This window comes from Bos javanicus, chromosome 6, assembly GCF_032452875.1.
Source record: "Bos javanicus breed banteng chromosome 6, ARS-OSU_banteng_1.0, whole genome shotgun sequence".
NCBI lineage: Eukaryota > Metazoa > Chordata > Mammalia > Artiodactyla > Bovidae > Bos > Bos javanicus.
In genome coordinates, this window is record NC_083873.1 from 25624815 (window position 1) to 25768993 (window position 144179).

The 144179-nt window shown below is 39.5% G+C and overlaps 2 protein-coding genes across 3 annotated transcripts; both read left to right on the top strand.

Moving 5' to 3' along the window:
- The first annotated feature begins 4879 nt into the window (after nucleotides 1-4879).
- Nucleotides 4880-21220, top strand: LOC133250041 (alcohol dehydrogenase 1-like). The gene is made up of 9 exons (XM_061421210.1): nucleotides 4880-4897; nucleotides 9285-9386; nucleotides 10410-10548; nucleotides 16093-16180; nucleotides 16380-16557; nucleotides 16750-17010; nucleotides 18924-19059; nucleotides 19865-20003; nucleotides 21196-21220. Exons 1-9 carry the CDS (start codon nucleotides 4880-4882, stop codon nucleotides 21218-21220), a joined length of 1086 nt encoding a protein of 361 aa, XP_061277194.1.
- A 24347-nt stretch (nucleotides 21221-45567) lies between these two features.
- LOC133249336 (alcohol dehydrogenase 6-like) lies at nucleotides 45568-109468 on the top strand. Of its 2 annotated transcripts, none has more exons than XM_061419585.1 (10): nucleotides 45568-45734; nucleotides 93748-93957; nucleotides 95966-96067; nucleotides 99216-99360; nucleotides 102025-102112; nucleotides 102221-102437; nucleotides 103864-104124; nucleotides 105872-106004; nucleotides 108376-108514; nucleotides 109178-109468. In XM_061419585.1, the coding sequence occupies exons 2-10, from the start codon at nucleotides 93940-93942 to the stop codon at nucleotides 109200-109202; spliced, it is 1128 nt and encodes a 375-aa protein (XP_061275569.1). In that variant the 5' UTR covers nucleotides 45568-45734; nucleotides 93748-93939; the 3' UTR covers nucleotides 109203-109468. The 2 variants fall into 2 exon arrangements, with proteins under 2 accessions (XP_061275569.1, XP_061275570.1); XM_061419586.1 differs by having other exon boundaries at nucleotides 93900-93957.
- Nucleotides 109469-144179: the final 34711 nt, after the last annotated feature.

Below are 144179 nucleotides of genomic sequence, written 5' to 3' on the forward strand. Positions count from 1 at the left end.
GTAGTAGTGACTTCCTTGGATATCGCATGGTTAGCACAAGCTTGCTCTAAGGTAACTAAGCACAAGAACCCAATAATTATTTATTAAACACCTATTGCATACATGCTACTAAATGTCATTGAGAACATAAATGAAATTTAAGAAGGCCCCAGACCAGAAATTTCCAGTAGAGTAAGTAATTGATCTCTATGTCAAATACAGAAAACAACAGGAAAAAAAAAGGTCCCCTGTATAGCACAAGAGCTCTGCTCTTATGTGGCATCCTGGATAGGAGAAGGGTTTGGGGGAGAATGGATACATGCATATGCATGGCTGAGTCCCTTAGATGTTCACCTAAAATTATCACAACATTGTTAATTGGCTATGCATGCTAAGTCACTTCAATCTCTTTGACCGACTCTTTGTGACCTGTGGATTGTAGCCTGCCCGGCTCCACTGTCCATGGGATTCTCCAGGCAAGAATATAGGCATGAGCTGCTATTTCCTTCTCTAGGGGATCTTCCTGAACCAAGGATCAAACCTGTGTTAATTGGCTATACCCCAACACAAAATTAAAAGTTCAAAGCAAAAAATGTGTCCCATATGACACAAAAGTATTGCTGGTGCTGACAAGATGACTATGAAACAGAGCTAACAAATATTCATAGAAGGCCCTTTTGACCTCAGTCTCAAGATCTGGGTAGGATTTGAATAGTTTCCATGGTGGCTCAGTTGGTAAAGAATCCGCCTGCAATGCAGGAGACCTGGATTCGATTCCTGAATTGGGAGATCCTCTAGAGGAGGGCATGGCAACCCATTCCAGTATCCCTGCCTGGAGAATCCCCATGGACAGAGAAGCCTGGGGGGCTATAGTCCATGTGGTTACAAAGAATTGGACACGACTAAGTGACTTTCACTTTGAATAGACTAAGAGGACAGAAAAGAGAATAAGGAAAATGATGGGTAAGGGTTAAATGAGGGATGGGTTTCTGTTTGGGGTACAAAAATAAAAGCTTTATAAAGAACATAGGTGCTGTATTGGAGAGTAGGAAGGGGTCAGGTGGATGAGAAGGTTAGCATCAGATTGTGAAGGACCTTGTACACCGAACACAAGATCTGGACTTTCTTCTTTCCTTCAGACCCTTCCAAATTGGAAGCAACTTGAAATTGTATGACCACCCTTGCCTCTCTAGTGGATGAATGTTCCTCAGTCCTTTCTCAGCAACTACATAATTAAAGCTTATTTACATGGCAAAGAACTAGTCATGAAATAATTCCCTCAGTGATTCTAGGGAAATGTGTTCTTTTCATTGATTTATCCACATTGACAGAATGTGCTGTGCTGTGCTTAGTCGCTCAGTCATGTCCGAATCTTTGCGACCCCATGGACTGTAGCCCACCAGGCTCCTCTGTCCATGTGGATTCTCCAGGCAAGAATACTGGAGTGGGTTACCATGCCCTCCTCTAGAGTCTTCCCAACCCAGGGATTGAACCCAGGTCTCCTGTATTGCAGGCGATTCTTTACTGTCTGAGCCACCATGGAAGTTTCCTCAATAATTCTAGGGAAATATGTCTTTTTTGTTGATTTATCCACATTGACAGACAACCTCGATTAAATAGCTGACTGTATGATGGATTGTATGAGGCCTCCAAACGTGGACAGAAGAAAAATCAAAGTCCTATTCTCTGGAAACCATACACATACTGCTTACACCGAACAAAGGGCAATAGAAATGACCCAGTGAGTATTCTCTGTTCTCCAAGATTATTTAAAGTCTACCTCAAACATTGGCTCCTCTACCAAGCTTCCTGAGCCCTCCACTCAGAATGCCATCTGCTTCTCTGCTTCCAAAGCACTAGTTTATACCCATGATACAGCACTTCCCAGACAGGCTGATACATACAAGACTTGTTGGTCTGCCTGTCTTCCTTCCCATAGATTATAAGCTTCTTTTTATGGATAATCACTGGAGTGAATGTTTATTGAGGGTTGTCCTATCTGACAGCCTCCCTGATAAGTGCTTTAAAAGGATTACCTCATTTGTTCACCCCTCTTTGTGTAGATTAAAAACAGACAAAGATAGTTAATACTTCCAAGTTCACATTGATAGTAAGGATAGGATCTTCCCAAATCTATATCCGTGTTATAACCACTGGCCCATACTGCCTCCTGGCATAGGTAGAGGCCAACTCTTACCCATCTTTGTCACTCTGCTGAACCCACCCCAGTGCCTGGAATGAGGAGGTGTTCAGTCAGTGCTGATTGGTACTGAGTGGAGGAGAAATGCCAGGGATGGTGGGACCTCCCTGGTGGTTCAGTGGTTAAGAATACAACTTGCAATGCAGGGGACATGGGTTCAGTCCCTGGTCTAAGATCCCACATGCTCCAGAGCAACTATGAAGCCCAGGTACCACAAATAGAGAGAGCACGCTGCAACGAAAGATCTCGCATGACACAGTGAAGACCCCCGGTGCCACATCTGAGACCCGATGCAGCCTCATTAATTAATTAATATTTTTAAAAGTGAAAGAAATACTGGGGGAGGTGAGCATCTTTGCTGACTGATTGGTGTCTGACTGCTGTGCTGTGAAGAGGAGGAGAGTGCTGGAACAAACGCCAGTCTCTCTACAGATATGTTTTGACAGATAGCAGCTCTACAAGGTGAAATAGAGATTGATATAAAAGAAAGATTGATAATGACTGAATTGAATAGAAATCAACTTAATACTGATGTTCAAGATTAAAAACATCTAAGCAAATTTAATCCCTAAAAATAACCATCATTAAACTGTCCTGGATAAAGATTCAAACCCAGTTCTCCTAAAAGAAGAGGAAGAGGAGGAAGAAAAAGAGAAGAAGAAGAAAAGTTTTACTCTACAGTTTTGACTTCTGAATTTCTTGACTCAAATCTAATCCAGAGAGTAGTCTCCACCCATAAAACAGACCACAAAAAAGAGAGTATGTGTTAAGTTCCAAATGAATTATACAAACAAAAACCCTTGTTAGTGAAAGGTTGTTGCTGAACCACAGAAGACTCCAGGATTCTCCTGAGCTTGAAAGCCAGCCTTCTCTGCCCAGCCCAGTTTCTCACCCAAGTCTTGAGATTCGAGCTTCAATAATTACTAGGGAGAGCAAGAGAGAAGCAGTATTAGGGCAAGGCCCTGAGAAAATTAGATAGCAGTTATGAAACCCTTACGAAAGAAAACAAAGAGTTATGAACACGTGATTAGGGGGTTAAGAGAGTTCTTTTGCTAGAAACGCTCCAAGCCTAGAGACATGTAATTATTGAATCTACTTTCAAACTATTCTCTCACACCTACTGACAGCTAAATTACTCACACCTCATGGCGTCTGCGAACTATAAAGGTTTTCATCAAAGAAGCTGTTTCACTGACTTCCTCGAGGGAAGCTTTGAATGACAGTGAATAAATCATGTCTAAGTGATGTGAATCAAGGGCTGCCAGAGTGACCAGCAAAGAACTCACATTTCTTACTCTGCAAGTTAATAAACAGTGCCCTTGATGTTTTCTGATCTAATATTTGCCTTAGTATCTATCTCTGCTGCTGCTGCTGCTAAGTTGCTTCAGTCATGTCCGACTCTGTGCGACCCCAGAGATGGCAGCCCACCAGGCTCCCCCGTCCCTGGGATTCTCCAGGCAAGAACACTGGAGTGGGTTGCCATTTCCTTCTCCAATGCATGAAAGTGAAGAGTGAAAGTGAAGTCACGCAGTTGTGTCCGACTCTTCGGGACCCCATGGACTGTAGCCTACCAGGCTCCTCCATCCATGGGATTTTCCAGGCAAGAGTACTGGAGTGGGGTGCCATTGCCTTCTCTGATCTATCTCTTGCAGAAGCCAACTATCAAGCCAAATATCATCCTTATTAACAGGAGCAGCGGCTTCGCCATCATCAGCAGCATTACTCCAAGCCCACATTACACAGTTTCACTTTACCTTGATTGAGCTTAACCCCCTATTTGGAATATGTTACCTACTCTTTTATTTTACATAAATTCCTTCTTCAAAATGCAGCTAAAGTGAAAAAGTATTAGTGGCTCAGTCGAGTCCAACTCTGTGCAACCCCAGCAGGTTCCTCTGTCCATGGAATTCTCTAGACAAGAATACTGGAGTGGGGTACCATGCCCTTCTCCAGGGGATCTTCCCAACCCAGGTATCGAACCCAGGTCTCCTGCATTGCATGTGGACTGTTCACCATCTGAGCCACCAGGGAAGCCCCAAAGAGCCTGTTGCCTCCCCTCCAGGGAACCTCAGTCTCCCAGGTGACAGGCAGGATACTCACCACGATAGTAACAAGGACGGCAAGTCTCATCTGAATCTCATCTCTCATCATTCATAATGACCTCACATTGTCTTTGTCATCGTTTTTGTCATCTATTTGTCTTTGTCATGTCTTTGTCATCACTTATTTCTCAGCTTTTTAACAGTATTTTGTATTATTACTTGTGCTTTTCCATCTTTTCGACTCTTGGAGACCCAGTGTTATATTGGTATCACCTGCATCTGGCAATTCCTGGCATTACTTGATATTCCAGAAATTCTTGTTAACTAATTATGAGCTGATCTTTCTCTTAGTTCATTCACCTTTTTTTATAATCACTTCATTGCCTTTTCACCTATTGCTTCTCTTCAAACTGCTTCTCCCCAGTAGAGCATCCTTGTTGACACACTCCTGAATCATTCTCTCACATTCCTTGCTATCCTTCACTTTCACATATTTGCCAACCGTTCACCTCTCTGGTTTCCTGATGTTGTCGTGTCACTATGTAATTATTTTTAATTACTCTCAGCACATAAATAGTCCAGTTTCCCCAGGAGCAGATTCAAAGAAGTGATATTCTTTGGGACATTATAAGACACAGAGAAAAACAAGAGACTCCTCATGGACACCTTGGGAAAGGTAAGTGCTACTTTACAAATAGGTCTATATCATCTTTATTAGTTATCCAAAAAGTGCACTTTGAAACAAAACTAAGATACTTTCTCCAGACAGCTTATCAAAGATTTCTGTGGATAATACTCAATGTTTTCCTCCCTATGGAAATTCATGCACCACTGTTAGGAAAGTAAACTGATAGAAACTTACTGGGTGATAGTTTGACAGTGTTGTACTAAATGCCTTAAAAATGTGCCTATCATTTAACAAAGAAATTCATTCCAAGGAAATGATTGTGCTGTTTTTATTTATTTACTTATTCAGTTTCCTAGTACTAGACGTTATGTTCCTTCCAGAGTCATACTCTTAAAAACAATGCTTCATTTTGTCCACATCCTCAACAGCATTTATTGTTTGTAGATTTCTTAATGATGGCCATTCTGACCGGTGTGAGACGGGGTGGGAAATGTGAGGGAGGTTCAAGAGGGAAGGGACATATGTATACTTGTGGCTAATTCATGCTGATGTTTGACAGAAACCAGCACAATATTGTAAACCAATTAGGCTCCAATAAAAATTTTTAAAAAATGTTTTAATTAATCTGTTTATAAAATCTTAAAAATGCTGATTGCTGGGTACTAGACTTGAAGTTTTCCCTCCTTTTCCCTTATCTGAGTTTTCCAAGTTTCTACCTTGAGTGTGTATCATTTCTGAAATAGAAGACGTTTTCCATAAAGTATATAATTTTATTTTTTTATTTGAACTTCTTTTGTGGCATTTTTCCCTTTTCTTTGTGTTATAAGAAATTATATCTCCTTGATTGATTTCTAAGTTTTTTGAAGACATAGTTTACTCATCTCATAATGTCTTACAGTTACTAATGCAGTAAACTTGCAAATGAAACACCAGTAAAGTTATGAAGGGCTCTAGTACCACCAGGTATTAAAAAATATCAAAAAGTTATTTACTGAGGTGTCAGTGCAAGAATAGACAGTAAGACAAATTTATATTTCCAAAAAGAAACTTGTAAATTGAAGAACTTCTATAGTAAAGGTGCTAATTTAAGAATAAATGAAAGAAAAATTCATCAAGAGTTCATGCTGAGACAATTCATTTAGATTCTATAAATTTATATTACACAAAATAATTTGAGGTAGATTTAAGAGTTAAATATTTTAAAATCAAACTATAAAAATCTAGAAAGAGGGTTCAGTTCAGTTACTCAGTCATGTCCACCTCTTCACGACCCCATGAATCGCAGCACGCCAGGCCTCCCTGTCCATCACCAACTCCCGGAGTTCACTCAGACTCACGTCCATCGAGTCAGTGATGCCATCCAGCCATCTCATCCTCTGTCGTCCCCTTGTCCTCCTACCCCCAATCCCTCCCAGCATCAGAGTCTTTTCCAATACGTCAACTCTTCGCATGAGGTGGCCAAAGTACTGGAGTTTCAGCTTTAGCATCATTCCTTCCAAAGAAATCCCAGGGCTGATCTCCTTCAGAACGGACTGGTTGGATCTCCTTGCAGTCCAAGGGACTCTCAAGAGTCTTCTCCAACACTACAGTTCAAAAGCATCAATTCTTCGGCACTCAGCCTTCTTCACAGTCCAACTCTCACATCCATACATGACCACAGGAGAAACCATAGCCTTGACTAGATGAACCTTTGTTGGCAAAGTAATGTCTCTGCTTTTGAATATGCTATCTAGGTTGGACATAACTTTCCTTCCAAGGAGTAAGTGTCTTTTAGTTTCATGGCTGCAGTCACCATCTGCAGTGATTTTGGAGCCCACAAAAAAAAAGTCTGACACTGTTTCCCCATCGATTTCCCATGAAGTGATGGGACTAGATGCCATGATCTTCCTTTTCTGAATATTCAGCTTTAAGCCAACTTTTTCACTCTCCACTTTCACTTTCATCAAGAGGCTTTTGAGTTCCTCTTCACTTTCTGCCATAAGGGTGGTGTAATCTGCACATCTGAGGTTATTGATATTTCTCCTGGCAATCTTGATTGCAGCTTGTGTTTCTTCCAGTCCAACGTTTCTCATGATATACTCTGCATATGTTACATAAGCAGGGTGATAATATACAGCCTTGACGAACTCTTTTTCCTATTTGGAACCAGTCTGTTGTTCCATGTCCAGTTCTAACTGTTGCTTCCTGCCTGCATATAATTTTCTCAAGAGGCAGGTCAGGTGGTCTGGTATTCTCATCTCTTTCAGAATTTTCCACAGTTTATTGTGATCCATACAGTCAAAGTTTTTGGCATAGTCAATAAAGCAGAAATAGATGTTTTTCTGGAACTCTCTTGCTTTTTCCATGATCCAGAGGATGTTGCCAATTTGATCTCTGGTTCCTCTGCCTTTTCTAAATCCAGCTTGAACATCTGGAAGTTCACGGTTCACATATTGCTGAAGCCTGGCTTGGAGAATTTTGACCATTACTTTACTAGCTTGTGAGATGACTGCAATTGTGTGGTAGTTTGAGCGTTCTTTGGCATTGCCTTTCTTTGGGATTGGAATGAAAACTGACCTTTTCCAGTCCTGTGGCCACTGCTGAGTTTTCCAAATTTGCTGGCATATTGAGTGCAGCACTTTCATAGCATCATCTTTCAGGATTTGGAATAGCTCAACTGGAATTCCATCACCTCCACTAGCTTTGTTCGTAGTGATGCTTTCTAAGGCCCACTTGACTTCACATTCCAGGATGTCTGGCTCTAGGTCAGTGATCACACCATCGTGATTATCTGGGTCGTGAAGATCTTTTTTGTACAGTTCTTCTGTGTATTCTTGCCATCTCTTCTTAATATCTTCTGCTTCTGTTAGGTCCATACCATTTCTGTCCTTTATCGAGCTCATCTTTGCATGAAATGTTCCTTTGGTATCTCTGATTTTCTTGAAGAGATCCCTAGTCTTTCCCATTCTGTTGTTTTCCTCTATTTCTTTGCATTGATCGCTGAAGAAGGCTTTCTTATCTCTTCTTGCTATTCTTTGGAACTCTGCATTCAGATGCTTATATCATTCCTTTTCTCCTTTGCTTTTCACGTCTCTTCTTTTCACAGCTATTTGTAAGGCCTCCCCAGACAGCCATTTTGCTTTTTTGCATTTCTTTTCCATGGGGATGGTCTTGATGCCTGTCTCCTGTACAATGTCACGAACCTCATTCCATAGTTCATCAGGCACTCTATCTATCAGATCTCGGCCCTTAAATCTATTTCTCACTTCCACTGTATAATCATAAGGGATTTGATTTAGGTCAGAAAGAGGGTAACAAATATTTATTTGGTCTTTATATGGAGAGAAAGTGAAGGACAGGGAAGCCTGGTGCACTGACGTTCACATGGTCGCAAAGAGCCAGACACGACTGAGTGACTGAACAACATCAACAATGGAGAGAATTCTCAAACCATGGAAATGGACTAAATAATAAAGGAAAACATACTTTTATGAATCAAAATGTTAATGTGTGTTCAGTTCAGTTCAGTTGCTCAGTCGTGTATATGCACATATAGCTTCATAAAAAATTAAAGGTCGAAAATCAAGAAGGAAAAATCATGTATGACAAGATAGTGGACAACCAGTCACTCATTTAATGCACAAATAGGTCAAATGATAGTAAAAAAATACCAAGATGCCAGTGGATACTTACATAAAATATAGGACCAAACATTCCACAAAAAGAAGAAAATATGTATAACTCACATAAACATAAAAAGTTTCAACATTCTTAAAATTAAAAAATACTAATAAAAAGAAATAGCTTTTTCTGACAGTCACTTTGTTTTTAATGAGTACAGTCAATGCTAATGAGAGTGGGAAAAATGATGACAGATACTGTTTTACAGTTCTAGGAGTTGTGCAAAATCATTCAAATTTTCTGTAGAATTACTTAGAAATCAGTTTCACTCTAACCATGTCTCTATCCTTCCCCTAGTAATTTTTGCTTAAGGGAACCAGGCAAGTCAAAATTATAAACAATATATATTATAATAGTCAAAACAATGGAAATGATTTTGTTGCTGATTAAGAATATTTGGATATATTCAAATGATGAAATATAAAACAGCTATTTAAAATTATAAAGCATTTTGAAATCACGAGAAAACATTTTAGAACAAGCAAACAGTAAATGTTCAATATATGGTGGCTTTCACTGGCTAAAACAAAACAAACAAAAAACCCTAAAATGCAAAACTGCTTATATGACATGATCTCTACTGTATAAAAATATTTTAAGAGACTCAAAAGAAATATGCTAAAATTTTACCAGCTTATGTCTGAAATTGCAATGATCTCTTTTCTTTTTGTGTGTGATTTTCTTATTGTTACAAATTATAGCAAGTGTCATTTGTATGATCAGAAGTTAAATGTTATCGCTAAATGATGTCATCTTATTGTCCTTGTATCAACAGACAATCACATGCCTGGCAGCCATTGCCTGGAAAACAAACTCTTCTCTTTCACTTGAGGAAGTGCAGGTTGAGCCACCAAAGGCTGGGGAAGTTCGTATTAAGGTAAATTTAAATCTTTGAACTTGTGAAGGCAAGTGTAAGTAAATCTTATTTCATGTATCAAAGCTGTTCCCAGTGTTCCCGCACTCCCACTACTGATACTGAAACAACTAGTCAGTATCCCTGCCTGTATGCTTTCTGGATGAATTCCTGGCAGAGGAGTAATACAGAGGCTATGGTACAGGAAATGTTTCACTTCTATGATCAATATAAGTGGATTGAGTCTATCCACAGACAAGAAAACTTAGGCTATTAACTGAGAAGGTTTAAAACTTCTCAATGCCAATTAAATTTTGCAACAGTTAAACACATTTTATATTATTAACTTAATGTTTTCAATATGCTAGTTTAAAATCTATTTTCCCAGAGGACTGGGAAAACATTCCACAATACTGGGTTTAAAATTTTGGGTTTCTCAATGGTGGTGCTGTGGATACGTGGTCAAAAATCCTTCACTGGATAGAACAGACTCTCGTATTGCAAAACTAGTTGATGACATAAGGTGTACAGAGTAGATTTCAAAAAGCCTAGTTTATTTCCAGATCTGAACATGCACCATGAGAGTGGGTGAGTCATTTTAAGTCTTTGAGTCTTCCTCTCCACATCTTTAAATTAGGGGTAATTAGAAGGCAATGGCAACCCACTCCAGTACTCTTGCCTGGCAAATCCAATGGACAGAGGAGCCTGGTGGGCTGCAGTCCATGGGGTCGCTAGGAGTCAGACACGACTGGGCAACTTCACTTCCACTTTTCACTTTCATGCATTGGAGAAGGAAACGGCAACCCACTCCAGTGTTCTTGCCTGGAGAATCCCACGGACGGGGGAACCTGGTGGGCTGCCGTCTCTGGGGTCGCACAGAGTCGGACACGACTGAAGCGACTTAGCAGCAGACCTGCCCTGTGTTTCTCTGAATATTATTATAGGGATCAAATGAGGTCATTCATGTAAAAAAAATTATTCATAATAAGTCTCAGACAGAAGAAAAATTCCAAACTAATTTATCCTTGCCCCTTAATTCTTACCCAGATGATATCTACAGGGATCTGTGGTTCTGACGATCATGCTATAAAAGGAATAATCCCACTGAAGTATCCCTTCATCCCAGGCCATGAAGGAGCTGGAATTGTGGAGAGTATTGGCGAAGGAGTGAGCTCAGTGAAACCAGGTAGGAAATGGGCCACAAAAACCTCTGCACAAACAACCCACCACCAAAATGTATTGACATATTTACAGGAGAAATAAGTTGATTTGCCTCTAAATTGTTTTACCTAATCACATATTGTGGTAATAAATATATCCAGTGATTCCAAGAGTCACACAGTTTTTCTGCTGCCAGTGCTAGCAATCCAGAGTAGCAGTGGCTGAGCTAAGCCACAGCAATAGGACCAGTGTACTTTTAAGTAGATTAAAATCTACTTAGGAGCAGGGGCTGCTTCTTTATTTTTCAAATAGACAATAAAACTATATTATAAACATTAAATTTTCTAAGTGACTAGATTTTAATTGTTACTGAAACTAAAAGAAATTATAATTACATGACACAATAGAAGTGTTAGCTAATATGAAAATGGCAATCATATTGCAATATAAATGTATCAAATCAATATAAACTTACAATTTTGTTTATCAAATATATGTCAGTGAAAACTTTTTTCTAATGAATTATTTGTCAGCAGAAAGGGAAATTTTATAATCTGGCAAGTTAATTTATTCTGACATAACTGCAGAAGAATTCACCGTTTCCTTTTTTATTGAAATACAGTTGACACAAACACACAATACTATGCTAAAGGAATTCCTTAGCAGTCCAGTGGTTAGGACTCCATGCTGTCCTGCCAACAGCCTGGGTTCAATGCCTGATTGGGGAATTAAGATCCTATCAGTTCAGTTCAGTCGCTCAGTTGTGTCTAATATTTTGGGACTCCATGGCCCACATACAGCACTCCAGACTTCCCTGTCCATCTCCAACTCCCAGAGCTTGCTCAAATTCATGTCCATCGAATTCATGCCATCCAACCATTTCATCCTCTGCCATCCAACCATGTCATCTTCTGATGTCCCCTTCTCCTCTTGCCTTCAATCTTTCCCATCATCAGGGGCTTATCCAATGAGTCAGTTCTTTGCATTAGGTGGCCAAAGTATTGGCCACAGCTTCAGCATCAGTTTTCCAATGAATATTCAGGACTGATTTCCTTTAGGATTGATTGGTTTGATCTCCTTGCAGTCCAAGGAACTCTCAAGAGTCTTCTCCAACACCACAGTTCAAAAGCATCAATTCTTTGGCACTCAACTTTCCTTATAGCCCAACTATCACATCCATATGTGACTACTGGAAAAACCATAGCCTTGACTAGATGGACCTTTGTTGACAAAGTAATGTCTCTGCTTTTTTTTTTTTTTTTTTTTTATGTCTCTGCTTTTTAATACGCTGTCGAGATGGGTCAGAGCATTTCTTCCAAGGAGCAAGCATCTTTTAATTTCATGGCTGCAGTCACCATCTGCAGTGATTTTGGAGCCCAAGAAAATAAAGTCTGTCACTATTTCCATTGTTTCTCCACCTATTTGTCAAGAAATGATGGGACCAGATGCCATGATCTGAGTTTTGGAATGCTGAGCTTTAAGTCCGCTTTTTTCATTTTTCTCTTTCTCTGTCATCAAGAGGCTCTTTAGTTCCTCTTCACTTTCTGCCATAAGAGTGGTGTCATCTGTGTATCTGAGGTTATTGATATTTCTCCCGGCATCTTGATTCCAGCTTGTGCTTCATCCAACCTGGCATTTCACATGATGTACTCTGCATTTAAATTAAATAAGCAGGGTGACAATATACAGCCTTGACGTACTTCTCTCCCGATTTGGAACCAGTCTGTTGTTCCATGTCCAGTTCTAACTGTTGCTTCCTGACCTGCATACAGATTTCTCAGGAGGCAGGTAAGGTAGTTTGGTATTCCCATCTCTTTAAGAATTTCACACAGTTTCTTGTGATCTATACAGTCAAAGGTTTTGGCATAGTCAATAAAGCAGAAGTAGATGTTTTTCTGGAATTCTCTTGCTTCTTCTATAATCCAACAAATGTTGCATTTTGATCTCTGGTTCCTCAGCCTTTTCTAAATCCAGCTTGAACATCTGGAAGTTCGTGGTTCATGCACTATTGAAGCCTGGCTTGGAGAATTTTGAACATTACTTTGCTAGTGTGTGAAATGAGTACAATTGTACGGTAGTTTGAACATTGTGTGTGTGTGTGTGTGTGTGTGTGTGTGTGTATATGCATATAATGCTAGTTTCAGGTGTGTTGCAGAGTGGTTAGATATTTGCAGACATTATGAAATGATTGCCATGATAAGTCTAGCAATCATCTATCCCCAAAAAAGTTATTTCAGTATTATTGATCATATTGCTTATGCTGGTATATTACAGCCCCACAGCTTATTTATTTCATAACTTGAGATTTGTACTTCTTAATCCCCATCACCTCTTTTGCCCTCTCATTCCCTCCCCTCTGCATCTATGAATCTGTTTTCATCTTGTTTTGTTTTGTGTTTTAGATTGCACATACATGTGAGATGACATGGTATTTGCTTTTCTCTGTCAGACTTCTTTCACTTAGCCTGCCTGTGTGTGCTCATTCGCTCAGTAGTATCTGACTCTTTGTGACCCTGTGGACTGTAGCCTGCCAGACTCCTCTGTCCATGGAGTTTTCCAGGCAAGAATACTGGAGCAGGTTGCCATTTCCTCCTCCAGAGAATCTTCCCGACCCAGGGATCAAACCTGTGTCTCTTGTACCTCTTAAATCAGTAGGCACATTCTTTACCGCTGCATCACCTGGGACAACAGCATTTAGCATAACACCCTCTAAATTTATCCATGTTATTACACAAGACAAGATTTCATTTTTTATAGCTGAATAATATTCCCCTGGGTGTATGTATATATATGTGTGTATATATATATATATATACACGCACACATATGCATAGTATATATACACTCCACATCTTTATCTATTTGTCAATCGGTGGGCACTTAAGTTGCTTTGATACCTTGGCTATTACAAATAATGCTACAATAAGTCTTGGTGTTCATGTATCTTTTTGAATTAATTGTTTTCTTTGAGTAAATACCCAAGAGTGAAATTGCTGGATCACATGGAAATTCTATTTTTAATTTTTTGAGGAACCTCCACATTGTTTTCCATAGTTTCTGCACCAATTTACATTCCTACTAACAGTGCATGAGGGCTCCCTTTTCTCCACATCCTCACCAACACTTATTTGTTGTCTTTTTGATAGTAGTCATTCTGACAGGTGTGAGGTGGTATCTCACTGTGGTTTTAATTTGCTTTTCCCTGATGAGTGGTAACATTCAGCACTTTTTCGTGTGTCTGTTGGCCATCTGTATATGCCTTCTCTGGGAAAATGTCTCTTCAGGTTCTCTGTCCATTTTTTAAATCAGGTCACTTGTTTTCCTGATGTTAAGTTCATTGTTGTATAAGCTTATTGAATATATTGCGTGTGTGTGTTATTACGTTGTCATGTCCAACTCTTTTCAACCCCTTGGACAATAGCCCTCCAGGCTCCTCTGTCCATGGAATTCTCCAGGCAAGAATACTGGAGTGGATAACCATTCTCTTCTTCAGGGGATCTTCCCAACCCAGGGATGGAACTTAGGTCTCCTGCATTGCAGGCAGATTCTTTACCATCTGAGCCATCAGGGAAGCCCAAATATTGTATATAAGCCCCTTATCAGAGAGTGAAGTCACTCAGTCGTGTCTGACTCTTTGTGACCCTGTGGACTGTAGCCCACCAGGCTCCTCTGTCCATGGGATTTTCCAGGCAAGAGTACTGGAGTGGGTTGCCACTTCCTTCTCCAAGGGATCGGATATTCCTGACCCAGGGATCGAACCCAGGTCTCCCGTACTGTAGGCAGATGCTTTATCATCTTGGCCACCAGGGAAGTCCCTTATCAGATATATTGCTTGCAAATATCTTCTCCCATTCAGTAGGCATGCCTTTTCATTTTGTTTATATAGTTTCCTTAGCCGTGCCTGAGTCTTTTAGTCCAATGTAGTTCCACTGGCTTGTTTTTTGAGGGACAGCTCTCTCTCTCTCTCTCTCTCTCTCTCTCTCTATATATATATATATATATATATAGTGTCCCCCACATACTTAGCATAGTGCCTGTTCAGGTTTGGAATGCATTGAATGTTTAACGAATGAATGTTCTGATCAAGTAGAATGTATTAATAGAACTTTGTTGACAGGATGATAATGATATTTCAAAGAATCAAATAAGTAAACACTCTTCCCCAGGCATATCGCAAGGGACCTTGACACAGCCATTCTTGGCACATCTGAAATGGTCAGAGTATGAAGAGTCCACAGAACCTCACAGCTTGGAACCAGGCACACAATGAGATTTAAGAAAGGGCATGTGGTCAGGACATTGACAAAGCTATCGTCAGGGTATTCATTTTGCAAACAATGATGGAGTACCTGCCGTGCATTGACACTAGGCCTAGGAGGAGGGACAGAAGTAAAAAGACATAGTCTTCTCCACATCGCCAAGAAGATAATGCCAATAGTTAGTGAGCTAACTCCTCTTTAACTAAACAAATCCCAGTGAAAGTTTTGTGGAAAATGATGAATATTTGAGGGACAGGATAAGGCAGCAGAATTTGAGCTTCTCCTGATTTTGAGATTCAGTATCTTTGGAATTTTTTAGGGCCAGTGAAGTTAAGATGTTCCTTATCTAAACTTACAAGAGACTTTTTAAAATAATTATTTATCTGGCTGCACCGGGTCTTAGCTGTGGCATGGAGGATTTTTAATTGTGGCGTGGGGGATCTAGTTCCCTGACCAGGGATCAAATCTGACCACGACTGTCTGCATTGAAAGTGTGGAGTCTTAGCCACTGGACCACCAGGGAAGTCTCATAAACTCAAAGAAATTTTTAAAAGATTACAAATACATGTAAGAACCATACACATGTTTAGGGACAAGGTTGTAGACCTTTGACAAGGCTTTGTACAGTTTTATAAGTCTGTGATGACTGTGTTCATTAATTCTCTTCACCTTCCCAGCCTGTAACCCTAGGTCCCAGGAGGGTTAAATTTTGGACCCACACATAATCAGTATGCACTCTAAAACTGTGCAACCTAAAAACAACCCTCTGTAGTAAGCGTTCCAGAAGCAGCCTCTCTCTGCAGAAAGAAACCTATTCGTTTTACTCTTAGAACTGAGAATATCCTGAACCACAGTCCCCTGAAGAAAACATGTCACAGACCTGCTGTGGGTCCCTGTGCCATTGTGGGGCAAGCAGGCTCCATAGAAAGGTTTCTGCTGCTATCCAGCTTCAGGCAGGTAACAACCGCTGCAGACTTAAATCTCTCAAAGGAAAACCAAAAGGTTAGAGTAGATGACATCTCTAAGGGTCATTCCCAGTTTTATTTATTTCCAGAGTAAAAGCAGACCTACAATTATCTATCCAGCAAGGAATATCCCCATATTTCCATCATTTGCCCAAAATAATAATGGAATTTCTGAAACCAGGTTATAGGATTTTTCCTCCAAAATAGCTATGGGGTATGTTATACTTGTCATAATCTGTCCACAGCAAGTTATCAAATCATTCAATAAAATTTTTATCACTGCACTATTGTGTTTCAATAATATTTTAAACTAATGTTTTTGGGTTTTTTTTTTCCTATATATAGGAGATAAAGTCCTCACACTCATTGTTCCACAGTGTAGAGAATGCAGTGCCTGCTTGAATCCCAAGGGAAACTTCTGTGAGAAGCAAGAGTTAGTAGATTTGTCCATCTTTTGTTTATCTTTTCACTTTTTATTAAATCGCTTATATTGTGCAAGCACTGACCTGGAGCTAAAGGTGTTCATTTCTCTCTTTACAACTCTGTGTGTCTGGGTCGCTGCTGTGCCTGTCTGTGTCACTGCTGAACAGCATTCTACCCTCTTCTGGATTAATGCTGGATGGCACAAGTAGGTTCACCTGCAAAGGAGAAAAGATCTATCATTCTTTCCGCACAAGTACATTCTCCGAATATACTGTTGTGCCTGAGATTTCGGTGGTAAAAATTGATGCTGCTGCTCCCATGGATAAGATTTGTGTCATAAGCTGTGAGGTGCCTACAGGATATGGGGCTGCTGTTCACTCGGCCAAGGTGAGGAAAATAGCTGTATTAGTATGTTATAGTGATCTGCCGAGAAAACATAAAAACAAGACCAAAACAGTCCAAATGTTTCAACTGGGGTCAATAGTTCCAAAAGCCTCAATGGTGGTTTTTGTTTGTTTTCTTAATTATACAAGTGTCCAGATTTGATTCCTAACACACACATGACTTGTGAATTTGTAGGTCACTCCTGGTTCTACCTGTGTGGTCTTTGGACTTGGAGGAATCGGCTCAGCTATTGTCATGGGCTGTAAAGCTTCTGGTGCTTCTAGAATCATTGGAGTTGATATCAACGAGGAAAAATTTCCTCGGGCACGAGCATTAGGGGTCACAGATTGTCTCAACCCTTCAAATCTCAAGAAGCCAGTCCAGGAGGCAGTCAAGGAAATGACAGGCATCGGTGTTGACTTTGCCTTTGAGGCCATCGGACTCGCAGAAACCATGGTGTGTGGGTCTGGGTCACAGTGAGTAGAAGCAGACCAGCACAATTAAGTGAATATTGTAATAAAGTTAGTCAAGTAATTTTTTGGTTTTCCACCACATATACTATGCTGTAGTCTATTAGTATGCAATAGCATTTTGTCTAAGAAAAAACAATGTACACACCTTAATTTTAAAATACTTAATTGCTAAAATACACTAATCATCTGAGCCTTCAGTGAGAGTCATTGTCTTTTTGTTTTTTTATCTCAGTTTTATTTATTTATTTATTGTTTTACTTTACAATATATCTTTTTGTAATAGTAAGAGAGATCACTGATTACATATCACAATAAGAAATATAATAATAGTGAAAATGTTTGAGATACTGTGAGAATTACCAAATGTGACACAGACAAAAAGGAAGCAAATGCTGTTGGAAAAAATGTGCTGATAGACTTACTCAACACAGGGTTGCCACAAACCTTCAATTTGTAAAAAACACAGTATCTGAAAAATGCAAAGCACAGTAAAACGAATTGTGTCTATAGATGCTTGCTTAGCGGGTGGGGACACACTAAGTATAAAACTCCCCTGAACATATGTTTTGGACCTGTGGACCCCAAACCTAAAAATGGAATGTATAGTCACTCTAAAATATCCATCTTAAAAATAAAAGCAATATATACTTTAAAGATATGACACTATAATATATGAAGTTTAAACAAGCACTATTTCCTTTCCTGTAGTCCTAGCTCTTTGTCCACGAACATGTTTTTATATTTAAGTATCAACATTATGTAATTCACATATGATATTCATGTGTGTTCTGTATCAGAACCATTCATTATTTGAAAAATGAGCCTATGCACCAGTATGTTAAGTTCAGGGAGAATAAGGTAGACCCTAGACTCAGAACTGACAGGGTAGAGGAAAGAAGTAGGCATTCGATTCACTTCAGCGTGTATCTAATGTACATGGTTAAAGGGTGAAGGAAGTAGATGCAGTGATGTAACAGGAAAGAGACATAGGCAAAATGCAGGAAGGGGCGAGATAGAAGGTTAAGAACCAGAAAAGGAAGCAAAATAGATTGACGTGAAGTATACTCCACACCCTTAAAAAACTGGGTTTTTTTAAATGAAGCTTCACACACACATATGTATATATATTTGTTTTTATTAAATATAAATGAACTGAACAGAGTTATACAAGTGAGAAGGTCAGGCAAAGAATAATAGTATGTGTGGTCTTTGAGGTGGCGGGTAATTTTATTAAATAAACACACAGTACTTTGTGCCAGATAACGTTCTAAATGTTTTAATCTTAAGCCTTGTAACTTAAAACTTAAGCATTGTAACAAATCTATGACATAGTTGGTATTCTTCTTCTTTTTACAAATAAACAGACATAGGGAGGTTAAGTAACTTGCCTAAAGTCACACTGCGGCAGGGTCTGTGCTCTTTACCACTAAACTCTGCTGCTGCTGCTGCTAAGTCGCTTCAGTCGTGTCCGACTCTGTGCGACCCCATAGACGGCAGCCCACCAGGGTCCCCCGTCCCTGGGATTCTCCAGGCAAGAACACTGGAGTGGGTTGCCATTTCCTTCTCCAATACATGAAAGTGAAAAGTGAAAGTGAACTCGCTCAGTCGTGTCTGACTCTGTGCGACCCCATGGACTGCAGCCCACCTGGCTCCTCCGTCCACAGGATTTTCCAGGCAAGAGTACTGGAGTGGGGTGCCATTGCCTTCTCCACCACTAAACTCTACTGGTTCTCTAATGAGATTCCCTCACTGGCAGCGTTGAAGCTGAGCTCAAAGTAAGTAGCATCTGCCTAGGAAGAGGTCTGAAATCTAGGAACTCCACAATTCCTTCCAACACTGCAGATAGTTGTTCCTTATGTGTGGGCATCTACTTATTGTCATTATTTTCATTATCAGGTTGCTGCTTGGGACTCCTGCCACGTGAGCCATGGTGTCTGCATAATCACTGGAGTGTCTCCACCAAATTCAAAGTTTTCCCTTTCTGCTCAAACAGTTTCCACTGGTCGGACACTGAAGGGTGTGTGTTTAGGAGGTAAGTCAGTTGTTTTTGCTTTCACAAAATCTCTTTCAACTTTGTAGAAACGTAATTCAAAAATTTTCTCCTTTGGGAAACAGACCTATAATGGTATAAGTTTTCAAAGACTTCTCCAATGAATTGGTGTATTTTGCAGATTAGTTAATTTAATTAAATAGGTTTGTTTTTTTTTTTTTTTTACATTTAAATAAAAAATTTTAAATAGTTTCTGGGTTTTCCTACAAAATAGTTTCTGGGTTTCCCCAGTGTTTGGAATAATCCAGCTAAGTTCAGTTCTGCACTGGTGGACTCAAAGTTTGTTGTGCTATTTTAACAGCGAGGCTTTCTGGATAATTACAGGCACCAACTTGGTATTTGGCACTGATATTTGTCTTTCCATAGGAGCCCTTATTTCTGAGCAGTACTGACCAATAGCTTTACTTAATTAATATTCCCATCTCCATCCATTGCTCTGATCAAAAGTTCCCATGCCATCTCAATGTGTGTGAATAGAGAGATGAGGAAATCATTGTATAATGCTAAACCCTGGAGGTGGGCTGGAGACTCTACTTTATTTTTAATTAGTTTTTAACCCAATAACATGTGAATATCAACTCTATTTTTTTTCCAAAGGTGTTCTAGGTAACAGAACTGTCTGGAGCAGCCACACTTAGCAACAAAAGCCAACAACTTCTGATGTACAAATGAATTCATCAATGGCAAATTTTCAGAATACTTTACCCATCTCCACAACTTACTTATTTTTCTTTTGGTTAGTTTGATATTTCTCAAATCTTATTACAATAGCCTTTTTATTTTGCAGATTATAAAACCAAAGACTGTTTTCCCCAACTAGTGACTGCTTACCTACAAAATAAAATTAATATAGATCCATTAATAACCCATCAGTTGCCTTTTGACCAGCTCCACAAAGCTTTCGAGTTGTATCATGCTGGAAAAACGTGAGTGTTTTCTTTGATGAACTTCTTTACCCTGAACTCACAGAAAAAATGACTTTTCAAACATTCCTAAGTGGTTTTGTGAAAAAAAGATGGCTACTTGAAGACCTTCTTTCATATACTGTATCCTATTTCCTGTTGTCACAAGGATAAGAAAAGGTTTTATCTGCAAGTTCCTCTTTGGGAAAGACCTGTATTAACCTATCTCAAAGAAATGTTTGAGGAGTCGGTATAACACTAAGCACCAGTCTACTCCACAGTGGTCAATTATGCAATAGTTTTCTGGTTAGAGAAATGATCTAGAATAAATGAGTTGACATTACTGGCATGATAAAATCTTACAAGGATCTTCGAGGCAAAGGTTCAGACTCTACCCAGGGCACAAAGCCTTTCTACATCATTTCTTGACAAATGTCAATCTGCTCCAGCTAGCATACCTTTAGGGATGAAGTGTTTATTCAGTGTGTTCATTTATATACTCAATGCATATTGAGTGATGGTACACTCTTTGCCAGGACTGTCCTGAGTGCTGGAGACAGTGGAGAGCAAGTAACAAGGAGTAAATGAGGAATCACTTCTGTGATGAATTCTTTGACTTTCTAATTCTGGTTCTTAAGAACATCTCTCTTTCCTAGTCTCTCCCCACTTCTCTACCTATATCGTTTGCTTGTTTTATGATTTATTTTTATTTTAAGATAGGCATTTAAATTTTAGCCTGCTATATACCTTGTTGGTTTAGACCTAGCATGTCAGTCCATTTACATCAAGAATGAAGAGTCAAGAAAACTCATCTAAAATTGTAGAAACAAATAATAGAAGAGGGGAATGGATCTAGCAGGTAGTAGACACACTACAAACAGAAAGGAACTAAGGAACCCATTTATTCTTCCCTAATTAGACATGGGATTAGATTCTAGGATTGATGGAAGCTGATCAGAAGCTGTAGCAGAGGGTTTGGATGTCTTTGTGATTATGTAGCCAGAAGAAATGGTGCTCAAAGCTGGGGTCTTCCTGTTATAGCTGATTTCGAGTCCTGTTTTCACCCCATCCTATATTTCTTATAGGTAAACTAGATGAAGGTGGAGTGGGGTGGGGATAGGCAACTCAGTTTTTCAATACAGTATGTAATTGCTTTGCTGACATCACTGTTTCTCAAGGAATTTAATGGCTTTATTATTACACTTCTATGTTTCAGGATCCGCTGTGTTCTGCTGTTCTGAGATCCCAAATAATGAAAAGTGCAAGGATATCCTTGGGGAGTTTATTCCTTTCCTGTTTCATCTCCCTGATTGTTCCAGTGCAGTGAAAAGAGCCGCAAAAATATGGAAATGCAGTGTGATTGTAAAAATGAAACAAGTGCACCTTGAATTTAATTCTAATAAAATAGCCTCTTAGAGAATAGATGTTATATAATTCATTTTGTGACATTAAAAAAAGGGATGGTGGGATTTGATTGATAACATTTGTGATATGTCCATCAACCCAACTAATCTCTGTCATCGGTACATGAAAGTTGTCCCTGAGTTATCCCTTATTCCTGTTCTCAATATACAGATTTCTCTGTATCTTTCACACCAATCCAGGGTTTACATGATGATTTTGCTGTTTCTACAACACATGGGGTCTCATACATTCTTGAAAGGCTCTCTCAGGACACAGTGAGCCATTTTCCATCCTGGGGTCTTCATACCATCCTATGCCTACAATGCCCATGACACGCTGAGGTACAGTTCCCATCTGTGTTTTCAAACATAAAAGCATAGCTGGGAAATCTTGCCACCTGCACCCCGAGGAAGCATGTATAGGACTCTTTAAGAGAAACTCACCTACGACCTCATAACTTCCTTTTCAAGTCTTTTTCTCTTCACAAAACAAATATAATTATTTCCTCACTAAGGCTGGGAGATTGGGAGAAGGATAAAAACAGCTCCTTTTATCTAGTTTTATCCTTATGCTTTTCATCTGTTCTTGAGTCATTTACATTCGCCTTAAACTTTTGCTGTTGAAACAAAGAAATCACAAGGAAATTTTCTTTTATAATCTTGTTTCATTTGTAATATCACTTCCTGAGATTTGAGCTCAAAATGTCCAGCTGACTTCATGAGGGAAGGTCCAAGAATTTTAAAAAAACACATGAAAATTTTTCTTAAGTGAATACTTTAAATATAATCCTGCCAGTCTATCTCTGCCACCTTAACAAGCCCTTCCCTCTCTGAGTATCAACTGCCACACTGTCAAGTGGGAAAATAAGAGTAATGTTATAAGATGATTTTTAAGACTGGACATCACTTGTATAAATGAAATAAAATGAAAACGTATAAAAATTTAAATAATAGGAAAATTGAGATCTAAGGAAAGGGAAAAGATAAGGCAAAGAAATTAAGAAATTTTAAACTTAAGAATAAAAATTATAGAATTCAAACATTCTAAAGAATAGAAAGACAAGGCTAGGAGAAACTGAGTTTCAAAAGAATAAAATAACTATTTTGTTACATAGATAAAAGCTATCAATGTGACCTAAAATCATGAAAAAAATTAGTAACAGAATGTATTCTTAACAAAACACAACTGGAAAAATAAAAGAGCTGATACCAGAGTTGTATCAGAAGCTTGGGGTTGGAAATACCCAGCTACCAAGAACTGTCCCCCAAGCTGGAACACTTCTACACTTGAACAGAAGCTTGGAAAGAAAGACAAAACACAAAAAACCCATGAAACACACAGCAGGGCCAGGAGAAAGATGCACTTAGATGGAAAGCTTTTTCCTGAACCTCACTGTCCCCAGACACAATTCGGTTCAGTTCAATTCAGTCGCTCAGTCGTGTCCAACTGTTTGTGACCCCATGAATCGCAGCACACCAAGCCTCCCTGTCCATCACCAACTCCCAGAGTTCACTCAGACTCACATCCATCAAGTCCGTGATGCCATCCAGCCATCTCATCCTCTGTCGTCCCCTTCTCCTCCTGCCCCCAATCCCTCCCAGCATCAGAGTCTTTTCCAATGAGTCAACTCTTCACATGAGGTGGCCAAAGTACTGGAGTTTCAGCTTTAGCATCATTAGGGCATATCATATCTTTATCCCCTGTATCTGGTACAAAGTAAGTGTTCAATGAATTTTTTTGAGAGAATAAATCACAAAAACTCGGTGAAAAGTTAAGAAATTTTGCTCAATGCTTAGGCTAAAACAATGATTATTTTCAGAAATAAGGAAGCAGGAAAAAGGAAAATAATTCTCTGAGAACCTCCAATTCAGAAAGCATAAGAATAATAAAGATATAGGAAGAAGAGATGATAGAACAAAGCTAAAATGGATGAGAATTTGTGTCCACTGTTATGTTTAAAGGTAAAGATTAACAGCTGCCTGTCTGATGATTTCAATTTTTATCCACTATATATAATGGATGCTGGAAGTTCAAAGAGTTATATAAACTTCCTAAATAAGCCACCAGAGTATAATGGAGTACTTACTAAATACCAGCCACTGTGCTAAATACTTCATAATCATCATATAATCCTCATCTTAGCCCTATGTGTTCAGGAATATTATCTCCACCTCACAGATGAAATAACTAAGATATAGAGAGACTGATTAATTCACTCACTATGAAATAGCTATGTGACAAAACAAAGACTGAAATCTAAGCAATATAAAGGCTGTGCTCTAAATCATTTTTCTTTATTACCATTTAGCAAGGAGTTCATAAACAATGCGGAGAAGGCAATGGCACCCCACTACAGTACTCTTGCCTGGAAAATCCCATGGATGGAGGAGCCTGGAAGGCTGCAGTCCATGGGGTCGCTGAGGGTCGGACACGACTGAGCGACTTCAATTTCACTTTTCACTTTCATGCATTGGAGGAGGAAATGGCAACCCACTCCAGTGTTCTTGCCTGGAGAATCCCATAAACAATAAGCATACTTAATATTTATTATTGTGAAAGTAAAAGTGTTTGTCACTCAGTCGTGTCCAACTCTTTGTGACAGTACATGGACTGTAGCCCACCAGGTCCTCTGTCCATGGGATTTTTCAGGCAAGAATACTGGAGTGGGTTGCCATTCCCTTCTCCAGGAGATCTTCCTGACCCAAGGACTGAACCCGGGTGTTCTGCATTACAAACAGATTCTTTACCATCTGAGCCTCCAGGGAAGCTCAATCATTTATTATTATTATTATTATTCCTGTATTTGTGGTATAATAAATTGCTATGAGAAAAGCACAATGGATATGATCTTGTGACACAAAAGCTCCAAAAACTGGGTAGAGTGAAAAGACAGACTGAATCCATTTCAGATTGCGAAGGAAATGGGACAGTAGGGAATGGAAGGAACAGGCAGTCAGGGATTCTTTTCATGCCACGAGTTTAAGAAAAGGAAAGAACTGAGGCTTCATGTTTCAGCAGCTCTGCTTTTAAAATGCAACCTAAGTACATATGGATATGGACATAGGTACAGATATGTATGTAGATATGGGACTCCTGACTGCCCAGGTGTTCTTCCCAAGCTCACAGGACAGAAAACCATAAGCTAGACCCAGCTAGCTAACTTTCATTGCTTACTTCTCACAATTGATATCATAGAGATTGAATAGAGGGGGAAAGAAAACAGCACATATGACTTTAATCAGATTTGCCTCCTCTCTCCTTGTCAATATATTCCATGACTGTAATAAACCTGTGAAGTACTATTAATTCTTGGTGTTTTCAGCTGCACCATAAACTGGCTGTCTAATATCTCTATGTGTGTGCTCAGTCATGTCCAACTCTTTGCAACTCCGTGGACTGTAGCCCACCAGGTTCCTCTGTGCATGGGATTTCCCAGGTAAGAATACTGGAGTGGGCTGCCATTTTCTTCTCCAGGGATCTTTCCAAAACGAGGATCAAACCCATGTCTTCTGAGTTTCCTGCACTGGCAGGCAGACTTTAAAACACTAGCACCTCTTGGGAAGCCCCCAGCTAGCTAATATCTAACAAAACTATTTTTCATTCCTCTAATCTTGGTTATAAGGAGATGAAGATCTTTTACCTTTCACTTTACTTCTTATGTACTAATATGAAATTTTAGTATAAACATGCATAACTGAAATATACAGAAGTGATGTAAAAACAAACGCTGAGTACATGGATTTTCAAAATATATATGGCCTTGAATTCTAAATCCTAAAAGATGATGCTGTGAAAGTGCTGTACTGAATATGCCAGCAAATTTGGAAAACTCAACAGTGGCCACAGGACTGGAAAAGTCAGTTTTCATTCCAATCCCAAAGAAAGGCAATGCTAAAGAATGGTCACACTACCTCACAATTGCACTCATCTCACATACTAGCAAAGTAAAGCTCAAAATTCTCCAAGCCAGGCTTCAACACTACATCAACCGTGAACTTACAGATGTTCAAGCTGGATTTAGAAAAGGCTGAGGAACAAACAATCAAATTGCCAACATCCATTGCATCATAGAAAAAGCAAGAGAGTTCCAGAAAAACATCTATTTCTGTTTTATTGACTATGCCAAAGTCTTTGACTGTGTGGATCACAACAAACTGTGGGAAAGTCTTCAAGAGATGGGAATACCAGACCACCTGACCCCTCCTGAGAAATCTGTATGCAGGTCAGGAAGCAACAGTTAGAACTGGACATGGAACAACAGACTGGTTCCAAATTGGGAAAGGAGTATGTCAAGGCTGTATATTGTCACCCTGTTTATTTAACTTCTATGCAGAGTACATCATTCAAAATGCCGGGTTGAATGAAACACAAGCTGGAATTGAGATTGCTGGGAGAAATATCAATAACCTCAGATATGCAGATGACACCACCCTGATGGCAGAAAGTGAAGAGGAACTAAAGAGCCTCTTGATGACAGAAAAAGAGAAAAGTGAAAAAAGCTGACTTAAAGCTCAGCATTCCAAAACCCAGATCATGGCATCTGGTCCCATCATTTCATGACAAATAGGTGGAGAAACAATGGAAATAGTGACAGACTTTATTTTCTTGGGCTCCAAAATCACTGCAGATGGTGACTGCAGCCATGAAATTAAAAGATGCTTGCTCCTTGGAAGAAAGCTATGACCAACCTAGACAGCATTTTAAAAAGCAGAGACATTACTTTGCCAACAAAGGTCTGTCTAGTCAAGGCTATGGTTTTTCCAGTAGTCATGTATGGATGTGAGATTTGGACTATAAAGAAAGCTGAGCACTGAAAGAATTGATGCTTTTGAACTGTGGTGTTGGCAAAGACTCTTGAGAGTCCCTTGGACTGCAAGGTGATCCAGCCAGTCCATTCTAAAGGAAATCAGTCCTGAATATTCATTGGAAGAACTGATGCTGAAGCTGAAACCTCAATACTTTGGCCACCTGGTGTGAAAGACTGACTCATTGGAAAAGACCCTGGTGCTGGGGAAGATTGAAGGCTGAAGGAGAAGGAGACAGCAGAGGATGAGATGGATGGATGGCATCAGTGACTCTATGGACATAAGTTTGAGTAAACTCCAGGAGTTGGTGATAGACCAGGAAGTCTGGAATGCTGCAGTTCATGGGGTGGCAAAGAGTCATACACGACCAAGCACCTGAACTGAACTGGCCTTAAATCACAACTAAATAATATCTTTAGGGAATGAGACTCTGCTAAATATAACGTTGACTTTTGAAAGTTTCAGACAGGAAGCGGTCCTAAGATGGTGGAGGAATAGGACGGGGAGACCACTTTCTCCCCCACAAATTCATCAAAAGAACATTTAAATGCTGAGTAAAATCCACAAAACAACTTCTGAATGACGGCAGAGGACATCAGGCCCCGAGAAAAGCAGCCCATTATCTTCAAAAGGAGGTAGGAAAAATACAAAAGACAAAAAAAGAGACAAAAGTGGTAGGGACGGAGCTTCATCTCTGGAACGGAGTCTTAAAAAGAGAGAAGTTTCCAAACACCAGGAAACACTCTCACTGCTGAGTCTGTGCCGAGCCTTGGAAGCACAGAGGGAAACATAATAGGGAGGAAAAATAAGTAAATAATTAAAACCCACAGATTACGAGCCCAATGGTAACTCCCCCAGCGGAGAAGAAGTGCAGACTCCTGTGCCCACCACTAGCAAGTGGGGGCTGGGCAGGGAGGCACAGGCTGCATTGATTAGAGTAAGGATCGGGCCTGAATGCCCCCGAAGGTAATCAGAGCGAACTAATTTGGGCTAGCAAACCAGACTGTGGGATAGCTACCACGCGAAAAGCCCTAAGACACCGCCAGGCCCGCACACAGAACAAAGGGCGGAACAGAACTAGCCAGCTGCAGACCATCCCCCTCTGGTGACAGGCAGCCAGAGCCCTAAGTGGGCAATCACAGCCCCAGAGAGACATTATCTACCAAACAGCAAGCAGGCTTCTTTGCTAACTAAGACTTCTTGGGGTTCTGGACAGTCATCTGCCTGAGAAGGTGGGCTGGTTGTACACCCAGAAAACCGAGCGGCAGGGACAGGAGAGGCGATAAGTCACAGTGACCGCACTCGCCAAACACCTCATCACCTGAGCTGCTCGGAGCTGGGAAGGGTACAAAACGCAGGCCCAACAGAGTCTGCGCCTCTGAGTACTACCCGAGTGCCTGAACCTGAGTGGCTTAGACCTGGGAGGTGCATGCAGCCCAGGGCCGGCCTTGGATGCTTCCCGGTGGAGCAACCTAGAGCCTGAGCTGTGCGGGCAGGGAGGGTGCACGCACCATGAGCGGGGGCAGGCCCAGTGTGGCTGAGACACTACCAGCACACGCCAGTGTTATTTGTTTGCAGTGTCCCTCCCTCCTCACAGTGCAACTGAACAAGTGAGCCTAAAAAAAAAAAAGTGTCCACCACCGCCCCCTTGTGTCAGGGCGGAAATCAGACACTGAAGATACCAGCAAACAGAAGAAGCTAAAACAGAGGGAACCACCTTGGGAGTGACAGGTGCAATAGATTAAAACCCTGTAGTTAGTACCAACTACATAGGAAGGGGCCTATAGATCTTGAGAAATATAAGCCGGACCAAGAAACTATCTGAAAATGAACTGACCCCACACTACCCACAACACCACCAGAGAAAGTCCTAGATATATTTTCACTATTTTTATGATCATTCTTTTTTTTTCTTTTTCTTTTCTTTTTTTATGTAACTTTTAAAAAATTTTTAAGTCCTCTATTACTCCTTTAACTTTCATTTTTATAACCTACTATTACTTTTTTTAAAAAAACCTATTTTTAAAGCGAACTTCATATATATATGTATTTAAATAACTTTTGTGACTTTTTTTTTTTTTCTTTTTCTTCTTTTCTTTAATATTGTATTTTTGAAAATCCAACCTCTACTCTAGAATTTTAATCTTTGCTTTTTGGCATTTGTTATCAATTTTGTACCCTTAAGAACCCAGTCTTCAGTACCTATTTTTACTTGGCAGCGAGATTACTAGCTTGACTGCTCTCTCCCCCTTTGGACTCTCCTTTCTCTCCACTAGGTCGCCTCTGTCTCCTCCCTCCCCTTCTCTTCTCTACCCAATTCTCTGAATCTCTGTGTATTCCAGACAGTGGAGGACACTTAGGGAACTGATTACTGGCTGGATCTGTCTCTCTCCTTTTCATTCCCCCCTTTTATCCTCCTGGCCAGGTCTGTCTCCTTCCTCCCTCTTCTCTTCTCTGTATAACTCCATGAACATCTCTGAGTGGTCCAGACTGTGGAGTGCACATAAGGAAGTGATTACTGGCTAGCTTGCTCTCTCCTCTTTTGATTCCACTTCATCTCATTCAGGTCACCTCTAACTCCCTCCTCCCTCTTCTCTTCTCCATGTAACTCTGTGAACCTCTCTGGGTGTCCCTCACTGTGGAGAAACATTTCATCTTTAACCTAGATGTTTTATCAATGGTGCTTTATAGAAGGAGAAGTCTTGAGACTACTGTAGAAATAAGACTGAAAACCACAAGCAGGAGGCTTAAGTCCAAATCCTGAGAACATCATAGAACACCTGACTCCAGGGAACATTAAGCAACAGGAGCTCATCAAATGCCTCCATACCTACACTGAAACCAAGCACCACCCAAGGGCCAACAAGTTCCAGAGCAAGACATACCACGCAAATTCTCCAGCAACACAGGAACACAGCTCTGAGCTTCAATATATAGGCTGCCTAAAGTTACTCCAAAACCATTGACATCTCATAACTCGTGACTAGACACTTCATTGCACTCCAGAGAGAAGAAATCCAGCTACACGCACCAGAACACTGACACAAGCTTCCCTAACCAAGAAACCTTGACAAGCCACCGATACAACCCTACCCACAGCGATGAAACTCCATAATAAAGAGAACTCCACAAACTGCCAGAATACAGAAAGGCCACCCCAAACTCAGCAATTTAAACAAGATGAAGAGACAGAGGAATACCCAACAGGTAGAGGAACAGGATAAATGCCCACCAAACCAAACAAAAGAGGAAGAGATAGGGAATCTACCTGATAAAGAATTCCAAATAATGATAGTGAAAATGATCCAAAATCTTGAAATAAAACTGGAATCACAGATAAATAGCCTGGAGGCAAGGATTAAGAAAATGCAAGAAAGGTTTAACAAGGACCTAAAAGAAATAAAAAAGAGTCAATATATAGTGAATAATGCAATAAATGAGATCAAAAACATTCTGGAGGCAACAAATAGTGGAATAATGGAGGCAGAAGATAGGGTTAATGAAATAGAAGATAGACTGGTAGAAATAAATCAACCAGAGAGGAAAAAAGAAAAACGAATTAAAAGAAATGAGGACAATCTCAGAGACCTCCAGGACAATATTAAATGCCACAACATTCGAATCATAGGAATCCCAGAAGAAGAAGACAAAAAGAAAGACCATGAGAAAATACTTGAGGAGATAATAGTTGAAAACTTCCCTAAAATGGGGAAGGAAATAATCACCCAAGTCCAAGAAACCCAGAGAGTCCCAAACAGGATAAACCCAAAGTGAAACACCCCAAGACACATATTAATCAAATTAACAAAGAACAAATATTAAAAGCAGCAAGGAAAAAACAACAAGTAACACATAAGGGGATTCCCATAAGGACAACAGCTGATCTTTCAATAGAAACTCTTCAGGCCAGGAGGGAATGGCAAGACATATTTAAAGTGATGAAAGAAAATAACCTACAGCCCAGATTACTGTACCCAGCAAAGATCTCATTCAAATATGAAGGAGAAATCAAAAGCTTTACAGACAAGCAAAAGCTGAGAGAATTCAGCACCACCAACCAGCTCTCCAACAAATGCTAAAGGATATTCTCTAGACAAGAGACACAAAAACGGTGTATAAACTCGAACCCAAAACAATAAAGCAAATGGCAGTGGGATCATACTTATCAATAATTACCTTAAACGTAAATGGGTTGAATGCCTCAACCAAAAGACAAAGACTGGCTGAATGGATACAAAAACAAGACCGCTACATATGCTGTCTACAAGAGACCCACCTCAAAACAGGGGACACATACAGACTGAAAGTGAAGGCCTGGAAAAAGATTTTCCATGCAAATAGAGATCAAAAGAAAGCAGGAGTAGCAATACTCTTATCAGATAAAATAGACTTTAAAACAAAGGCTGTAAAAGAGACAAAGAAGGATACTACATAATGATCAAAGGATAAATCCAAGAAGATGATATAACAATTATAAATATATATGCACCCAACATAGGAGCACCACAATATGTAAGACAAATGTTAACAAGTATGAAAGGGGAAATTAACAATAACACAATAATAGTGGGAGACTTTAATACCCCATTCACACCTACGGATAGATCAACTAAACAGAAAATTTACAAAGAAACACAAACTTTAAATGATACAATAGACCAGTTAGACCTAATTGATATCTAGAGGACATTTCATCCCAAAACAATGAATTTCACCTTTTTCTCAAGCGCACATGGAACCTTCTTCAGGATAGATCACATCCTGGGCCATAAATCGAGCCTTGGTAAATTCAAAAAAATTGAAATCATTCCAAGCATCTTTTCTGACCACAATGCAGTAAGATTAGATCTCAATTACAGGAGAAAAAACTATTAAAAATTCCAACATGTGGAGGCTGAACAACACGCTGCTGAATAACCAACAAATCACAGAAGAAATCAAAAAAGAAATCAAAATTTGCATAAAAATGAATGAAAATGAAAACACAACAACCCAAAACCTATGGGACACTGTAAAAGCAGTGCTAAGGGGAAAGTTCACAGCAATACAGGCACACCTCAAGAAACAAGAAAAAAGTCAAATAAATAACCTAACCCTACACCTAAAGCAACTAGAAAAGGAAGAAATGAAGAACCCCAGGGTTAGTAGAAGGAAAGAAATCTTAAAAATTAGGGCAGAAATAAATGCAAAAGAAACAAAAGAGACTATAGCAAAAATCAACAAAGCCAAAAGCTGGTTCTTTGAAAGGATAAATAAAATTGACAAACCATTAGCCAGACTCATCAAGAAACAAAGGCAGAAAAATCAAATCAACAAAATTAGAAATGAAAATGGAGAGATCACAACAGACAACACAGAAATACAAAGGATCATAAGAGACTACTATCCATAATTATATGCCAATAAAATGGACAACGTGGAAGAAATGGACAAATTCTTAGAAAAGTACAACTTTCCAAAACTGGACCAGGAAGAAATAGATAATCTTAATAGACCCATCACAAGCCCGGAAATTGAAACTGTAATCAGAAATCTTCCAGCAAACAAAAGCCCAGGTCCAGACGGCTTCACAGCTGAATTCTACCAAAAGTTTAGAGAAGAGCTAACACTTATCCTACTCAAACTCTTCCAGAAAATTGCAGAGAAAGGTAAACTTCCAAACTCATTCTATGAGGCCACCATTACCCTAATACCAACACCTGACAAAGATGCCACCAAAAAAGAAAACTACAGGCCAATATCACTGATGAACATAGGTGCAAAAATCCTTAACAAAATTCTAGCAATCAGAATCCAACAACATATTAAAAAGATCATACACCATGACCAAGTGGACTTTATCCCAGGGATGCAAGGATTCTTCAATATCCGCAAATCAATCAATGTAATACACCACACTAACAAATTGAAAAATAAAAGCCATATGATTATCTCAATAGATGCAGAGAAAGCCTTTGAGAAAATTCAACATCCATTTATGATAAGAACTCTCCAGAAAGCAGGAATAGAAGGAACATACCTCAACATAATAAAAGCTATATATGACAAACCCACAGCAAACATTATCCTCAATGGTGAAAAATAGAAAGCATTTCCCCTAAAGTCAGGAACAAGACAAGGGTGCCCACTCTCACCACTACTATTCAACATAGTTTTGGAAGTTTTGGCCACAGCAATCAGAGCAGAAAAAGAAATAAAAGGAATCCAAATTGGAAAAGAAGTAAAACTCACTGTTTGCAGCTGACATGATCCTCTACATAGAAAACCTAAAGACTCCACCAGAAAATTACTAGAGGAAATCAATGAATATAGTAAAGTTGCAGGATACAAAATCAACACACAGAAATCCCTTGCATTCCTATACACTAATAATGAGAAAATAGAAAGAGAAATTAAGGATAGAATTCCATTCACCATTGCAACGAAAAGAATAAAATGCTTAGGAATATATCTACCTAAAGAAACTAAAGACCTATGTATAGAAAACTATAAAACACTGATGAAAAAAATCAAAGAGGACACTAATAGATGGAGAAATATACCATGTTCATGGATTGGAAGAATCAATATAGTGAAAATGAGTATACTACCCAAAGCAATCTATAGATTCAATGCAATCCCTATCAAGCTACCAACAGTATTTTTCACAGAGCTAGAACAAATAATTTCACAATTTGCATGGAAATACAAAAAACCTCTAATAGCCAAAGCAATCTTGAGAAAGAAGAATGGAACTAGAGGAATCAACCTGCCTGACTTCAGGCTCTACTACAAAGCCACAGTCATCAAGACAGTATGGTACTGGCACAGACAGAAATATAGATCAACGGAACAAAATAGAAAGCCCAGAGGTAAACCCACGCACCTATGGACACCTTATCTTTGACAAACGAGGCAAGGATATACAATGGAGAAAAGACAATCTCTTTAACAAGTGGTTCTGGGAAAACTGGTCAACCACTTGTAAAAGAATGAAACTAGAACACTTTCTAACACCATACACAAAAATAAACTCAAAATGGATTAAAGATCTAAACATAAGACCAGAAACTATACAACTCCTAGAGGAGAACATAGGCAAAACACTCTCCGACATACATCACAGCAGGATCCTCTATGACCCACCTCCCAGAATATTGGGAATAAAAGAAAAATAAACAAATGGGACCTAATTAAAATTAAAAGCTTCTGCACAACAAAGGAAACTATAAGCAAGGTGAAAAGACAGCCTTCAGAATGGGAGAAAATAACAGCAAATGAAGCAACTGACAAACAACTAATCTCAAAAATATACACGCAACTCCTGCAGCTCAATTCCAGAAAAATAAATGACCCAATCAAAAAATGGGCCAAAGAACTAAACAGGCATTTCTCGAAAGGAGACATACAGATGGCTAACACATGAAAAGATGCTCAACATCACTCATTATCAGAGAAATGCAAATCAAAACCACAATGAGGTACCATTTCACGCCAGTCAGAATGGCTGCAATCCAAAAGTCTACAAGCAATAAATGCTGGAGAGGGTGTGGAGAAAAGGGAACCCTCTTACACTGTTAGTGGGAATGCAAACTAGTCCAGCCACTATGGAGAACAGTGTGGAGATTCCTTAAAAAACTGGAAATAGAACTGCCATATGACCCAGCAATCCCACTGCTGGGCATATACACACTGAGGAAACCAGAATTGAAAGAGACACATGTACCCCAATGTTCATCGCAGCACTGTTTATAATAGCCAGGACATGGAAGCAACCTAGATGTCCATCAGCAGATGAATGGATAAGAAAGCAGTGGTACATATACACAATGGAGTATTACTCAGCCATCAAAAAGAATACATTTGAACCAGTTCTAATGAGGTGGATGAAACTGGAGCCTATTATACAGAGTGTAGTAAGCCAGAAAGAAAAATACCAATACAGTATACTAACACATATATATATGGAATTTAGAAAGATGGTAATGACAACCCTGTATGCGAGACAGCAAAAGAGACACAGATGTATAGAACAGTCTTTTGGACTCTGTGCGAGGGAGGGAGGATGATTTGGGAGCATGGCATTACAACATGTATAATATCATATAAGAAACAAATCGCCAGTCCAGGTTCAATGTAGGATACAGGAAGCTTGGGGTTGGTGCACTGGGATGACCCAGAGGGATGGTATGGGGAGGGAGGTGGGAGGGGGGTTCAGGATAGGGAACACGTGTACACCCGTGGCAGATGCATGTTGATGTATGGCAAAACCAATACAATATTGTAAAGTAAAAAAAAAATAATAATAAAAAAAGAGAAAAAAAATAAAACTAATTTTTTAAAAAAATAAAACTAATTTTTATTTAAAAATAAAAATAATGTAAGGCTTTAAGAAGAAAACCTTTCAAAAAAAAAGAGAAGACAAAAATACCCGCAGAAATTATAACAGGAAAAAAAGCTAGGAGGAGAAAAACATAATATCAGACATACAAGTACTTGAAATTTAAACAGAGAAGAAGCAAAAAGGAAATGATGAAAGAAATAGAAAATTTTCAAGATCTGAAAATATAGAATACTTCTCTTTGCACACTAAAAAAATCCCCTCATCAAGTACCAAAAACAATTAATGAAAAAATACTCACAAATGAATTATTATGACATTTCAGAACATCAAAGCAGAAAGATTTTCTTAAAAAATCTTTCAGAAAAAAGCACATCATGACAATAAATTAATAAGTAAATAAATAAAAATTTTAAATCAGAATGACTTCATACCTCTTATCAGCTTCATTAGTGATATGAAAATATTAACAATGACTTCAAATTATAATGGAAACTATTCTGAACCTATTTTCTAAATCCAGCTATATCAAGATTAGAGAGGGCATAGAAGTCTGGGAGAGGTCTAGAACTCCAGGAAGTGGATTCTGTGCTAAAGAACCTATTACTGAAGGTTCAGGCACTACAGATGTCCACAGCATGTACCTAATGTTTAACTTCTGGTTTTTTCTTTTGAAGTTAAATTTAGAAATTATCAGGGAAACCTGGCATGCTACAGTCTATGGAGTCACAAAGAGTCAGACATGAGTTACCAACTGAACATCAACACCACAGCAATTATCAAATTTTACTTCACTACTTGTCATATTAGCAGATATTAATTGGAGTACAAGTGTTGCAGATGTTTGAAGTTTGAGCCAACCTGGGATCTACTTGCCATTCAAATTGGCAAAAGCACCAGTTGGTCTTTATTTTTTAAATAATCTTTATTGGAGTAGTTTTTACAATGTTGTGCTAGCTTCTACTATACAGAAAAGTTAATCAGGTATACATACACATATATCCACTCTTTTAGATTGAATCAGATATACATATATGTATACCCACTGTTTTAGATTCTTTTCCCATATAAGTCATCACTGAGTATTGAGTAGTTCCCTCTGCTACACAGTAGGTTCTTGTAATCTATTTTATATATAGTGAAAGTGAAGTTGCTCAGTTGTGTCCAACTCTTTGCAACCCCATGGACTGTAGCCTACCAGGGTCCTCAGTCCATGGAATTTTCCAGGCAAGAGTACTGGAGTGGGTTGCCATTTCCTTCTCCAGGGGATCTTCCTGACCCAGGGATTGAACCTGAGTCTCCCGCATTGCAGGCAGATGCTTTACCATCTGAGCCATCGGGGAAGCCCCTATTTATAGTAGTGTGTCAATTTATGCCCTTATCCCTTTTCCTCCTTGGTAACCGTAAGTTTGTTTTCTACATGTTTCTACAAGTTTCTTTTTCTGTTTTATAAATAAACTCATTTGTACCATTTTTTTAGATTCTCCATATAAAGGATATCATACAATATTTGTCTTTGTCTGACTCACTTCACTCTGTATGATAATCTCTAAGTCCATCCATGTCACTGCAAATCCCATTATTTCATTCTTTTTTATGGCTGGGTAACAATCCATTGTCGGTATGAGCCACATCTTCTTTATCCATTCATCTGTCAGTGGACATCTGAACTAACATATTCCTCTCCATATGGTATGAATCAGATATACATATATGTATACCCACTGTTTTAGATTCTTTTCCACTCTTTTAGATCCTTTTTCATGCCAGTCTGATTTCTGGCATGAGCCAGGCTCCTGAGACTCTGTTGAAGGAGTTCCACTGGAGCTCTGAGACAGAGCTCCGCTATTTCTGCCAGGGTTGCTAAGTTGGTAGAACACTTCTGAGCAGCTCCAGGAAGGAAAAACAACTGAGCTAAGAATGAAATGAATGCACAGGAAAGGCAATACAAGAGATGCAGAGAGGTTGCATCCTCATCACATTGCTTTTACTTACCAGTCTACATACTGGGCCTAGCACATGCCTGGTACAGCAAGCTACAAGAAAGGTCTGACTGAATTACTGACAAATCTATTTACACTTACTATAATTACTGAGACACCTGATTTTATTTCTTCCTCATTTTTATGCTTTCTTTCTATGTTGTGTTCTCTATGCTATTCCCTTTCTTCTTTTTGAGTACTTCACACCATTTCCTTTTGTCTAATAGTTTAGAAGTTATACTAAACATTTTAATATAAGTACTTATCAACTATCTTTACTATTCTCTGAACAAGAGAGGGAACTTATAACAGTAACTCGAATCATCCTTCTTCCCCATCTCCAATCCGTATGATTAGGAAGTCTTTTCTCTATGGAAAAATATAATAAATTTCTAAGTCCCTAGAAGCATGTACTATCTACAGAAGAGCTTCATTCAATATTTATAGTAGCTTCCCTGTATTGGATGCTTTGAGGTTTCAGACAGTATGCTAAGTGCTTTATAGGCCCCTCCAGTTATCCTGACAAAAGACTTACGATGTAAGTTTTCTTTATTCTACATGTGAACAAACAGAAGCTCTGGAAAATTAAATACTGTTCAAGGTCAGCAATTAGTTAACAGCAGAAATGGGTTGCAAACGCAGGTCTTTCCATTTCCCAAGTCTGTGCTTCTAGCACTAAACTAGATTACCAATAGAAAACATCACTACAGCATACATTCATTTATTCAGCATATGAATTTAGCACCTTTTATGTGCTAAATACCCTCTCCAGTATTCTTGTCTGGAAAATCCCGTGGACAGAGAAGCCTGGTGTGTGAGAGTCCATAGGGTCACAAAGAGATGGACATGACTGAGAAACTGAGCGTGCATGCACATGTGCTCACATAGCTGTTTTTTATATGTGTGTGTGTGTATGTGTGTGTGGTGTGTGTACACACACTCAAATAGATATAGAGGATACAGCAAACAAAACATAATTGGTGCCTATCCGACGCCTTGGATATTGGTGTCACTCTTGGGTATAGTTTTCCATGATCTTCAAGAAGAAAATTTACATAAAGATCAAGTTTTTAATAATTACAAATTTTATTTCTACTGAAATCTATTTGCCAAGGTTAACTTTAAAATAGCAGAGATGGCTGTGTGATCATGGGCCACTATAATCTTAAAAGCTAATGGATAGATTCACTATATGGAATTGTGGTATTTAAATAATTTTATTAATCTTATGAATCAATTCAAACTTATAATCACCTTTCATTTCCTCTTCTTGCTCAGCTAACAATATTCTCATGTTTCCTCTTTGATGGTACAGAGAGTATACCTTCTTTTTAGGTATGTTACTGTATGCTTACATGTTATTGCAGAAAAATAAATTCCCTTTTGGTAAATGGATTGGATGGAAGTAGTTGATTTATTTTCAGAGGAAGATTCTTAACATTTTTGTGGCACAAGAATGTTCACAGTATGTATTACTTGACAGGAAAGTACAGGTATAAAAATGGTGAATTATCCACACACTGCAGAGCTATTGTTGGGCATGCCTGAGTGTTTCAGAGACATTCTCTATACAATGAACTAACAATGCCAGATCAGTCAAAGTGGTGGTGGTTTTGCTGATGATACAGGTTCATCCAGCAAAACAATTTGAACAATGTAACTTCTGAGTGCTTGGGTCACATGTTCCACATGTACACCAGTGAACATGGGGGAATGTGCCCAGCCAACATCTTCAAGTTCAGAGCATTTGCTTCCACTGGGCTCATCAGCACCTGAAATGAAGGAGGAGAAAGTTTCCCAGGAGAAGGATTGGCCCGAGTCTCTGAACTTCAAAATGCTCACCCATCGGAGGTTGGTGGAAATGATTGGTTTGGGCACTGGTTTTGCATTTCAGGCAACCAAACTATTCAATGCTACTGATTATTGGTTTTAGAAACAGAGAAATGGTATCAATATCAAGTGTGACTATACATTGAATTAATCTTATGTAGCTGTATATTTTTAAATTATGAATGCTCTTTTGAGCACTACTTACAAGAACTTTATCAAGTGCTTCTTATAATGTCTCCTATGTAACCATCTAAACAGCAAAAATTGAGTTTTATGCATTAAAAAATAGTATTTTTAAATCACTAACACATTTTCCATAACATCTCAGATATTACCTGTGTAAAAGTATCTTACTAGACACCAAGGCAAAATCTGAAGACCATTCTACCTAATTACATATTACCTGCAACATAAAACTGAAAATAAACCCTGGGATTACTGATGAAAAACTAATCCCAGAGAGTAAAAGCAGCAAGATGGCTGAATAGGAAGTCCTAGTCCTCCTTTCCCTGCAGAAACACCACTTTAGTAATGATATAACCCAGTAGCTGAGATGGTAACAAATCTGCCTGCAATGCAGGAGACCTGGGTTCAGTTCCTGGGTTGGGAAGATCCCTTGGAGAAGGGAATGGCAACTCACTCCAGTATTATTGCCTGGAGAATTCAATGGATAGAAGAGCCTGGTGGGCTGCAGTCCATGGGGTCAGACTCGACTAACACTTGCACTTTCACATAAACCCAAACATCTTTATGTGAATTCAAGATTCCACTGAAGAAGTTGCCATACCACAAGCAAACACAAAACCAAGAACAGCTACACTGAAAAGGGTAAGAAAAGCAGCATCACTTTGCCTGTATCAGCTCCACCCCCAAGCTAACATAGCTCAGTGTCAAGGGAGAAAGGCCCCAACCTGCAACCTTTTGGTAGAAAAGAGAGAGTGAACCCTTCTTTTCAGAGTCAACACCACATTTTCAGAGCCCTGATTTTTGTCTTACCCCACTTTTCACTGTTGGCAGAACCACCGTAGGCTGGAGGCTCAGAGGCAGCTGAGCACAATAGAAAACTGGAAGGCCTAGTTGGCACAGTTTTGCCTATCTGGGATAAACAGCTCACCCTGAGACTTCTCTGGGAGGGAGGGAAAGAAATGAGAGGAACATGCCACCTACATTTTTTATTTTCTGAGAGCTGCCTGAAGGACTAATTTCTGTCTCTCCTCACCCCTCAATAAGGGGGTGATGAATCAGCACAATGTGTCGATCTGGGGGTCTGCAGAGACACTGGAAAAGTGGCAGGCAGCTGAAAGTGCCAACACAACTTTGCTCAGGCTTCCCTGGTGGCTTAGATGGTAAAGAATCTGCCTTCAATGCAGGAGACCCAGGTTCAGGCCCTGGGTTGGGAAGATCCCCTGGAGAAGGGAATGGCAACCCACTCCAGTATTCTTGCCTGGAGAATTCAATGGACAGAAGAGGCTGGCAGGCTACAGTCCATGGGGTCACAAAGAGTCAGACACAATTGAGTGACAAACACTTTGACTTCACAACTTTGCTCAATGGGGAGAAGGTGCACAACCAGAAAAGTCTCCCTCAGGAGGAAGGGAAAGGAGTGGAGTGTGCACCATCATACCAACTTTCTGAGAGTAGCCTGCCAGATGGACCAATTTTTGTCTCATCTCACTCAGAGTGAGAGAGAAGGTGAGGAACAGAGTGTGCATCCAGGAGTAGGCATTTCAGAGGAGGGTCCAAGACTGCAATCCCTCTGGCCTGATTCAGGGCCCTGATAGGGGAGCTGCCTAGTGGACCAGGGAGAACAGAGTGGCTTGCTACTGCAGAATCAGAGAACCTGCACAGCTACATAGACTACAGAGGAAACAAGATACAACAAGCTCCTGAAAAAAGAAACTGGCAAATCCCTCTAATTAGCACTTTACATACACAAGTTCGAAGAAAAGACATCCACAGAAAAGGCTGGAAGGAAAATAAAAACTTTCTCAGATAAACAAAAAACTGATGGAATTTATTGCCAGGACACCTGCCTTGCAAGACATGCTAAAAGAAGTTCTTTTGAAATAAGGAAAATTATATAGGTCTAGCAATGGCACCCCACTCCAGTACTCTTGCCTGGAAAATCCCATGGATGGAGGAGCCTGGTGGGCTGCAGTCCATGGGATTGCTAAGAGTCAGACATGACTGAGCGACTTCACTTTCACTTTCACTTTCCTGCTTTGGAGAAGGAAATGGCAACCCACTCCAGTATTCATGCCTGGAGAATCCCAGGGATGGGGGAGCCTGGTGGGCTGCCATGTATGGGGTCGCACAGAGTCGGACACGACTGAAGCGACTTAGCAGCAGCAGCAGCAGCAGCAGCAGCTCAGATCTGTGTAAAGAAAACAGCATCAGAGAATGAAGAAGTAAAGGAAAAGTAAAATCTTTCATTTTACTTTTTCTAAAATGAAATAGGAGACAATAGTTTGTTCAAAACAATAGTAGCAAAAATGTATTCAATTATGTGTGTTTGTATATATACATTATATGCTTGTGTATAAAAGAAATAAATGACAGCACTGATACAAGGGAAACAAGGGAAGAATTAGGATCATTTGGTTATTACAAGGTACTCACTACCCATGAATCAGTATACTGTTATTTTAACATGGACTTGTATTAGCTGTAAATGTATATTGCAAACCCTAGGACAACTACTAAAAAAATAAGTAGGACTGTTAAGCTCAGAAAAGAGATTTGTCTGGGAGTGACATCAATTAGATGGCAGAATGTTAATGCTAATGCTAAGTCGCTTCAGTCGTGTCCGACTCTATGCGACCCCATAGTCGGCAGCCCACCAGGCTTCCTGTCCCTGGGATTCTCCAGGCAAGAATACTGGAGTGGGTTGCCATTTCCTTCTCCAATGCATGAAAGAGAAAAGTGAAAGTGAAGTCGCTTAGTCGTGTCCGACTCTTAACTACCCCATGGACTGCAGCCTACCAGGCTCCTCTGTCCATGGATTTTCCAGGCAAGAGTACTAGAGTGGGTTGCCATTGCCTAGAACATTTTAACCATCATCCTCCCACAGAACACTGATTTTGGTAGCCACGCAGGGTTGAGACTACCTTTGTGGGAGTCTGAGTCCAGCAAAGAAATTCCAGCACATTTTTAGATCAAAAAATCCTAAGAACAGACACACTGAAGAGGGGAAATAGAACATTTCCCTTTGTCTGCATTACTCTTCCCTTGAGGCAGCACGGTTTGGTGCTAGGAAAGACCCTGTGTCAGACAATTTCTCCCAAAGGGAAAAGTGAGAGCTTGGGAGTGAGTGTCCAGTTTCCCCAACATGTGAGACAGTTCCCAAGAGGCCCAGTTCTTTCTCACCTAACCCAGATTACTGATGTAGTCTGCAGATGAAAGGACTGGGAGAGGCTGGAATATAGCAGCCAGGGCTGAGGTCATCAAAGAAACTCTACTAAACACTTCACTGTTCTTTCTACTAACCGTTTCATGGACTCCGTCAGGAATTCTACTGATGAGCCACTGGGGTGCCTCATCTATGAACCCCAGCTGACCGACTGTCATCCCCAACACTCCAAATTCCTCCCTGATGCCCTTTACCCTCTCTGTCCATCCGTGGCCAGAAAGAGCAAGCCTCTGCAGACAGCTAATGAGCAAGTGCAGAAAGCTGCCCTAACTCTGCAAGATGGACTGAAGGCTCACAAACATGAGCAGTTTGGGGCGCTGTCCTTGGGAAACAAATGAGGGGCCCTCCACACCTGGTCTGCTTTTGCAGGACTGAGAGAAGGGATACAATCTTAAGAATGCCCCTCTCCCAAGAGGGAACAAAAACTGCGTAGCAGGTGCATCAATAGAGACGTCTGAGAAAGCCTCAGAATCCCTAGCTGGACTAACAGGTGAATCCAAAGCCTGCTGGTAAAGAGTGGGGGAGGTTACTGCTTTTTCGAAGGGGAAAACAACAATACAAGACTTTGAAGAACATGAAAAACCAAGAAAACATGACATTACCAAAGGAACACAATAATTTTTCAGTAGAGAACCTCAAAGAAAGGGAGATATGCAAATATCCTGACAAAAAAATTATTTGAAGGAAGCTCAGCAAGCTATAAGGGAATGCAGATAGAGATAATTCAATCCAACTCAAAGGAGTGAAGAAAGCTTATGTGAATTATGGGACAACATCAGGAAAAATAGTATTTCATTATGATATTATCATAAAGAGAACAGAGAAAAAGAGGAAGAAAGTATAATTAAAGAAATAATGGTTAAAAAATTCCCAAATCTGAAGAGAGATATAGACATCCATATAGCTGAAGGTCCCCAAACAAATTCAATCAAAAGAGAATTTCATTTGGACTTTGCTGGAGGTCCAGTGGTTAAGACTCTGTGCTTCCAATGCAGGGAGCATGGTCAGGGAAAGATCCCACATGTTTTTCAGTGTGGCCAAAATATATCAACAAAAATTTTGTTTCTCCTTTATTACATTTTCCCCTCTACTATACAAGATCTGAAATTTTATTTAAGTGCAGAATTTTTCTTTTTATCATCAGTAATCAGTCATATGGGGCTTCCCTTGTGGCTCAGTGGTAAAGAATCTGCCTGCCAATACTGGAGATGCAGGTTTGATCTCTGGGTCAGGAAGATCTCCTGCATAAGGAAATGACAACCCACTCCAGTATTCTTGCCCATAGACAGAGGATCCAGGTAGGCTACAGTCCATGGGTTTGCAGAACAGCCAGATATGACTTAGCAGCTAAACAACAACAACAATCAGTCATATAAAATGTAAGGGAAAAAAAACATTAATCCCCTCCCCATTGTTACACTGGAATGTTTGATATAAAGAAACCTGGTATATGCATTCAATGGTATACTAAGAAACCTTATAAAGGAAGGAAATCTTGCCATATGTGATAACTTGGATAAACCTGAAGGACATTATTCTAAGTTGAAATAAGTCAGTCACAGACAACTGCATGATTCCCCTTTTATGAGGTATCTAAGGTCACTAAGAGTTGGATAGGACTGAGTGACTTCACTTTCACTTTTCACTTTCATGCATTGGAGAAGGAAATGGCAACCCACTCCAGTGTTCTTGCCTGGAGAATCCCAGGGAAGGGGGAGCCTGGTGGGCTGCCCTCTATGGGGCCGCACAGAGTCGGACACGACTGAAGCGACTTAGCAGCAGCAGCAGCAAGGTAGTCAAACTCATAGAAGAAGAAAATGGAATAGCAGTTGCCAGAGACTATGGGAAGGGGAAACAGGGAGTTGGTGTTCAATGTGTATAAAGTTTCAGTTACAAAAGATGAAAAGGGTCTAGAAGTCTGTGCAATATTGTGCCTACAGTTAACAACAATGTGTGGTACACTTCAACAATTACTAAGAGGACAGATCTTAAGTCATTTTTTCCCCTATATTAAAAAATAATCATTTGGAAAAAGTATGAATTAATCCCAGACTTTCACTCCAGTCAAGAATGAGTAACTGAGATGAGATTTACCCTCCCATCTGAAAAAAAAAAACTGAAAAAAAAAAGTATGTATAATATTTGTATATAAAATATAAATTGTATAATATATACATATACATGTATTATATATATATAACATATATATCTTTCACATCTGTATATGACAATGGTTTTAAGACAGAACATTAGGCAATGAAAGAGTATTTGGAGTGAAAGGAAGAGGAATTGAGCCCTACAATTAATTGCCCTAGTTTATTATCTATGATTCATACATTTGTGATAAATTGATTTTTGACAAGGGTGCCAGGACCATTCAGTTGGCAAAGAATTTGTTTTCAACAAATAATGCTGACATGATGATACTCACATGCAAAAAAATAAAGTTAGATCCCTATCTCCTCCCATATGATCCATTTTGAATCAAAATGGGTCAAGGAACTAAATGTAAGAGCTGTAACTATAAAAACTCTTTGCAGAAAATAATAATTCATTTCAATAATATTGGTATAGGGGCCTCAATGGGGATTCTCTAATGGCTCAGATGGTAAGGAACCTGCCTGCAGGGCAGAGGTCTGATCCCTGGGTCAGTATTCCAGTATCCCCATTCCAGTATTCTTGCCTGGAGAATTCCATGGAAAGAGGAGCCTGGCAGGCTACAGTCTACGGGGTCCCAAAGAGTTGGACAAGACTGAGTGACTAATACTTTCACTTTCAGGGTCCTTACCAGTATGCCCACAACATTAAAGCTGTGGTGGTCCATCATAAGGAGCCAATCATTCCTCTCAGATTTGAGAACAGGCCAAATTGGGCTGTTAAATGGAGAGAGAGTGGAGATAACCATCCCTTCTTTAATTAGGTCTTGAATAATGGGTTTCAATCCTTAAAATCCCTATTTTATGTTATGCTGTATCAACTATTTTAACTGGGGTGAGGGGTTATTTTTGAAAGCCAATTTTAAGTGCCAGCGATTTGTTTTATTACTTGTTGGGCCAGAATGTGCATAACCACTAGGAGATATTTTAGGACAAGGATGCTATATGACCATGGGAAATTTAAATAAGGCAATAGTTCTGATCATTAAGATAAGGAATACCTAATTTTCCTCTGTTTTATATTTGGTCACTCCCCTAAGAGTATAGAGAGCCTTTTACTTAAATTTAGTCAAATCTCTTGGTTTAAATGTAGAAGGATCCCCAATTATAACTATACCCTAATATTAAGTTCATGAAAATTTGTCAATTGTTGTATCTCAGCAGATATTAATTTAGAACCTATATTATAGAAACACAAAAACTTCTGTTGTTTGTTTTTCTATTTTATAAAGTTTTCAGTAGTTTTGTATTTACAGCTGGGTCAAATAGTTGTATTTTTAGGGTAGTTACCAGCCACACTTGGAGGAAATCCTCTCTATTTATATTTAGTTTCTTCCTCCAGAGAGTCTCATATCAGCATTGCCAGGGTTTAGGGCCTCCTCTACAGCAATGCTGGCTCTATAGTGCTAACCCCTGGCTTAATGTGCCATAGGTATTTTTCCCTAAACCTGAGAAACAGGATCTTTGTTGGTGACAGAGCCATAGGCAGCATCAGGAGCAAAGAATTTTGTAAAGTCCTAAAAGTCCTAGTGAGCAATCTGTTTTTAGGAATGTGGATCTCTCACTTAAAATCTGTTCAAATGTGCACTGATGATGTCACATATGTCACTGATCACGTCACATGTCACCGATGAGGCCAATAGGGTATGAAAAGGTTTATTACTAACATCAGGAGGCTTTCTGGAAGGAGGAGCTAAGATGGCGGAGGAGTAAGACGGGGAGAACACTTTCTCCCCCACAAATTCATCAAAAGAACATTTAAACGCTGAGTACATTCCACAAAACAACTTCTGAATGCCGGCAGAGGACATCAGGCACCCAGAAAAGCAACCCAAGTCTTCAAAAGGAGGTAGGAAAAAATATAAAAGACAAAAAAAGAAACAAAAGAGGGAGGGACGGAAGGGAGTCTTAAAAAGAGAGAAGTTTCCAAACACCAGGAAACCTTCTCACTGCCGAATCTGTGCTGAGCCTTGGAAGCCCAGAGGGCAACATAACAGGGAGGAAAAATAAATAAACAATTAAAACCTGCAGATTGCGAGCCCTACGTTAACTCCCCCAGCGGAGAAGCAGCGCAGATGCCTGCACACGCCACTAGCAAGCGGGGGCTGGGCAGGGAGGCACGGCGCAGGCTGCATAGCTTAGAGTAAGGATCTGGCCTGAATAACCTGAGTGCTATCTGAGCAAAATAATTTGGGCTAGCAAACCAGACTGTGGGATATCTACCACGCAAAAAGCCAGCCCTAGCCTAAGACACTGCCAGGCCCGCACACGGAACAAAGGACTGAACAGAGATAGCCAGCTGCAGACCTTCCCCCTCCGGTGACAGGCAGCCAGAACCGGAAGGGAGCAATCACAGCCCCAGAGAGACATTATCTAAAAAACTGTAAGCAGGCTTTTTTTGCTAACTAAAACTTCTTGGGGGTCTGGACGGTCAACATCCGCCTGAGAAGGTGCGCCGGTTGTACACCTAGATAACTGAGTGGCGGGGAGGCGATAAGTCGCAGCAATCGCGCTCACCAAACACCTCATCACCTGAGCTGCTTGGACCTGGGAAGGGCACAAAACGCAGGCCCAACCGAGTCTGCGCCTCTGAGGACTACCCGAGTGCCTGAACCTGAGCAGCTTGGACCCGGGAGGTGCAAGCAGCCCAGGGCCGGCCACGGATGGTTCCCAGCGGAGCAACCTAGAGCCTGAGCAGTGTGGGCAGGGAGGCTACATGCGCCGTGAGCAGGGGCAGACCCAGTGTGGCTGAGGCACTGCGAGCACAAGCCAGTGTTATTTGTTTGCAGCGTCCCCCCCTCCCCACAGCGTGACTGAACAAGTGAGCCTAAAAAAAAAAAAGTGTCCACCACCGTCCCCTTTGTGTCAGGGTGGAAACCAGACACTGAAGAGACCAGCAAACAGAAGAAGCTATAACAGAGGGAACCGCCTTGGAAGCTACAGGCAATAGATTAAAACCCTGTGGTTAGTATCAACTACATAGGAAGGGGCCTATAGATCTTGAGAAATGTAAGTCAGACCAAAGAACTAGCTGAAAATGAACTGACCCCACAATACTCACAACAAAAGCAGAGAAAGTCCTAGATATATTTTTACTATTTTTACAATCATTCTTTCTTTCTTTTTTTCTTTTTAATTTTTAAAAAAATTTTAAATCCTCTATTATTCCTTTAATTTTCACTTTTATAACCTACTATTACTTTGCAAAAAAAAAAAAAGGACCCTATTTTTTAAAGCAAACTTCATATATATATTTTTTATAATTTTTGTGACCTTGTTTTTTGTTTTTTGTTTTTTTCTTCTTTTCTTTAACATTGTAGTTTTGAAATTCCTATCTCTACTCTAGATTTTTAATTTTAGCTTTTTGGTATTTGTTATCAATTTTGTACCTTTTTTTTTTTTATAATTTTTGTGACTTTTATTTTTCTCTCTTTCTTTCTCTTCTTCTTTTATATAACATTGTATATCTGAAATTCCAAACTCTACTCTGGATTTTTAATTTATGCTTTTTGGTATTTGTTATCAATTTTGTACCTATATTTTCTTTATAATTTTTGGAACTTTGTTTGTTTTTGTTTGTTTTTTTCTCTCTTTCTTTTTCTTCTTCTTTTCTTTAACATTGTATTTTTGAAATTCCAAACTCTATTCTAGATGTTTAACTTTTGCTTTTTGGTATTTGTTATCAATTTTGTACCTATATTTTCTTTATAATTTTTACAACTTTGTTTGTTTTTGTTTTTGTTTGCTCTCTTTCCTTTCCTTCTTCTTTTCTTTAACATTGTATTTTTAAAATTCCAAACTCTACTCTAGATTTTTAATTTTTGCTTTTATGTATTTGTTACCAATTTTGTACCTAAGACCCCAATCTTGAATACCCATTTTTCACTAGGGAGCGAGATTACTGGCTTGACTGCTCTCTCTCCCTTTGGACTCTCCTTTTTCTGCACCGGGTCGCCTGTGTCTCCTCCCTAACCCCTCTCTACTCTACCCAAATCTGAATTTCTGTGTGTTCCAGATGGTGGAGAACACTTAGGGAACTGATTACTGGCTGGATCTGTCTCCCTCCTTTCATTTCCCCCTTTTATCCTCCTGGCCACCTCTGTCTCCTTCCTCCTTCTTCTCTTCTCTGTATAACTCCGTGAACATCTCTGAGCGGTCCAGTTGTGGAGTGCACATAAGGAAGTGATTACTGGCTAACCCACTCTCTCCTCTATTGATTCCACCTCATCTCATTCAGGTCACCTCTAACTCCCCCCTCCCTCTTCTCTTCTCCATGTAATGCTATGAACCTCTCTGAGTGACTCACACGGTGGAGAAACTTTTCATCTTCAACGTAGATGTTTTATTAATGGTGCTATATAGAAGGAGAAGTTTTGAAACTACTGTAAAAATAAGACTGATAACTGGAAGCAGGAGGCTTAAGTCCAAACCCTGACTCCAGGGAACTCCTGACTCCAGGGATCATTAATTGACAGGAGCTCATCAAATGCCTCCATACATACACTGAAACCAAGCACCACACAAGAGTCAACAAGTTCCAGGGCAAGACATACCAAGCAAATTCTCCAGCAACACAGGAACACAGCCCTGAGCTCCAAGATACAGGCTGCCCAAAGTCACCCCAAAACCATAGACATCTCATAACTCATTACTGGACACTTCATTGCACTCCAGAGAGAAGAAATCCAGCTACACCCACCAGAGCACTGACACAAGCTTCCCTAACCAAGAAACCTTGACAAGCCACCTGTACAAACTCACACAGTGAGGAAACGCCACAATAAAGAGAACTCCACACACTGCCAGAATACAGAAAGGACACCCCAAACTCAGCAATTTAAACAAGATGAAGAGACAGAGGAATACCCAGCAGATAAAGGAATAGGATAAATGCCCACCAAACTAAGCAAAAGAGGAAGAGATAGGTAATCTACCTGATAAAGAATTCCAAATAATGATAGTGAAATTGATCCAAAATCTTGAAATCAAAATGGAATCACAGATAAATAGCCTGGAGACAAGGATTGAGAAGATGCAAGAAAGGTTTAACAAGGGCCTAGAAGAAATAAAAAAGAGTCAATATATAATGAATAATGCAATAAATGAGATCAAAAACACTCTGGAGGCAAAAAATAGTAGAATAACAGAGGCAGAAGATAGGATTCATGAATTAGAAGATAGAATGGTAGAAATAAATGAATCAGAGAGGATAAAAGAAAAATGAATTAAAAGAAATGAGGACAATCTCAGAGACCTCCAGGACAATATTAAACGCTACAACATTTGAATTATAGGAGTCCCAGAAGAAGAAGACAAAAAGAAAGACCATGAGAAAATACTTGAGGAGATAATAGCTGAAAACTTCCCTAAAATGGGGAAGGAAATAATCACTCAAGTCCAAGAAATGCAGAGAGTCCCAAACAGGATAAACCCAAAGTGAAACACCCCAAGACACATATTAATCAAATTAACAAAGATCAAACACAAAGAACAAATATTAAAAGCAGCAAGGGAAAAACAACAAATAACACACAAGGGAATTCCCATAAGGATAACAGCTGATCTTTCAACAGAAACTCTTCAAGCCAGGAGGGAATGGCAAGACATACTTAAAGTGATGAAAGAAAATAAACTACAACCCAGATTATTGTACCCAGCAAGGATCTCATTCAAATATGAAGGAGAAATCAAAAGCTTCTCAGACAAGCAAAAGCTGAGAGAATTCAGCACCACCAAACCAGCTCTCCAACAAATACTAAAGGATATTCTCTAGACAGGAAACACAAAAACGGTGTATAAATTCAAACCCAAAACAATAAAGCAAATGGCAACGGGATCATACTTATCAATAGTTACCTTAAACGTAAATGGGTTGAATGCCCCAACCAAAAGACAAAGACTGGCTGAATGGATACAAAAACAAGACCCCTACATATGCTGTCTACAAGAGACCCACCTCAAAACAGGGGACACATACAGACTGAAAGTGAAGGGCTGGAAAAAGATTTTCCATGCAAATAGGGACCAAAAGAAAGCAGGAGTAGCAATACTCTTATCAGATAAAATAGACTTTAAAACAAAGGCTGTAAAAGAGACAAAGACAGTCACTACATAATGATCAAAGGATCAATCCAAGAAGAAGATATAACAATTATAAATATATATGCCCCAACACGGGAGCACCACAATATGTAAGGCAAATGCTAACAAGTATGAAAGGAGAAATTAACAATAACACAATAGTAGTGGGAGACTTTAATACCCCACTCACACCTATGGATAGATCAACTAAACAGAAAATTAACAAGGAAACACAAACTTTAAACTATACAATAGACCAATTAGACCTAATTGATATCTAGAGGACATTTCATCCCCAAACAATGAATTTCACCTTTTTCTCAAGCGCACATGGAATCTTCTCCAGGAGAGATCACATCCTGGGCCATAAATCTAGCCTTGGTAAATTCAAAAAAATTGAAATCATTCCAAGCATCTTTTCTGACCACAATGCAGTAAGATTAGATCTCAATTACAGGAGAAAAACTATTAAAAATTCCAACATGTGGAGGCTGAACAACACGCTGCTGAATAACCAACAAATCACAGAAGAAATCAAAAAAGAAATCAAAATTTGCATAGAAACGAATGAAAATGAAAACACAACAACCCAAAATCTATGGGACACTGTAAAAGGGGTTCTGAGGGGAAAGTTCATAGCAATACAGGCATACCTCAAGAAACAAGAAAAAAGTCAAATAAATAACCTAACTCTACACCTAAAGCAACTAGAAAAGGAAGAAATGAAGAACCCCAGGGTTAGTAGAAGGAAAGAAATCTTAAAAATTAGGGCAGAAATAAATGCAAAAGAAACAAAAGAGACCATAGTAAAAATCAACAAAGCCAAAAGCTGGTTCTTTGAAAGGATAAATAAAATTGACAAACCATTAGCCAGACTCATCAAGAAACAAAGGCAGAAAAATCAAATCAATAAAATTAGAAATGAAAATGGGGAGATCACAAGAGACAACACAGAAATACAAAGGATCATAAGAGACTACTATCAACAATTATATGCCAATAAAATGGACAACGTGGAAGAAATGGACAAATTCTTAGAAAAGTACAACTTTCTAAAACTGAACCAGGAAGAAATAGAAAATCTTAACAGACCCATCACAAGCACAGAAATTGAAACTGTAATCAAAAATCTTCCAGCAAACAAAAGCCCAGGTCCAGACGGCTTCACAGCTGAATTCTACCAAAAATTTAGAGAAGAGCTAACACCTATCCTACTCAAACTCTTCCAGAAAATTGCAGAGGAAGGTAAACTTCCAAACTCATTCTATGAGGCCCCCATCACCCTAATAGCAAAACCTGACAAAGATGCCACAAAAAAAGAAAACTACAGGCCAATATCACTGATAAACATAGATGCAAAAATCCTTAACAAAATTCTAGCAATCAGAATCCAACAACACATTAAAAAGATCATACACCATGACCAAGTGGGCTTTATCCCAGGGATGCAAGGATTTTCTAATATCCGCAAATCAATCAATGTAATACACCACATTAACAAATTGAAAAATAAAAGCCATATGATTATCTCAATAGATACAGAGAAAGCCTTTGAGAAAATTCAACATCTATTTATGATAAAAACTCTCCAGAAAGCAGGAATAGAAGGAACATACCTCAACATAATAAAAGCTATATATGACAAACCCATAGCAAACATTATCCTCAATGGTGAAAAATTGAAAGCATTTCTTCTAAAGTCAGGAACAAGACAAGGGTGCCCACTCTCACCACTACTATTCAACATAGTTTTGGAAGTTTTGGCCACAGCAATCAGAGCAGAAAAAGAAATAAAAGGAATCCAAATTGGAAAAGAAGAAGTAAAACTCTCACTGTTTGCAGCTGACATGATCCTCTACATAGAAAACCTAAAGACTCCACCAGAAAATTACTAGAACTAATCAATGATTATAGTGAAGTTTCAGGATATAAAATCAACACACAGAAATCCCTTGCATTCCTATACACTAATAATGAGAAAACAGAAAGAGAAATTAAGGAAACAATTCCATTCACCATTGCAACAGAAAGAATAAAATACTTAGGAATATATCTACCTAAAGAAACTAAAGACCTATATAGAGAAAACTATAAAACCCTGGTGAAAGAAATCAAAGAGAACACTAATAGATGGAGAAATATACCATGTTCATGGATTGGAAGAATCAATATAGTGAAAATGAGTATACTACCCAAAGCAATTTATAGATTCAGTACAATCCCTATCAAGCTACCAAGGGTATTCTTCACAGAGCTAGAACAAATAATTTCACAATTTGTATGGAAATACAAAAAACCTCTAATAGCCAAAGCTATCTTGAGAAAGAAGAATGGAACTAGAGGAATCAACCTACCTGACTTCAGGCACTACTACAAAGCCACAGCCATCAAGATAGTATGGTACTGGCACAAAGACAGAAATATAGATCAATGGAACAAAATAGAAAGCCCAGAGATAAATCCACGCACATATGGACACCTTATCTTTGACAAAGGAGGCAAGAATATACAATGGACTAAAGACAATCTCTTTAACAAGTGGTGCTGGGGAAACTGGTCAACCACTTGTAAAAGAATGAAACTAGAACACTTTCTAACACCATACACAAAAATAAACTCAAAATGGATTAAAGATCTAAACGTAAGACCAGAAACTATAAAACTCCTAAAGGAGAACATAGGCAAAACACTCTCCGACATACATCACAGCAGGATCCTCTGTGACCCACCTCCCAGAATATTGGAAATAAAAGCAAAAATAAACAAATGGGATCTAATTAAACTTAAAAGCTTCTGCACAACAAAGGAAACTATAAGCACGGTGAAAAGACAGCCTTCAGAATGGGAGAAAATAACAGCAAATGAAGCAACTGACAAACAACTAATCTCAAAAATATACAAGCAACTCCTACAGCTCAACTCCAGAAAAATAAATGGCCCAATCAAAAAATGGGCCAAAGAACTAAATAGACATTTCTCCAAAGGAGACATACAGATGGCTAACAAACACATGAAAAGATGCTCAACATCACTCATTATCAGAGAAATGCAAATCAAAACCACTATGAGGTACCATTTCACACCAGTCAGAAGGGCTGCTATCCAAGAGTCTACAAGCAATAAATGCTGGAGAGGGTGTGGAGAAAAGGGAACCCTCTTACACTGTTGGTGGGAATGCAAACTAGTCCAGCCACTATGGAGAACAGTGTGGAGATTCCTTAAAAAACTGGAAATAGAACTGCCATATGACCCAGCAATCCCACTGCTGGGCATACATACTGAGGAAACCAGAATTGAAAGAGACACGTGTATCCCAATGTTCATCACAGCACTGTTTATAATAGCCAGGACATGGAAGCAACCTAGATGCCCATCAACAGATGAATGGATGAGAAAGCAGTGGTACATATACACAATGGAGTATCACTCAGCCATTAGAAAGAATACATTTGAATCAGTTCTAATGAGGTGGATGAAACTGGAGCCTATTATACAGAGTGAAATAAGTCAGAAAGAAAAACACCAATACAGTATACTAACGCATATATATGGAATTTAGAAAGATGGTAACAATAACCCAGTATATGAGACAGCAAAAGAGACAATCATGTATAGAACAGTCTTTTGGACTCTGTGGGAGAGGGGGAGGGTGGGATGATGTGGGAAAATGGCATGAAATACATATAATATCATATATGGAACGAGTCACCAGTCCAGGTTCGATGCACAATACTGGATGCTTGGGGCTGGTACACTGGGACGACCCAGAGGGATGGTATGGGGAGGGAGGAAGGAGGAGGGTTTAGGATGGGGAACACATGTATACCTGTGGCGGATTCATCTCGCTATTTGGCAAAACCAATACAATATTGTAAATTTTAAAAATAAAATAAAATTAAAAAAAAAAAAAAGGAGGCTTTCTGAAGAAAGCAGACATGCTTTCAAGCAGGTTCATAATGGCTTGAGGAATCATAGCATTCCTGAGCTATGGTTGCTGCATGTTACAACTGGACAATAGAATATTGGGAGATACTCAAGTGGATCACAGAAGTGCCATACATACTCCTCCCTACCTGCGTGGTATACAATTAGCCTACGTAATAACATAGAAGAAACTGGCAAGATCTAGGTTGAGATAAGGAAAGGGCACTCACACAAATTACCAGGCCAGAGCCTCAGGCCTAACTGTATGGAATATCCACAGAGAATCCATGTAAAGATTTCAAGCCAGTTTGCTCTTTCTAGATTGTCGAAAAGCAGTTTTCACCAGGGCCTATACCACCCTCAGTGACCTTGAGCAAAGCAAATTCAAGAAAAAGAGAGAAAACAAAAATACACACATACAGGATTAGGAGTAAGAAAGAAAACTAACCAAAGATAGACATTTTCTTTTCATTACAAGAAAATGCAATGTAAATTTTTTATGCAAACATGTTTGAAACACTTGCTGATTAATGATTTACTGAGAAAAAATAAATTAGAAGCATGCTTCAGAGATATTGCAGGTCTGGTTCCTGAGAATACTAATAAAGTAAATCACAGAAATTTTTTGGTTTCCCAGTACATATAAAAGTTATGTTTACATTATATTTTAGTCTATTAAATATATAATAGCCTATGGCTAAAAAATGTACAATACCTTTTTTAAAAAATACTTTATTGCTAAAAAATGGAAATCATCATCTGAGCCTTCAGCAAGTCTTAATATTTTTGCAATAATAACATCAAAGATCATTGATCACAGATTATCATAACAATTGTAATAATGATGAAAAACTTTGACATATTGCAAGAATTACCAAAATGTGACAGAGATATAAAGTAAGTAAATGCTGGAAAAATGTCACTGATAATATAACTCAGCTACAAGATTGCCACAAACCTTCAATCTGTGAAAAATGCAATATCTGCAAAGCTCAATAAAGCAAAGTGCAATGAAACAAGATATGTTGTTCCTGTTGTTCAGTCATTAAGTTGTGTCTGACTTTTTGCAACCCCATGGACTGCAGCACGCCAGGCTTCCCTGTCCTTCACTGTCTGCCAGAGTTTGCTCAAACTCATGTCCATTTAGTCAGTGATGCTATCTAACCATCTCATCCTCTGCTGCCCTCTTCTTTTGCCTTCAATTTTTCCCAGCACCAGGGTCTTTTCCAATGAGTTGGCTCTTCACATCAGGTGGCCAAAATATAGGCGCTTCAGCTTCAGCATCAGAACTTCCAATGAATATTCAGGGTTGATTTCCTTTAGGATTGACTGGTTTGATCTCCTTGAAGCTGAAGGGACTCTCAGAGTCTTCTCCAGTACCACAATTTGAAAGCATCAATTCTTCAGCCCTCAGTCTTCTTTATGGTCCAACTACCCCATCCATACATGACTACTGGAAAGATCATAGCTTTGACTGTACGGACCTTTGTCGGCAAAGTGATGTCTCTGCTTTTTAAAACATTGTCTAAGTTTGTCATAACTTCAGTTCATTTCTTAATCCAACTAACAGATATATGATGGTTCAGTTCATTGCATTAGTCTTTATGGATACCCTTGGAGATATACTGGATATTGTATCTTTTTAAAGAGAAAGTGAAAAACAGACTGAATAAATAAATGCATTCAATGGGAATCACTTGAAAGACTTTTCCCCTTTTTACGTCAGAATGTTGTTGGAAGCAGGGCTTAGAAGGCTCATGGTAGAAGGATATAAGTGAATGCATGTCTTTAGAAAATTAAACTGGCAACAGAGAGAAAGATGATCGGAATGAGAAGTGGCCAATAACACAAGACACATTGTTAATCTATTATAGTAGTCTGAGGGAGAAATAATTAAATAGAGTACCTATACTGGAGTGGACACAAGAGGATGGAAGCAGAAATCATTGAAAAAATAGAAAAAGCAGCCTGGAAATAAATGAAATTACATGAAAAGCAGCAGAAAGGGAGGAGTTTGAAATGACACTAAGGTACTGAGCCTGCCTGACTAAAAATGAGAAAAAACAGAAAATAAAAGAAATAGAAAATGAATAGGTTAATAAGTGAAAGGCTATATGAAAGTATAAACAAAATGTCTGCTGTCTTACTGAGAAAAAATAAAATACATATCTAGAGTGGTTTTGTTCTGGTCCCATCTTCTTAATTCCCCAAATAGCTTCAATTTGTTAAAATGTGCTTTTTACTTCCAATGTTAGTTAATTTTCTAATTATCTCTCCTGAAGTTTCCAATGTTAAAATTAAAGCTGACAAGGAAAGCTATCTGGGAAAAAGTCTTCACTTCTCAGCTGTGGCAGTCAGTTGTAAGAGGACTATTCTATTAATGTGGCAAAGTCAATTTAGGGAATCAATTGGGAATTTTCATAAAATAAAATTTCACTATTAACTCCATGACTAAATAATTTCCCTTGCTGCTAATTAATACACTCTTGCTTTGATAGAAAGCAAGATCCTACTCTTCAAGGATCTAATATAAGTGAAAGCCAACTCAAGCAGCTTTAAACAGATTTAAAAATAAACCTAGAGTAAAAGGCATCACTATTAACAACCCTAGGGATAGAAACTCCCTGTTCAGGCCTAGAGGATTTTTCTTTAAAGCGTGGTATTTCTATTAAATGCCTGTGGTCAGTGAATAGAAATGGTAATTCTCTGCCCTGTGATCTCATTTTTCTCAGCACTTTTTGTAATATTATTAAAACATCTAGAGAATAAAACTTGGTCAGATTTGACTGTGGACTGCTGTGCTGCTGCTGCTGCTAAGTCACTTCAGTCGTGTGCGACTGTGTGACTCCAGAGATGGCAGCCCACGAGGCTTCCCTGTCCCTGGGATTCTCCAGGCAAGAACACTGGAGTGGGTTGCCATTTCCTTCTCCAATGCATGAAAGTGAAAAGTGAAAGTGAAATTGCTCAGTCATGTCCGACTCCTAGCCACCCCATGGACTGCAGCCCACCAGGCTCCTCCGTCCATGGGATTTTCCAGGCAAGAGTACTGGAGTGGGGTGCCATTGCCTTCTCCGTGGACTGCTAATGATATACAAATAATTTATAGTATTTTTTTACACCATTCCTTTCTGTGTCTAAGTCCCTGATCCTATGATTTCAGCTATCTTAATTATCTAAGACTGGCTCAGATGGTAAAGACTGCCTGCAGTGTAGGAGACCCAGGTTCAAAACCTGGGTCAAGAAGATCTCCTGGAGAAGTAAATGGCAATCCACACCAGTATCCTTACCTGGAAAATTCCATGGACAGAGGAGCCTGGCAGGCTACAGTCCATGGAATTGCAGAGTCAGACACAACTATGTGGCTTTTTCTTTCTTTCTTTTTCTTCCTTCCTTCCTTCTTTCTTCCTTTCTTTCCATGAAACATAATTCACAAGTTATATGTTGTGATCCACATAGTCAAAGGCTTTAGAGTAGTCAATGAAGCAGAAGTAGATATTTTTCTGGAGTTCCCTTGCTTTTTCTATGATCCAACAGATATTGGTAATCTGATCTCTGGTTCTTCTTCCTTTTCTAAATCTAGCTTGTACATCTGGAAGTTCTCAGTTCACATACTGTTGAAGCCTAGTTTGAAGGATTTTGAGCATTATCTTCCTAGCATGTGCAATGAGTGCAATTGTGTGGTAGTTTGAACATTCTTTGGCATTGCCTTTCTTTGGGATTGGAATGAAAACTGACCTTTTCCAGTCCTGTGGCCACTGCTGAGTTTTTCAAATTTGCTGGCATATTGAGTGCAGCACTTTCACAGCATCATCTTTTAGGATTTGGAATAGTTTAGCTTGAATTCCATCACCTCCACTAGCCTTGTTTGTAGTGATCCTTCCTAAGCCTCACTGGATTTCACACTCCAGGAAATGTGACTCTAGATGAGTGACCACACCATCGTGGTTATCCCGATCATTAAGACCTTTTTATATAGTTCTTGTATTCTTGCCACCTCTTCCTAATATCTTCTGCTTCTATTAGGTCCATACCATTTATGTCCTTTATTGTGCCCATCTTTGCATGAAATGTTCCCTTGGTATCTCTAATTTTCTTGAAGAGATCTCTAGTCTTTTCCATTATATTGCTTTCCTCTATTTCTTTGCATTGATCACTGAGGAAGTCTTTCTTAACTCTCCTTGCTACTCTTTGGAACTCTGCATTCAGAAGGGTATAACTTTCCTTTTCTCCTTTGCCTTTCACTTCTCTTCTCTTCTCTGCTATTTGTAAGGCCTCTTCAGACAACCATTTTGTCTTTATTTTTCTTGGGTATGGTTTTGGTAACCGCTTCCTGTACCGAGTTTTGAACCTCCTTCCATAGTTCTTCTGGCACTTTGTCTATCAGAACTAATCCCTTCAATCTATTTGTCACTTTTACTGTATAATCATAAGGGATTTGATTTAGGTCATACCTGAATGGTCTACGAGTTTTCCCTGCTTTTTTCAATTTAAGTCTGAATTTTGCAATAAGGGGTTCATCTGAGCCACAGTCAGCTTCCGGTCTTGTTTTTGCTGACTGTATAGAGCTTCTCCATCTTCAGCTGCAAAGAATATAATCAATCTGATTTCAGTATTGACCATCTGGGATGTCCATGTGTAGAGTTGTCTCTTGTATTGTTGGAAGAGACTGCTTGCTATGACCAGTGTTCTCCTGGCAAAACTCTGTTAGCCTTTGCCCTGCTTCATTTTGTACTCCAAGGCCAAACTTGCCTGTTACTCTAGGTATCTCTTGACTTCCTACTTTTTCATTCCAGTCCTCTATGATGAAAAGGACATATTTTTTTTTTTTTTTTTTTGGTATTAGTTCTAGACGGTCTTGTAAGTCTTCATAGAACTGTTCAGCTTCTTCAGCATTAGTGGTTGGGGCACAGACTTGGATTACTGTGACATTGAATGGTTTGCTTTGGAAATGAACCAAGATCATTTTGTCATTTTTGAGATTGCGCTCAACTAGTGTGATAGAAGTAATAAATCTAAACTGTACTGTCCTTATTGGTAGGATTTCACACATCCATATCTGAAGACAGGATTGTGCTAAGTGCCCAGAGCAAGGAAACAAGCAGCAAGACAGAAACCACTCCTGACCCTTTTGGTCCCTTCTTCTTGTACCTGATCTACCTATTACTTCCCCAATCTTTTCTGTCATGTCTTTTCATTTTTCATTCCTATTATTGCTGTTTCTTGAAAAATATGACATCCTATCTTAGAATATGAATTTTAATATGAGAGAACTAAATACTAATTATCTTACTTCCACCATTTCAATTTAAAATTACAAATGTAACCAATAGAACTATGAATAATAATGTTTTAAGGAAGAAAAAGAAAGGTAGAGTTGGCTGTTACTTATGCAATGTATTAATATATTTTGTTTAAAATTGATAAATAAAGCATAGGCATATAACTTCATTCCATGGAGTAACTACCAAAAGATCTAAAAACAGGAAATTTTAAGTGTGTATACCTCTGTTTAATGAAGTTAGGAATGAAAAATTGCTTTATCATTATAGGTCCTTATATTTCATTTTTGTTATGCATTTACATTACTTAATCAAAAATGGAAAATAAGGTAAAAATGGGAAGTCAAACTATCTAAAACCCCAGACAGGGGGGTTCTATTCATTAGCTCATAGGCAGATCCCAGTAACTCTGGGTGGTTTGATGCTGGTGATCTTGCCAAACTACATTTTGAAAAACACTGATTTATGTAAAATCTCATTTGCGTAAGGCTATATAACCTTTTTTATAAATAATGTGTAGATAGATTCCACACACAGATAATGGAATGGAACAGAAAAGGATAGAAAAGAAAGTGTTCTGAAAGGATGTTTACTCAAAAGTTAATAGTGTCTATGCTGACATTGTGAAGTTTCAGCTAATTCTTACCTTCATTATTATACTATTATGTAATGTTTTTAAGCAATCAGTTCAGTTCAGTTCAGTCACTCAGTCATGTCCGACTCTTTGCAACCCCATGAATCGCAGCATGCCAGGCCTCCCTGTCCATCACCAAATCCCGGAGTTTACCCAAACTCATGTCCATCGAGTCGATGATGCCATCCAGCCATCTCGTCCTCTGTCGTCCCCTTCTCCTCCTGCCCCCAATCCCTCCCAGCATCAGAGTCTTTTCCAATGAGTCAACACTTCGCATGAGGTGGCCAAAGTACTGGAGTTTCAGCTTTAGCATCATTCCTTCCAAAGAAATCCCAGGGCTAATCTCCTTCAGAATGGACTGGTTGGATCTCCTTGCAGTCCAAGGGACTCTCAAGAGTCTTCTCCAACACCACAGTTCAAAATCATCAATTCTTCAGCACTCAGCCTTCTTCACAGTCCAACTCTCACATCCATACATGACCACAGGAAAAACCATAGCCTTGACTAGACAGACCTTTGTTGGCAAAGTAATGTCTCTGCTTTTGAATATGCTATCTAGGTTGGTCATAACTTTCCTTCCAAGGAGTAAGCGTCTTTTAATTTCATGGCTGCAGTCACCATCTGAAGTGATTTTGGAGCCCAAAAGATAAAGTCTGACACTGTTGCCACTGTTTCCCCATCTATTTCCCATGAAGTGATGGGACCGGATGCCATGATCTTCGTTTTCTGAATGTTGAGCTTTAAGCCAACTTTTTCACTCTCCACTTTCACTTTCATCAAGAGGCTTTTGAGTTCCTCTTCACTTTCTGCCATAAGGGTGGTGTCATCTGCATATCTGAAGTTACTGATATTTCTCCTGGCAATCTTGATTCCAGTTTGTGTTTCTTCCAGTCCAGCGTTTCTCATGATGTACTCTGCATATAAGTTAAATAAGCAGGGTGACAATATACAACCTTGACGTACTCCTTTTCCTATTTGGAACCAGTCTGTTGTTCCATGTCCAGTTCTAACTGTTGCTTCCTGACCTGCATATAGATTTCTCAAGAGGTAGGTCAGGTGGTCTGGTATTCCCATCTCTTGAAGAATTTCCCGCAGTTTATTGTGATCCACACAGTGAAAGGCTCTGCAGAAATAGATGTTTTTCTGGAACTCTCTTGCTTTTTCCATGATCCAGCAGATGTTGGCAATTTGATCTCTGGTTCCTCTGCCTTTTCTAAAACCAGCTTGAACATCAGGAAGTTCATGGTTCATGTATTGCTGAAGCCTGGCTTGGAGAATTTTCAGCATTACTTTACTAGTGTGTGAGATGAGTGCAATTGTGCAGTAGTTTGAGCATTCTTTGGCATTGCCTTTCTATGGGATTGGAATGAAAACTGACCTTTTCCAGTCCTGTGGCCACTGCTGATTTTCCAAATTTGCAGGCATATTGAGTGCAGCACTTATGCATAATTTTCCAAAAACTAATGACATAATATTTAATTGTTTAAAATTATTCCTTGAAAAGAGTAAGCTTAAACAAAAAGAACAGATTGAAAATTTTAAATGAAAGTATGGAAGCAGAAATATAAAATGGTAAATTTAAAAATGAGATAAGATAAATGAGTTCTAAAATAAAGGCAGGTCTCCATCAGAAATGGAGAGACACTGTCTTATTTATAACATTTTTACTTATCATTGTTTCCATCAACACAGAAAGTACCTGAGGAACAGCAGGCAACCAGTAAATACCTATTACAGACTGACTGGAAAGGTTGAGAAAGCTTGCTCTAGATACTTCTGTTTCTAAAACCAGATGACATGTATTATTTAGCTACCTGAGCCACTGAATACCCATTTTGCAGTTTGACTTAGGTTTCTGTCCTAATACAATTCTTTTCTAAATTTTTGTTCCTTCTTTTATGTTCTTTCCAGCTACCTTCATCAATCTTTATTATTCTTGCTAAACTTTTCTCTTGTCTCAGCATTTCTTACATTATTATTCATTATGTGAACCAGATCATGGCATCTGGTCCCATCACTCCATGGCAAAGGGATGGAGAAACGATTAAAACAGTGACAGGCTTTATTTTCTTGAGCTCCAAAATCAATGCAAATGGTGACTATAGCCATGAAGTTAAAAGACGCTTGTTCCTTGGATGAAAAGCTATGATCAAACCATTCAGCATACTAAAAAGCAGAGACATTACTTTGCCAACAAAGGTCCATCTAATCAAAGCTATGGCTTTTCCAGTAGTCACATATGGATGTGAGAATTGGAGTATAAAGAAAGCTGAGCGCTGAAGAATTGATGCTTTTGAACTGTGGTGTAGGAGAAGACTATTGAGATTTCCTGGACTGCTAAGAGATCAAACGAGTCAATCCTAAAGGAAATCAGTCCTGAATATTCATTGGAAGACTGATGCTGAAGCCAAAACTAATACTTTGGCCACCTGATGCAAAAAAGTGACTCATTGGAAAAGACCCTGATGCTGGAAAGTTTGAAGGCAGGAGGAGAAAGGGATGACAGAGAATGTTATGGTTGGATGGCATCACCAACTCAATGGACGTGAGTTTGAGCAAGCTCCGGGAGCTGGTGATGGACAGGGAAGCCTGGCATGTTGCAGTCCATGGGGTCCCAAAGAGGTGGACACAACTGAGCAACTGAACTGAACTGATACACACACACACACACACACACACACACACACACACACATGTATTTTTATAGGCCACACTATGCAGCTTGTAAGATCTTAGTTCCCCAGTCAGGCTTTGAACCCAACCTGTTGGCAGGACAGCATGGAGTCCTAACCACTGGACTGCTAGGGAATTCTTGTAGCATAGTATTGTGTGTGTGTGTTAACTGTATTTCAATAAAAAAGGAAACTAAATTCTTCTGCAGCTATGTCAGAATAAATTAACTTGCCAGATTATAAAATTTCCCTTTCTGCTGACAAATAATTCATTAGAAAAAAAGTTTTTACTGACATATATTTGATAAACAAAATTGTGTGTAAATTTATATTGACTTGATACATTTATATTGCAATATGATTGTCATTTTCATATTAGCTAACACTTCTATTGTGTCATGTAATTATAATTGCTTTTAGTTTGAGTAACAATTAAAATCTCGTCACTCAGCAAGTTTAATGTTTGTAATAGAGTTGTATTGTCTGTTTGGAAAGAAAAGAAGCAGCCCCTGTTCCTAAGGAGATTTTAATCTATTTAGAAGTACACTGATCCTATCTCAACTAGTCACTTGGCTCAGCCACTGCCACTCTGGATTGCTAGCACTGACAGCAGTGAAACTGTGTGACCCTTGGAATCACTGGATATATTTACTACCATGATATATGATTAGGTAAAACAATTTAGAGGCAAACCAACTTATTTCTCCTGTAAATATGCTAATGCATTTTGGTGGTGGGCTGTTTGTGCAAAGATTTTTGTGGTCCATTTCCACCTGGTTCCACTGAGCTCACTCTGTCGCCAATACTCTCCACAGTTCCAGCTCCTTCATGGCCTGGGGTGAAGGGATACTTCAGTGGCATTACTCCTTTTATAGCATTATCATCAGAACCCCAGATCCCTATAGATATCATCTGGGTAGGAATTAAGTGGCCCAGGATAAATTAGTTTGGAATTTTTCTTTTGTCTGAGACTTATTTGAATAATTTTTTACATGAATGACCTCATTTGATCCCTATAATAATATTCAGAGAAACACAGGGCACGTCTAATTACCCTTAATTTAAAGATGTGGAAAGGGAGACTCAAAGACTTAAAATGACTCACCCACTCTCATGGTGCTTGTTTAACCCTGGAAATAAACTAGGGCTATTGAAATCTATTAGGTACACCCTAGGTCATCAACTAGTTTCTTGCTCAAACTCATGTCCCTTGAGTCGGTGATGACATCCAACCATCTCATACTCTGCTGTCCCCTTCTCCTCCCACCTTGAATCTTTCCCAGCATCAGAGTCTTTTCATGAGACATTCAGTTCTTCACATCAGGTGGCCAAAGTATTGGAATTTCAGATTCAGCATCAGCACTTCCAGTGAATATTCAGGACTGATTTCCTTTAGGATTGACTGGTTGGATCTCCTTGCAGTCCAAGGGACTCTCAAGAGTGTTCCTCAACACCACAGTTCAAAAGCATCAGTTCTTCAGTGCTCAGCTTTCTTTATAGTCCAACTCTCACATCCACACATGACTACTGGAAAAACAATAGCTTTGACTAGACAGAACTTTGTTGGCAAAGTAATGTCTCTGCTGTTTAATATGCTGTCTAGATTGGTCATAACTTTTGTTCCAAGGAGCAACCATCTTTTAATTTCATGGCTGCAGTCACCATCGGCAGTGATTTGGCACTTTTTAATAAAGATGATATAGACCTATTTCAAAAGTAGCACTTACCTTGCCCAAGGTGTCCATGATGAGTTTTGTTTTCCTCGGTGTCTTATAATGCCTAAAAGAATATCATTTATTTGACTCTGCTCCTGGGGAAACTAAATTATCTATGTGCTGAGAGTAATTAAAAATAATCACATAATCACACATCAACATGGGGAAACTAGAGAGGTGAATGGTTGGCAAATATGTGAAAGTGAAGGACAGCAAGGAATATGAGAAAATGATTCAGGAGGGTGCCAACAACAAGGATGCTGTATTAGGGGGAAGACAGTTTGAAGGGAAGCAATAGGTGAAAAGGCAATGGAGTGATTATTAAAAAAAAAGTGAATAAACTAAGAGAAAGATCAGCTCTTAATTAGTTAAGAATTTCTGGAGTATCAGTCAAAGCCAGGAATTGCTAGATGCAGGTGATACCAGTATAACACTGGGTCTCCAAGAGTCGAAGAGATGGAAAAGCACAAGTAATAATACAAAATACTGTTAAAAAGCTGAGAAATAAGTGATGACAAAGACATGACAAAGACAAATAGATGACAAAAAATGATGACAAAGACAATGTGAGGTCATTATGAATGATGAGAGATGAGATTCAGATGAGACTTGCCATCCTTGTTACTATCGTGGTGAGTATCCTGCCTGTCACTTGGGAGATTGAGGTTCCCTGGAGGGGAGGGGAGGCAACAGGCTCTTTGGGGCTTCCCTGGTGGCTCAGATGGTAAAGAGTCCACATGCAATGCAGGAGACGTGGGTTCGATACCTGGGTTGGGAAGATCCCCTGGGGAAGGACATGGTACCCCACTCCAGTATTCTTGTTTAGAGAATTACATGGACAGAGGAACCTGCTGGGGTCGCACAGAGTTGGATACAACTGAGCCACTAATACTTTTTCACTTTAGCTGCATTTTGAAGAAGGAATTTATGTAAAATAAAAGAGTAGGTAACATATTCCAAATAGGGGGTTAAGCTCAATCAAGGTAAAGTGAAACTGTGTAATGTGGGCTTGGAGTAATGCTGCTGATGATGGCGAAGCCACTGCTCCTGTTAATAAGGATGATATTTGGTTTGATAGTGAAAGGTTGTTGTTGAATCACGCGAATACACCGGGATTCTTGGCTCCCGGAGGAGAAGAATTCAATCCGGGGCCAGAGACGAGGCTTGATCACTCAGAGCTTTTGTGTAATAAAGTTTTATTGAAGTATAAAGGAGATAGAGAAAGCTTCTGACATAGGCATCAGAAGGGGGCAGAAAGAGTACCCGCCTGCTAGTCTTCAGCTGGATGTTATATAGTCACTAGCAGTCTGTTAATGAAAGAAAGGAATGTCTTAAAATTCAGAATGGCACCAGGCCCCTCACCCATAAGATGCATTTTGGGATAGTCTTGGCGCCAAATGGTTTATCCTGGGCCATAAAATGATTAACTTGAATCTTGAAGAAGGGCAGATCACCATACAAATAGTTTCATTTACATAGATTAGGGGAACAATATCCATACTGGTTTGTCAAGTAGGTTCTGGGCCAAGAGGCTGAACCGACTTGGAAACAGAGTTTGGGGTAAAGGCATGGTACATTAGCATAGCTTAAGACAAACATTTCCATAAGAAAAAGGCATTGGTCATCTCTAGGCTCAAGAATAGCTAACTTCAGGCGAAACCAGGTGTCATTATGGCAACACAGTATTTTAAGAGAAACCTCCCTTTAAATTTGTATAGAGAAGGAAAAAAATATTGCTAGTTTGTTTCCTCCTGCCGCTTAAGAGAGATAAAAATGTCTGACACTTGCAGGCTATTTCCTCCATTTGGAGAACCCTGGCCTTCCTGCCTGTTACCCTCTCAATAGTTGGCTTCTGCTAGAGATAGATACTAAGGCAAATATTAGATCAGAAAACACCGAGGGCACTGTTTACTAACTTGCAGAGTAAGAATGTGAGTTCTTGGCTGGTCACTCTGGCAGCTGTTGATTCACATCCCTTCAGTTCAGTTCAGTTCAGTTCAGTCACTCAGTCGTGTCCGACTCTTTGCGACCCCATGAATCGCAGCATCCCTTAGACATGATTTATTCACTGTCCTTCAAAGCTTCCCTCGAGGAAGTCAGTGAAACAGCTTCTTTGATGAAAACCTTTATAGTTCACAGACACCATGAGGTGTGAGTAATTTAGCTATGAGTAGGTGTGAGAGAATAGTTTGAAACTAGATTCAATAATTACATGTCTCTAGGCTTGGAGCGTTTCCAGCAAAAGAACTCTCTTAACCCCCTAATCACGTGTTCATAACTCTTTGTTTTCTTTCGTAAGGGTTTCATAACTGCTATCTAATTTTCTCAGGGTCTTGCCCTAATACTGCTTCTCTCTTGTTCTCCCTAGTAATTATTGAAGCTCGAATCTCAAGACTTGGGTGAGAAACTGGGCTGGGCAGAGAAGGCTGGCTTACAAGCTCAGGAGAATGCTCTTAGGAGGCATTGCAAGTGCCTATGCTTTATTTAGGGAGCTATCATTCATATAAGTAAGAAGGTATGAGAGTGGAGGTGTCTGAACAGGATTGAAGGGACACAGTCTTGTTCATTTCTCTCTTTTTAAATAATACCCTGATCTCTAAGCTTTCTGCACCCATGCATCTACTCTTAGAATGTATACATCATTCCTATTCAGCAGTGCTTGGGCTGACTGACTTGAAATGAAGTCTGGCATGGATCAGAAGGTCCAGCTTGGGCTTGTCTCTCCCATAGCAATCTTGCTAAAGACCAAAACAATAGTCATTTGTTTCCTACCCTGTTGCCTAAATCTAGACCTTTATTGGGTGTATATTCTGAGCCCTAAGCAAACAGCCAAACAAGGTCAAGGGTAGGACTGCAATTGAGAGCAGAAACTCAGATCAATTCAACTTCCGTAGGATTTCCCTCTCTGTTCCGTGAGACAGTACAGTGCAGTGGTTAAAAGCATGGGGACTAACACTAACAGACTTGCAGTCCAATCTTAGTTCCATGTCTTACATGCCTTATGTCAGTAAGAAATCCAACTTCCCTGTCCTTCAGTTTCCCCATAAATAAAATGAAAATGATCATAGCAGTTCCTACTTCATAGGTTTGCTTTAAACATTGAGAGAGTCAACATGCGACAAATGTTTAGAACTGTGGTGGGCACATAGCACTGCCTTTCTGTAAGTGTTATCCATTATTATTACAGTGTCTCCCAGGATATTTTTTCATTTTCTCAGCACGGCCTTGCTTTTGGGGAATATGCCACAAAAAAAGCCACACATGATTATGAAATCTAACAACTGCAATGAGAGAGTTCAGGTTTCTCTCTTAAGTCCAAAAATGAAAGAAAGGTTCTTTTTGCTTAGCTTGGGTTGGGTGTTCACTCCTAGACCAAGGAAAACTGGCCAGAGTTGTAGGTTGGAAAAGAATTTGGTAGCTATGATCACAGCCATGCTGACATTCCTGAGCAGCTGAGGGTGAACAGGGAGGATCAACAGGGAAAATCACAGGGCAGATTGGTTCCACTGTGAAGTATGATCACCAAGACAAATGAGATGTCAGCATTGCTTGGCAATCCAGCTTTTCCCTAACCAACTTGTTGTCCAGTTTCCTGAGATAACTGTCCCACTTGCAATACTCGTACCAAACATCTGACCGCCACCCCCCATTCCTGCCCATTTTCCTCCATCCCCATTTCACTCGTGAGAAAGCTTACAATATCCTGAAAAGTCACCCAGTTGCTTCAGGCAAAAACCTTTCCCTCTTTATACCCAATCTACTAAAAGCTCTGCCAGCTCTGTCTCTTTTTGGGGGGCTCCAAAATCACTGCAGATGGTGATAGTAGCCATGAAATTAAAAGACGCTTACTCCTTGAAAGGGAAGTTATGACCAACCTAGATAGCATATTCAAAAGCAGAGACATTACTTTGCCAACAAAGGTTCGTCTAGTCAAGGCTATGGTTTTTCCTGTGGTCATGTATGGATGTGAGAGTTGGACTGTGAAGAAGGCTGAGCGCTGAAGAATTGATGCTTTTGAACTATGGTGTTGGAGAAGACTCTTGAGAGTCCCTTGGACTGCAAGGAGATCCAACCAGTCCATTCTGAAGGAGGTCAGCCCTGGGATTTCTTTGGAAGGAATGATGCTAAAGCTGAAACTCCAGTACTTTGGCCACCTCATGCGAAGTGTTGACTCATTAGAAAAGACTCTGATGCTGGGAAGGATTGAGGGCAGGAGAAGGGGATGACAGAGGATGAGATGGCTGGATGGGATCACTGACTCGATGGACGTGAGTCTGGGTGAACTCCAGGAGTTGGTGATGGACAGGGAGGCCTGGCGTGCTGCAATTCATGGGGTCGCAAAGAGTCGGACACGACTCAGCGACTGAACTGAACTGAATGTCTGTATCCCTACAGTTCCTAGAAGAACAGAAGCTTTGAATCTCTTGCTATTTTTCTCTACTCCAAGTATCTGGAATGGTGCCTGATACATTAGTATTGATTAAGTGAATTAAAGTGGATGTTATCAGAGGGGACCCCCCTTTAGGCCTGTTGCTAGTCGTGTGTCTGCATCTGCACTCATCCTATTCTCCTTCCTCATTGCCTGTCTCCACTTATGAAGCGCAATATTATCGATGTCTTCTCTTGATGTGGTTTGTCAGCTTTTTAACACACTCTACCACTGAAAAGGAAAGCAGAAACAAACCTTCATTGCCCAGAATCTCTTTCCAGCTGCCACTGGGAATCAAGATGGAAGTGTATGTGGCTGTCTGAAGTGAGGGTGAAGAATTCCATGCCAAGCACTATTAATCTGGGCTTCTGCTGACTGGCCATGAGAAAGAACAATTGTAGTCAAGTAATTGGAACTTCTCAATCTGACTAAATAGTGGATTGACTTTTAAATTTGAATAACTTGAATTTTACTTATAAAAGGATGCCGATGTCCATGTATAACTTGACTTTGTAATCTGGACTTTGCAGCTTTGGGGAGTTTCTATAGTGGTGTCAGGCAGTTACTTTACAGCCAGCAATATACCAGGGTCATATTGTCTAAGAAAAGACACAATTTAAGAAAAAGACCCTTTGCATTCATTTTCTCTTTTTCCTCACCTTCCTCTCAGTCCTTCAAACATGCCTCTGTGTTTTATATCCCTAACACTCCCCTGAAAGAGCCATTATTTAATCTTATTAGTGCTGTCCGTTTTAATAAAGCCAATGAACATTTTCAGCAGTCATCTTGACAGTTCAATACAAGTGATCACTCCCTGAAACTCTTCCTTTCACTTCTTGCCTCAACACTCTCCTGATTTTTTTCTATCATATTTGACTGTCTCTTTTCTAACTATTTTTAATGTTTCATCCTTCTCTTCTTGGCCATTAAGTGTTCCCATCAGGGTTCCTGACTTGGCAGAGCAGCCTTGCTAAGCTTGAGAATTCACCCTTCTCTGGAGCTCCAGTACCTCTGTTCCTGAGTCTTAGACCTGAATCTCAGCTATGGTCTGCCCTCCAACTTAAGGAGATTAGAAATGAAATGTTTCCCTTGGGATTGTTCTTTCTCTTTCTAAACCACTATCTTTTGTGTATGTAAATCACTTTTAAACAAGATGCTTATTATTTTTCTTTATTAAAGTAATACTTTTTCTATTATAAGTGATATATGTTCAATTTAGAATATTCGTAAAATATAGGAAGCATAAAGGAAAAAATAACATCCTTATAATCTCATCATTTATTAATCACTATAAATGTTTTGGAACTTTTTCTACACATATATAAATTTTATTTTTTCAAAGTTGACTATCTTATATATATAGTTGACTGTGTGGTACATTGCTTCAGTCCTGTGTGACTCTTTGCTACCCCATGGATTGTAGCCTGCCAGTCTCCTCTGTCCATGAGATTCTCCAGGCAAGAACACTGCATTGGGTTGCCATGCCCTGCTCCAGGGGACCTTCCTGACCCAGGGGTCGAACCCAAGTCTCCTACCTCTCCTGCACTGGCAGGCAGGTTCTTTACCTCTGTACCACCTGGGGAGTCCTATAGTTGACTCTTTTTCTCTCCATATGTATATGTGTGTGTATATATATATATATATATATATGTGTGTGTGTGTGTGTGTGTGTGTATGTGTGAAAGTGAAAGTGTTTGTCACTCAGTCGTGTCCAACTCCTTGTGACCCCATATATTGTAGCCCTCCAGGCTCTTCTGTCCATGAAATTCTCCAGGCAAGAATAGTGGAGTGGTTGCTATTCCCTTCTCCAGGGGATCTTCCTGACCCAGTGATCAAATCCAGGTCTCCTGCATTGCAGGTGAATTCTTTACTGTCTGAATCATCAGGGAAGCCCATATATATATATATATATATATATATATATATATATATATATATATATATATATATATATATGTTTATATATTATGTTTTGCATCTTAAAAGTCTAAAATTACATTTTGACAATTTCCCATTTTTTAAGTATTCTTCTAAAGCTTAACTTTTAGTGGCTTTATTGTGTTTCATCCACAATTACATTTCTTCTGCAATTTCTCTAGTTGTGGTGAGCGGGAACTACTCTCTGGTTGCAGTGCTCAGGCTTCTCATTGTGGTGGCTTCTCTTATTTCAGAGCATGGACTCTAGAGTGTGTGGGCTTCAGTACTTGTGGCGCACAAACTTAGTTGCTCCTCACCATGTGGAATCTTCCAGTACCAGGAATTGAACCCATGTTCCATGCATTGGCAGGAGGATTCTTAACTATTGGACCACTAGGGAAGTCACCATTTGTACTTCATCCTTGTTTCTCTCTCTATCCACATGACTAAAAAGGATTTTCGTTTGTATAATTCATTTGGAACTTAGCACATACACTCTTTTTTGTGGTCTGTTTTATGGGTGGAGACTACTCTCTGGATTAGATTTGAGTCAAGAAATTCAGAAATCAAAAGTGTAGAGTAAAACTTTTCTTCTTCCCTTTTTCTTTCTCCTCTTCCTCTTGTGTATAGGAGAACTAGGTTTGAATCTCTATCAAGGGCAGTTTAATGATGCTTATTTTTAGGGATTAAATTTGCTTAGTTATTTTGAGTCTTGAACATCAGTATTGAATTAAGTTGATTTCTATTCAATTCAATCATTATCAATCTTTCTTTCATATCAATCTCTATTTCATTTTGTAGAGCTGCTATCTGTCAAAACATTTCTGTAGAGAGACTGGTGTTTGTTCCAGCACTCTCCTCCTCTTCACAGCACAGCAGTTAGACACCAATCAGTCGGCAAAGATGCTCACCTTCCCCAAAATATTAATTAATTAATAGGCTGCATCAGGTCTCAGATGTGGCACCGGGGGTCTTCACTGTGTCATGCGAGATCTTTCGTTGCAGCGTGCTCTCTCTAGTTGTGGTACCTGGGCTTCATAGTTGCTCTGGAGCATGTGGGATCTTAGACCAGGGACTGAACCCACGTCCCCTGCATTGCAAGTTGTATTCTTAACCACTGAACCACCAGGGAGGTCCCACCATCCCTGGCATTTCTCCTCCACTCAGTACCAATCAGCACTGACTGAACACCTCCTCATTCCAGGCACTCAGGTGGGTTCAGCAGAGTGACAAAGATGGGTAAGAGTTGGTCTCTACCTATGCCAGGAGGCAGTATGGGCCAGTGGTTATAACACGGATATAGATTTGGGAAGATCCTATCCTTACTATCTATGTGAACTTGGAAGTATTAACTATCTTTGTCCGTTTTTAATCTACAAAAAGAGGGTTGAACAAATGAGGTAATCCTTTTAAAGCACTTCTCAGGGAGGCTGACAGATAGGACAACTCTCAATAAACATTCACTCCAGTGATTATCCATAAAAAGAAGCTTATAATCTATGGGAGAGAGACAGGCAGACCATCAAGTCTTGTATGTATCAGCCTGTCTGGGAAGTGCTGTATCATGGGTATAAACTAGTGCTTTGGAAGCAGAGAAGGAGATGGCATTCTGAGTGGAGGGCTCAGGAAGCTTGGTAGAGGAGCCGATGTTTGAGGTAGACTTTAAATAATCTTGGGGAACAGAGAAGAATGCTCACTGGGTCATTTCTATTGCCCTTTGTTCAGTGTAAGCAGTATGTGTATGGTTTCCAGAGAATAGGACTTTGATTTTTCTTCTGTCCACGTTTGGAGGCCTCATACAATCCATCATACAGTCAGCTATTTAATTCGAGGTTGTCTGTCAATGTGGATAAATCAACAAAAGGACATATTTCCCTAGAATTGCTGAGGGAACTTCCATGGTGGCTCAGACAGTAAAGAATCGCCTGCAATGCAAGAGACCTGGGCTCAATCCCTGTGTTGGGAAGATCCCCAGGAGGGTATGGCAACTCACTTCAGTATTCTTGCCTGGAAAATCCCATGGACAGAGGAGCCTGGCGGTGCAGGCCATTGAGTTCCAAAAGAGTCAGACATGACTGAGCATGACACAAGAGCCAAATCATGGAATTTTAAATCAGACATTTCATTTGAGCTAAAATTAGTCTTCATGAAATTCAGTCTCCTTATTAATAAAGAGATGATATGAACAATTAGTTTGGAGGTCGGGGTAAGAATAAAATGAAATTATATATACCAAATTTCTAAACCATGAAGCACTACATACATTGTAGAAGAGTTTATTTTTATTTATACCTCTTTTCCTTCTAAACCCTTCATTTACTTTCCTTCAATCTTTCCCAGCATCAGGGTTTTTCAAATGAGTCAGCTCTTCACATCAGGTGGCCAAAGTATTGGAGTTTCAGCTTCAACATCAGTTCCTCCAATGAATATTCAGGACTGATTTCCTTTTGGATGGACTGGCTGGATCTCCTTGCAGTCCAAGGGACCCTCAAGAGTCTTCTCCAACACACAGTTCAAAAGCATCAATTCTTCTGTGCTCAGCTTTCTTTATAGTCCAACTCTCACATCCATACATGACTAATGGAAAAACCATAGCTTTGACTAGATGGACATCTGTTGGCAAAGTAATGTCTCTGCTTTTTAATAACCTGTCTAGGTTGGTCATAACCTTTCTTCGAAAGAGCAAACGCCTTTTAATTTCATGGCTGCAATCACCATCTGCAGTGATTTTGGAGCCCCCCAAAACTAAATCTGTCACTGTTTCCATTGTTTCCTCATCTATTTGCCATGAAATGATGGGACCAGATGCCATGATCTTAGTTTTCCAAATCTGGAGCTTTAAGCCAACTTTTTCACTCTCCTCTTTCACTTTCATCAAGAGGCTCTCGAGTTCTTCTTCACTTTCTGCCATAAGGGTGGTGTCATCTGCATATCTGAGGTTATTGATATTTTTTCCTGGCAGTCTTGATTCCAGCTTGTGCTTCATCCAGTCCAGCATTTCTCATGATGTACTCTGCATATAAGTTAATTAAGCAGGGTGACAATATACAGCTTTGACGTACTCCTTTCCCAGTTTGGAACCAGTCTTTGTTCCATGTCCAGTTCTAACTGTTGACTCTTGACCTGCATACAGATTTCTCAGTAGTCAGGTCAGGTGATCTGGTATTACCATCTCTTTCAGAATTTTCCACAGTTTGTTGTGATCCACACAGTCAAAGGCTTTCACATAGTCAATAAAGCAGAAGTAGACACTTTTCTAGAACTCTCTGGTCTTTCGATGATCCAACGGATGTTGGCAATTTGATCTCTGGTTCCTCTGCCTTTTCTAAATCCAGTTAAACATCTGAAAGTTCATGGTTCATGTACTGTTGAAGCCTGGCTTGGAGAATTTTGAGCATTACTTTGCTAGCATGTGAGTTGAGTACAATTGTGCAGTAGTTTGAGCATTCTTTGGCATTGCCTTTCTTTGGGATTAGAATGAAACTGACCTTTTCCAGTCCTGTGGCCACTGCCAAGTTTTCCAAATTTGCTGGCATATTGAGTGCAGCACTTTCACAGCAGCATCTTTTAGGATTTGAAATCGTTCAACTGGAATTCCATCACCTCCACTAGCTTTTGTTCCTAGTAATGGTTCCTAAGGCACACCTGACTTCACATTCCAGGATGTCTGGCTCTACGTGAGTGATCACACCATCATGATTATCTGGGTCATGAAGATCTTTTTTGTATAGTCTTCTGTGTATGCTTGCCACCTCTTCTTAATATCTTCTGCTTCTGTTAGGTCCATACCGTTTCTGTCCTTTATTGTGCCTATCTTTACATGAAATGTTTCCTTGGTATCTCTAATTTTCTTGAAGAGATCTCTGGTCTTTCCCATTCTATTGTTTTCCTCTATTTCTTTGTATTGATCACTGAGGAAGACTTTATTTTCTTTCCTTGCTATTCTTTGGAACTCTGCATTCTTTACATGATAAAGTATAATGTTCTCTATTCTAAATAAAGTCTTAATATTAGAACTTGTAATGCAGAAATTTAGACTATGTAAACTGAACTTATGTGCCTTGCCCTATGCTGAGATATCTACATAATTTATCCCATTTAATCTTAATGTCATTTTATGAATTAAGTACTAATATCCTCATTTTAAAGACTGAAAAACTTAATTGTAATTAATTGCCTAATATCTTACAGGGATGTACCATATGCTCTAGTCTATATTAGGTCTCTCATATAGCTACCTAGAAAATATATTTTAGACTAAGTCAGAAGAGGTGTGATTTGGGGTCACTGAGATGCTAATCAGTCTGTCTCTGAAATTAGGTCATGGCTCTGTAGTCACATCCTCTGAGCTATGGAGTACACGTGATCTGTCAAATGTACAGCCTTCCTTTGACCCAAGGCTGATTATCTCTGGGAAACCATAAGACATGATGTCATAGGAGGTAGGTCTTTGACGCAACATTGTCTTTTCCAGAAATCTGGATACCTTGAATTCTTCTTTGCAAGAAATGGAGGTATGAAAAAGTTTCATAGAGGAAAGATATTCCTCTATGAAAGAAAATAGAAGATAATGTGTTAAAATCAAAGAGCACACCTTTACCTTCCCCATAGGTATCTCTTACCTGTCCTATAGGAACAAAAATAGATTAATATCCTGACATTATCAATGATATAGAATAGTCACACTTCAGTGTACTCATTGGCACCCAAACATTTCATAATTGGGAAGTCATCTTACATTTCTGGGCCACTCCCCAGCAAAGGATAACACCAGAAGAAAATCTCACTGTATTGACTGTAAATTCTCACCTTAACTGTCACTCTAATTTGCCATTTAAGAACAAAGCAGACAGTTCTAATGTGTTGTTATTTAAATCTCTCTTCTTCAGACATCTCCCATTCCCACTCTCACCAGCCCTCACACCCACACCCAGTATGATTCCAGACTAGCTGTGTCCAAGAAAATTTTCTTCAATGATGAAATTTTTCTTTGGTTTATTGTTCAGCTCATTAGCCATAAGCCATATGTAGCCACTGAACATGTGAAGTATGCTACTGCAACCGGAAAACTTACTTTTAAATTATATTTAATTACAATTAATTTGAATTTAAATAGCCACATGTGGCCAGCGGCATAGTTGAGATTATTTTGTTCTCTGGCTTTTGCTAGAATGCTTGAGAAAACTATGGTGTAGAACTTAAACACATGAGCTTTGCTTTCAGATCACTTACTAGAAATTAGTGACTTTAGCAAGTAATTTAAAGTCCTTAATTTCCAGTCCCATTGTCTGAAAAATAGGGTGAACAATACATCCTTTATTACCCAGTGTAGTGAAAACTAAATGAGAAAACGCAGGTAAAGCACTTGGCAAACAAGTGCTGACACATATTACTCATTAAAACACTAAAATTAATGTTTAATTGTAGCAGAAACAATGACAATGATAATAGTAGCTTAATGGCCCTAACAAAAGATGAGGAGGAAGGTACCTATAACTACACAAAAGATAAATGTTGCAAAAGATAACTGAAGGATTTTTTTGCCCTTTTAAGATATCTGGGAGCTCTTTTATTTCTTCATTGGTGTGGTTTTGCATAAGTTGATTAGATGTAAATAAGACTGTATTAGTATTTCAATGCAAAATACTAGAGAAAACTTTACCATTGACCAACCTCCCATTCTGAAAGTTTCTTTTTCCAGGGACTCTAGATGTCTGAATTTCCAATTTGAATAAAAACACAATTTAAAAATTAAACTGTTTCAAAGTGATTAGGCTGGTCCTTGGAATGACTAAGCGTAATCGATACTGATATTTCCTCTCAATGTTAGTCCTTGGCTTCATTGAAGGAATTTACTTATATTTTCTAACACTTCTATATCTGCCACATTTTCTTCCCCCCTCACTACATGCAGCAAGCACACTGAGGAAAATCACCCTTAACAAGATTCTTGTTCTGGATGGAAAAAAATCTATGATGGGCTTTTCCTATCACTCAATTCCATGCTGACAAGTTTCTAAGCCACTCAAAATCTTGCCTAACAATTACATAATATGCAAATATTTTAGTGAAACTTGTCCTGTTAGGCAACAAAATATTTGAGGTCAAGGATTTGATAAAGAGTATTAGTCATCTTTTATAAAGAGAACACAACCTTTTTCCTAAAATAATGCCTGTAACCATATCCTAACTTTTCAAAAAAGCCTTAAATGCAATTTTACATGACACTTATAAAGAACCTAATGTTGTAGAAACAAAACCTTGCTAGGAATATAAAGACCTGGGTTCTAGGTTCAGCTCTGCAAATTTCTAGGTATGCATTAGTGTCTTAAAATATACCCAGGATTTGACTTAGTCAGATATAGACGATGACAGACATACAGACAACTGCCTTAAAAGAAGTTATTACTCACAGTTTCCCCCAAAGGAGGAGCATGACATGCTATGCAGGGTCAGCCAAGAAGACAGAAAGAGGTCGGGAAAAGCATGGGCCAGAGCCTTTATTGTGGATTTCAGGAAAAGGAGTAAGCAAGGTGGGATAGGCAAGGCCTATCTGTAAGTGAGCTTCAGTGGATTCTGAGCCATAGGGGTGGTCCTCAGTTATCTGGTAACTGGACTTGGAGTGATTTAGGGCAAGAGGATAACATCCCAGACAGTTGGCAACAATAAAAGGAGGTGGTTGGGGGATACGAACCTGAGATTGGTTGGCTTGCATATCAAAGAGATACCTAAGCAAGCTGTTCGCTATCTCTAGAAATTAAGTAATCCTGGGAGAGGCAGTCTCTCCCTGTGTCTGCCAGGTCTCAAGATATCAAAGCATAAAGTATTAAAAAATGAAAAGCATAATAAATACAATCAGTAAAAAATACTTAACTTCTTGAAACCTCAGTCCTCTCAAAGTTATAAAAATGGGGAAAATCATGCCTGTTTTTGCCCTGCTCACAGTGATCACATAGTCAATGGGGTCTAGGCAGGGTGCCACTAGCATATTCTGCAACTACTTGACTACATTTCTCTCAAAATATAACTGAAGTGCAGAAATTTATTTCTGAGGTTGAGACATTAGGTTTGTGAAGCAGACATATCTAGAGCCTCAGAGGGAGGGAGTAGGTATGTGGTAGCTCAAATCATACTCGCCGGAGGGTAAGCTGCTACAGGAAATTACAGGTGCCCTAGGCACAAAGGAGAACTGCAGGCCGATGGTCTGTGATCATGGCTGTACTGAATCCACTCCCAACAGTCGCCTGTGGTCCATGTAGGGCTCATCTACCATACTGGTAATCCAGGTACTATGAATGCAACTGCATTCCACGATGAATTAAATTACCTTGCTTTTTGTCAGGAAGCATTTAACAGGAGGCTTCCTGTGTCTGATTTGGATCTGTTAGGAATCCTCTGTTCCTTATTAATTTCTGAATATTCAGGAATTAAGAGGAGAGGCAAGCCTCTCCAGGGTCTGAGGGATCCACGCATTTCCTTCATTAGTTTTTCAATATGGTGATAAGTACCCTCTTCCTTCTTATGAACCATACAGTAAAAGTGATTGTTTACAGCTCTCTCTCTCTTTAATATGGATCGCCTATGTTTTTAAGTCTGGAATTTTAATCTTTATTTTTGTTGAGAATAACTACAGTATATATGCCCACACCATATTGATTAAAACACCTTTGCTCCATCAGAGCTTGGGTCCCCATGTCTTTCTTTCTTTCTCTCTCTATTTCTGGCTGATTTCCTGGAACGCAAAAGCCGGCTTCGTAACCCAGGAAATATTAGCCTCTCTCCTTTCACTTTCTCATTGTCGACTCCAGACCATCAGGTTCTGGTCCATTAAAGGACCTCAACAAGTGGCGCCCAGAACAGGAGCTTGGTACACGTGGCAGATTCAGACGGAGTGACCCCAGGGCCTATTGAGGCGGGTAAGTACTAAAACACGGGTCAATCGGCTGGAAAGCCCCCTCACTTTTCTACTTAAAGTTCAGGGACTTTGGATTTTGCGCCAACGAGTAGAGGCTTACCTTCAAACAATAGTTAAACATAATCCCTGGTGCCTTGATAAAGACAGTTTTAATTTAGAAATTTGGCACCGGGTCAAAGAGAATGTTGAATGAGCCGCCAGACAGGGAAAAAATATTCCGATAGATTTCTGGCAAAATTTTCCTACAAGCCGTGCCCTGGCTGCTCCAAATGCTCCTCCTCTGCCCACAGGTGTGAATCTAAAAGTCTCTCCTCTACTAGGACCTAATGAAATTACTGACTCGATGGATGTGAGTTTGAGTCAACTCCGGGAGTTGGTGATGGACAGGGAGGTCTGGCGTGCTGCGATTCATGGAGTCGCAAAGAGTCCGACATGACTGAGCGACTGAACTGAATGAAATTTATGCTGATGTTTTAGCTAGATTAGAAACTGCTATTTCCTGTACTGTAATCGGAGAAAAAGATAAAAGGCAACTAGAGAAATTACTTGCTTATGAAAATGCAAATCAGAAATGTCAAAAGGCTATAGCTCCAATTCGTGAGACAGGGACTCATTGAATATTTGAATGCTTGTTGCAATCTAAGATCAGAAACTCAAAAGATGAAAATGCTAGCTGAAACAATGATTGCTGCCTTAAGAAAGGGAAATGAAGGATGCTTTACATGTGGAAATAAGAACCATTTAAAAGGGGACTGCCCTAAGAAAGCTAATTAAAAAAAAAAAAAAAAAAAACCTCCAAAAATCTGCCCTTGCTGCCTCTGCTGTAGAAGAATTCATTGGGCCAAAGATTGTAAATCTAAATTTGACATTGAAAGAAAACCTATTCTGGAAAACTCCAACCAGGGACCCCCTAGATCTCCTTCAACAAAAACCAGGGACAAATTCCATCTTTTCCCTGAAACCCTCAACATCTAGCAGTGCTGCCATAGATATAGCAGCTTTGTTTTTAGATAATATGAAGTTAATGAGCTCTATTTAAATTCAAATTCACGTGAACTAAAAAATATTCAATATTAAATATAATGTTTATTTAAATATAAATATAATTTAAATATAATTGTTTGCTAATCTAATTAAGACCTGTCTTAAGTCATCAACATTATATAATACTTTTATTATGCCTAGGTTTAAGGTAAACTAAATTTGTCAACAAAAAGATAACTCTTTATATATATATATATGCTGCTGCTACTGCTAAGTCACTTCATTCGTGTCTGACTCTGTGCGACCCCATAGACGGAAGCCCACCAGACTCCCCCGTCCCTGGAATTCTCCAGGCAAGAACACTGGAGTGGGTTGCCATTTCCTTCTCCAGTGCATGAAAGTGAAAAGTGAAAGGGAAGTCGTTCAGTTGTGTCCAACTCTTAGCGACCCAGTGGACTGCAGCCTACCAGGCTCCTCCGCCCATGGGATTTTCCAGGCAAGAGTACTGGAGTGGGGTACGGCAGAAACCAAAAGGAAGAAAGGATTCAATTGTGAAGCCTGGGAAAAGGAGACCTCAAACACAATAAGTTTAGATATATATATATAAATGAAAACTTTTAAATAAACTCTATTAAAAATAATCATATTTTTAATAGAATAATCTATTGTTATAATCTAAAATAATCTCTTAGGATTGGGATAACTTAAATTTCTAGAGTTATACTAAACTAAATAATAAAAGTGTATTAAATAACTAGGTCATTTCCAAATAAAATAAGATTTTAAAACATTAACTACTGAACATTAACTTCCTCTTAGAAAAAGTTTTTCTTACAGAAAAACTAAAGAGATTTTAAACTATTAATAAATATATTATATAATGTATGATATATTTATATGTATAAATATAAATATATATAATAAATATATATTATAATGATATAATAAATATATCTACCAATCTATAAAATGATAATATACAAGACACTTCATAGTTGCTAAAAAAAGTAAGATATATGCTTTTAATAAAAAAATATAAGATATGGCAAATAAAATGATGAATACAAAAATATAAAAAAAGATTTATGACAAATAAAAAAGAAATTACGGGTGACTAAGGAACTTATAGATACACAACTAGAATTAAAGCATATTGAGGAATCTTGTTCTCCTTGGAACTCTCCTATTTTTGTTATAAAAAAGAAATCTAGCAAATGGCATCTCCTAACAGACCTTAGAAAAGTTAATACATCTATAAAACCTATGGGTGCATTACAACCAGTCATCTCCAATGACCCTGGGAAGAAGGTCCCATGGTTGGACTTGCTTCCAGATTACCTCAATTTTGTGTTACTCTTGATTCATTTTAATCATAGTGCCTACAACTGGAAACAAATCAAATTTCATTTTACAAATACAATAAAATAGGGGGAATTGTCAGGAAGCATTTAACAGGAGGTTTCCTGTGTGCTGTTTTGGATCTGTCAAGGAATCCTCTGTTCCTTATTAATTCCTGAATATTCAGGAATTAAGAGGAGAGGCAAGCCTCTCCAGGGGCTGAGGGATCCACGCATTTCCTTCATTAGTTTTTCAATATGGTGATAAGTACCCTCTTCCTTCTTGTGAACCATACAGTAAAAGTGATTGTTTACAGCTCTCCCTCTCTCTTTAATATGGATCGCCTTTGTTTTTAAGTCTGGAATTTTAATCTTTATTTTTGTTGAGAATAACTACAGTATATATGCCCACACCATATTGATTAAAACACCTTTGCTCCATCAGAGCTTGGGTCCCCATGTCTTTCTTTCTTTCTCTCTCTATCTATCTATTTCTGGCTGATTTCCTGGAACGCAAAAGCCGGCTTCATAACCCAGGAAATATTAGCCTCTCTCCTTTCACTTTCTCATCGTTGACTCCGGACCACCAGGTTCTGGTCCATTAAAGGACCTCAATAGCTTTTGATGAAGAGGAAAAGAGTCAAAAAGTAAATGGTTTGCTATCCCCATGAATGCTTTTTCCAATTTTATACATAAACAATTCATTTGATTCTTTGATTAGATTTGCTTTTTTTTTTTTTGAAGCCATTTTATTATTGACATTTCCTTCTACAGAATTTAAAACCAGAGATTCTATTCCTAAACTGGTAACTGCTGCTGCTGCTAAGTCGCTTCAGTTGTGTCCGACTCTGTGCGACCCCATAGACAGCAACCCACCAGGCTCCTCTGTCCCTGGGATTATCCAGGCAAGAACACTGGAGTGGGTTGCCATTTCCTTCTCCAATGCATGAAAGTGAAAAGTGAAAGTGAAATCACTCAGTCGTGTCCGACTCTTAGGGACCCCATGGACTGTAGCCTTCCAGGCTCCTCCGTCCATGTGATCCTCCAGGCAAGAATACTGGAGTGGGTTGCCATTTCCTTCTCCAAAACTGGTAACTGGCTACTTTCCAAAAAATAAAAAAATAACATAGATCTACTTATAACCTATAACTTGCCTTTTGCAAGAAATGAATAAGGCATTTGAATTGCTCCAAGATGAAAACTGGTGTTTGTGTGTACGTGTGTATGTTTGTGTAATGTATCTCTGCATGATGTCTTATACATATGACTCTTACATCCAAACTTTTATGAAAAATGAGAAGTCTCAACTCAAGTATAAAAGAGAGTGGTTGTAGGAAACCATGTAGATACAAGAGCTGTAAATCAGTTGTGAAGAACCCTTTAAGCAGTCATTGTGTGACCCTGAAGTCAAAGTCAAGGGTTAGTAGGTCAGTCATGTCCAACTCTGTGCGACCCATGGATTGGAGCCTGCCAGGCTTCTCTGTCCATGGAATTCTCCAGCAAGAATACTGGAGTGGGTTGCCATTCTTTCTCCAGGGGATCTTCCCAACCCAGGGATTAAACCCCAGTCTCTTGCATTGCAGACAGATTCTTTACCACCTGAGCCACCAGGGAAGCCTGTGTGACCCTAAGTGCCTTTGCCCATGTCATCACTGTTGTCATCTATAAAATGAGGATGATACCTTTTCCCTTGAGAGTCAGGTATGAAGATCAAATGAGAAAATGAAAAGGAAAGACCAATGAAAGAATAAATACTACAAAGTTATGTTATAGTAAAATTTTCTTTGTGATTTGAGTACTGATATAAGTTAAATTAAACTACAGTACAACTTAATTAGCAACCTATTTATCACTAACATAATTTTGAAATGATCTAAATTCCTCCAGAGAGTTATTTATTTACAAAGTACAATTTGTGCTGCTTTTATGGGTTTATTTTTAATCAATAGTTTATTATTTGATACTTCAGAAGTATTTCTCTTCAGCATACATTTACTAAACATTTAATAACCACACTGTGGTAGACATACTAGAAAAAGAGATAAAAGTAAGCACTGCCTTCAAGTCACTGATGGTTCAGTATTATAAGATACTCATACAAAAAGAACTACAATATAGGACTGGATGTGATATCTGCTCAGACAATCCAAAAGACTATAGATTCAAGGCATAGAGACCTCATTTCTGATTGGAAGACTGGGGAAGCCCTCTGAGAGCAGGTCACTCCCAAGTTGGGCCTTGTGAGACTGTATAACTACAACATGAACAATGGGTAAAAGACATTGTAGAAACTGCAACTGTGCATAAGAACCTATAAAAGAGAGAAAAAGCCTTCCAGATAGTAAGCAGGAAAAATTTATTTTGCAAGGGGCAGATTGTGTTTGTATAGAGTAATGAGTGAGTTCAAAAGTCTTGACTGCGAAATATTTTCCATGTAAACAAGTAAGAGTGCAAGAATGTTTACATTTAAAGAGAACTGGGTTTTCCTAGGATGCTGTATTCCCTTTCCTGAGCTTTACTATATGATATTGCTATGCAATATAGTAGTGGTTGATATAAACTAACAATAAGTTTGGTTGAAATTATTAAAGTGCACTTGGTAGACTGACTAAAATCAGTCAGTTACAAAGCATCTGAAAACCAGTGTTGGAGTGTTTGACCTTGAAGCCACTTTCTGGCTCTATGAGTCCATTCTTGCATCTCTGTACATTGAGTGCAGAGCTGATGGGACTTGGGTTATGGGTTCTGAAACAACATGACCCAAATAATTTTTATAGAACTCTGAAACTGACCCTTAAATAGGTCTCCTTTAAAATTCTTTAGCTGAATAGCTCACTCCTATCCACAGGCAATATTCAAATAAAAGTATCCTATTGGTCATACTAGTAAGAGAGTACCAAGATCCACCCATCATTAGCCTATAAAAACAATAGTTCCTACACTATTGATGGTGGACTGAAGCTTCATGTTGATAAGAAAAGACAAGCATGCTGAGAATTTAAAACTTACATTCTCCATTTGAAGCATGAGGCTAATGCAATGTTACATACAATGGTGCATCGAAGAAAATATAATCTGAAAATTAAATAACACATAGATTTTCAAGCATTTTAAATTTAAAGACCAATGTCACCACGTTGTGGGTGAAAATGCAAAAGTTTAATCTAATTTCTTGTTGTTGCTATTCAGTCACTAAGTTCTGTCTGACTTTTGCTACCCCAAAGACTGCAGCATGCCAGGCTTCCCTGTCCGTCACTATCTCTCTGAGTTTGCTCAAACTCATGTAAACTGAGTCAGTGATGTTATCCAACAATCAAATCCTCTGTTGTGCCCTTCTCCTCCTGCCCTCAGTCTTTCCCAGTATAAGGAGCTTTTCAGTAAGTCAGCATCCAGTGGCCAAAAAATGGAGCTTCAGCTTCGTATGTCTTTCCAGTGAATATTCAGGGTTGATATCCTTTAAGATTCGTTTGATCTCCTTGCTGTCCAAGGGACTCTCAAGAGTCTTCTCCAGCACAACAGTTTGAAAGCATCAATTCATTGGTACTAAGCATTCTTTATGGTACAAATTTCACGTCTGTTCATGACTACTGGGAAAACCATAGCTTTGACAACATGGACCTTCATCGGCAAAGGGATGTCTCTGCTTTTTAATATGATGTCTTAAGCCTGGCATGCTGCAGTACTTGGGGTCACAGAAGTCAGACACAGCTTAGCGACTGAACAGAAACAACAACAAGAACAAGAAATAAGATTCACCTTTTCATTTTCACCTACAATATGGTTATGTTGGTCTTTAAATTTTTTGAGAACACTAAATTTAAAATGCTTGAAAATCTGTGTTATTTACCTTTCAGTTTATATTTTCTTGCATACACCATTGTATGAAACATTGCATTAGCCTCATGATTCAAATGGAGAAGAACATAAGTTTTAAACCTAGTATGATGTCTAGGTTTGTCATCATATTAAATGTGAAATGGGAAAGACTAGAGATTTCTTCAAGAAAATTAGAGATATCAGGAGAACATTTCATGCAAAGATGGGCACAATAAAAGATACAAATGGCAAGGACCAAACAGAAGTAGAAAATATTAAGAAGCAGTGGCAAGAATACACAGAACTATACAAAAAAGATCTTAATGACCCAGATAACCACAATGGTGTGATCACTCACCTATAGCCAGACTTCATGGACAGTGAAGTCAAGTAGGCCTTAGGAAGCATCACTATGAACAAAGCTAGTGGAGGTGATGGAATTCCATTTGAGCTATTTCAAATCCTAAGATGATGCTGTGAAAGTGCTGCACTCAATATGCCAGCAAATTTGGAAAACTCAGGAATGGCCACAGGACTGGAAAAGGTCAGTTTTCATTCCAATCCCAAAGGCAATGTCAAAGAATGTTCAAACTATCCCACAATTGCACTCATCTCACACATTAGCAAAGTAATACTGAAAATTCTCTAAGCTAGCTTTCAACAGTATATGAACCAAGAACTGCCAGATGTTCAAGTTGGACTTAGAAAAGGCGGAGGAACCAGAGATCAAATTGCCAACATCCATTGGATCATCAAATAATCAAAAGAATTTGAGAAAAATATCTACTTCTGTTTCATTTACTATGCTAAAGCCTTTAACTGTGTGAATCACAACAAACTGTGGAAAATTCTTCAAGAGATGGGAATATCAGACAACCTGACCTGCCTCCTGAGAAATCTGTATGCAGGTCAGGAAGCAACAGTTAGAACTGGACATGGAACAACAGACTGGTTCCAAATTGGAAAAGAAATACATCAAGGCTGTATATTGTCACCCTGCTTATTTAACTTATATGCAGAATACATCTTGAGAAATGCTGGGCTGGATGAAGCACAAGCTGGAATCAAGATTGCTGGGAGAAATATCAATAACCTCAGATATGCAGATGACATCACTCTTATGACAGAAAGTGAAGAAGAACCAAAGACCTTTTGTGAAGGTGAAAGAGAAGAGTGAAAACCTGTCTTAAAAATCAACATTCAAGAAATGAAGATCATGGCATCTGGTCCCATAACTTCATGGCAAATAGTTGGGTAAAAATGGAAACAGTGGCAAATTTCATTTTCTTGAGCTCCAAAATCACTGCAAATGGTGACGACAGCCATGAAATTAAAAGACGCTTATTCTTTGGAAGAATAGCTATGACAAGCCTAGACAGCATATTAAGAAGCAGAGGCATTACTTTCCTGACAAAAGTCCATCTAGGCAAAGCTATGGTTTTTCCAGTAATCATGTATGGATGTGAGGGTTGTACCATAAGGAAACCTGAGTGCTGAATAATTGATGCTTTTGAATTGTGGTGTTGGAGAAGACTCTTGAGAGTCTCTTGGTCTTCAAGGAGATTAAACCAGACAATCCTAAAGGAAATCAGTCCTGAATATCCATTGGAAAGACTGATGCTAAAGCTAAAGCTCCAATACTTTGGCCCCCTGATGTAAAGAACTGACTCATCGGAAAAGACCCTGATGCTGGGAAAGACTGAAGGCAGAAGGAAAAGGGGACGACAGAGGATAAGATGGTTGGATTGTATCATCAGCTCAATGGACATGAGCTTGAGCAAGCTCTGGGATTTGGTGATGGACAGGGAAGCCTGGCAAGCTGCAGTCCATGGGATCACAGTCAGACATGACTGAGCATTAGAACTGAACTGAACTGAGGTTTGTCATGGCTTTTCTTTCAAGGAGCAAGTGTCCTTTAGTTTTGTGGCTGCAGTCACCATCCACAGTGATTTTGGAGACCGGGAACATAAAATTTACCACTGTTTCTATTTTTTCACCATCGATTTGCCATGAACAGATAGGACCAGATGCCATGATCTTCTTTTTTTGAATGTTGAGTTTTAAGCCAGCTTTTTCACTCTCCTCTTTTACCTTCATCAGGAGGTCTTTAGATCCTCTTCATTTTCTGCCATTAGGGTGGTATCATCTGCATATCTGAGGTTGATATTTCTCCTGGCATCTTGGAGATGTGATTCAGCTTGTGATTCATCCAGCCCAGCATTTTGCATGATCTACTCCATATATAAGATAAATAAGCAGGGTAACAATATACAGCCTTGATGAACTCCTTTCCCAATTTGGAACCATTCTGTTGTTCCATGTCCAGTCCTAACTGTTGCTTATTGACCTGCATCTGGGTTCCTCAGGAGGCAGGTAAGATGGTCTGGTAGTCCCATCTCTTGAAGAATTTTCCACAGCCTGTTGTGATTCATGCAGTCAAAGAGTTTAGAGCAGACAATGAAGCAGAAGTAGATGTTTTTCTGAAATTCTTATTATTTTTATGATCCAACAGATGTTGGCAATTTGATCTCTGGTTCATCTGCCTTTTCTAAATCAAGCTTGTATGTCTGGAAGTTCTTGGATCATGTACTGTTGAAGCCTAACTTGAAGGATTTTGAGAATTATCTTCCTAGCATATTAAATGAGTACAATTGTGCAGTCCTTTGAATATTTTTTGTCAGTGCTCTTTAGGATTGGAATGAAAAGTGACCTTTTCTAGTCCTGTGGCCACTGCCAAGTTTTCCAAATTTGCTGGCATATTGTGTGCAGCACTTTCACAGCATTATCTTTTAGGATTTGAAATAGCTCAAATGGAATTTTGTCACCTCCTCTAGCTTTGCTTGTTGTAAGGCTTCCTAAGGCCCACTTGATTTCATATTCCAGAATGTCTGGCTCTAGGTGAGTGATCACAACATCATGGTTATCGGGTCATTAAGACCTTTTTGTATAGTTCTTCTGTGTATTCTTGTCACCTTTTCTTTATCTCTTCTGCTTCTATTAGGTCCTTGCCATTTCTGTCCTTTATTGTGCCCATCTTTGCATGAAATGTTCCCTTGATATCTTTAATTTTCTAGAAGAGATCTCTAGTCATTCCCATTCTATTTTTTTTTCCTCTTTTTCTTTGAGCTGTTTACTTAAGAAGACTTTCTTATCTCTCTGTGCTATTCTTTGGAACTCTGCATTCAGATGAATATATCTTTCTTTTTCTCTTTTGCCTTTCACTTCTCCTCTTTTCTCAGCTATTTGTAAGGCCTCCTCTGCTAAGTCACTTCAGTCGTGTCCGACTCTGTGCGACCCCATACATGGCAGCCCACCAGGCTCCCCCATCCCTGGGATTCTCAAGGCAAGAACACTGGAGTGGGTTGCCATTTCCTTCTCCAGTGCATGAAAGTGAAAAGTGAAAGTGAAGTTGCTCAGTCGTGTCTGACTCTTAGCGACCCCATGGACTGTAGCCCACCAAGCTCCTCCATCCATGGGATTTTCCAGGCAAGAGTACTGGAGTGGGGTGCCATTGCCTTCTCCGAAGGCCTCCTCAGACAACCATTTTGCCTTCTTGCATTTCTTTTTCTTTGGAGTGGTTTTGGTCCTTGCCTCCTATACAATGTTATGAACCTCCATCCACAGTTCTTCAGGCAGTCTGTCTAACAGATCTAACCCCTTGAATCTATTTGTCAACTTTTACTATATAATTATAAGGGATTTTATTTAGGTCATACTGAATTTAGGGGTTTCCCCTACTTTCTTCAGTTTAAGCCTGAATTTTGCAAAAATGAGTTCATGATCTGAGCCACGGTCAGATCCTGGTCTTGCTTTTGCTGACTATATAGAGTTTCTCCACCTTTAACTGCAAAGAATACAGTCAGTCTGATTTCAGTACTGACCATTTGGGATGTCCATGGGTAGAGTCATCTCTTGTGTTTTTGGAAGAGGGTGTTTGTTATGATCAGTTGTTCTCCTGGCAAAACTCTATTAGCCTTTGTCCTACTTCATTTTGTACTCCAAGATCAAACTTGCCTGTTACTCCAGGTTATCTCTGGACTTCCTACATTTGCATTCCAATCCCTGTGATGAAAAGGACATATATTTTTGGTGTTAGTTCTAGAAGTCTTGTAGGCCTTCATAGAACTGTTCCACTTCAGCTTCTTCGGCATTAGTGGTTGGGGCATAGGTTTGTATTACTGTGATATTGAATGCTTTGCCTTGGAAACAAACCGAGATGAAAGAGGCATTGATGCTAATTTGATGGAGAACATGCTATTACTGCTGAAGTGGCTACTTTTGCAGAGTTTACAAGCACATAAAACTTTTGCGGAGTTTACAAGCACATAAAAAGGTCAGAAAAGGTGCCATTTCTGCTCTTCACATTAAATATGACAAACAGGTAGTAGCTATAAAGAAGCCATAGGTATTAATTTAATATAGTCATGTTACCTACCTTGAAACCTTATTTCAGAATTTGACCCTAGAAAAATGGTAGTTTTTCCCCAACTTATTCACAAAGTCCTCAAGCAATTTACATTATTTAATTGGAGTATGAGGAAATATTACTTTTATTTACATTTTCTTTTTTGAAATTGGCTTAATAATTATCTATGATTTAGCAACAACAGACTTTGGCACCAAACATTAAAATAAATAACATTACTCTTTGTAGTATTAACGGTGCATGTGATAATAGAACAAAACAGAGTGCAAAGAAACTGAGATGAACCTTTATGAGAAAAACCAAATGCAGACCAAGCTCTGGTTGTTATACAGATTCCCGGACTAGAATATTATTAACCTTTCCCAATCTCACTATCAGAAACCATCTGTGGAGCCTTTCTGCAAAGGGACCTATTAAATTTAGCTTTGTTCGGGTATGGGCAGAGGTAATTTCTGAGATTATTTGGCTGTCACCTTCATTTTGTGGGGAAGAAAATCAAGGCCAAGGGAAGCTCAGTGTAGAGACTTACCAGAATCCCATAGCCAATTACCAGCTAAGTAAACTTGGCATTCTCACCACTCCTTTCTCTACATGAATCTTTCATGTTAACCTCACATCTTTCATTTCATTCCTTGTGCCTTAATTACATTGAACTTCTTTCAGTCTTCCCCCAGTTCCTGTCCTTTAAAAGATACCAGAGTCCTTGTCTGTGAGCCTTCCCACTCAGCCATTCTCAAACCCCATCCCCACCAAACGCTGTTCCTAACCCCCAGCCATTGTCCAAATCTCATTATAGCAAGACCCTGCAGTTCAGTTCAGTTCAGTTGCTCAGTTGTGTCCGACTCTTTGCAACCCCATGAATCGCAGCACACCAGACCTCCCTGTCCATCACCAACTCCCGGAGTTCACACAAACTCATGTGCATCAAGTCAGTGATGCCATCCAGCCATCTCATCCTCTGTCGTCCCCTTCTCCTCCTGCCCCCACTCCCTCCCAGCATCAGAGTCTTTTCCAATGAGTCAACTCTCCGTATGAGGTGGCCAAAGTATTGGAGTTTCAGCCTCAGCATCAGTCCTTCCAATGAACACCCAGAACTGATCTGCTTTAGAATGGACTGGTTGGATCTCCTTGCAGTCCAAGGGACTCTCAAGAGTCTTCTCCAATACACAGTTCAAAAGCATCAATTCTTCAGCACTCAGCTTTCTTTACAGTCCAACTCTCACATCCATATATGACCACTGGAAAAACCATAGCCTTGACTAGATGGATGTTGGCAAAGTAATATCTCTGCTTTTGAATATGCTATCTAGGTTGGTCATAACTTTCCTTCCAAGGAGTAAGTGTCTTAATTTTATGGCTGCAATCACCATCTGCAGTGATTTTGGAGCCCCAAAAATAAAGTCTGCCACTGTTTCCACTGTTTCCCCATCTATTTGCCATGAAGTGATGGGACTAGATGCCATGATCTTCGTTTTCTGAATGTTGAGCTTTAAGCCAACTTTTTCACTCTCCTCTTTCACTTCCATCAAGAGGCTTTTTAATTCCTCTTCACTTTCTGCCATAAGGGTGGTGTCATCTGCATATCTGAGGTGACTGATATTTCTCCTGGAAATCTTGATTCCAGCTTGTGCTTCTTCCAGCCCAGCGTTTCTCATGATATACTCTGCATGTAAGTTAAATAAGCAGGGTTACAATATACAGCCTTGATGTACTCCTTTTCCTATTTGGAACCAGTGTGTTGTTCCATGTCCAGTTCTAACTGTTGCTTCCTGACCTGCATACAAATTTCTCAAGAGGCAGGTCAGGTGGTCTGGTATTCCCATCTCTTTCAGAATTTTCCACAGTTTATTGTGATCCACACAGTCAAAGGCTTTGGCATAGTCAATAAAGCAGAAATATATGTTTTTCTGGAACTCTCTTGTTTTTTCCATGATCCAGCAGATTTTGGCAATTTGATCTCTGGTTCCTCTGCCTTTTCTAAATCCAGCTTGAACATCTGGAAGTTTACAGTTCATATATTGCCGAAGCCTGGCTTGGAGAATTTTCAGCATTATTCTAATAGCATGTGAGATGAGTGCAATTGTGTGTTAGTTTGAGCATTCTTGGGCATTGCCTTTCTTTGGGAATGGAATGCAAACGGACCTTTTCCAGTCCTGTGGCCACTGCTGAGTTTTCCAAATTTGCTGGCATATTGAGTGCAGCACTTTCACTGCATCATTCAGGATTTGAAATAGCTCAACTGGAATTCCATCACCTCCACTAGCTTTGTTCGTAGTGATGCTTTCTAAGGCCCACTTGACTTCACATTCCAGGATGTCCGGCTCTAGGTGAGTTCTCACACCATCATGATTATCTGGGTCATGAAGATTTTTTTTGTACAGTTCTTCTGTGTATTCTTGCCACCTCTTCTTAATATCTTTGGCTTCTGTTAGGTCCATACCTTTTATGTCCTTTATTGTACCCATCTTTGCATGAAATGTTCCCTTGGTATCTCTAATTTTCTTGAAGAGATTGCTAGCCTTTCCCATTCTGTTGTTTTCCTCTATTTCTTTGCACTGATCACTGAGGAAGGCTTTCTTATCTCTTCTTGTTTTCTTTGGAATTCTGCATTCAAATGTGAATATCTTTCCTTTTCTCCTTTGCTTTTCACTTCTCTTCCTTTCACAGCTATTTGTAAGGCCTCCCCAGACAGCCATTTGCTTTTTTGCATTTCTTTTCCATGGGGATGGTCTTGATCCCTGTCTCCTGTACAATGTCATGAACTTCCATCCATACATAGTTCTTCAGGCACTCTGTCTATCAGATCTAGTCCCCTAAATCTATTTCTCACTTCTACTGTATAATCATAAGGGATTTGATTTAGGTCATACCTGAATGGTCTAGTGGTTTTCCCTACTTTCTTCAATTTAAGTCTGAATTTGGCAATAAGGTGGTCATGATCTGAGCCACAGTAAGGTCCTGGTCTTGTTTTTGCTGACTGTATAGAGCTTCTCCATCTTTGGCTGCAGAGAATATAATCAATCTGATTTCGGTGTTGACCATCTGGTGATGTCCATGTGTAGAGTCTTCTCTTGTGTTGTTGGAAGAGGGTGTTTGCTATGACCAGTGCGTTCTCTTGGCCCAACTCTATCAGCCTTGGGCTCCCAGAAATATAGATTACATATACTTCCTCTCTGTTTCTATTGCATATTCTACTCCCTCCATTATACCATGTCAAACACTGTATTGTAATTGTCTGATTATTTGTTCACACTATGAGACTGTGGACTCTGAATATCACATTCATCATCATTACCCCAGCATCAAATGAATGCCTGAAATATAAGAGTGGCTTCTGACAAAGAAAAACAGAAAAAAGACACAAATTATCAATAATAAGGAATCAAACAGAGTATATTACTACAGACACTGCAAACATCAAAAGAGTAATAAGGGAATACTAACACTTCTGTGGCTCAGCTGGTAAAGAATCCACCTGCAATGCGGGAGACGTGGGTTCCATCCTTGGGTTGGGAAGATCCCCTGAAGAAGGGGAAAGCTACCTACCTCAGTATTCTGGCCTGAAGAATTCCATGGTATATATAGTCCATGGGGTCACAAAGAGTCAGACAAGACTGAGCAACTTTCACTTTCACTCTTCATTAGTAATTCTACACACATAAATTTGACAAATTAGATGAAACGGAGTAATTGCTCAAAGACTGCAGACTAAAATACAAAACAGAGTATTTACATATTCTTGCCTGGAAAATCCTCTGGACAGAGGAGCCTGGTGGGCTAGAATCCATAGGGTTGCAAGAATCAGACACAACTTAGAGACTAAACCAAACCAACCCCCTAACAAAGACAAAGGTAATTGAATTCACAATTTTAAACATCCCCAAATAGAAATCTCTAGATCCAGATGGTTTCATTAAAGGATTCAACCAAACATTTAAGGAATTAATGTCAATTCTATACACTCTCTCCCAGAAAACAGAAGAAGAAGAAATAATTTTATGAAATTATTATTACTAATAATAATCAGTAATGAAACTAAAATCAGACAAAGACAGTGCAAAAAAAGAAAACTAATACACCAAGTAGAATTTGTTCCAGATATGTAAAGCTTGTTCAGTATTTGAAAATTAATCAATATAATCCACTGTAATCTCACAGGCTAAGGAAGAAAATCATATGCTCATATCATGACACAGAAAGAGCATTTAATCTTCTTTTCTTCCCTTCTAGCTAAAACCTGCCTACTGGTGTTACCTTTCATTGGGAATGTATTTCCTTTTCCTCATGTTCATCAGGGTCCTGGTCAAGTCTCTTAATCCACGTACAGAGATTTGCTCAAATTCAAATCCTGATTGTTAGGCTTCTTACCCAAATTGGTTTCAATTTCTCTGAGTAACCAGCTCAGCATACCAAGAGGTGAGGAGCTTATGCTAAACTCCTAGATAAAACTAGCTAGTAACATCCTAATTCCTCAACAATGTGACACATGCTTGGAAAACCAATGGGTTACTCAAATTTAGACTCATAGATACCATATCTGCATTGGAAAAACAACACAGACACAATTTTATACATGTTAATAGAAATTTTAAACTTGGACATTTAGAAGACCAAATTTAAAACTCAACAGAATGGATACTAAGAGGGAACCTCACGACTAATAGAAGAAAAACTGCACAATTTCACCTTTTGTGCTTTTGCACTGAGCTAAATCTTTTTCATATTATAATTAGGAACTTCCATCAAGGAACAGGAACATCTGTTTCCAGTTATGAGGTGTATTAATTACCTGATTAATACACAAAGGTCAGGACTCAGCCTCTTGATCAAACAGTGACCTCTACTCCCTTGGACTTTGAAAGTAACCAGAATCTCCTTTTTTCAGTATATTCATCTGTGGCCAGAAGAACACAGAGAAAATCAGCATGAGTACTACCGGGAAAGTAAGTATGGCATTCTTTTTTATGTCATATCATAAATGTGTCAACCTGTGTGCTTGTCTATTTACCAACACCTGGAGAAGGAAATGGCAACCCACTCCAGTGTTCTTGCCTGGAGAATCCCAGGGACGGGGGAGTCTGGTGGGCTGGCGTCTATGGGGTCGCACAGGGTCGGACACGACTGAAGCGACTTAGCAGCATCACTCAACTACTCTCTATACTCCTAAAAGTGGAAGACAATCTTAATCTTAATATCTCTCCTTCTCCTTCCCCTTTTCTTTTATTCCTTTTATGTGCCTTGCCTTTCTTCAGTGGTTTTTTTTTTTTTTTTCAGTCCTTTAATAGGCAATATATCAAGTCGTATATCAAACTTTCCAAAGTTAAAGATATATCCCCTCCTTAAAGGATCTCATACAGAGACATAGTAATTATGAAAGAGAGTCCAGGGGTAGTAAAAAAGAGAGGGGCATTGCTCCTAATCTTGCCTGGCTTCCCAGAGAAAGTGACATATAAAAGAAAACTTACAGATGTAAAAATTCACCAGGTAAAGGAGGAGACAGTTTTGCAGGTAGACGAAACATGAGGAAAAACAGAACAAAATTATCCAGAATTTTTCTGTTGTTCCTGAGGGCAGGAAATGACTAGAAATAAGGTTGGAAAGACTGACAGGAATATCATGGAAAGCTCTGTAGACCATGTCAACAGATCCTGACAAACAATTGGTGACAATATCATTTTTAGGTAGGGAATTAGCATGATAAGGATTATAGTTCAGGGCTTCCCTGTGGCTCAGACAGTAAAGAATCTGCCTGCAATTGGGAGACCTGGGTTCAATTCCGGTCTGGGTTAAGAAGATCCCCAGGGGGGCATGGCAACCCACTCCAGTATTCTTGCCTGGAGAATCCCCATTGACAGAGGAGCCTGGCGGGCTACAGTCCATGGGGTCACAAAGAGTCAGACACACAACTGAGCAGCTAAGCACAGCAACGCTATAAAAGATGGACTTCAAGGTGATGAACCAAGCCAGGTGAAAGGCAATGAGGACTGGACCACACAGTAGCAGCAGAAATGGAGAAGAGGGGTCAGATTACAGAAATTTTTAGATTGTGGAGGTTGAGGGAAAGAGACAAATCAAGGCTCTTTCCAGGTTTCTTTCTTGTATTATTGAATAGATTACATGGCAACTCATTGAAACAGAGAAAGCAAAGAACAAATTGTGTGTTGTGTCCACCACTGGTCAAGGGAAGGGGCGTGGTGGAAGAAAGAAATAACAGTGTCTTCATGTTTTATCATGTTGAATTTGAGATACCTGTAGGACAGTCCAAAGGGTCTCAAAGAGTTGGACATGACTGAGCAACTAAGCACATTCAAATAGCCAATGAATAGAATCTAAAGCTTAGTAACAAGTCTGTTGCAAAGATCATCTATATAAAAGTAATAATTGATTCTGTATAAACTAGGTGAAATCACATAGGATAATAATTTATAGTGAGAACGATGACGGGCTGAAATCAGAACCCTTGAAGGACTACCTTACCACCAACAACCTCTTCAATCTCAGTCTGCCAGTGACCACCACCATTTGATGAAATGCCACAGCTAGATGGTCTCCATTCCTGCCTGCACCCCAAAACTGATTCTCTCCCATACCTAGGACCACAAATAACTCTCACACTGCAATGTCATTTCTACCCTGAAACTGAACTACTTCGTTCATCATAAGATCAAAAGTATGACATCTATCCTCTTGGTTGTGTAGCAGTATGTACATACAGTTAGAATTGCAAGACTGATTTGAATACAGAGACTGATAGTACAAGAAAAGTTGAGTTGAGGTCAAGAGGCTACATTCTGAGTATATTTAAGCAATGATTTATTCCTTTTTTTTTTTTTTATCTAGGCTTGAGTGTGAAAGAATTGGATTCAACCTTCTAATAATCATTAATATAGGAATGCTCTAACTCCCAATCCTAAGGAGTTTCCCTTTCTGCCTCCATATTCTTTTTCCCAGGTTATCAGGTGCAAAGCAGCCATAGTCTGGAAGCCTGGTGGATCATTTTCCATTGAGGAGGTAGAAGTGGCTCCACCAAAGGCAAAAGAAGTTCGCATAAAGGTAAAAAAAAAAAAATCCACAATATTTCCACACCAAAACTCAGAGCTGTTCACTGTAGGTTATACATTCTTTTCACAATGTTCAACTCAGAAAGAAAACTATATGCTCTCCTATTTCTTTTTTTTTTTTAATTTTATTTTATTTTTTAACTTTACAATATTATATTTGTTTTGCCATATATCAACATGAATCTGCCACAGGTATACACGTGTTCCCCATCCTAAACCCACCTCCCTCCTCCTTTCCCATACCATCCCTCTGGGTCATCCCAGTGAACAGTCTTTTGGACTCTGTGGGAGAGGGAGAGGGTGGGATGATTTGGGAGAATGGCATTGAAACATGTATAATATCATATATGAAACGAGTCGCCAGTCTGGGTTTGATGCACGATACTGGATGCTTGGGGCTGGTGCACTGGGATGATCCTATTTCTTTTTTATTAAACATTTCCATTAGTCTTCAAATCCAAACAGAGAAACAGTTGGGAAGGTATAGCATAGGTTACATACCCAATGGACACTTATTTTTAACTACTACTAATTAAAATAAGTTTCTACCCACAAACCATACTTTAATCTGTACTTTCAATTTTCTTTATGATATTCTTCATGATATTTAAGTTACCTTGAAATACAGTCCTCCCCCTATATCTGCAGGGGATTGGTACCAAGACTCCCCCACTCCATACCAAAATCCTAGGAGGCTCAAATTCCTTATATAAAATGGTGTGGTATTTGCATATAACTTACACATATTCTCCTGTATACTTTATTCACTTCTGCTAAGTCACTTCAGTTGTGTCTGACTCTTTGTGACTCTATGGACTGTAGTCCGCCAGTCTCTGTCCATAGGATTCTCCATGCAAGAATACTGGAATGGGTTGTTGTGCCCTCCTCCAGGGGATCTTCCTGACCCAGGGGTCAAACCCATGTCTCTTACATCTCCTGCATTGGCAGAAGGGTTCTTTACCACTAGCGCCTAGGTTACTTAAAAATACCTAATACAAGATAAATGCTATACAAATTGTTATAAATACAATGTAAATGGTATATAAATAGTTGCCAGCATGCATCAAATTCAAGTTTTGTTTGGGGGACTTTATGGATTTTTTAAAAATAATTTCAATCCCTTATTGGTTGAATCCATGGATGAAAAACCCATGGATAAGAAGGATTGACTGTATGTTTTATGAAATTTTGTTTGATTATAGATAAATCAAGACTCAGTCTTTGGAATTCAGGTTAGAGCTGGAAGAGGCTTACAGATACCTGTTATTTTAAAAATAAGATTAAAATCAATAATGTACAGGACTCTTCTAGCGGTTAAATAAGAACAGAGACTTCAACTGCTTTTCTCAACCTTGCTTATATGTCTGGAATCATTTGGGAGCTTTAGAAAATGCTGAAAACTGAATCCCACCCTTAGACATTTTGAATTTGTGATTTATCTGGTGTGGAGTGCAGTCTGATTGGGCTTCCTAAGGGGCATTAGTGGTAAAGAACCCTCCTGCCAAGCAGGAGACCTGGGTTTGATCCCTGGGTTGGGAAGATTCCCTGGAGGAGGGCATGGCAATCCACTCAGTATTCTTGCCTGGAGAATCCCCTGGACAGAGGAGTTTGGCAGATTATAGTCCATAGGGTTACAAAGAGTCAGACACGACTGAAGCAGCTTAGCATGCACACAGGCTGATCATTAGAGTTTTTAAATCTCCCCTAGGTGATTCTAATAAAAGGCTACCAGTCCAGAAGGTAGCTCACCTGACTTCTAGTTCAGTTTCTTTTGAATTTTCACTATTTAATGTTAGTAATGATGAATAAGTATTGTTTATTAATGGATCACAGAGGGATCATCATTTTCTGAGTTACCTTGCCTGTGCAATCCATGCCCTCTTTTCAAAAAGTCTTCTCTGGCCTATATGATCCATGGAGTGCACAGAAGGTCATTTGGCCATCTCTATTCACTCTCCACCCACAGGATCGCAACTCATACAGAGAGATGTGGACACCAACTCAAAAACATCCAGCCATTATCTGATAAGCTACAAATCTGAATCTCTCACTCAAGAATTTGAACAAGATACAAAGTCTGAGCAAGACAGGGGATGGAGGGAGCCATTATCTGATAAGCTACAAATCTGAATCTCTCACTCAAGAATTTGAACAAGATACAAAGTCTGAGCAAGACAGGGGATGGAGGGAACTAGAGAGGCTGGAGGGACTAAAGGCTGGCAGTCATTTTTAACCATGCGATCATATGAATAAGAGAAAGCCTGTCTTCAGAGAATGATGGGAAAATGCAGCTATACACACACTGAGTCAAAGTAGACAGATGAAGACAAAGGCTGCTTGATGGATTTCTAGATCCATTAATTCTAACTGCACTGCTTACAGCAGGTTACAGGCAATTTTATGATACCCTTCAAATTATCCCCCTTTTACATGGTCAAATTTCAATAGATTTTAATTCTTGACTTAGCCATGTGTGTGTATGTGTGTGTGTGTGTGTGTGCACGCACATGCATTCCAACCCCATACCCATTTTAGAGATGAATAGACTGAGACTCAGAAGGACAATTCCTCCCCTGATCACACAGTTAAACAGGGGTGCAGAGCCAAGATTTCAGCTCTGAACTCTTTAGTAACCACTGCTCTGAGTGCCTCCACTTTAAACTATCTGGCTGATTTACAACAAAAAGTGGTATTACAACTTGTACCAATAACATAACTGTAAAGCCCTCATGTGAAATAAATTAGAACCTCAATTATAATAGGAGGCATTATCCCTCTCCTTCCTATATTCCAATTCCTTCATTTCTATAATTGGTCTTGCTCCTCCACACTCCCACCCACAAGCTACAGTGAAGCACAAAGTGAGACCTTTGATGCCACATGTGGTTTTACAACGGTCTCTTCTGAGCCCATCCTACCCTCTCCAGTAAGTTTTAAAATCATTTGATATCAAAATTAGCTAGTGAAAAACATTGTATTGATTGAAACACATTACTGGCCCTTGTCCAGAATTAAAACTAAGAAATTAATGCATTAATATTAATGCAGCATATCAAACTACCAAAACACTTTACAACATTAACAATTCTACAACATCTCTGAGACAGAGAAAACTATATTCCTCTTTGCCTTCCATACAGATGGTGGCCACGGCGCTCTGTGGGACTGAGATGAAAATGTTGAAGGATAAAAATCTTCAGCACCAACACTACCCTATCATTATGGGCCATGAAGGAGCTGGAATAGTCGAGAGTGTGGGAGAAGGAGTGAGCACAGTGAAAGCAGGTATGAACTGGTACCTGGAATTAGGAGATAGCAGCAACTTGGAACCCACCTCAGGAATAAAAAGTATCCCTTAAATTATGTTAAGCATAAATGAAATAAAAGGTAAAATATTGCCCATTTCTTAGAAAAGGAGGGTTAAGTATAAATTACAGAAAAATACTAAATGTATTATTTATACTTATATTTTGATATTAATAAAAATAAAAAATAGAATGTACTGAAATTGAACTTGAAAGAAAGTGCAAATGAGACAAAAATTTCCTCAAAAAAATCAACTGATAGAAACTGTTGAACAATTGTTTAAATGAAGCATATGATAAGTATGATAAATAGTTCAACTATGATAAACAGTTGAACACATTAGTGAACTAAATAGGGAAGAAGTTCAGAACTGGATCAAATTAATGTAGGAATTTAATATAGGATTAAGTTTGCCTTTCAATTTTGAGGGGGGGAACATGGATTTCAACATATAATATTGAAACAACTGGATAGTTTTCTGGAGAATAAAAGTAACTTGAGTTGCTATTACATTTTTATAGAAAGAAAGATGCTATATGAATCCAAGAATTAAATGTGAAAAGCGAAACCATAGAAGTATTATAAATTATTGTAACAGAACATTTTGTAATACCTCAGAGAAGAGAAGGAAATTTTAACCAACACAAAAAATTCAGATGTAAAATAACATATCGATAAATTTGAAAATAAAGTTCTTTAAAATTCTGTGTTAAAAAAATACCCTTCCCCCAAATCAACAAGCCAATATGACGGGCAGATTTCTTTAATTTATAAAGAATTCTTTAACACTAACTTATGAAAATTGGCAAAGGAAATGTACATCTAGTTTGGAAGGAAATATATAGAGAGATATAGATATATACACATATACACACAAATGCTTTTTAAGCATCTAAGAAGATGCCCAATCTCAAACCCTAAATAAATTAAAATTTTAAAGACAACAGAAAAACTGTTTATCTAAAAAATTAGCAAAGACTTGAAAGTGTAATATTTAGGGCTGACAACCTTTAAGGTTGTAAGACTAAAGTTCTCAACCTCAGTTGATAGGCTGTCAGCTGGGGCTACAGCCCTCAGCTCCTTGAAGCTGCTCACATTCCTTCTCATGGGGTCCCTTTACCCACTTCTAGCCTCAAAGCTGCAATGGCACATCAAGTCCTTCTCATGCTTTGAATCGCTTTTTCCTCCTCTTCTGCTTTCCTCTTGTCTCCTTTCATGGATCTTTGGTGAAGAAGATCGCTCAGTCGTGTCCCACTCTTTGCGACCCCATGGACTGTAGCCTATCAGGCTCCTCTGTCCAAGAGACTTTCCAGGCAATAGTACTGGAGTGGATTGCCATTTCCTTCTCCAGGGAACTTCCTGACCCAGGGATCGAACCAGGTCTCCCACATTGTAGACAGATGCTTAACCATCTGAGCCACCAGGGAAGTCCTTTGGTCCACCTAAATAACCCAGGATAATCTCCTATTTTAATGTCAATTGCTTAGTAATCTTAATTACATCTGCAAAGCCTCTCTTCTTTCCATGTAACATTCACAGGCATGATAACTTGACATATTTAATTTCTGGGAATTAGGATAAGACATCTTTGGTGAGCCATTTTAGAAATTCTGTCTACCACAGACCATGCGTGCTCAAAATATTCATTGCATTGTTCTTTTTCATGTCAGAGAGGAAGAAATAATAAAAATAGAAAACAACCTAAATGTCTGTCAGTACACAGGGTGCTGCTTAAATATAAATTACAATATATTTATATAACAGAATACTATGTAAATATTAAATAAATGATAGAATGCTGTATCATTCTGAGATAAGAAATCTCCAAGATCAGCTGTTAAATAAAAAAGCAAAGCCTATGATAGGGTACATAGTATACTAGTTTTTGTATTTCTAAAGGGATTATGTCTCTGAAAAATACCTTGGATATTGATAAAAGTAATTGCCTTTAGGGTGGGAGAAGGAAGACTAGAGACTTGGATGTCAATTTTCACTTGTGCAGTTTAAATTTTACCATGAGTATGTATTATTTTTTTAAAAAACTGAAAATAAATGAAATTCTACAAATTATTTTTACAGAAAATATGAAGTAAATTGCTCTGGTTTACAAGGATAGACAATGGGGCAGTCAGTAAGTCCATCACAGGCAGGTTATTCTAATATTCTTCTTATACTTGGAACATTAGTAGAAAAAACTGGCTACCTCTGGAGAAAGGATTGATACAAAACACAGAAGGTAGCATGGAGACAATCCTCTCTCCCGGATCCAGAAGCTTATTCTGTGAGTTTGTGGTATCCAGACAATTTTAAATTCAATTCCTGACACCAGAAGTTTTATAGGAAATGTAAGAAAAGACTTGGCTGAGTGGCTACATGACAAAGCCATCTGGTGCCTCAAGAGGAACTTAGAAAGGAAGCAAATCTGAGGCCAGCCCCTTGGGAGTCAGACATTGAGCCCAGAGCTAGGCACACATGCCAAAGATATCCCCTTTTTCGTAAGTATTCTCCACAATAGCAAGCACAATTAAATGTGGAACTAATTCTTAGTTATATTTTCTTGAGCGCCTTGTTGTTGAGTTCCTGAGATACCGCTATCTCTTTACTTTAAAAATAATGCCTTAATAAACAATTTTGCTTTCTTAGGAGATAAAGTTATCGCACTCTTTCTACCACAGTGTGGTGAATGCACCTCTTGCCTTAATTCTGCAGACAATTTTTGTATAAAACTCAAGTAAGTTTTTACAAACTTTTTTTTGAAAAATTAATTCAATTTCCTTAAAAGGAATCTAAACTTTCTGCTTCCAAATAAATGTTTTTTGTTTGCTTTTGTCTATAAAAGACAGGCAGAAACCCACCTGATGTCTGATGGTACCAGTAGATTTACCTGCAAGGGAAAACCAGTATACCACTTTGGGAATACAAGCACCTTCTCTGAATACACAGTAATGGATGAAATCTCAGTCGCCAAGATTGATGCAGCTGCACCTCTGGAGAAAGTATTCCTAGTTAGCTGTGGTTTTTCTACTGGGTATGGTGGTGCAATCAATACTGCCAAGGTGAGAAGCATTTATATCCATTATGAATGTAATTGTTGACATATGGAGTTGGAAGGCCTTATGTATCTGGGCCATGTCTGATCATATAGCCTGAGAGAGACTCGCAAACCTGCCTCAAAACATCCTCAAGTTCTTTATTATTGCCTAGTCACCTAAACTCCCTTGCACATATTTCCCATTCCTTCTTGGTCAGTAGTATGTGGCAGATTAAGTCTAGATGCCATTCACAAGTGGAGACATCAGGTATTCCTGGAAGTGAAACATAATACAGTTTTAAAATGACTATATATCCTTCCACATTCCAGTTAATTCTTTTTTTCTTTCAACATACATTTATGGGGCCATTCACTGTTCCAGGTGCTGGGATTCAACAGCTAAAAGTGCCCATTGAGCTTCTATTCTGTTATTTAACAGATGGTGAAAAGTTCCTATAAAAACAAAAGGGAAGTAAAAAGACCAATTGATGGAGAAGATGTTGGCATATAAAACAGACTAGTCAGGTAACCCCACTCTGGTTGAGTGGGTTACTGCTTTGTTTGATTTTATTTTTTTTTCTTTTTGGTGGTACCACATTGACTTGCAGGATCTCAGTTTCCCAACAAAGGACTGAATACAAGCCACAGCAGAGAAAGCCTGGAATCCTAACCACTAGGCCACTGGGGAACTCTAGAGTAGGTTACTGTTAAATGACAGTTTCTTGAATATCACCCAAACCTGCCTAGCTTCTTTCTTTAAGTGGTTAATAAATTTCCTTTTTTAAAATTTTTTTCTTTTGTATTTCTTATTTGTATTGGAGTATAGCCGATTAACAATGTTATGATAGTTTTAGGTGAACAGCAAAGGCACTCAGCCATACTCAGCCATGTATCCATTCTCCCCCAAACCCCTCTCCCATCCAGGCTGAAGCAGCAAGTGAATTTTGGTTCTTTATTTTTTTCCAATCTCCATAAGTCCTTATACTATCCAGAGACTTAGTATGGGGTTCAATTTAAATTAGTCTCATTTTAGACCCAATAAAAAATAAGTCTTTACTTATAAGGCACTGACATTATAAGTGAAGCAAAGTTTATGGATATCCAAAAGAAAAGAGAAGGGAAATGTTGCAAGAAGGTGGAAAACTCAAAAATATATGGAATTAAATACTCTGTTAAATAAGTCTTAAGAGTCAATGAAAGTTCATTAAACTTCTTCTATTTACCCTAATTCCTGAGACTTAAAACTCTTTTTACAGGTTAGTTTTTGCTCCTCTGTCAAAAAGTATCCCATATCTAGAAATATGTTGAGAAGCTAAAACTCTCTAGTCACATGTTTTATTTGAAGATGGCCTTTGTTTATGTCTCATAAAAAAGTGCATTCAGATCTTGTCTGTCCAATTAAGTAACAGTATTGTTCTCTTTGCTCTTTTTTTCTGCCTTTGGGTATGCAGGTGACCCCAGGCTCCACTTGTGCTGTGTTTGGCCTGGGAGGAGTTGGCCTGTCTGTTATCATGGGCTGCAAAGCAGCTGGAGCAACCAGGATCATTGCAGTGGACATCAACAAAGACAAATTTGAGAAAGCAAAGGAAGTGGGTGCCACCGAGTGCATCAACCCACAGGACTATGAGAAACCCATCCAAGAAGTTTTATTTGACCTGACAGGTGATGGTGTGGACTTTAGCTTTGAGGTCATTGGAAATCCAGAAACTGTGGTATGTGATTTTCAATTATGAAAATCACTGCTATTTCTATCAGTCATTGTTTTTGTTTTAAGATTTATGTATTTATTGGCTGTGGTAGGTCTTCATTGCTGCACATAGGGCTCCCTCTAGTTGTGGTGAGTGAGGGCTACTCTATAGTGGTGCACGGGCTTCTCATTTCCATGGATTTTCTCTTGTGAAGCAGAGGCTCTAGGCGCCTGGGCTTCAGTAGTTGCAGTGCATGGGCTCAGAAGTTGTGGCACACAGGCTTAGTCATGCCACGGCAGGTGGGATCTTCCCTGACCAGGTATCGAATCTGTGTCCCCTGCATTGGAAGGCAGATTCTTATCGATTGGACCACCAGGGAAGCCCCCAGTCTTTATTTCAGATTTTTAACTGAGTGAAAATTCTAAAATTCCCTCCACAATCTTCTATTTAATTCTCTTTGTGCCCCTGACATCCCACCTGGCACCTTCTGTCTACTCTTATAAATATATTCACTATCCCAAACACTGAACCCCCATACTGAGTTTTCTTCTCCCTCTGTTCCATTATATCAATACTATTCCTTCAAATAAGCAGACAGCCTACAATAGACAGGAAAAAAAAGCTTTGTAAGGAATTCTTACTGAATTATTTCATAATAAGGAGCAGCTTAGTAACTATAACTTCCAAGCCAGAAGATTTAAATGTGGTAAGAATAATTAATGACCCTGCAAAGCTCTACACTTTCACAAAGTCTATCATGTTGGATCTGAGATAATCGTCCAAGAAATATTATTTACCAACCTTGATTAAAAGAGTTCAAGAATGAAGGGAAAAAAATGGTAATTTTTCTGGCTGAATATGGTTTATGTAAGAATATAAATGGATAGGACATTATTTCACAAATTGAGACTCTCTTTCTTTGGGACTGTAGAAATAGCATACTATTGGGTTGCATGTCTCCATCTTCTAATCAGCTCCATGAAAACCCAAGATCTGTCTCTTCCAACTGAGACTCTTTCCTCAGCTTACAAAATGTTTCCATTCCTCACTACACATAAATCCCCTCATCTATAAAAATGATACAACAAAATCATAGGCTTTCCTGCAGATAGTCTTGCTCCCAAAAATAGCGTTTCAAAATAAATAATGGGAACATGCTTATTTATAACTTTGCTAATATATGATGCTACACAAATAGCCAACTATATTTTTCATTATCTAAAAGAATATGCTAAGTCGCTTCAGTCATGTCTGACTCTTTGCAGTCCCACAGACTATAGCCCACCAGGCTCCTCTGTGCATGGAATTCTCCAGGCAAAAATACTGGGGGGGGGGGGGTGCATTTCCTTCTCCAGGGGATCTTCCCAACCCAGGGATTGAACTTGCATCTCTAACATCTCCTGCACTGGGAGAAGGGTCCTTTATCACTAGGGCTACCTGGGAAGCCCTATGAATATGTCAGCTCTAACTAACCACCTGTGTCAGTATAAAAATTATTACTGTCATTATTGTTATTACTACTACCATGGGTGCCTTTATTTTCATTTTTTTATTCTCATCTATTGTACCAGATACTATACTCTGTAGTACACAATGTCTTATTTATGTTTCAGTGCCTTCTTAGAAAATAAATGTTATTTCAAATGAGGACAAGGAGCATCAGGAAAGCATGTAACAGACCACTGAGAACAGTCAAGCTGAGATTCAGACTTAGGTCCAACTCTAAAGTACACCTCTTAACCCCTCATTGTTTTCCATTGCTTTACAACAGGCAGCTGCCCTGGCCTCCTGCCATGAGAGCCATGGGGTCTGCGTGATTATTGGGTTAATCATTGGTGTCCAACTCAACATCAGTGGCCACTTGTTCTTCTCAGGACGCTCTTTAAAGGGATCTGTTTATGGAGGTATGAATGATTCAGGGAAGAATGGAAATGTGTGGGATTATAGAGGAGGGAAGTAAAGAAATGTGTAATGAATGCTTGAATGAGAGCTTTAGATTATAGTTGTTTCAACACACAAGTATCTAAGATAAGGGGATGAATATTGATGTATGCAGTTGCTTCTTAGTAATTTTTCTTCTCATGCAAAGGAAGAGATTTTTTTTAATTGATTAGTGTCCAAAGTTTAATGCAAATTCTAAATCAAAAAGGAAAGGCAATACTGTGATCAATAACTATTCAATTCAGTTACATGACGGCCAACTGGAATTCTTTGGAGAATATACTGAATTCTTAGTAAATGGTTCAACTAATGTTAAATCTTACCCAAAACAATCGAGTTGGCATTGTACAACTCAAAGACATTAAACATAATGAACTCATGATTGAAAAGAGAAATGACCGATAAAATTGAAAGAGAATATTTTTTCCAGAGGAAAAAAAATTTTTCATACAATCTCTTGGTTTTCCATTTTTTAAACCTGTCTTACAACTTATATATTTTAAGGACTCTAGAAGCATTTTCTTACTGAGGAAGTAGAAAACAAACTAAAATAAATCTGTGTGGGATTCTAAGCTCATAAGCAAGCAACCTGATAATTAAGAGACATATACTTATCCAGATATTTGGGGGAAATTTGAATTCTTGGGCAAAAGAGATGAGAACCAGGAGCTACCTGAATTTTGGGGACTGGTGATCCATTTGTGTTCTCCCAACTACTTATGGCAGTGTACTGTAGGTACCAGGAATCTTACCGAATTCATGGGCATAGAGTAGAAAAATGGCATGGCCAGCCAAAAAAAATAATAAATCAGTTTGATTATCAGTTCCCCCATTTGGGGTAATTAGACATACCCATTCCTATTTCCCTCTAGAGACAATATTTCCCTTCGAGACAATAATTGTTGATTCCAAATACACATACTCAGTTAACTCTTGTTAAATAGGATCACTAATATTTCAAATAAAACTCACAAGGAAACTATTTTGCTCGACACCTATACATTCGTATAATGGTCATGAATGTAAGTTAATTCCTTCTACAGATAGTATAATCCACTGGTTTCAAAGGTTTTCAGTTAAAGGATAGCCTCTAAGGACAGGACTGCTAAACCTCCTATAATGTACACAGTGAAACAATTTCCCCCTAAAATTAGTGGCCTTGTTCACAAACACTATCTAGCCTAGTTCTATGTTCCTGGACCCATCTTTTTTTGTTTTTGTATTTTTTTTTTTTGGTTAAAAGAAGAAACAAAAAACAAGTGAAAGTGTTCTTTACATAGATATAAAAATGCTTTATCAGATCACCAATCAACAGGTAGAAAAGACTTCAAAAGTTGTTATCACAAGAAAAAATGGTAACTATGTGTGGTGATGGATGTTAACTAAACTTAGTTCAATAGTAATAATTTTATAATATATACATATATCAAATCATTATACATAGAAAACAAATATGTTACATATTAATTACACTTCAACTTTTTAAATGATAAAAACAAATAGAAAAACACACCATGCCTCATGTCATAACACAGAGCATCAGAATTCTTGATTACAAATAATTAAAACCAACTTAAACAGAAAATAAATGTATTGGAAGTGTTTTAGATAGTGTTGAGAATAGTTTTGGGAAGGCTGGAGAAACTGGCTGGGGCTGGAACCAAGAAAAGCAAATAACTGCCAAGACCCTGTCACAGAACCAGCTGCTTAGGACACTTGCCTCCTTGCAAAATCACTCACCCTTTGCAGAAATGAGCAGACCACCAAATTCTTTGTGGTGACTCACTGGGCATGTCGCTCAGCACAGTGCTAAACAAGAAGACAATGTTTCTTGAGACTCACAAGAACAGAGAAAATACAATGCTAAGTTTTATATTATCTTAACTGACTCCATCTTTTCCTGTGCAATTTTACTTCCTAAAGGCACATTTTATTCTTATCTCGCTTTATAAACATTCATTTTTCAAAAGCTGTCACTGAGCACTGCCATGGTGAAAGTTCTTCTCTTCCCTTAAAATATTTGGCTCTTTCATGAAGCTGCAGATCAACACACACACACACACACACACACACGAAGCATCTCTAAGAAGAGGTCCATGTTCTAGTTGCTGTAAACAAATACTCCTCTGCAGGCCCAGAGGTCTCCTCCAGGATAAAAGCCTTCCACACAAAGTAAATGGCTGGGACAGGCATTCATTCTCCTGATGGTCCAGATAAGTTAGCAGGAAATCCTTGTATTTCCTCAAAGCCAACACCTCCAGCAACAAACTGTAGGGCCTTTCTTGTATACTGGCTCTCGTGTATAAAATCTGTTGTTTATCTGTGTATTTCCAGGCTGGAAAGGCAGAGATGGTGCCTCTAAACTGGTTTCTGATTATATGGCAAAGAAGATTAACCTAGATGCACTAATTACCCATTCTCTGAATCTTGACAAAATCAATGAAGCAGTTGAATTAATGAAAACGGGAAAATGGCAAGTGACTCACACAATTTTTATGTCTGAGTATTTGGGGCCAAGAGAAATGGTGTGTGGAGGTGGGGGAGGCCAGGGAAGTCATGGCTGGAGAAGCCACATACAGGCAGCTGAAGGAAGTTTCAGGAATTTGCAAAAAATCTCCTTCCCTTATGCATTTTGTTTTATTACCACTTTATAATACATAATTCTTAAAATACTTAAATGATCACCTACCCTTACCACTAGAATTTTATTTCCAATTTGGTATTGCTTTAAATGTACATTAACTTACTGAAGTTAGCTCATAAAATTCTAGCCCAAATTTAAGTTCATAATTTATAAAAAGACAATTATTATTTTTGTCATTCTATTTCAAAGGAGAAATTATCTCTAGAATTCTAAATTCTAGCACCTATCTTTGGCCCACAAACCAAACACTAGCCATAAACTGGACATTAGTATTCCCCAAGAGAGTATAAGCCTACTTACATATTCCTTACTCTTGGGATTTCACATCATTTTGAAAAATCTCATAACTGATTTAATCTGCTTATTTTCACCTAAACTTTAGGAAAGGGAATTCAATTTGTTCATTGGTATACAAAGTGAAAATTTGAAATTCAAATCACAAATGTTGCTTTAGAAACATTTCAACTTTTTTTTCCTTTCCTTTCTTTTTAGTGTCCGCTGTGTCCTGTTACTTTAAGTATGATGCTCACCAACTAAAGGCCATTTGCATAATTTCACAATTTAGAAGAATTATCCACACAACGCTATTTCTATCTGCTTGCCTCTGATTCATTTAGCAATGGGCTCATATCCAGCTTCTACTGTCATCACTTCATCACCATTGTTCTTATGTGACCAAGTGTCACCCAGGAATATCCTCCCTTTCAGAGCTAGATTAAAGTTGATTTGAATCACCCAATCCCAGACCCTTCAAATAAATAAAAATCACCCAGGATACTCCCATTTCATCGTTCTCTCTCTGTCTGAGCCCACATTTCCTTGCACACTGTGTTTCTTCCACATCAAGTTCTGCCCGATTTCACACCAAAGAAACAAAACTCACCATTCATGAGCTTATTGTACATTCAATAAGCCACAAGTTCCAGGAAATCTGTACCTCCCAAGAAGCCCTCAGCCAATGACTGATAAAAGTTGCTAGAAAATACACAGTCGACAGAGTATCCCTATAAGATTAAACTCCAACTGTCCACTTTGATAGTCAGCTTTAAAAACACACTCTTACACCCAAATGCATAGCAGCATTATTCATAATAGCCAAAAAGTGGAAGCAACCCAAGTGTCCATCAACAGAGGATGGATAAAAAAAAATTGTGCATGTACACACAATGGAATTATATTCACCCCTAAAAGGAAACAAACTCTGACACATGGGTGATAACATGGATGAAACTTGAAGACATTATACTAAGTGAAAAAAAAAAATCAGTTATTCAAGTACAGTTGTGAGCTGGATCCCATTGTAAGATGGACCCCAATGATCCCCACCTTCTGGTATTCATGCCCTTGTGTAATCCCCTCTCCTTAAATGTGGGTTGGACTTAATGACTCAAGTTTCACAGCAGAAATGATGAGACATTGTTTCTGAAATTGAGTTCTATTCCATCTGGGGAGTGTCTCTCTTCTATTGCTTGTTCTGGGAGAACCCAGCTGGTACATTAAGAAGCAGCCTTAGGAGAGGGCTTGAGCTTAGAAATGGGTCTTCTGAGGCTTGTAAACAACTACGTAAGTGAAACTGGAAGAACATTCTTCCTGAGCCAAGCTTTGAGATGACAAGCCCTGGTCAATACCTCAATTACAGCTTTGTGAGACACCCTGAACCAAACCACTCAGCTCAGCTGTTCCCTGACTCCTGACTAATAGACACTTTGAGAACACAAATGCTTATTTTAAAGCACTAAGCAACAGATAACTAATATACTGGTAGTAAGTGAGATACAGTCTCTCTTGGCATGCTCTTGGGGTGAAATTACTGTGAGTCTCCTGTGATTAATTTGGATGGGATACAGATTACAGGATATGTGCTGCCTCGTGCAGTATTATAGCACTTGAGAGATAAGATGGCAATGGTAATAATGAGGGCTGTGGATTTAGTTATTGTTAAGTGTCATCAATTCACTGAAGGGAAAAAATGATAGGCTTGAGTCAGACAACAGTCAACCAAGAGTATGACTAACAACCACAAGACTTCTATAGCGGCATTTAAATGTCCCCTTATCTCCTACAACTAGAGGACAAATTGGGCTGAAAAATCAGGCCAATGATTTAATTATGATATTAGCAAAATTGCAGAGAAGTTTTCATCTATAAATCTGTCACTAAAATCAGGGCAATGATAGGAAAGAGGTGATATCTTAAAACTGAACTGGACTATCTTAACTTTGAACTGCAGATTCTCCTAAATGCTGTAGGCCTAAAGAAGTGTGCCACTCCCCCTTGCCACAGGCAGTAGCCTATCCTTGCCTGGAGACCACAAGGAGCCTTACTAAGGCGAAAGTGAAAGTGAAGTCGCTCAGTCATGTCCAACTCTTTGCGACCCCATGGACTGTAGCCTATCAGGCTCCTCCGTCCATGGGATTTTCCAGGCAAGAATGCTGGAGTGCATTGCCATTTCCTTCTCCAGGGGATCTTCCTGACCCAGGAGCAACAGACATTAAAGCCCTCGGCATGTCACAGCTCTCAGGTCTTGGACATACCATGTTACAGCTCTTAGGCAAATCAGTGTTACAGCTCCATTTTATTTAGAAGATAGCAGGAGAATCCAAGACTCAAAGAGAAGAGAGTGGAGGAGTGCGTGGGGAGGGAGAAAGAGAGAGAGAGAGTCCGTGAGAGAGCGCTTTGGCTCCTCCTTTTATATGTTTTTTCCTCCACCTGGGCCTGCCCTATGCAAATTGGGCTTAGCCAGGAGTGCTGTTTGTTCTGTTTGTTCTGCCTGAAGTTTTCACTCTGGTCCTCGGACCTTCCTTTGACCTTCCTTGTCTTTTAGCCACCGCCATTTTGGACTCCTTTTCCCTATTCTACCTACCTAACTAGATGAAGACACCATAAATGCTTTGGAAGAAGCCAACAGGTTTAGAGAAGAGTGATGTCGGCATCACATGAGCATGAAACACTCCCTTTGTCTCTCCCCTTCAGTCTCCAACCAGTAAAACATCCATAACTCAACAAAAATCCCTCTGCCCAACACACGAGGATGTCAGAGATGTCCATATCTGTACATCTAAAAGTCAGTAGACTGGAACACAGAGAGGAGGCAGAACTGAAGACACTATGGAGGCAGTCCCTGAGACCCCAGCTCCCCAGCTGTGGTGGCTGAGCCTGTAGCCTCAGAGAGCCTGGTAGCATCAGGAGAGGTGAAACACACAACTCCAGTCTCTGAGCTATGCAGCAGTGGGGCCTGCAGCTCTGTCCCTGAAAGCACCCTCGACTCCAGCTCACTGGCATCCTCAGTGGCAGCTCCTGTGAGCGCCACAAGTGCAGATGCAGCAGAGGGATCTAAAACCTTAGCTCTTCCTCCCACCCTCCTCCTCTCCCTATGGTGGCAACTCAGGTGATCCCAGATGTGGTGGAGGCACCAACCAATCCAGTGCCCCAGGCAATGATGCCAGTGACAGCAGCAATGCCAGGATCAATAAGCACCGGCAACCCCAAAGGCATGAGCAGTATCAACAAGGGCACTGGGCAACACCTCTGGCAGGGACAGTGCAGAGTGGGAATATCTCAAATATAGCCAGAGGCAGCTTATGTAAGAAAAATAAAAGATTTGAACTATATTGCCACCCATAGAGTTATATTTCATAAACATAAATCTGTTTTGTTGGGAAAAAAAAAGTCCTTTAATTACAATTTATCGAATTATTAGATTCAAGCTAAAAAAAAATAAAAAGCTTAAAGATGTTTGCTACTTCAAATGCACCGGCAGAGGGACAACCCATCAAGCACCATGAAAAACCACGATAACATGAAATTATAAAAAGAAATTAATAATTCTCCAAAAATCAAACTTAAAGTCAGAGAATACTGTGATCTATCCAACCAGTCCATTCTGAAGGAGATCAGCCCTGGGATTTCTTTGGAAGGAATGATGCTGAAGCTGAAACTCCAGTACTTTGGCCACCTCATGCGAAGAGTTGACTGATTGGAAAAGACTCTGATGCTGGGAGGGATTGGGGGCAGGAGGAGAAGGGGACGACAGAGGATGAGATGGCTGGATGGCATCACTGACTCGATGGACGTGAGTCTGGGTGAACTCTGGGAGTTGGTGATGGAGGGAGGCCTGGCATGCTGCAATTCATGGGGTCGCAAAGAGTCGGACATGACTGAGCAACTGAACTGAACTGACTCAACTGATAGAAATTTCAAAATAGCTGTCATGAAAAAAACTCAATAAGCTATAAGAAAACTCAGAAATGAAGTTCAGTAATTTCAGGATTAAAATGAATAACAGAAGGAATACTTTTCCAAAGAGATTGGAGCTCTCAAATAAAGAATCAAATAAATTCTGGAACCAAAGAACTCAATAAGTGAGATGAAGACTGCATTAGAAAGCACTAAAAATAAAGAAGACCATATGTAAGAGAGAATCAGTGACCGTGAGGGTAGAAACCTAGAAATGACACAGGCAAAAGAGGAGTGAGAACAAACATCCTTTTAAAATGAAAAAATAATATGAGAGCTATCTGGCTCCATTAGAAAGGGCAATATGATAATAATGGGCATCCAAGGAGGAAAAGAGAGGGAGATGGGAGCAGAGAGCTTATATAAAGAAACAGTAGCTGAGAACTTCCCAAACCTGAGGAATGAACTAGGTAAACAAATCCACAAAGCTAAGAGAACACCGAACTACCCCGATGCAAAAAGAAATTCTCCAAAACACAATATATTATAGCTGGCAAAATTTAATGACAGGAAAGAATTTTAAAGGCAGTCAAGGAGAAAAGGACGGTGACTTATAAAGGAACCTCATTAGGCTACAACAGATGTCTCCACAGCAACTCTACAGGCCAGCAGAGAGTAGAATGACACACTCAAACTATTGAAAGATAAAAAAAATATCAGCCAAGAACACTCTATTCAGCAAAGTCATCTTTAACATATGAAAGAGAAATAAAGACTTTCTCAGATAAACAAAAGCTGAGGGATTTCATTACCACTAAACCTGCCTTATAAGAAATGTTAAAAGGAGCTCCTGTACCTGAAATGAAAAGGCAAGTATAGCAAACTTGGCGTAAGGTGCTAAATAGACAAAAGGAATCAGAAAATTGCAACCCTATATCAGAATAAGTTGTTAAACAATTACAGCATACATGTTAAAGGGGGAAAGCAGTAAAAGTAACTATAACTACTTCTATCTGTAACCAACTCACACCATAACAAGGGATAATTTGAGACAACCTAAACATAAAAGGGCAAGAAGGAAAGGATGCAGCCTATATAGACAAGTGAAGATAAGATGTTATCAGCAGGAAAAGGACTATTTTATCTGTGAGATGTTTTGTACAAACCTCATGGTAACCACAAAATGTAAATCGAGAACAGAGACACAAAACATTTTTAAAAAGAGGAAACCAAGAAAAATACCATAGACGAGCACCAAACTAAAATATCAGACAAAAACACAAGGAAATAGAGATATAGAACAACTAGAAAACAAAAGATAAAATGGCAGTACCAAGTCCCCATTTATCAATAATCACCCCAAGTGTAAAATGATTGAATTCACTAATCAAAAGATACAGTGTGGCCGGATTGTTTGGTTTTGCTCTTATTTCTTGTGCCTTGGAAGATTAATCTAGGAAAATATTGCTACAATTTATGTCAGAGAATGTTTTGCCTATTTTCTCTTCTAGGAGTTTAATGATGTCATGTCTTATACTTAGGCGTTTAAACCATTTTGAACTTATTTTTATATATAGGTGAGGGAATGTTCTAATTTCACTGATTTATATGTTCTTTGGAAGGACTGATGCTAAAGCTGAAACTCCAATACTTTGGCCACCTCATGCAAAGAGTTGACTCATTGGGAAAGTCTCTGATGCTGGGAGGGATTGGGGGCAGGAGGAGAAGGGGACGACGGAGGATGAGATGGCTGGATGGCATCACTGACTTGATGGACATGAGTGTGGTGAACTCTGGGAGTTGGTGATGGACAGGGAGGCCTGGCGTGCTGCGATTCATGGGGTCGCGAGGCCTGGCGTGCTGCGATTCATGGGGTCGCAGAGTCAGACATGAATGAGTGACTGAACTGAACTGACTGAACTGTCCAGCTTTTCCAACACCTCTTGCTGAAGACTGTCTTTTCTCCATTGTACATTCTTGTCTCCTTCATTGTAGATTGGCTGTAGGTCTCTGGGCTCCGTGTTCTGTTCCAGTGATCACTGTATGTCTGTTTTTGTGCCAATACCGTGCTGCTTTGATTATAATACTTTGTAGTATTATCCCAAGTAGCATTTTCAAGTGTTCAGCCATAGTTTGCCATGAGCAACCTGGCGACCTCAAAAAACAGCAATATTTGTTTCTGTAAAGTGTGCCCTTTCCAGTATCTTAGATATTTTTCATATTTTGATGGCTAGAGTAGCAAATATAAACCAAGAGACGATATACATATCAGAAAAAGAGGATTCAAAGAATGTAAAGGCCTTCTGGTCATTGTTAAAAGAGAAATCATACATAGCAAATTACTGGTGAAAGATGGATTAAAACAACCCCAACATAAGTCTACAAAAAACATGTATGACTTTGTAATGTTTTTAAACAAATAATTTAAAATGTAGGTCTTTAAAACTCTGAACAACATGCTCTTAACTAATTCCAGTAGTCATGTACAGATGTAAGAGTTGGGCCATAAAGAAGGCTGAGTGCCAAAGAATTAATGCTTTTGAACTGTGGTGCTGGAGAAGATCTTGAGAATCCCTTGAACAGAAAGGAGATCAAACAGGTCAATCCTAAAGGACATCAACCCTGAGTATTCGTTGGAAGGACTAATCCTGAAGCTGAAGCTCCAGTACTTTGGCCACCTGATGGGAACAGCTGACTCTTTGGAAGACTCTGATATTGGGAAAGATTGAGGGCAAGAGGAGAAGAGGGCAACAGAGGATGAGATGATTGGATGGCATGAGTGACTGAATGAACACGAGTTTGAGCAAACTCAGGGAGATAGTGAAGGACAGGGAAGCCTGGCCATGCTGCAATTCATGAGTTCACAAGGAGTCAGATACTACTTAGCAACAAAACAAGTCTTGAGGCACCTCCGTGGTGTTTTCCAGACAGATTTCAAATCCCCTGAACCAAAGCACCCCTCTGTGAATATGATGTTTCAGTAGCAGTTGTCATCAGCAATCCAATAGACATTCCCTCAATAACCTCTCTTAATGCATGGACCCAGCCTTTGGAAGTTTCTCACAATCTCACAAATTACATTTACACCCATAATTTCCCATGAATCTGCAAAATGCATAACGACCAAGATTAATTTAACAAGAAATAATTTTTAACAAGATATCTTTTTAACGACATTAATTTCATAGAGATGTCAAATGTGACACTTTCTTATTTAAAGATCGCCCTGCTGCTAAGTCGCTTCAGTTGTGTCCAACTTTGTGTGACCCCATAGACGGCAGCCCAGCAGGCTCCTCTGTCCCTGGGATTCTCCAGGCAATCACACTGGAGTGGGTTGCCATTTCCTTCTCCAATGCATGAAAGTGAAAAGTGAAAGTGAAGTCACTCATTCATTTCCAACTCTTCGAGACCCCATGGACTTCAGCCTACCAGGCTCCTCTGTCCATGGGATTTTTCAGGCAAGAGTACTGGAGTGAGGTGTCATTGCCTTCTCCGAAAGATGACCCAGGACAGGGTTAATAATCAGCTGCCTGTTGCTCTGGCTAAGCCATGAGAAAAACACCATGGGTAAAGAATAAAAGCAAAATATAGCAGTATAGTATAATCTAAACAAAAGTATATCAGGTTATTAGTTGGGGTTGTCATGCCCTGCTAAGCTAAGGAAAAACTTAGTGTGGACCTTGGGATGCCGGGTCAGCACAAGTTCAGAACGCTGTTTGTGCACACACCAAGATGTTTTCCCAAGGCATATGTGGGGGTATGACCTCCAACTGGGTGATACCCATTGTACAAGAAAATAGCAAAGGTAGTTCAAAGTGATCAAAAAAATGAGAGACGTGACCAAGGACACAGGAATCTGATTTTATTGTAGTAAAACAGATACTCTTTGCTTACCAAGAAAGTGAAGTCATTCAGTCATGTCTGACTCTTTGCAACCCCATAGACTGTAGCCTGCTAGGCTCCTCTGTCCATGGGATTTTCCAGGCAATAGTACTGGAGTGGATTGCCATTTCCTTCTTCAGGGGATCTTCCCAACCCAGAGCTCGAACCCTGGTCTCCCGCATTGTAGACAGATGCTTTACTGTCTGAGCCACCAGGGAATTCCTACCAAGACACTAAATAAAAGTGATGTGGCTCTGAGGAACAGGGTTCTTGATCCAAGAGGTCTTGAGTCCCCCAGCCCCATCTCTAAAACTTTAATTCTCTCTCTAGTTTCTTTTTCCCAAACTGTGTGTCGACCACTTTCGATCCCTACCTGCTGCACTGGCAGCAGCAGCCCTGTATCCAAAAATTGCTGATCTTAGTTATTCATCGTTCAATAAATAAATCGTGTGTGTGACAACTGTCTGCCAGGCATGATTGGCAGCCACCACATGCACGATTTGAACAAAAGTGATGTAGTCTTGCCTTGATAGAGTTTGTAGTCATGAGACTATAAGAAAGACATAAGGAAAGACAGACATTAAACATGTAAACACATAAATAAATAGAAAATTACAAACTGTGACAAATATCAGAAAAAGAAGATAATTGGCAGCTATGAATCAGAATGAAAAGATGGCCCTGTTTTAGATGAAAGTCAGGTTTTAAATACTGAGGGAACCTGTAAGTACTAATACAGCAATGTGTGTTTAATAGGCCTAGATAAAAAGTTTGTATTTGCACTGAGTGTTTTTACTCTCTTTTGGGATCTGTTCTCTGATTTTTAGGTTTTCATTATTTGTTTGACAGGCATGCTTTGCTTCTAACATTAGGAGGATGTGAAAACGTTTGAACTGTAATTACTCATTTTGGTTTTCACTAATATTCAATAAAACATGTGTGATGCAGTAATGGGCTTCCCTGGTAGCTCAGTGGCAAAGAATTCACCTGCCAGTGCAGGGGACACAAGTTTGATTCAAGATCCAGGAAGATCCCACCTGCCGCGGAGCCACTCAGCCCCCACACAACTGTTGAGCACTGCAACTACTGAGCCTATGTGCCACCGCTACCAAAGCCCGTATGCTCTAGAGCCCGTGCTCCACATCAGGAGAAGCCACTGCAATGAGAAGCCCACACACTGCAGTGCAGAGTAGCCCCCGCTTGCTACAACTAGAGAAAAGCCAGCCCAGCGGCAAAGAGCCAGTGGAACCAAAATAATAATAATAATGACTCAGTATCTTTTTCTGTAGTCACCCACCTTTGTTTTCTCCTGAGGAAAAACATATTATGTTGACTCTGCTTCAGAGCAGCTCATGCTTATCCTGAGAAAGATCCCCCACTATAGCCTGCGATGTACCTAGAGTTTGCATTATAAGCCAATGATAAAGAATTACTATAAATCCATTTAAATCCTGTGTACTATTCACCCTAGAGATACAACTGAGTAACACCAAATTTGAAAGTGAAAGCTAAAAGTACTATGAATAAAAAGTATGGGGGGGCTTTAGGAGAGTAACATAGGGGCCCTGACCTGGTTTGAGAGATTTGAGGAGGCCTACCTTGAATAAGTGAGGTTTATGCTAAAATCTGAAAAATAAGTTATATTTGTCTGACATACTAATGCTAAAACAACTACCTTAATATGAATTATCACTTTACAGACACTCATCTAAAGATGAAAAAAAAAATAACCTTCTTTTCTAACTAGGATGTAGAGAAGCAGTTCATTACAATTTTATGAACAACAAAAATAAAAGTAAATGCAAATTTAATTTAAATTTATTTTAAAATTTTACAGTAAAAGTAAAATGAGCAAGATCCTGGAAGTCAAAATTCTACCTACAGGGAATTTCAGGAGTAAGAAAATTACAAAGTTCAAATTTTACAACTTTCTAGACCAGCAGCTTAACTGGAAAAAAAACATGAACTTTGTAAGCAAACATTTCAAATCAAATCCCCACTCCTCTAACTAACAACTGATTGGCATCAAATAAGGTGGCTATGCTGTTTTATCTGTTAATAAGGAACATAATATCAACCTCACAGACTGTAATAAGGATTAAATCAATGATGTGCATAAAGGTGCTTGATTTCTAACTAGGCACTCAGTGAGGGTTAGTTTGTTTCCACTAAATAAAACCAAACAGCAGTTTTATCTTGGTTAATAATTTAAATTGTAAACAAGAATTGTAACGGGACAAACTCCTATTATAGAAATCAATCTCTCAGTGAAAATAAGCCTTCTCTTTACCCTACCCAAGATAGAGACTGTGAGATCAAAGGACTTTTGGCTAATGATTTATCAGCATGGACATTTCAAAGTCTCTTTTCTGGAAAGCAAAGAACTTCCACTGGAGTTAGCCAAGGACCCAGTCCTATCCCAGATCTGGAACCCCAAAGCTACTAGTCCAAAACTGTCTGTTACTACTTCTCAAGTTAGGGCTTCCCTGGTGGTTCAGTGGTAAAGAATCCACCTGCCAATGCAGGAGACACAGGTTTGATTCTTGGGTTGGGAAGATCCCCTGGATCAGGAAACAGCAATCCACTCCAGTATTCTTGCTTGGGAAATCCCATAGACAGAGGAGCCTGGTGGGCTACAGTCCATGGGGTTGCAAAGAGTCAGACCCGACTGAGTGACGAAGTACAGCACTGTGTGCTCAGCACTATATATATTTATTATCTCAAGGAATTCTTCAAACCACCCAATGAAATAGGATTATCATATCTATTCTAAAGAGGTAAGAAGGGAAGGGAAGTGATCAGGTTGGGACCTGTACCTCTAAAAGGGGACACAGAGAGAAGGGGGATTACATGGGCTCAGATATCCTCCCTGTGGAGTGAGCAGTTTGAACTACATATTGAGCACCTCAGCCCTGGGGTCCAACACTGGGAGGGTAAGTCCACTTAGCTGGTTTGAAAACCAGTGGGACTGACAGCAGGACTGTGAGAAACCTAGACTCCACTCACAAAGAATGTGTGCACACTCCTTGCTCTCTCCCAAAACAAGGTGGAGGAAGCCAATTGAAATTGTCTGGGACTCTGAGAAGTTTCCTGCAATTGCCTCAGCGTATGTCCCAGCCTGTGCCCCAGCCTGAACCAAGTTTCTGCCCTGGCCTTCCTGTTCCATGGCACAGCTCCACACTAGGGCAAGAAAAGATGCAGCCAGGGTGAGTGAGCAGTTGGGTAGGATGGAGCCTATTCAGACCCTACCTGGCATCTTAACAGGGTGAGGGTGGCCATTGCTAATGCCCATGGAGTCAACAGATCCAGAGCTCTGACTGGGACCAGCACTGCCACAGCCCATACCCAGCCTCAGGCTGAAAACCTACACCAGCCTGTCTTGCTCAAGCACCACTTCCCTCTGGGTGGAGGGAGCAGTTAGTTGCTGGGAAGATGGATAGCACACACTTAGAGGGATTGGAACCAGATCAGACCCAACCCTCAGGGCTTTTTCTCCAGCAACTAGAGACCTGACCCTGCTCCCAATTGGGTCTTGCTGGACACTGAGCAAAGGAGAAGACCCAGCACACACCTGAAAAAGGAAACAGATATCCAGGTACAGAGAGTCTCAAGCAAGATGAACCCAAACAGACCCACACTAAGACATATCATACTCAAAATGGAAAAATTTCATTAATGAGAGAGTTCTAAAAGTAGCAAGAGAAAAAGAATCATATACAAGAGAATCCCTATAAGGTTATCAGTTGAGGAATGATAGGATCCGAAAAAAGTTGTAACAGTCTATAGAAGAGTAACAAGGCAAATAGGGAGACTGGTGGAAGCGACTGCAGTAATACAGATGGCAGAGTAGAAGGACTTAACACAAGATGGTGGAGTAGAAAGATGTGCGCTCATCTTCTCCTGCAACAACTCCAAAATTACAACTCATTGCTGAACAACCATCAACAGGAGAATGTTGGATCCCACCAAAAAAAAGATACCCCACATCCAAGGGCAAAGAAGAAGCCCCAACAAGATGGTAAGAGGGACAAAATCATGTTTAGAATCAAACCCCGTACCCGCGAGAGATGCTGGGAGGGCACAAACAAAACCTTGTGTGCACCAGGACCCAGAGGCCACGCAGAGACTGAGCCAGACCTGCCTTTGAGTGTTTCAGTGATTCCTGTGGAGGCACAGGTCAGCAGTGGCCTGCCACAGGGCCAGGGGCTTTGGCTGTAGCAGACCTGGGTCACAAAGAGTGTGGCATAAGCCCTCTTGGAGGAGGTTGCCATTAGTCCCACCATAGAGCTGTCAAGCAGACAACCCACAAACTGCAGAACAATAATACAAAGAAATTCTCACACTGTTAAAAAAGTTCTAGGACCCACAACAGATTTCCCAACCTGGGGATCCAGCAAAGAGACTGAGAAACCCCACCAAATTTGACTTTGGAGGCCAGTGGGATTTGATTACAGAACTTCCACAGGACTGGGAAAACACTCTTGGAGGGCACAAACAAAACCTTGTGTGCACCAGAAACCTGGAGAAAGGAGCAATGACCCCACAAGAGACTGAGTCAGACTTACCTGTAAGTGTCCAGGAGTTTCTGGTGGAGGTCTGGCCTCAGGCCAAACAACAAGGAGGGAACAAAGCCCCATCCATCAACAGAAAATTGTATTAAAGATTTACTGAGCTTGGCCCTGCCCATCAGACAAGACCCAGTTTCCCCCACACTCAGTCTATTCCATCAAGAAGCTTTCATAAGCCTCTTATCCTTATTCATCAGAGGGCAGAAGGAATGAAAACCACAATCACAGAAAACTAATCAAACTGATCACATGGACCACAGCCTTGTCTAACTCAATGAAACTATGAGCCATGCCATGTAGGGCCACTCAAGATGGACAGGTCATGGTGGAGAGTTCTGACAAAACATGGTCCACTGGAGAAGGGAATGGCAAACCACTTCAGTATTCTTGCCTTGAAAACCCCATGAACAGTATGAAAAAGCAAAAAGATAGGACACTGAAAGATGAACTCCCCAGGTCAGTAGGTGCCCAATATGGTACTGGAGATCAGTGGAGAAATAACTCCAGAAAGAATGAAGAGATGGAGCCAAAGCAAAAACAATGGCAAGTTGTGGATGCAATGGGTGATGAAAGCAAATTCTGATGCTTTAAAGAACAATATTGCATAGGAACCTGGAATGTTAAGTCCACAAATCAAAGCAACTTGGAAGTGGTCAAAAGGAGATGGCAAGAGTGAACATCAAAATTTTAGGAATCAGTGAACTAAAATGTACTGGAATGGGCAAATTTATTCTGATGACCACTATATCTACTACTGTGGGCAAGAATCCCTTAGAAGAAATGGAGTAGCCCTCATAGTCAATAAAAGTCCAAACTGCCATACTTGGGTGCAATCTCAAAAATTACAGAATGATCTCTGTTCATTTCCAAGGCAAACCATTTAGTATCACAGTAATCCAAGCCTATGACCCAACCAGTAATGCTGAAGAAGCTGAATTTGAATGGTACTATGATGACCTTCTAGAACTAATACCAAAAAAAGTTGTGCTTTTCATCATAGGGGACTGGAATGCAAAAGTAGGAAGTCAAGAGATACCTGGAGCAACATGCAAATTTGGCTTTGGAATACAAAACGAAGCAGGGCAAGGACTAACACAGTTTAACCAAGAAAGCACACACTGTTCACAGGAAACACCCACTTCCAACAACACAAGAGACAACTCTACACATGGACATCACCAGATGGTCAATACCGAAATCAAATTGATTACATTCTTTGCAGCCAAAGATGGAGAACTCTATACAGTCAGCAAAAAAAAAAAAAAAAACACTGGGAGTTGACTGTGGCTCAGATCATGAACTCCTTATTGCAAAAATCAGACTTAAATTGAAGAAAGTAAGGAAAACCACTAGACCATTCAGGTATGACATAAATCAAGTACCTTTTGATTATGCAGTGGAAGTGAGAAATAGATTCAATGGATTAGAGCTAACAGAGTGCCTGAAGAACTGTGGACAGAAATTTGTGACATTGTACAGGAGGCTGTGCTCAAGACCATCCCCAAGAAAAACAAATGCAAAAAGGCAAAATGGTTGTTTGAGGAGGCCTTACAAATAACTGAGAAAAGAAGAGAAGCTATAAGCAAAGGAGAAAAGGAAAGATATACCTATCTGAATGCAGAATTCCAAAGAATAGCAAGGAGAGATAAGAAAGCCTTCCTCAGTGATTAGTGCAAAGAAATACAGGAAAACAATAGAATGGGAAAGACTAGAGATCTATTCAAGAAAATTAGACATACCAAGGGATGATTTCATGCAAAGATGGGCACAATAAAGGACAGAAATGGTATGGACCTAACAGAAGCCAAAGATATTAAGAAAAGGTGGCAAGAATACACAGAAGAATTATACAAAAAAAGATGTTAATGACCCAGATAACCATGAGGGTATGATCACTCACCTGGAGCCAGATATCCTGGTGTCAGAAGTCAAATGGGCCTTAGGAAGCATCACTATGAACTAAGCTAGTGGAGGTAAGCTATTTCAAGTCCTAAAAGATGATGCTATTAAAGTGCTGTACTCAATATGCTATCAAATTTGGAAAACTCAGAAGTGGTCACAGGACTGGAAAAGGTCAGTTTTCATTCCAACCCCAAAGAAAGGCAATGCAAAAGAATGTTAAAACTACCCCAAAATTGCACTCATCTCACATGCTAGCAAAGTAATGCTCAAAGTTCTCCAAGCGAGGCTTCAATAATATGTGAACCAAGAACTTCTAGATGTTCAAGTTGGATTTCGAAAAGGCAGAGGAATCAGAGATCAAATTGCTAACATCTGCTGGGTCATTAAAAAAGCAAGAGAATTCCATAAAAACATCTACTTCTGCTTTATTAACTATGCTAAAGCTGTTGACTGTGTGGATCACAACAAACTATGCAAACTGTGGAAAAAGAGATGGGAATACCAGACCACCTGACCTGCCTTCTGAGAAACCGGTATGCAGGCCAAGTAGCAACAGATAGAACTAGACATGGAACAACAAACTGTTTTCAATCAGGAAAGGAGTATGTCAATTCTGTATACTGTCACCCTGTTTATCTAACATATGCAGAATACATCATGCAAAATGCCTGGCTGGATGAAGCACAAGCCAGAATCAAGATTGCCAGGAGAAATATCAATAACCTCATATATGCAGATGACACCACTCTTATGGCAGAAAGCAAAGAGGAACTAAAAAGCTTCTTGATGAAGGTGAAAGAGGAGAGTGAAAAAGCTGGCTTAAAGCTTAACATTCAAAAAACGAAGATCATGTCATCTGGTCCTATCACCTCATGGCAAATAGATAGGAAAACAGTAGAAACAGTGACAGACTTTATTTTAGGGGGTTCCAAAATCACTGCAGATAATGATGGCAGCTATGAAGTTAAAAGATGCTTGCTCCTTGGAAGAAAAGTTATGACCAATCTCAACAGCATATTAAAAAGCAGAGACATTACTTTGTCAACAAAGGTCCGTCTAGTCAAAGCTATGGTTTTTTCAGTGGTCATGTATGGATGTGAGAGTTGGATCATAAAGAAAGCTGAGAGCCAAAGAATTGATGCTTTTGAACTCTGGTGTTGGAGAAGACTCTTGAGAGTCCCTGGACTGCAAGGAGATCAAACCAGTCCGTCCTAAAGGAAATTAGTCCTGAATATTCATTGGAAGGACTGATGCTGAAGCTAAAACTCCAATACTTTGGCCACCTGATGCAAAAAACTAACTCCTTGCAAAAGACCCTGATGCTGGGAAAGATTGAAGGCGGGAGGAGAAGGGTATGACAGAGGATGAGATGGTTGCATGGCATCACCAACTCAGTGAACATGAGTTTGAGTAAACTCTGGGAGCTGGTGATGGACAGGGAAGCCTGGCGTGCTGCAGTTCCTGTGGTGGCAAAGAGTTGGACATAACAGCAACTGAACTGAACTGATTTCTCTGCAGAAACTTTGTAGGACAGAAGGAAATGGAATGATATATTTAAAGTGTTGCATGATATGTTGACGGAGAAGGCACTGGCACCCCACTCCAGTACTCTTGCCTGGAAAATCCCATGGACAGAGGAGTCTAGTAGGCTGCAGTCCATAGGGTCACTAAGAGTTGGACACAACTGAGCGACTTCACTTTCACTTTTCACTTTCATGCATTGGAGAAGGAAATGGCAACCCACTCCAGTGTTCTTGCCTGGAGAATCCCAGGGACGGGGGAGCCTGGTGGGCTGCCATCTCTGAGGTCGCACAGAGTTGGACACAACTGAAGCAACTTAGCAGCAGCAGCATGATATGTTGAAAGTGCTAAAGGGAAAAACATATAGCATACGATGCTCTACCAAGCAAGATTATCATTTGGATAAAGAACTTTTCAGATAAGCAAAAGCTAAGAGTTCATCAGTACTAAACCTATCCTAAAAGAAATGTTAAAAGATCTTCTCTAAGTGGAAAAGAAAAAGCTACAGCAAGCGCTAAGAATCTTTAGGAAAGGAAAAAAATACCACTAGTAAAAGCAAATATATAGTAAAGGCTAGAGATCAACAATTTAAATTAACTAAAAAGATTAAATGACAAAAAAACAATAAAAATCAACTGTAACTATAATCAACAGTGAAGGGATAAACATGAAGACATGGATATGACATCAAAAACACAAAACTTGGCGGAGAGGAGTAAAAAAAATGCAGATCTTTTAGAATATATTTGAACTTAAATGACTACCAGATTAGAACAAGTAGATAAAGTTATAGGTAAAAAACCCATGGGAACCACAAATCAAAACTTAAAACAGATACACAAAAAGTAGAGAGAAAGGAACACAAGCATATCAGGGTTCTTACTAACATTACTAAAGAAAATCAGCAACCTACAAGGGAAGAAATGAAGAACTATAAAAACATCAGAAAACCAGCAACAATCAAAACATATAGGGTGGCTGATTGGATTAAAAAAAGAAGACCCATCTATATGCTACTTAAAAGAAACTCACTCCTGAGCAAAAGACACATAGAGACTTTAAGTGAGGAGATGGAAAAAAGATATTTATATAAATGGAAACAATAAGAAAACTGGGGTAGCAATACTTACAGCAAATAAAATGAACTTTAAAACACAGTATATAACAACAAAATAACACTTTTTCTTCCTGTTATAAATATATATTTTTTTCTTTTTTTTTTTTTTTTTTTTGCCTAAGTGGATGTATATAAATACATCTAAAGAAACTGCATCAGAAGCAAAAAGTTATGCTTCCTTACCAAGGAGTGAAAAAGATGGTCTCCTTGACTGAACTTGAGCCAGGCTGTTCTGAGCCCTCTTCTGACTAGGCCTTGACCTTGGATTCTGTCCTTAGCCTGCTTAGTCCTGCTGGATCATTAATCAGTATTACTCAACAATCCTGTTGGGTGAGTTTAGCAAAACTTCTCCATTCTCAGTATCTAATCCAAGTCCTCAACCCTCACCCTTTATATCTTACCATACTAGCATGACTTCAGCAAGAATTTATTGAATTGGTGTAGCAAAAATAATCCTATTCTGAATGATTCCTCTTAGCAAACTTCCATTGACTCCCAACCTGCTCCTTAGTATAAATCTCCACATGTCCTCATTACATTCACAGTCAAGCCAGATATCTCTCCCATACTGCAAAACCTTCATTACAGTTCAGTTCAGTTTAGTTCAGTCACTCAGTCATGTCCGACTCTTTGCAACCCCATGAACTGCAGCACGCCAGGCCTCCCTGTCCATCACCAACTCCCAAAGTCCACCCAAACCCATGTCCATTGAGTCGGTGATGCCATCCAATCATTTCATCCTCCGTCATCCCCTTATTCTCCCGCCCTCAATCTTTCCCAGCATCAGGGTTTTTCAAATGAATCAGCTCTTCACATCAGGTGGCCAAAGTATTGGAGTTTCAGCTTCAGCATCAGTCCTTCCAATGAATATTCAGGACTGGTCTCCTTTACGATGGACTGGTTGGATCTCCTTGCAGTCCAAGGGACTCTCAAGAGTCTTCTCCAACACCACAGTTCAAAAGCATCAATTCTTTGGCACTCAGCTTTCTTTAAAGTCCAACTCTCACATCCATACATGACCACTGGAAAAACCATAGCCTTGACTAGACAGACCTTTGTTGACAAAGTAATGTCTCTGCTTTTGAATATGCTGTCTAGGTTGGTTCATTTCAGTATTCCCTCTTCAATAGTGTTCCTTACCATCTTTAGTGTCATGAATAATTCTGTCTTTAATAGGATTCAACTGCAACTGAAGGTTATTAGAAAGTAAAGGTAGCCCAAGAAAATGACTTGTGTGTTTTCACTGAATCATCAAAATAGTCTTAGTTTTTTAAAAACATGAATGAATATAATTTGTTGGGCTTAAATTCAATATTTAAAGAGAATGTAAGACAAGAATTAATGTCACATTGTTCTTCAAAAAGTTACTGTCATGAAAGATAAATAAAGCCTAAGAAATTGTTCACAATTAAAGGAGACAAATGAGATATGACAACTAAATTCAATACATGATCCTGGACTGGAATTTGCACTCATAGGGAAAAACATGTCATAAAGGGCATTATTCGGAGAAGGCAATGGCACCCCACTCCAGTACTCTTGCCTGGAAAATCCCATGGATGGAGGAGCCTGGTAGGCTACAGTCCATGGGGTCACGAAGAGTCAGACACAACTGAGCGACTTCACTTTCACTTTTCACTTTCATGCATTGGAGAAGGAAATGGCAACCCACTCCAGTGTTCTTGCCTGAGAATCCTAGGGATGGGGGAGCCTGGTGGGCTGCCATCTGTGGGGTTGCACAGAGTTGGACACAACTGAAGCGACTTAGCAGCAGCAGCAGCAGCAGCAAAGGGCATTATTAGGAAGTGGTTAAAACTAGAATATGGACTTCTTTATACTTAATTTTTTTTTTTGAAACAATCCCAACTTACAAAAAAAGTAGCAAGTGCAGAACAAAGAATATGTCTTTTGAACCATTTGAGAATAAGCTGATAATATCTCACAACCCCCAAATACTTTAATGCATATTTTGTACAAAGATATTCTTACAGTAAGAATATCAAAATCAGAAAATTAGTATTGATATTCTTTGATCATTTAATCCTCAGACCCCATTTGAATTTCTTAACTGTCCCAGTAATGTCCTCAGACCAAAAGGATATGTTAGGTAGTTAGAATAGGAAAAGGGAGTCCTGAATGGCGGTGGCTGAAAGACAAGGAAGGGAAAAGCCCGCAAAAATAGAACAAAGGAAGGTCCGAGGACCATAGTGAGGACCTTAGGTACAACAAACAGCACTCCTGGCTAGCGCAATTTACATAGTACAGGCCCAGGGGGAGGGAAAAAACATATAAAACGAGTAGCCAAAGAGCTGGGGTGTCTCTCTCGCGCATGTGCACTCTCTCTGTCTCTCTCTCACTCGCTCTCTCTTTCTCCCTCTCTCTCTCACTCTCTCTTTATGTCTTTTGGGTCGGCATGCCCTCATGCCTCGAGGATGTATTTTCCTTTATTTTCTACATAAAACTGAGCTGTAACACAAGCTATAACACTGATCTGTCCAAGACCTGAGACAAGGTCTGTCTGAGGGCTTTAACATCCATCACTTCAAATTTTAATCTGTGACGAGACAGAACTGAGGAAATTACACACTCCCCTGACAGATCCATTTCGCAATCACAAGTCGCATGTAGTTATTATGTCTCCTTAGTCTTTTAAGCCCTCTATCTCTCTTTGACTGTTATGGCCTTGGTGCATGCATTCTAAGTCTTTTAAATCATGTCTGACTTTTGCGACCCCGTGGACTGTAGACCACCAGGCTCCTCTGTCCATAGGGATTCTCCAGGAAAGAATACTGGAGTCAGTTGCCAAGCACTCTTTCAGGGGATCTTCTAGACCCAGAGGTCAGACGTGTGTCTCTTATGTCTCCTGCATTGGCAGGCATGTTCTTTACCACTAGTATCACCTGGGAAGCCTTTATGGCCTTGGTACTTTTCTGTTACCTTAAAAATTTTTATTTTAAATAAAGAGATTAAAAAAAAAAGAATCAATGGCATTACTAGAAATTTTGTGACTCTAATATTAATATTTATGTATGTATAAGTTGGGCTTCCCAGGTAACACAGTAGTAAGGAATCCACTTGCCAACACAGGAGACACAAGAGACACAGGTTTGATCCCTGGTCAGAAGATCCCGGAGAAGGCAATGGCTACCCACTCTAGTATTCTTTCCTGGAGAATCCCACAGACAGAGGAGCCTGGCAGGCTATAGTCCATGAAGTCACAAAGAGCTGGATATGACTGAGCTACAGAGCACATACCACAATGTACATGTTTTCAAGCTTCCAACCAAGTCTCAAGACTGAGAGAATATTGCTAAAGCAGTAATTACCATGTGATCATAGTGTTCTTTGGAACCACTGAGAGTTCTATAATAATCTATACAAAGTAGATTAGGTATGAAATTTCTGTTTTATTTATTTATTTAATTTTTTTTTACTTTACAATATCTTATTGGTTTTGCCATACATTGACATGAATCCACCATGGGTGTACATGTGTTCCCCATCATGAACCCCCCTACCACCTCCCTCCCCATCCCATCCCTCTGGGTCATCCCAGTGCACCAGCCCCGAGCACCCTGTATTCATTTCACATACGATAATTTACATATTTCAGTGCCATTCTCCCATATCATTCTGCCCTCATCCTCTCCTACAGAGTCCAAAAGACTGTTCTATACATCTGTGTCTCTTTTGCTGACTCGTATACAGGGTTATCGTTACCATCTTTCTAAATTCCATATATATGCGTTTGTATACTGGATTGCTATTTTTCTTTCTGGCTTACTTCACTCTGTATAATAGGCTCCAGTTTCATCCACCTCATTAGAACTGATTCAAATGTATTCTTTTTAATGGCTGAGTAATAATCCATTATGTATATGTACCACAGCTTTCTTATCCATTCATCTGCTGATGGACATCTAGGTTGCTTCCATGTCCTGGCTATTATAAACAGTGCTGCGATAGACATTGGAGTACATGTGTCTGTTCAATTCTGGTTTCCTCGGTGTGTATGCCCAGCAGTGGGATTGCTGGGTCATATGGCAATTCTATTTCCAGATTTTTAAGGAATCTCCACACTGTTCTCCATAGTGGCTGGACTAGTTTGCATTCCCACCAACAGTGTAAGAGGGTTCCCTTTTCTCCACACCGACTCCAGCATTTATTGTTTGCAGACTTTTAGATAGCAATCATTCTTACTGGCGTGAAATAGTACCTCATTGTGGTTTTGATTTGCATTCCTCTGATAATGAGTGATGTTGACCATCTTTTCATGAGTTTCTTAGCCATCTGTATGTTTTCTTTGGAGGAATATCTATTTAGTTCTTTGGCCCACTTTTTGATTGGGTCGTTTATTTTTCTAGAATTGAGCTGCAGGGGTTGCTTGTATATTTTTGAGATTAATTCTTTGTCAGTTGCTTCATTTGCTATTATTTTCTCCCATTCTGAAAGCTGTCTTTTCACCTTGCTTACAATTTCCTTTGTTGTGCAGTTTGGTTCAGTTCAGTTCAGTAGCTCAGTCATGTCCGACTCTTTGCGACCCCATGAATCCCAGCACTCCAGGCCTCCCTGTCCATCACCATCTCCCGGAGTTCACTCAGACTCATGTCCATCGAGTCAGTGATGCCATCCAGCCATCTCATCCTCTGTCGTTTCCTTCTCCTCCTGCCCCCAATCCCTCCCAGCATCAGAGTCTTTTCCAATGAGTCAACTCTTCGCATGAGGTGGCCAAAGTACTGGAGTTTCAGCTTCAGCATCACTCCTTCCAAAGAAATCCCAGGGCTCATCTCCTTCAGAATGGACTGGTTGGATCTCCTTGCAGTCCAAGGGACTCTCAAGACTCTTCTCCAGCACCACGGTTCAAAAGCATCAATTCTTCGGCGCTCAGCCTTCTTCACAGCCCAACTCTCACATCCATACGTGACCACGGGAAAAACCATAGCCTTCACTAGATGGACCTGTGTTGGCAAAGTAATGTCTCTGCTTTTGAATATGCTATCTAGGTTGGTCATAACTTTCCTTCCAAGGAGTAAGCGTCTTTTAATTTCATGGCCGCAGTCACCATCTGCAGTGATTTTGGAGCCCAGAAAGTCTGACACTGTTTCCACTGTTTCCCCATCTATTTCCCATGAAGTGATGGGACCGGATGCCATGATTTTCGTTTTCTGAATGTTGAGCTTTAAGCCAACTTTTTCACTCTCTCTCCACTTTTACTTTCATCAAGAAGCTTTTTAGTTTCTCTTCATTTTCTGCCATAAGGGTGGTGTCATCTGCATATCTGAGGTGATTGATATTTTTCCCGGCAATCTTGATTCCAGCTTGTGTTTCTTCCAGTCCAGCGTTTCTCATGAAGTACTCTACATAGAAGTTAAATAAGCAGGGTGACAATATACAGCCTTGACGTACTGCCTTTCCTATTTGGAACCAGTCTGTTGTTCCATGTCCAGTTCTAACTGTTGCTTCCTGACCTGCATACAGACTTCTCAAGAGGCAGGTCAGGTGGTCTGGTATTCCCATCTCTTTCAGAATTTTCCACAGTTTATTGTGATCCACACAGTCAAAGGCTTTGGCGTAGTAAATAAAGCAGAAATAGATATTTTTCTGGAACTCTCTTGCTTTTTTGATGATCCAGCGGATGTTGGCAATATGATCTCTGGTTCCTCTACCTCTTTTAAAACCAGCTTGAACACCTGGAAGTTCATGGTTCATGTATTGCTGAAGCCTGGCTTGGAGAATTTTGAGCATTACTTTACTAGCGTGTGAGATGAGTGCAATTGTGCGGTAGTCTGAGCATTCTTTGACATTGCCTTTCTTTGGGATTGGAATGAAAACTGACTTTTTCCAGTCCTGTGGCCACAGCTGAGTTTTCCAAATTTGCTGGCATATTGAGTGAAGCACTTTCACAGCATCATCTTTCAGGATTTGAAATAGCTCAACTGGAATTCCATCACCTCCACTAGCTTTGTTCCTTGTGATGCTTTCTAAGGCCTTGACTTGACTTCACATTCCAGGATGTCTGGCTCCAGGTTAGTGATCACACCATCGTGATTAACTTGGTCGTGAAGATCTTTTTTGTACAGTTCTTCTGTGTATTCTTGCCACCTCTTCTTAATATCTTCTGCTTCTGTTAGGTCCCTACCATTTCTGTCCTTTATCGAGCCCATCTTTGCATGAAATGTTCCCTTGGTATCTCTAATTTTCTTGAAGAGATCTCTAGTCTTTCCCATTCTATTGTTTTCCTCTATTTCTTTGCCTTGATCACTGAGGAAGGCTTTCTTATCTCTCCTTGCTATTCTTTGCAACTCTGCATTCAGATGCTTACATCTTTCCTTTTCTCCTTTGCTTTTTGCTTCTCTTCTTTTCACAGCTATTTGTAAGGCCTCCCTAGACAGCCATTTTGCTTTTTTGCATTTCTTTTCCTTGGAGATGGTCTTGCTCCCTGTCTCCTGTAGAATGTCACGAACTTCAGACCATAGTTCATCAGGCACTGTATCTATCAGATCTAGTCCCTTAAATCTATTTCTCACTTCCACTGTATAATCATAAGGGATTTTATTTAGGTCATACCTGAATGGTCTAGTGGTTTTCCCTACTTTCTTCAATTTACGTCTGAATTTGGAAATAAGGAGTTCATGATCTGATGTCCAGGGAGCAGTGGCTGCACGGGTGCAGGAGGGCCTAGAGGAGCTATTCCACATTCAAGGTCAGGAGGGGAGGCGGTGAGGAAATACCCCTCATCCAAGGTACGGAGCAGCGGCTGCGCTTTGCTGGAGCAGCCGTGAAGAGATACCCCACTGCCAAGGTAAGAGAAACCCAAGTAAGACGGTAGGTGTTGCAAGAGGGCATCAGAGGGCAGACACACTGAAACCATACTCACAGAAACTAGTCAATCTAATCACACTAGGACCACAGCCTTGTCTAACTCAGTGAAACTAAGCCATGCCCGTGGGGCAACCCAAGACAGGCGGGTCATGGTGGAGAGGTCTGACAGAATGTGGTCCACTGGAGAAGGGAATGGCAACCACTTCAGTATTCTTGCCTTGAGAACCCCATGAACAGTATGAAAAGGCAAAATGATAGGATACTGAAAGAGGAACTCCCCAGGTCAGTAGGTGCCCAATATGCTACTGGAGATCAGTGGAGAAATAACTCCAGAAAGAATGAAGGGATGTTAGCCATCTGTATATCTTCTTTGGAGAAATGTCTGTTTAGTTCTTTGGCCCATTTTTTTGATTGGGTCATTTATTTTTCTGGAGTTGAGCTGTAGGAGTTGCTTGTATATTTTTGAGATTAGTTGTTTGTCAGTTGCTTCAGTTGCTATTATTTTCTCCCATTCTGAAGGCTGCCTTTTCACTTTGCTAATAGTTTCCTTTGTTGTGCAGAAGCTTTTAAGTTTAATTAGGTCCCATTTGTTTATTTTTGCTTTTATTTCCAATATTCTGGGAGGTGGGTCATAGAGGATCCTGCTGTGATGTATGTCGGAGAGTGTTTTGCCTATGTTCTCCTCTAGGAGTTTTATAGTTGCTGGTCTTACGTTTAGATCTTTAATCCATTTTGAGTTTATTTTTGTGTATGGTGTTAGAAAGTGTTCTAGTTTCATTCTTTTACAAGTGGTTGACCAGTTTTCCCAGCACCACTTGTTAAGAGATTGTCTTTAATCCGTTGTATATTCTTGCCTCCTTTGTCAAAGATAAGGTGCAGTCACCATCCACAGTGATTTTGGAGACCGGGAACGTAAAATTTACCACTGTTTCTATTTTTTCACCATCGATTTGCCATGAAGAGATAGGACCAGATGCCCTGACACAAGAGGGGTGATGGTGCTCACATTTTTTAGGCTCACTTGTTCAGTCGTGCTGAGGGGAGAGAGGAACACTGCAAACAAATATCACTGGTGTATGCTCACAGTGATTCATCCACACTGGGTTTGCCCCCGCTCACAGCGTGTGTGCTTTCCCAGTCTACACTGCTCAGGCTCTAGGTTGCTCTGCCAGGAACTGTCTGATGCGGGCCCTGGGTTGCATGCACTCCCCACATCTAAGCCGCTCAGGTTCAGGTTCTCGGGTACTCCACAAAGGTGCAGACTTGGTTGGGCCTGCGTTTTGTGCCCGTCCCAGGTCAAGCAGCTCAGGTGACCAGGTGCTTAGCAAGCACAGTCGCCCCCAGTTGAAGGCTGTGACTTATTGCCCTCCTCCCCCCCGCCCCCCCATCCCAGCTACTCGGTTTTCTGAGTGTACAAATGGTGTGCCTTCTCAGGTGTGCCGTGTGTCTCTTCTGGGGAGCTGATCTCTGGTTGCAACCCTCCCAGCAAATGTCGACTGTCCAGAATCGCAAGAAGTCTTGGTTAGCAGCAAAGTCAGCTTGCAATTTGGTATAGGATGCTTCTCTGGAGCCACGATTGTCCCCTTCCGGCTCTGGCTGCCGTCACCTGCCTGTCTCTGAAGGGGGATGGGCCAGTCTGCAGCTGGCTAGCTCTGCTCAGTTCTTTGTTCTGTGAGCTGGCCTGGCAGTGTCTTAGGTTAAGGCTTTTCCTGGGTTAGCTATCCCACAGATTGGGTTGCTATCTCAAGCTAGTTCCCTCAGATTGCCCTCGGGGCATTCAGGCCCAGTCCTTACCCTAAGCAGTGCAACCCACCCCTCCCTGTCCAGCCCCCGCTTGCTAGTGGGGGATGCGAGCGTCTGGGCTGCTGCTCCACTGGGAGTTACTGTTAGGCACGTAATCTGTGGGTTTTAATTTTTTATTTGTTTTTCCTCCTGGTTATTTTGCCCTCTGAGATTCCAAGGCTCACCACAGACCCACCGGAGAGAGTGTTTCCTGGTGCTTGGAAACTTCTCTCTTTTTAAGACTCCCTTCCCGGAATGGATCTCCATCCCTACCTCTTTTGTCTCTCTTTTTATCTTTTATATTTTGTCCTACCTCCTTTCAAAGACAATGGGCTGCCTTTCTGGGTGCCTGATATCCTCTGCCATCATTCAGAAGTTGTTCTGTGGAATTTGCTCAGCATTCAAATGTTCTTTTAATGAATTTGTAGGAGAGAAAGTGGTCTCCCCGTCCTATTCTTCCACCATCTCGAAATTTTTGTTTTATAGTTTTACTGATTAACCTAGATCTTGAGTAGGTGGTCCCTATTAGATGCAATCCCCATTCTGAGATTTCTAAATTGATTACTTAGGACTGGTTTATGAGCTCCATGCAGGCGTGGGGTTCAGAAACCAGTCCTAAGAAATCAATTTATATGCTACAGCTAAGACACAAATGAAACTAACTCCATAATAGAAAACAATGAAGAAAACACAAGGAGAATAAAATAAGATATCTAATTAGGGACACCAGTGGTATACATTTGGGGATTTCAAAATAAAATTATAAAAGGAATGAAATATAAATATCAAAAATATGCCAAGAGCAGAAAAATTTAAATGAATAAACCTCCATAGTTGGATATGTTAACTATATTCAGTTCAATTCAGTCACTCAGTCATGTCCAACTCTTTGAGACCCCATGAATCCAACACGCCAGGCCTCCCTGTCCATCACCAACTCCCAGAGTTCACTCAAACTCATGTCCATAGAGTCAGTGATGCCATCCAGCCATCTCATCCTCTGTCGTCCCCTTCTCCTCCTGCCCCTAATCCCTCCCAGCATCAGAGTCTTTTCCAATGAGTCAACTCTTCGCGTGAGGTGGCCAAAGTATTGGAGTTTCAGCTTTAGCATCAGTCCTTCCAATGAATACCTAGGACTGATCTCCTTTAGAATAGACTGGTTGGATCTCCTTGCAGTCCAAGGGACTCTCAAGAGTCTTCTCCAACACCATAGTTCAAAAGCATCAATTCTTCGGCACTCAGCTTTCTTCACAGTTAACTATATTAGAATATGTAAATGTTCTTTCCAGCTTCAAACGGTTGAAATAACAAAAGATCAGAAAGAGAGGATTCTTACAGTATCAACCCAAGAATTTGGGATTTCACTTTGTGGGTCCTACCAAATGAAACATTTCTTCTTCCAACATAGTTTCTTAAGTTTCACGACTTTTGAACTGGAAGGAATTTATAAAAGACAAGATCTAGTTCAAGTCTTTCACTTTTAAGATGATGAAATCTAGGCACATGGATGACCATTCACTCTCAAGATTAAATGGCTGAGTCTGCTCTCGATCCAAGGTCTCCTGATTCTTAGTCCAGTACTTTACCCCTACATAGAAAAAGTCATTGATTTTGTGATGGATAGGGAAATCCTATCCACATGTAACTATAGGAATGACAATTTCCTGAGCAATTTACCACAGATGAACGTAAAAGATTGAAAACCTATAAGGTAATCTATCTAGCTCATCTCTTCATAGATTCTGCCTCTTCCTTAAATTTATGAGAAGCTAGGAGTCATCTTTGTTGATGGGACCAGGTATGGTCATTAAACTCCCTGGAAAATTAGAATCTAGACCAAATAAAGTGTTTTGATTCAGCCTCTTCCTAGGAGTCTGGCTTAGGAATATGTGACCTGGGGAAATAGTAATCATAATTTCAACCAAACGAACAGAAATCAAAAGAAGGCCCATCTGCAGCAAGAGGAATGAAGATGCACAGAAAGAAGAGAAATGGAGACATTCCCATGGAGGCCTACTGCCTAGTTTCAGTTCCTGCCTGAGGCTGATTTGACTCTGCTTTGGAATTCCATGATACATCTCTGGCCAAAAGCCAGGTCAAGTGAGATGCTGCAATCAAACAATCCCAAGTAATTCTATAACCTTTGCAATACAAAATAAAGTACATTTCAAGCAGTCCTTTATTTGTGTAAGGTGATATTCACCAAAATAGGCACATCTTTTTTCTCATTAGCCATAATATATTTATACTGATCCATTAATATTTCCTCATGCAATCCTCTTTGTAATCCTTCAACACAAACATTAGCAATTTAACAATTTGATCTAAAATCCTGGAATGGAGAAAATCTAACTCATAACAGTTGAACCAATGACACTGACATAGCACACTTAACCTATTGGCTGACACAGAGAAGCATGTGGTGACTGATACATGCATGAAACACACACAAATGGAACAGGGAAATCATAAAAGTAGGTGTCAATATTTTTCCATGTCTCTTCACGGGAGGTATTTTTTGACTTTGAGCCATTAATTTTCTTTAAGTAAATGTATATCTAGAGTAGAGAGTAAAGAGCATTTATCCAGGTTTATTGTGATACTGTTTGATTCCCCAATATTATTCTTCTCCCAGATGATGTAATTAAGCCAAACAGCACTTTTAAATATATTCCCTTGCAATTATTTGCCTAGAGATGAGCATGTGATTTGAGTTGGCCTAATTAGTTTACAATCTCCCATGAGTTTAACTGGGTTATACCTGGCTTTATTTCTTTGTTTTCCAGAACCCCTCATCCTGGGTGATATAACTTTTTTTCCTTTTTTTTTTTTTTAAGATTTTTTTTTTATGTGGACAATTTTTAAAGTTTTTATTGAATTTGTTATAATATTGCTTCTGTTTTATGTTTTGGTTTTTTTGGCCTTGAAACACATGGGATCTTAGCTCCTTGGCCAGGGATCAAATCTTCACCCCTTACACAGGCAGGTGAAGTCTCAGCCACTGGATCTCCAGGGAAGTCCTTGATGTTTTTTTTCTTTTCTTGAACTGCAAATCTAGTCAGAAAATTCAAACCAGTTTCTTCTCTCTCCTTCTGCCTTCCCTCTCCCCATCTTTCAATTTCATACAAACAAGGAAGTATATAGTACCAATCAAGGACTGTAATCAAAAGGAAAAAGAGCCTTTGATGAATTCCATAGTGACAGTAAAGCAGAGAAAAAAATAAAGTGAGGGTTCTTACTGACATCACTGAACCACTAAATCAACCAACTCCAGAGCCAGTCCTGCCCCTGGAAATCTAATTAAAGTCATAATGATCTTAGGAAGCTAGCTTGAGTCAGAGATTTCAATCATTTTTTTGAACAAAATATCTTGAATAATTTAAGCCCTCCTTACTCTAAACAAAATAACCCAACTTTCTTTTGATTTCCCAAAAGCCAACTGACTTGTCTGAACTGTGAATTCTAATTTGAGTTTCATAAATGTATGTACTGATCAGCAAGGATATGGGCTTTGCTGAGATCAGCAATGCATTTCTGACAGGCCCTGTATATCTCCGACTATAAATTAGGACTAACTGGCATCACAGTGTGCAGTCACCTAGGAGGTTTTTGTGGGTTTTCTTGGCTGCACTCTGCAGCATTCGGGATCTTAGTTCCATGACTGTGCCCTCTGTATTGGGAGTACAGAGACTTAACCACTGGACTACCAGAGAAGCCCCACCTATGAGTTTAATTTTATGCCTCTTTTCTCAGAACTACCTTATCCCTAGATGAAAAAACATCCTGTTTTTTTAGGACTTTAAAATTAGTAGGATTATCATGGGCCAGATGTTTACTTCATGCAATGTGAGTATATTAATCTGTATTCAAAAATATACTTTAAAAAGATGAATCACATAAACTTATTTAAAGTGTAAGAGTAATCATCTCCAAAAATACATAAATAGCTAATTTTCTCTGTAATTTTTACCGACTTCCATTTATTCCATCCCACCACCACCCCTCCCCTCAATCAAGAAAAAAATGCAACAGTTAATATGCATTTTAAAAATACCTCCAAAAGTAACTGTTCTGTCTTAGCCCAAACCATCTCAGATTAGAAATATCTTTCTTTTTATTAAACAGTCTTGACTGTAAGATCATGAGAAAAACTGCAGCAATGCAGAGCAACAGTGCTCTGGGGCTGGGAGAGTGCTGCCACTCCTGCTGAGGAGTGTCCCAATCTCCTCTTGGGAAGAGAATCAGAGACAGCCACACACCTGCATCTTGCTAGCCAGATTTACTGCCCGAAGACAAAATCACCATTTCACTCAAAACTGCTTTCACCACCAGCAAATGCTCTGTCATTTGGTTATTACTACTTTAGTATCTTCTCACTGGCATAAATTAAACTATCTTTATAAAATCACGACCCATGACCTCAGGCCTGTTTTCTCTATAAAACCCTTATGGGAAAACAAAAGTCTCGTAACAACATGGGTCATTGAACTTCTAAGCCACTTAACAAATGACATTAGGAACACTGGTGAAAATAATTAAAATCAACAAACAAGATGTTTGTTAAACCTGAAACTTAAGTTACTAGGTTTACTGAACAAACTACACCCTTTTTCTACTGTGTTCCAGCTCTCCCAAATAATACTGTCCTTTATAGTTTCAAGTTAATTTCCAGGAATCTGTCTTATTTCACCCACCACTTTTCCAATTCATCAGTATGATTCCTCCCCTTCAAGCCAGGTTTAAAGTTATTATATTTATGGATACATATTTCTGTAGGTTTCATATGTCAGTCCTATTTCTCTGATTAGATTGAAGACAGGGTGTTTCTCTTTTACCTAATAAATAAGCCAAATACATAGCACTATAACCAAAAGTGAGGTCTGGCTGCTTGCTGCTCCAAAGCCAACAAACAGGCAAGGTTAGTGGAAAGGAAAGTTTGCTTTATTTTGGATGCTGGCAACCGGTGGCGGGGTGGGGTCCAAAGGCCAACTCCTCCCACCCCAGGCCACTGATAATCAGTTGGCAAGAGCTTTTATAGATGAAGGGAGGGGGCTATATTCGGAAACAGCACTGTCAGCTCTGACATTCATCTTTTTCTTTTAATAATATGAAAGACTTTTATTTCATATTGGTTTGTAAAACGCCATAAAGGAAGGATTGAAAATTTTTACTGCCTAAAAGTACAAAATAAAATTTTCTTAAGGTGAGTTTGAGATTTAGCCTTAGGTCATACTTGTGGGTCTAGATCTCCAACAATCATCTTGAAATTGGTCAGAAGTGGTCTGACCAGTGTCATCTTGATTGTCTTAAGTAGAGCTAATCTTCAGTTTCAGGTTGGTTTGTTCCCATTTCCTTAAGGCCAGTTCTTGGAATTGTGACAGCTTATGTCATGGCCACAGTCTGTCAACAGTAGTTAACTTCTACCTGATGGGGATTTCAGTATCTGTAAGACAGCTCACAGGATATGGCTCAGAATATTATCTGTAGCCCTTGAAGAGGAACTAAAGGTCCTTAACTATGGTTAATTACAGCTATTATCATTTAGTCTCCCCCCCCCCAATTTTTTTTTCATTTCTTTATTAACTTTTTAAAAATCAATTTATTTTTTAATGAAAGATAATTCTTTACAGAATGTTGTTGTTTTTTGTCAAACCTCAACATGAATCAGCCATAGGTATACATATATCCCCTCCCTTTTCAACCTCCCTCCCATCTCCATCCCCATCCCACCCCTCTAGGTTGATACAGAGCCCCTGTTTGAGTTTCCTGAGCCATACAGCAAATTCCCATTGGCTATCAATTTTACATATGGTAGTGTAAATTTCCATGTTACTCTTTCCATACATCTCACCCTCTCTTCCCCTCTCCCCATGTCCATAAATCTATTCTCTATTTCTCCATTGTTGCCCTGTAAATAAATTCTTTAGTACCATTTTTCTAGATTCTGTATATATGTGTTAGAATATGATATTTATCTTTCCCTTTCTGACTCATTTCACTCTGTATAATAGGTTCTAGATTCATCTACCTCATTAGAACTGACTCAAATGTGTTCCTTTTTATGGCTGAGTAATATTCCATTGTGTATATGTACCATGATTTCTTTATCCATTCATCTGTTGATGGACATCTAGGTTGCTTCCATGTTTTAGCTATTGTAAATAGTGCTGCAAGGAACAATGGGATACATGTGCCTTTTTCAATTTTGGTTTCCTCAATGTATATGCCTAGGTAGTGGGATTGCTGGGTCATATGGTGGTTTTACTCCTAGTTTTTTAAGAAATCTCAATACCATCTTTCATAGTGGCTGTACCAATTTACATTCTCATCAAAAGTGTAAGAGTGTTCCCTTTTCTCGACACCTTCTCCAGTATTTACTGTTTACAGACTTTGATGATGGCCATTCTGACCAGTAGGAGGTGATATCTCATTGTCCTTTTCATTTTCATTTCTCTGATAATGAGCAATGTTGAGCATCTTCTCATGTGTTTGTTAGCCATCCGTATGTCTTCTTTGGAGAAATGTCTGTTTAGGTCTTTTCCCCACTTTTTGATTGGGTTGTTTGTTTTTCTGGTATTGAGTTGTATGACATGCTTGTATATTTTGGAAATTAATCCTTTGTCAGTAGATTCATTTGCTATTATCTTCTCCCATTCTGAGGGTTTTCTTTTCCTTTGCTTATAGTTCCCTTTGCTGTGCAAAAGCTTTTAAGTTTAATCAGGTCCCACTTGTTTACTTTTGTTTTTATTTCCATTACTCTAGGAGGTGGGTCTGAGGTTATTGATATTTCTCCCAGAAATCTTGCTTCCAGCTTGTGTTTCTTCCAGTCCAGCGTTTCTCATGATGTACTCTGCATAGAAGTTAAATAAGTGGGGTGACAATATACAGCCTTGACGAACTCCTTTTCCTATTTGGAACCAGTCCCTTGTTCCATGTCCAGTTCTAACTGTTGCTTCCTGACCTGCATATAGTTTCTTAAGAGGCAAGTCAGGTGGTCTGGTATTCCCGTCTCTTGAAGAATTTTCCACAGTTTATTGTGATCCACACAGTCAAAGGATTTGGCATAGTCAATAAAGCAGAAATAGATGTTTTTATGGAACTCTCTTGCTTTTTTCATGATCCAGCGGATGTTGGCAATTTGATCTCTGGTTCCTCTGCCTTTTCTAAAACCAGCTTGAACATCTGGAAGTTCACAGTTCACGTATTGCTGAAGCCTGGCTTGGAGAATTTTCAGCATTACTTTACTAGTGTGTGAGATGAGTGCAATTGTGTAGTAGTTTGAGCATTCTTTGGCTTTTCCTTTCTTTAAGATTGCCAGGAGAAATATCAATAATCTCAGATATTCAGATGACACCACCTTTATGGCAGAAAGTGAAGAGGAACTAAAAAGCCTCTTGATAAAAGTGAAAGAGGAGAGTGAAAAAGGGCTTAAAGCTCAACATTCAGAAAAGTAAGATCATGGCATCTGGTCCCATCACTTCATGGGAAATAGACGAGGAAACAGTGGAAACAGTGTCAGACTTTATTTTGAGGGGCTCCAAAATCACTGCAGATGGTGATTGCAGCCATGAAATTAAAAGATGCTTACTCCTTGGAAGGAAAGTTATGACCAACCTAAATAGTATATTGAAAAGTAGAGATATTACTTTACCAACAAAGGTCCGTCTAGTCAAGGCTATGGTTTTTCCAGTGGTAATGTATGGATGTGAGAGTTGGACTGTGAAGAGAGCTCAGCGCCGAAGAACTGATGCTTTTAAACTGTGGTTGATGCTTTTGATCTGTGGTGTTGGAGAAGACTCTTGAGTGTCCCTTGGACTTCAAGGAGATCCAACCAGTCCATCCTAAAGGAGATCAGTCCTGGGTGTTCATTAGAAGGACTTATGCTGAAGCTGAAACTCCAATACTTTGGCCACCTCATGCAAACAGTTGACTCATTGGAAAAGATTCTGATGCTGGGAGGGATTGGGGGCAGGAGGAAAAGGGGACGACAGAGGATGAGATGGCTGGATGGCATCACTGACTCGATGGACATGAGTCTGAGTGAACTCCAGGAGTTGGTGATGGACAGGGAGGCCTGGCATGCTGGATTCATGGGGTCACAAAGAGTCAGACACGACTGAATTGAACTGAACTGAGGAGGTGGGTCATAGAGGATCTTGCTTCAATTTATGTCATTGAATGTTCTGCCTATGTTGTCCTCTAAGAGTTTTATAGTTTCTGGTCTTACATTTAGGTCTTTAATGCATTTTGAGTTTATCCCTGTGTATGGTGTTAGGAAGTGTTCTAATTTCATTCTTGTACATGTAGCTGTCCAGTTTCCCCAGCACCATTTATTGAAGAGGCTGTCTTTGCCCCATTGTATATTCTTGCCTCCTTTGTCAAAAATAAGGTGCCCATAGGTGCATTGGTTTATTTCTGGGCTTTGTTCCATTGTCTTGTTCCATTGGTCTGTATTTCTGTTTTTGTGCCAGTACCATACTGTCTTGATGACTGTAGCTTTGTAGTATAATTGAAGTCAGGAAGGTTGATTCCTCCACCTCCATTCTTCTTTCTCAAGACTGCTTTGGCTATTTAGGGTCTTTGTGTTTCCATATGAATTTTTTGTTCTGGTCCTGTGAAAAATGCCATTGGTAATTTGATAGGAATCACATTGAATCTGTAGACTGTGTTTGGTAGTATAGCCATTTTCACAATATTGATTCTTCCTACCCAGGAACATGGAATATCTATTTGTTTATGTCACCTCTGATTTCTTTCATTGGTGTCTTATAATTTTCCAGGTACAGTTCTTCTGTCTCCTTAGGTAAGTTTATTCCTAGATATTTAATTCTTTTTGTTGTTATGTTGAAGGGGATTGATTCCTTACTTTATCTTTCTGATTTTTCATTGTTAGTATACAGAAATACAAGTGATTTCTGTGTATTGATTTTGTATACTGCAACTTTGCTAAATTCACTGATTAGCTCTGGTAATTTTCTGATACTATCTTTAGGGTTTTCTTTGTAAGGTATCATGTCATCTGCAAACAGTGAGAGCTTTACTTCTTTTCCCATCTGGATTCCTTTTATTTCTTTTTCTTCTCTGAATGCTGTAGCTAGGACTTCCAGAACTATTTTGAATAAGAGTGGTGAAAGTGGACACCCTTGTCTTGTTCCTGCTCTTAGGGGGAATGCTTTCAGTTTTTCACCATTGAGAATAACCTTTGCCATAGGCTATCATATATGGTCTTCACTATGTTGAGGTAGGTTCCTTCTATGCTCATTTTTGAAGAGTTTAAATCATAAATGGGTGCTGAATTTTGTCAAAGGCTTTTTCTGCATCTATTGAGAGTATCATATGATTTTTATCTTTCAATTTGTTAATATGGTGTATCACATTGATTGATTTGTGTATATTGAAGAATCCTTGCATCCCTGGAATAAACCCAACTTGATCATGGTGTATGAGCTTTTTGATGTGTTGCTGAATTCTGTTTGCTAAAATTTTGTTGAGAATTTTTGCATCTATATTCATCAGTGGTATTGGCCTGTAGTTTTCTTTTTTGTGTGTTGTCTTTGTCTAGTTTTGATATCAGGGTGATGGTGGCCTCGTAGAATGATTTTGGAAGTGTTCCTTCCTCTGCAATTTTTTGAAAGAGTTTTAGAAGGATAGGCATTAGCTCTTCTCTAAATGATAGAATTCTCCTATGAAGCCATCTGGTCCTGGGCATTTGTTTTGGGGGAAA

What these genes read in the sequence shown, in the direction of transcription:
- LOC133250041 (XM_061421210.1), top strand. An exon ending in CTGGGGAAGTTCGTATTAAG is followed by an intron (nt 9,387 to 10,409) that starts GTAAATTTAAAT and finishes ATTCTTACCCAG; the next exon opens with ATGATATCTACAGGGATCTG. An exon ending in AGTGAGCTCAGTGAAACCAG is followed by an intron (nt 10,549 to 16,092) that starts GTAGGAAATGGG and finishes TCCTATATATAG; the next exon opens with GAGATAAAGTCCTCACACTC.
- LOC133249336 (XM_061419585.1), top strand. An exon ending in CAAAAGAAGTTCGCATAAAG is followed by an intron (nt 96,068 to 99,215) that starts GTAAAAAAAAAA and finishes CCTTCCATACAG; the next exon opens with ATGGTGGCCACGGCGCTCTG. An exon ending in AGTGAGCACAGTGAAAGCAG is followed by an intron (nt 99,361 to 102,024) that starts GTATGAACTGGT and finishes TTGCTTTCTTAG; the next exon opens with GAGATAAAGTTATCGCACTC.